Below are 128378 nucleotides of genomic sequence, written 5' to 3' on the forward strand. Positions count from 1 at the left end.
ATTTAAAGGTTTTCCCGTACCAAAATACATTAAAGGTCCGACTACAAATTATAATATTTCTCGTTAATTAATGCTGACTGCGGGGGTGGTGGTAAAAGTGCAATTAAATGCAGTCGGCAGCTTTGGCTTTGATGTACCATTTAGTGGGTGGAACCGTTAGCGAAAACCCATTAAGTGCCTCAACTGCCAAATAATTAATTTATGATCAGCCGGAATGATTGTGCTTGAGAAACCTTCGCCAAATTATGTGGTAACCCAGTGGAAACAGCTATCTCATAGATAAACTATCTGGGGCCACAGTTCAAGTCACTTGGCCATGCGCAACACGCGTTGCGGCCGAGTCTTTAAAACCGAAACGGGAGGCACGTCAGAAGGCGACCCAAATGAACTTTGCTTTGACCCCAAAAACGTTTGACAAACTCTGCAGCAGCTGCAGTAACTGCTGCAGTAGCAACAGCAGCTTAGAAGCAGCAACTGCATCTCGGGCACAGCAGCTAAAAATCCAGCCGATCGCCTGCTTTTTTAACTGACAAGAAGTCGCCGAGCTGCGAGCTACTTTGGCTGAAATGATGTGAACCAGTTAAAGTGGATCTGCTCAAAGAAATAGAAATAGGAAGAAAAAGGCTAAAAAAAAAAAAACAGAAAAACAAACTGAACCGCTAGATATACTGAAAAGAAAATACTACTAGATAATATCAGAAAAATATTAAACAAAACAGAAGAAAAATTGCAAACATATATTGCGTTGAAATTTGTAATAGTAGAAATTATAGATTACATCTAATATAATTTTAAAATATTTTTTGTTTGTCCCATTTTGAAACAAGATCTTACATCTTTTTTATTAAAAGATTTCCCTTAAATTTAGTAATGATAGGAAACCATTGTACATTGTACATTTCACGTTGCTATTTTTTCAAGCTTTAAAAAGATGTATACTTTACCATATATTTTTAATGAACTTCCCACGCCTCGCCGTAGTTTTTAATTACATTTCTTTTTTTCGTAGTGCACTTCACTAGACGGACAAGAGTCGAAACGACCATTTAAAGTATATTTTATCATTCATTCAGCTGCATCTGACTCGGACCAGCTCATTATCATACAATGACATTTTCCTCGGGCAAACTGTAAACTTCAGACTGCCATTTGTTGCTGCTGTTTGCGGCAGCAACTAAATTCCTTTTCGACTCGTTTCCTAGTTGGTTTCGTTTTGACTGCTTTTAAGTATCTCTCCCGGCAGAGCAACTAAAATTTCGTATGCATCTGATGGACAGCGAACACAACATTGGTAACGTAACAAACGGGGCCAAGCAAAGATCAGCGCTTTTCTACTTATAAAGTGGGCATAGATATCCATATGTGTGTCGATGCATTGGGAACCATCGACGGGGGCCCTTTTGAACCCTTTGCATTGGCACGTAAGTAGCCGCAACAATCGCGTACAGATCGGGCCACAAATCGATTGTCATGTTGCAGGCGGCGTTCTTCTATTAAATTGCAACAGGCAATGTTGCAACTGAGGTAGTTTTACTTTGAAAATATAATTCTTTAAGGCAAAATGTGTTCAGCAAATACGGAATATACATATCTTATCATATATCCATATATATAACAGTGTTTGTAAATTCTGAGAATGAATCTTTAATAAATTCTACTTACGTTGTTTATATTTTTTCCGTTACAGACATTTTTTAAAGGGAACATAATATTAAAATATTTTTAAAAAGTAAATAAGTATTATTTAGAGCAATTCTATTTGTATTGGAACGCTTTTTGTATAAAAAATGTTTTGAACTGTTTAAAATATCCACTTGTGCAAACGTACTCAACTTTTTCCCAACATTTTTTCTTATAAAGAGTATTTTGTATTCCTGGTGATACCGCAATCTGTCGCATTGCGCTTTACAAATGATCAGCACAGATACCGAACTAAGCCAAACTGAGCTGCTGGGCCCGCAGGCTGCCTTAACCTTACAAGCGACAACTGTTGCTACTGCAACTGCAACAGCAATCGAAGTACGTGTGCAATATCCCCGTTACTGCAGTTTGTAGTTGCTGCCGTTGCAGTTGCAGTTGCAATCGCTTTCCCAGCGTCGCATTGTCGCTTCTTTTTCTCTTGTTGGCTTTTTTTTCTGTGCCTTTGCTTGGCACTGGAGTCTTAAGTAGTTCGTGAGTTGAATAACTTTCAATTGAATTGTAAAGTAAACATTGTGTGTCTCGGACACACCCCATCATCGCAGCCGTGGCCTTTTGTCTTCATAGACCCGGGGAACCTAACGAAAAAAAAAAAAAAATAAGAAGCAAACCTGCGAGATGCCACCGCATCGTGCTGGGGCAAACATTTTAAGGATTGTCCCTGCGCTCCTTAGCCGGCATTCGTTTAATTGTCATGCATTTGGTGCATTTTTTCGATTGAATTCGGGATTGGGATGCGGACTCGGATACGGGGATTCGGTTGGCCCGCATGCAAGTTGTGCGTGAAACTTAATACGGACTCAAACAATTTTGATAAGCATAAAATGCAAAACCTGCTGCATAAATATCGAATTTCACAGCCGCTGTACCGACAGCAAAGTCCCCCAGCCAACGCCATCCAGAGATTGTCAATTGAACGCAGCCAGTTGCATAAACATGGCAAAGAAATTGTCATGATCAAAATGTGATATTAAACGTGGCGGCTTGCCACAGACCAAAAGCCAAAGTGGCGGCCTTTACACTTAAATAAATATTAATTTGATTATAAAAACCTACAACTGTCCCACTTCTATAATCTTTCCCAATTTCAATAAAAGAAGGAGGACACTCAAAATATTCAAATATTATCTAAAGACTTATACAGTTATAATACCTTTTAGTTACTTTTTAGTTATTCATATTTCATTAAAAGAGTTACAGATTTGTAGAATATATGACCAATAGTAAATCATAAATAAAATAAAATTCCACATTACATTACATTACATTTTTTGTTATTCCCTGATCAACTTTTTCAAGTGCATTTTCTGTTTTTGTTTGGATTTTCTATTTGATTTTATTTCCCTAGAAATTATCGTAGACGGACTTGCACGGCGAATTGTTGCTGGTTCAGTAAATGTTGCTGTTGTGATTGTCCACTGGCTCGGGTTCGTCGCATAAATAGCAATTTTCTGGCATTTCATTTGACATTTAATTGAGATCGTAAAATTTTGCAAAGCTTTTCCCCGGACATTTAGTGGGCCCGGCTAATGTGAGATCTTTTGCTGCTTATCAGCGAGCGACAATAACAAATTTGACTGGTTTGGCCGGGGTAACCGGTACTGGGAACTCTGACTTATTCTCTTATTTTTTCTTATTTTTTTTTCTTTTTTTTTCACCGCTGGCATGCCAATCCAATCTTTTCGCCCCATTAGGGCGCCTCCCGTTCAACGTTTTCAATATTAAACGGCTGTCAGACGATCGGCTGGATGCAACAAACTAAGTGGCCCACAGTAGCGACCACGCAGCAGCAACATTAGCGGCAGCAGCAACAGCAACAGCAGCAACAGCAATCGATGTTGCTGCTGTGCTCGTTCTTGACTGGCCGCTGACTTTGCCCACACATCCGTGCCAAAAGGCAGGGGCATAAACGTTTTGTTGTTTTTAATAGAGCCAAGCGATTACAGGCAGCAACAGTAACAACAACAGCAGCAACAACAACAACAGCGGTAGCAACAGCGCGACGAGCGACGAACGCGTAATCAATAAATCTAAAAATAATTCCACCAATACATGTCAAAGCCGTAATAGGGAAACCATAAATTTTTTTTGTTCTGTCCAGCGAAATGTCTAAGGCACGGTAGCAACTCTTGTTGCATGTTGCTGCCCGTCCAGCAACGGACGACGGCTGCAAGCCATTAGCAATTGTTGTTGCTACGTATTGGCAATAAGTAACGCTGATTTGGCAGTTAAATGCCGCGCAATTGTTGTGGGCAGCCGGATATGCAGCGGCAGCAAAACAGTAAATGCTGCAGCAGCAACATGTTGCTCGCAGCCAAATCTGTTGCATGTGACACTAATATCCGGGCCGTGGATAGCGAGGCCACTCATAATGAGCAACAGTTGCTGTATCTATCTATAATAAGTTCCCAACTACAGATTCGATCGCTTCCTCTGTCTGATTGCTGGCAACCATTATTGCCATTACGGCAGCAGCATGTGCAACATGTGCTCTTGGTTTTGTTTATCACTGCGCGCAGCAACACGAATCTATTTGCAACCCTTCGGTGCAGCGAACATTGCAATGATTCACTTATCAGTCCGAGGTTGGCTGCAATATCTGGACCTTTCAAGGCAGCAACATCAGGGCCCGCAACAGCAACATGTGACCTCCAGCAGCATAAGCTTTAACTAGCTCATAGCTCGGCTTAGTTCTTAACTTCCTCAACAATCTCTGAGTACGCTGAAGGAAAAAAAATATATTTATTATATACGTAACAAAGTTTTCCTAAATCTAAAAGTTTTTAGTCGACTTGTCAAGTATCAGCAAATATTCCAATTACAAAATATATAAACAAAAGGTGAAGTGCTTCTACTTTGTGAAATGTAGAACTATCAAAAACGCTTATAACTAAAAGCACTATTTCTAAACAATATATTTTGTAATTGTTTTCTTAAGTTTTTCTCATTATTGTAAGTTTTTTGGGATTTCCTTCATGGAAATTTTTTTATGTGTTCGATCTGGCACATGTGGATGCCTCTGCAACGGCAGCAACAATCATTTGTCCCTTTGTTTGTCCTTTAACAACTGCTCCACATAGTCCACCCAGGGCATCGCTGGTTGTCTTTTGGCATGGCAGTTGCAGCACAATGACATTATTGGCAACTCCTGTAGGAGTCAACCAACCAGCCAGCATTCTCCAATCCCCAAGTTGGACAGTGGCCAGTGCACTGAAAAAATGAAATAATAGATACCTTCCACTTGAAAAATATTTTAAAATTTTTAAAAATTTCGAAATTTTAAGTGTTATTCCTCTCAATAATATTGCTGTCAATAAACAACAATGAACAATAAATTTTTAATTTACGCATAAAGTGTAATGGAAAGCTGAATGTGATGGGTTAATATCCTCATGTTTTTCTCTCGGTGTGGTCAGCAGTTGCATGCAAAAGCGCCGCACGGCGCTTGGCCACAACAGCAGCAACATGCAGCGACATACAAGCGGCAACATGCAGCACATGCAACATCCAAGACCGGGTCTTCGCCGTTGCCCGATCTTGATACTGTGCCATGATTTATTTTTAATAGTTTGCGCTTAATATGCGCCAGCATCCGCCGGGGTAAAAACTCCGAGTCTAGCTTTTGAGGCTGTCTAGTTGTAAACAACAACTGGCGCAGCAGCAGCAGCAACATGCTGTTGTTGCCGGTGTTGGAGTTGGTCTTTTGGTTGGGTTTCTTTTCCTTTTTTTTTTTTTTTGTTGCTGTTTTTGCTTTTGTCTTCATCTGCGAGGGAGCAGCCAGCCGTGTGCAAAGTAATTGTTGGTAACACCTGCTTCTTCGCGTCGGCGTTGGTGGCAAAGTATATCTCTCCGAGGTTGGCTTTTTCAGCCGACTTGCAGAGTTGCAGAGCGGCAAATGCGGCAACCTTGGCACAGACAGGATGCATGTTTAATGTGCCGTCTGTTTTTTTTTATTCTTGTTGCTGTTGTTGGTTTTTTTTCATGCCCTGTCTCTCCTTCCTTTTTGCGAAGTCGAGTTGGAGTCGATTGGAGTGGATTGCCGATTGGATTGGAGTGGAGTGGAGTCTTAACTTAGCTGGTAGTTACATTGATTCGATGTCAGCATTGGCATTGTTTTTATGAAAGGTTTCGCTTGGCTTTCAGTTGTTGCCGTTGTGTGTAATTCGTTGCAATCATTTTGAAAACGTCAAAGACCAGCAACGTGTCGGCCAAGTCAGCAATCAGCGTCATCAATACTCGTACACTGGACCAAATCAAAATAAGCAATCATAATGAACAGTATTGCTTTCTAAGGTAAACAAAGTTATAAAAGTCTTTTGTTTTGCTTGTGACTTATTAACCCTGATGCGGGGCAACATATAAAATAAGTGAGTCGATTGCACATTTAAAAAAATACGCAGTGGATGTGTCAAATAATGATGGTTTGATATATTAATAATTTAATCTTTTAATTTAATCTTGAGCCAGCTTAGCTTTAGAAGAAAATCTTTTGATGTTTCTATTGGATATAATAAGCTTCAAATTACATTTATATTTTTTTAACAACATTCTTATTCTTAGTGTTCTTAACCACCGATCGCTGGTCCAGTGCAGTGGGAAAGATATAGTGAAGCTATGCTATTATTTTGCCATTATATTGACATCAATTTCAGTTGCTGTTGTTGCTGCAGCGTTTCGTTAATTGTTTCATAGACGTTAAGTTATGTTTAGTAGCTAAAGAACTGACGGTACTGTTGCTCCTGTTGCTTTTATTCTTGTTGTTGCTGCTGCTGCTGCTGCCGCTGGTAATTTTAATAATAAAACTACAAAACGAAAAGCAGCAACATCAACGACAATTGCCTTGCATGGAGTGAAAGGCTTCAATCAAAGCGAGCAACACAATCAAAAAGAGACGTAGACGGAGCGATTGTTGTTGCTCGTGTTGCTGTTGTTGCTGCTGTTGTTGCTGTTACTGCTGTTGTTTGTGTTGCTGCTGCTGCTGGACGAAGCTGTGCCAGCTCTTTTTTTCCAACATTTATTTTCCTTCTTTTTTTCTCTGGAGTTTGCTGCTTTTTCGGCAGACAATGGCAATCAGCAATAGCAACTAGAACGGGCAAAGCCAGCAAACGGCAATTGCAAATAATAATGCCCAAGCGGGCAGCGGCAAACAGCAACAGCAACAACCACTGACACAAAAACAACAGCAACAGCTACAACAGCAACAACAACAACAACCATCGCGTCATGTCATAGTCACGTCAATTTTGTTTGTTGTTGGCCAAAGCTGAGGCTGACTCCGCTTCTAAAGCTGCGGCAAAGATTTTCGCTTTTTCATTTTTTTTTTTGCAGGAAATCACAGCATGAATCATGCACTCAAGCTCAGCTGAGGAAAAAACAAAACTCTAAATAACTATACAAATGCACGGGGAGAAAAATAGCAACATTTATAAAAAGTACTATGGTTTTTTGAATACATAAAGGGTAAACAATTCAAACATCACTGATTATATCATATCCATTTGCTTTAAATAAAAAACTACAAATTATAGATATGAATGATAAATACTTAAATTAAAACCTAAATACTTGAATTAAATATAATTGTTTAATTAAGTACCTACAATTTATTTAGCAATGGTTTATATTAAGCTTGCCTTCCCTGAAATGACTTCATTCTATTTGTAATCTTCTTAAAGTTGACTCTTTCTTGCTGTGCATATATCCACGTATATATAAAGTCTGAAATCCAAAATAATCACACGATGCGAGTGAGTTGTGTGTGCCCCAAACGCAAACTGTGCTAAGCTCTGTGCTGACTGAAAGTCTGTGAGGATAAGGAGGGAACTGGGTTTATAGAGAGGAAACTTTGGGGTAATATAGGGGCTGGAAATCGAGGGGCGGGGCCATTGTGGTTTTGTTGCCTTCATCGGGATTTTTTTGTATTTTATTTTTTTCTACCTCGTTTTTATTTTGTGGCGGCGCGCGCAGAGTGCAAAAGTCAGGCGCATGTCACGCGTATTTAAATAAATTGTTGTACTGATATACATATATATTTTTATTTGAGTGACTGTATTGAGTTTCTTTAAGATTTTCTAGGTTTTATTAATACAGTTAACGTTAAAGTAGCTTTGCAAAAAAAAAGTGCTTAAAACTCAAATTAAAAACAAGCATAATTAAAGGGACGTAATTATGTAGATAATAAAATGCAACTGAAAACATTGTTCATGTAATCTCTTCTGCTTTTAAGTAACTATTTTTGTAGAACATATTCAGTGCAAATACAGATTAAAAAAGAATTGTTTTTACGAAATCTTTTAAATTTTGAAAGGGTATTGAAAGTTAAGTTAAGTTGAAAGTTGTCTTTAACCTTTTCGGGTTCCTTGTTCATTTTTTTTAGCTTGCCTTGTGGGCGTTTTTGTTGCATTAATCAACATAATGTGTGTTGTAGTAGTTGTTTTTGTTTTTTTTTTGTCTCAGACTTGATCGATAGCAAAAGCAACAACGCACCAAAACTCTTTGTCCCAAAAGCGATTCGTTGCCTTTTTTGTTCCGAAAACGGGTGCTGGTGTTGTTTTGCAAAATTAAAACAGCAATTAAATGGCCAAAAGCCAAACCGAGCCCCCCAACCCGTTGTCCCCCCCTCAGACTCTGCATGGCAAATGAGTTGCAACTGAAATTCAATTAGCTAACAAAATTCCATTTCGGACCGCAGCCACAACAACAGCAACAACAAACAGGCAGTCAAATAGCCAAAAACTTATAAACACTTTTCGGGCGGAATTTTCGTAGGAGAGCTTTTTGAGGTGGGGGGAAGGTGTAACTGAATGGTGATCAACCCTTCAACGCAGTTGGGTCAACAGAATTTTCGGGTTTTGAAAATTGAATTAGATGCAGTAGACCGTGTGTTTGTTGGGGAAACATAGATACAACCTGTCTCCTCCACCCAATTGCCTCTGCTGGGCTGCTGTCAATATTAACTGCATTATTGAGCATTGCGGCATGCCACAAACATGTAATTGAATTTCACCCTTTGCTCCTCATCTTCAACCAGCGCTGTCCACTCCAGGCAGACCGCACTGTCCCTGCTTTCCCCCTCATCAGTCATCGACTGACTGGTCCTGTTTTCCTTGTTTTCCCTGCTTTCCCTACAACCAGTGGGCGGCTGGAAATGGATCCACCTTCATTTGCGGCTTTAATTCAGGGAGCTAGGGGGTTTTATAAATATCAGGCCTCTGCAGCACGCAGAATTTAATTGCTCATTGCAAATATGTGTGGTTGCAACTCTAAATTTAGAACATTCTCTAAGCAAAAGGAGATATCATGGTGAGATGGTCAATTTAAACGAAACAAATGGGGAAAGGGAAAGGATAAAAGTCCTTTTATAACTAATTTAAAGCGTATTATTATTGGATACATTTTAAATGTATTTTTTTAGAATGTATTTCTATACTTTAAAATCGCTAATTGAGTTTTTACTTTTTTTTTAATTAGGCCTTTGTATTCATTATACAAATTTAGTTAAAAAAAACTGGAAAAACATTACTGATTATTTTTATACACCGGATTAAAATGTAACATTTTGCCCTGCAATATGTGTTTTAGTTCCCCACAATCCCACACATCTCTTATCCTGAGCTGGTAGAATCATCGATTAAATAATTAAAATGTTTTCCATAGTTTAAAATTTTCCGCACATTTTGCCCACATAAAATTCATCGTTGATTTATTGTTTTGCCGGCTAGTTTTGAGCTGGTTCAATTATGGAAAACGCTTATCAGCGGCAATTGGCGAGGTGAGGGACGGAAAACATCATTGTTGACTTTGGCATAATGATTGCAATTGCAGTTGCGACAACAATAAAAATGCTTGAGCTTTTTGCCATTAAGTCATCAATTAAAATAAATAGGAAATTATAATGAATAAATATTGTAAATTGTTAATGCTGGTTGCGGTTATTATTTTTTTTTTCAATTTGAGTTCTCTATTATATTTTGCAAAATGTGTCATTGCCTGGGGACCAAGCGAAATTGATAAGCACGTGTTACGAGTTCAAATTGCGAGGTCAATGAGGAAGTCAGCTGGCGAATTCTATTGTTTCATCTAACGATGCCGCAGCTGCAAATGCAAATGCAACGCAATAATATTGATAAGACATGAGGCAATGAGTCGCCTGATATTTTGCTTAATTAAAATTGATTGCAGTTTAATGTTTTTTATATATTTTAAAATAGTTGTCTTTCAATAGTGATGGCAGCTGTACTTTTTAGTGGTTATGTGTAACCATTCCCATGGCCAAGTGCAATGTACAAAACTTCTTTCTGTGCAAATAAAACCGATCTGAAGGCAGCCCAACCCAATCCACTTTCAAAGTTAATTAACACATTCCATTCCCCTTTCGATGGTGATGCATCCTTTGCTTTTTCTTTACTTTGCTTGTCCATTTGACAGACTTAATGACTTAATTTTAATTTGCAGCGGCAAATAATCAATTTGAAACTGTTTGTGCAAAGTCTGACGCTTGATGACATGACATGATGTGGACTGGACATCCAGTAGTCCACATGTGTCCACATATCAACGCAGAGAGCAGCTCCCGACTTTTTCCGACTATTTGCAGACAGCTAAAAGCAAAAAAACAAGAAAAAGAGGCTCGGCTGCGAAACGAGAGTAACGAGTACTCATAAAAAATATTCAAGATTATAGAATGAGATTATAAATACTAATGTAGGTCTGATAAGGTATATATAATTAATTTTGATGTATACTTTCCATTTAAATTAACAAATATATTCTTCAACGTATTGCTTTTATGTATCAGTTGAGATAACAATTTTTTTTTACTCCAATTATAATATTTTCGTACTTAGAGCCCTTGAACCTTCTTGTACAAATTATAATATCCCCAGCAAGGGTATTAAAAGAAGCTGCAGTTGAAATGAAAATAAAAGAGGCGAGCAGCAGTAACAAATGTTACTCAAGTAAAATGTTTGCTTTTCCCCGTTCTAAGTGCAAACGGGGGAGTGCCAAAGGGGGTGGGGCATGGGTGCCTGGGTGGCGCATTTCAAAGGGGGAGGCGGTAGTGAGGGGCGTTAGCACCAAGCCCCGGGGGCAGTTTCGCAACTGTACTCTGATAGCTGATAGCAGGCGTAGGCCTCATCGATAACAACTGAGGCCATTGGACCGTCCACTGACAAAGCCCACGATGATGATATTAATGCACTGAACAAAAATATAAGTACTTTCTAGATTAATAACATTCTATTGGTGATAAAAATATATATTACATAATATCTGTATTCTATTTAAGTGTTATGTCAAGAATAAAAATATCTTTTAACATAAATCTAAAAAGATACATATTTCCCTTTTAGATATTCTTTTTCCCGCTACACAAGTAAAATTTTAGCATCACAATTTAATACGAATTTTTATTAAATATTCTTCTTGTAATATTTTTCTCCTGTGTAACGATGATGATGTCGTTGCCGGAGCTGATAACATTTGGCAAATGCAAACGGCAAGCCAAACGCAAGCGCGTATTAAAAATGCCCAAAGAGCATTGGCGAAGGCAAATGGCAATGCCCGATGTCCGATGTCCGATGCTCCGATGTTGGTTCACCATTTGCCGGGTGCAATGGCCGATCTCAGCTGTCCGCTGTCCCGGTCCGCATGTCCGCGCGGCCAGTGTCCACTGTATGGGCTTACTGGCCATTCATTTGGCCGGCAAACATTTGCATTGGCCATTCTCGGTCAATATAGACAGATTTCCATGCAAATTTAATACGCAAACATTTCGGGCCGGGCCCTAGCCAAATTGAAAATCTCATCTGGGCAAAGTGGCTGGAAATGGGGAGCTATTGGGTGGCATTTGGAGGGTATTGGGTGGCCGATGGCAGGTTGCAGGTGGCAGATGGGCGGGGACACCGGTAACAGTTGCTTTTGGCCTGCTTCACCTGCTGTCGCTTGCGCATTTTGAGCTGTCGCTGATGCTGCAGCCAATCGGTTAGGCAATCAATTACTGGCTTTCCTCCCACTTTTTCGCTCCCACACAGATAACAAAAAAAAAAATAAATAGGTATTTACGTAGTACATGTAATGAGTAAATAATAGAAAGAACATCATTCAAGTCGTTTTAAATTGAAAGTTTGATCCAATTTAATAAGGTGTATTCCAAGCGCTTTTACTTTAGTTATAATAAAAATGTGATTTCTTAGGAAAGCTTTTATACATAGTTTTTAAAAATTGGATTGGAATGGCTCAAAAAAAAAAGATATAAATTTATTTTGCTAATCTTTTTTTTCCTGTGCACTGTTCGCTACCCAAACCCCCCTTTTTCCCCCTTCTAATCATGCATCTCGCTAACGGATGTGCAAAAGCGCGCTGCCAATTTAAAATACAAACAACTTCAGCTACAGCTTCGGCTTTGAAATGCATCCGCTTCCGTTGGAAAATCTTCTGGATGAGGGAGTAGGAAAATCCAGGGGAGAGAGGGAAATTCAGGGGACCCAATGCCCTTGGGCCAATGTTGCGTTAAGTAGGCCTATGGCAATGTCTATGGCTTACTGCAAATTTACCAAACGGACAAAGGAAGCGAGCAGAAATTCGGGGTGATGAGGTGGGAAATGGAAGATAAATGCGGTGTTTAAGTAAGTAGATAATGGTGTGTATATTGGCACTGATAGGGATTAATCGAAGTGATTAGCTTCGGGTGAACGCGATAACATAAGTCCAGTAACAATAACAATTGCATAAAATTTTGGTGTTAAATCGATTTAAAAAAAAAAAAGATATAAATAACAGAAACCAACTTATGAACCTAATTAATATATGGTTAAACTTAATTCGCTTAAATCTTTTCTTTTTTTTTCTTAACAGATACAAATTTAGAAAAATCTTGTGGGGAATATATAATATATTCTATGTTTATGAGACCACCATTTTCTAGCTATCTGTATTCAAGACCTTCCATTACAGCCAATCAGCCATGTCCTTGGCCTTCCCATTCCACCCAGTTAGACCAACTGTTAGCCACTTAAATGACTATTAGCCAACTGTTTCCCGAAAACCCTTTACCAAAACCGATGTCTCCAAAGCGAAAAACATAACGACATAAAAATCAATTAACGCGTTTCATTTGGCTCGCATCCTTAACGGGAGTCCTGTCGAGTCCTTGCTGCCGCTCTCTAGGCGGGCATTTAAATAATTTTTCGTGTGAAAACCGAAAAACAGAGAAAATAAAGGGGCAGAAGGGAACAGTCCCTACTTGACACCAGACGATTGGAACGATCCGATCCCCGTTTTGCCCGAACTTCCGGGACTCCGGCGTCCTGCGTCCTGCGATCTGCGTCCTCGGCGTACTCCGCAAATTAAATGCAATGACAAATGCACTCCGTCAAATTGAAAAGGGATTTCTCTTATTAATTATGACGCCGCCGCAGCCGCAGAGCAGCGAAAGGGTTGATGACAACATGTCAGGGAGTTGGGAATGGCAATGGAAATGGAAGTTGGTAAGGGTTATGAAATGCCCTTTTGGAGTGGGGCAAGGAAGGCAGCGGGGAGCGGGAAGCGACAGCCAACTGTCGATTTTAACTGCAATGCACATTTAAATAATAACTCTGCGGTTGGCCGCAACATGGCCGCCTTTTGTTTTCCACATCTCCTTCTTACTTTTTTTTTCCATCATTTTATGCATTTTATTATATATTTTTTTTTTTTTTGTAGGTACTACAATAAATGTCATCGGCTCAGCTGAAAGCGCCTGCGCAAATTGCTTACCCCGAGTTGACTTTATGGCTCAGCCTCCTTCTTCTTTTTTTTTTTCAATTAATTCAAATGAATTGTCCAGGGAGAATGCACTCAACGGTTCGCTAAGTGATTTTTTAACAGCTAAACGATTTTTGCATCCATTAGTGGCTTTATATAAATCGATTTAAAGACCCCCTGTGTGAGTTATTTTAAATGAGTTTGTCACGAGGTGCTGTTTTATTATAGCATTTAAATGAAAAATGAATACAGATAAATTTACTAAGATTTAAAAAAATCGAATATAAATTCTTTTCATTATTCACTCTTAAGACAACTTGTGTTTTTTCTGTATTCACCTCTCCATTTCTAATAATCTTTTCCGAGTAAAACTACAACATTTCCACGTTTCGTATTCTTCCAACTCAAAGAGAATTTATCGGGTAAAAAGTTGTTGTTATAATTGTTCCAATCGCTGCTGCCTTAATGCCACTTGATCTTGTCCACACACACGGGCACTAACACAAAGCCAACTGAATTTTATTCGCCACTCCGTCAACATGTCATGTCAAATGTAATTAAGCGATTATAAATTCGAATTTATTTTCGTTTTTCCTCTACTTAGCTGGACCTTGGCTGGTAGCCTCTTTGGGTCTGGCTGGTCTGGTGAAAGATGAAAGTCTTTTTTAAGCCACTTTGACAGCATAATTAAACTCGCCGTCTCCTTCTCGCTCTCGTCGTATCTCCGAATCGTTTATACGTATTTGTCGAGGAAAATGCCTTTTGAATAACCAAGTTTCGAAAATTTCTTTTACACTTAAATTATGCAGATGAGTAAGAGTGGTTTGATGGAGGGGCTTTTGTTCTAACTTAAAAGTCGTTCCCAGACTAAACAATACGTTTATAAATGGAAATGATTATGTGTTCCCATTATATATTTTTAAATCGTTACATAAATATGCATTTAAAGTGATGAAACAGAATATTTTAAAACTGTAAAATGGACAAAAGAAATTTATTTTCTATTAAATGCAGGCACCTTTTTGATGAATGATAAAAAGCATCCTAAAAATGTTCTATCTTGAATTCTTAATATCTTAAATCGAATGACTTTACTTGGAATTATATAATTTAATAATTTTTAAATTGCCTTTATTACATTTTTTTCGTCAGTGCCAAATTGCATATTAGGAGGGTTCCCCGCTTTTTCACATTATTTACCCGAGGCACCCAGCTGCATTTGAGCAAATCCCCTTTGCCAAGTTAAGCCAATACCCCATTGAGTTGGTGGCCGAAAAGAACATTTTGGTGCCGTGTTTTGGCCACCGTTTCGTGATCGCTCCTTTGGCCAATTGCAATGTTTGGGTGTCAAATTGATAATCGCGTGAGTTGTTATCACAACACAGTGTCCGCACTTCGGGGGGAATTATGTGGGGAAGGTACAAAAAGACATTAGCTGCCCGTCGGCACGTCGGTGAAAGTCCCCCAGACCCGAGGGATAATGCCGGTCGACTCCTTTTCGGGGTTGCTGACCAGGCTTGTAACCCAAATATAATTGTAAGCGAGTGCATTTACCGTTTGTTCGCATAATTTGCTATCGGCCGATGTAAATCGCCATTGAAGCGCACCCTGCAAATGCATTTTACATTCTGTATTTCTGCACTTTTCCGTATTCCAAGTTTTTGAAGGTGCAAACAAGACGGGGGTTGTCCTGCTAAAAAAAAAAAATAAATATATATATATATAAAGTACAATTTTCAGTTTTTTGCTGCGCAGGGATGGAAAGGTGTAGATAAAGTGCAATTACATGCGATTATCATGAAATATGTAGCGAAAATTATGAAATATATAATTTACAGTTAGCCATTGAACAAGCAAACTATGTTTGCCTGTTCCTTTTGTTTGCCATCATCTTGGGGTGTGTGCCAAACCATAAAAATGTTGTTAAACACACACGATGCACCGAACTTAACTCAAATGAACTAAACTGAAGTGAAGTGAGCTCAGCGGTGGATCGGGGGAATTTGACGAGCGGGGGACCTGAAAATGTGGAAAGTGGCCGTGCGTGTTTGTCGCTTCAGTGTTCGCTGCATAAAAAGTAAACAAAATTGATTTGAAAATTGCACGAGACAGGGCACACACACAGTACCCACTTTTCTGGGCTCTAAACGCGACTGCACTGGCAGAAAATTGATTTCTAAATTGCTAAAATTGTATGCTAAAGAGAAACAGAAAAATTAGACACGCAATGAGTAGTTTTTCAGGAATCAAATTGTTCATTTTTATCCCTGCAATGCTGTTTAAGGCATTAAATGTAGCAAATATTTTTAAAGAAATAATTCATAAAAAAAAATCTTTTACATTTTTCATTTGACATATTATTCATATTATTTTAAATATTATTCACAAAATCAGCTTTCTTCTACTAAAATACCAAAATACCAAAACTTTAGTTTGTATTTAAAATAATTTCTCTTAGTGTTTAGTGGAGCACACATAATGACAACGACAGGCGACAACAGCAACAAACAACTTTTGGCAGAGCAACCACCTAAAACTATGAAACATGCGCGAAAATCACTAGTTGCAATTACCCCTGCCGCCCACCTCCGCCCCCCGCAATGCCCCGCCCACTTGCCAACTGCATCCCTGTGCAAGAAAAAAAGCACCAACCCCCCTTAAAATGTTTACTCTCCGCCCCTCTAACGCCTTGCATTTGCTTTTCCTTTAGCTCGGCGAGCTGCGTTTTCTTTGCTGTTTTATGACTCTGTCGTCGCTGGCATGTTGATTTTGGCTTAAATGTTTTGGCCGTTGTAAAAATGTAAAGTAAAGTGCAAATAACGGTGCCCTCAGCCGGCAGCAATCTATCATGTGCTAATAAGTGGGTACGCTCCACAAAGTCCCGGCCTTTTAACAAATTGTGGTAAGTTTTATGAGAACCAAGAATTGGTAATTTCCTTTAAATGAACCCAATATTAAAATACCAACAATATTTTAACTTAATTGTTATGTAATATTTTAAATTTTATTTGATTTTTGTGGCACTTAATTAAATGTTTTATTTGCACAAGGTAAATTAAACCTGTTAAAAACAACTATGATTCGTTTCTCATCTACTATAACAAACACATGATCTCAAGCGTAATTAAATTCATCTCAAATGCCTTATCACGTTTTTTTATGTCTATTGGTAAATTGATAAAACTTTCAGAGTTTCCGTTTCGCTGAAAAACTTAGCCTCCATAAACCCCTGAATTGAGGAAGATAAACCAGAAATTGAAGATCAAAGTCTATATAAAATAAACACATGATGTCAATAATAGTTACTCCGTTGGTGTCTTATCATAGACCTAATAAAATTCCCTGAAATGGCACATCATCTTAATCTGTTAATCTGATGGCCACTAAAAAAGTCACCGAATGGCCCATCAGAGATGAAAGGGTCTTTAGCTCCTACCTCTCGACCTCTTGCGATCCGTTAATCTGTAAGCTGTTTGCAACAATGTTGCACTTTATAGAGTGCATCTAAATATAGACGGCAAGCTGACGCACAAAAAGAAAAAGGGAATGGGATCCTCTTCTGTTCGTATTGCACTCATTTTATTGATATTTGATAACATTGCCATGGCAGGGGACTGAAGCCTAGGCCTCGGTTGTCATACGACTTGACTTGGAATACGATGCGCTAATCGGCTTAAGGGGCAGCCTCGAATTCCCCTCTTAGTCGCCGAACATCGGGCTGCTAAATGGATTTGAGTGTTTTAATTAGCAAGGAAAATGTTGCAAATTGCCGGGCATTCGCCAAGCGGCAAATGTTCGACGACAGTTTAATGGTCGCCGTACAGTTTCAAGTTTCCAGTTTAGCTGGAAAAACTCATTTGAGACATTTTTTGGCTGCCAAAATGCCCCTCTCTCGCTTACCGATTTTTTTAATGCATTCTCCTTTTTGGCATTGGCCTGGCAAATAAATCAAGTTTATGCTCTGGCAAAACAAAAAACTCAAAAAACTATTTCAAAATGCGAGAAAAATGTTTGGGAATAAAGCGGCACAGCATTTTCGGGCGGCAGACAGCAATGACCTCTGGCAAATAAATCATGTTGATTATTATAAATTCGCATAAAAATAATATTTAGTCGAGTCGAGCTATGTTTGCCGTTTGTTATCAACAGCTGCAAGTGGCACGTTTCATATTCACATTTGTTATTTAGTTTTTGCAAAATATTTTTTTATTCGAAATTTGCGCAATATTGTATATGGTTCATCAAGAAATGAATATGTGTTCTATATACGTGACATTCCCGAGAAAAGTAAGGGGTAACAGCTGCAGTCGATGGCAAAAAATACGTTTGGAAACTATTAAAAATATAATTTATATTTAAAAGTATATATTGGCATTAAAATCTGTGAAAGACATGTGCCACAAAATTTAGAGCTGCTGATAACTTAACATTTTATTTCGCACATATTCAAATTTAAGGTCACATTTAATTTTATCGAAAATAACAATACATATTTATTTTTATTTAAGAAAAGTGATTAAAAAATGGGTGAGCACTTTTTTTATTTATTGCATATTAAAGCTTTTATATGTGATTATGAACTAGGTATAATTCAAATACAGGACTATCAAAACATTGCAGGGCCGGAGAAACAGTTTTGAGTGGAATATATTTTTTAAAAGCTATTTTAATAAAACAACAACACCAATCAATCAAAATGCAACAGGTAAAAAAAACTATTTTAAATGTAAAATGTTAATTAAAATCCATTTAATATTAATATAATGTTAATTTAATGTTAAAATAATGTTAATTTAATATAATGTAAATGTAATGTTAACTAAATGTTAATTAAATTAATATGGCCACGTCAGCGAAAATGATAATTAATTATATTTTTCGTTTTCTTGCACCTATAATTCCCAAGTGGTTCTGGCTGATTCGTAGTGGGATACCCCTTGATTTTGGCCAATTTCTCAGTTCTCCGGGATGACCGGCAGTTTCTCTAAGAAACTTTTTCCGGTCTCTGGAAGTGTGTGTGTGTGCGTGTGTGTTAGTGACGTGGTTCCAGAGTGGGAGAGAGTTTCTGGCCAACTCCTCCTACTGGAGTCCACTCCCGGATGCAGTGCATCATGGGTCGACTCCTCCTACTGGAGTCTACTCCCGGATGCGGTGCACCATGGGTCGACTCCTCCTACTGGAGTCCACTTCCGGATGCAGTGCATCTTGGGTCGACTCCACCTACTGGAGTCCACTCCCGGATGCAGTGCACCATGGGTCGACTCCTCCTAGGATGCACTGCATCATGACCTGACTTGGCATGAACTTAAAGGTGCCCGATTCCTTCCTGCATGTAGTGGACTCCAGGATGCAGGGCATCCAAACCTTAAAAGGTGAGTTGCAGTTTTTTTAAATTATGTGATGACGTGGCTTTTGTAAAAAAAATGCAGTTAATTAATTCAATTTTTTTTATATTTTTTTTCAGGTTTTTGGTTGTGTATTTGGCTGATTGCAGAAAATAATTGGTGACACCATCCAACTTGTAACTTGAAGTTCGACATCAGGATGCACTCCACCAAAGTTATTACGCAGTGAGTACATCCTTTAGACAATAAATAATTAAGTTATATATTTTAAAAAAGCATAAATATTTTGAAAAAGAAACTAAAAGAAACAGATAAAGATCTGAAAGTTTTCAAGAACATGAAAGAAATTTGAAAGGTAAATTTTATCAAATATTGAACTTGAAGTACATGAAAATCAAACACAATTAATAATTGTAAACAAGTAGGGACATATAATATAAATATATATAGTATATATATAGTAATAGTTGTAAGAATGCGGTTACCGGAAATATATAGTATGCTGACACCACATAAATGGACTGGACAACAGGCTGCAGGATCAATTATGAATGGCGTGATCTTCTATTGAACTCCACTCCAGGATGCAGTGCATCACCTCATTGGGGTATGTATTTTTTAAACAACCGATTTGTATAAAATAATTTAACTAATATTTTGGAATGCTTCTTTTCATTACAGTGATGACTATTCCTTTCTGCTTGGAGTGAACTTCACAATGCAGTGAATAAAAAACCCAAAGAGGTAAATACCTTTTTTACTAACAAAATAATTCTAACTAATTATTTGTAACAAATTATTTATTATTATTTTTTTTTCTTATTTAATTTCAGGGTAAAGTGTTAAGTGTTAATGTTGCGAATAAAGTGGTTGCGGTAATTATCTTACTTCAAGAAGTCGAAAGATTGCAGTGCAGATCAAGGAGCTAACTGAGTAAGTACCAATCTGAAAAGATTTATTTATGATAATCTCATAATTATTTAAGTAGTTGTTACATTAAGTTGGAAAATGCTTAACTTGGGAAATATTTGGGAGAGTTACTATCTATCTATTTAAATAGAAACTGATTTAATTGGGCCGTGGTAAAGGCGGGATTTCTCTTCGTTTTTCTTCGATATACTCTATATGCAGGGCCGGAGAAACAGTTTTGACATTCAACTGATAATAATGGATGTAAATAAATTTTTTTCTACAAGTCAAGCATTTTGGGGTGTTGAATTCCACACCCGCTAAGATTTGGCGTGTGGAGTGCTCAACACCCGGTATACACCTTCCGCCGGCCCTGAAACATTGTATTTAGTTTATATTTTTTTGGACTATTAGTATTATTAGTTACTCATTTGCTTTGATATGTATTTCATCTTTAAATACAATTTTGTATATATTCTTCTTTTTCGTATTTTGTGTGTCAAATAATTTGAACCTGACCTTGATGATTTCAGCGACTCATTTGTAGTTGGCTTGTAAAATGGTCTATTAAATACACATTATAAACCCATACCAGCATGCTGAGCTGATATGTTTTTGCGGGGGCTGACTGAAAAGTTTGCCAAAAGTAGCCAAGGCGAATGCCTTGAACTCACGAAACCAGCGAAAAAAAAACTTAAAAATAAGGAAAAAAGAGTGAGTAATTTTCGGGCTAATGATTGATGGCAGTGGTCCCCGCTTTTTCTCGATGTTGATTAAGCTAAATAAAAAAAACAAGCAAACTTTTTTGAGCTACATTCAACGTTTTTATAAAGTTACGCAAAGATCTAGTCCGCATTTATTTTTCTACGATTCTGTGCGATCATGTCAAGGTATCTCATCCTCATTATACACACACACCGCCATAAATCATAATTGCTTGAATCTTAAATAGTTGTCAGTCAGCTGGCAGCGTCATAATTTATAATCAATTTGCCTTTCAAAAAAATATAAATCCAACAACGGCAGCAAATATAACTCTCTTGTCGCCGCTGCATATGTGTGAATAAGTATACGTATTTATGAATTTCGTTTTATTTTATTTTATACAGGTCGCGTATACATATATGTTCTCCGCTGTCTTTATAGACATTCAATGAATAATGTTTTTCGTTTGTTGGCGAATTTATTTCGCTATCTTTTTTTTTTTTTTGGTTGCTATTTTTTGTTGTTTTTTTTTTCATAGCTATATTTCTTGTCTGCTAAATTTTGTTGAATTGCTCATTTTGTTGACATGTTGTTTCCAAGCGCCTTGTTGAAGTGATTTAGTGCGTTCATATGCCAAATCTTCCGGTTATATATTGGAAGGTGGAACGATAAAGAAAAGGAGGTTAGAAACCCAATAGGAGAACTGCTTTAAACTCTCGAAAGATTAAGTTTCTTGATATAAATGAGACGTGGTTTTATTAACTTTAAGTCTGTTATTTTTTCAAAAAAGGAAATCACAAAAAGTTCTCATCAATAAAACGTATTTAAATAAATTTAAAATTATATTTCATTTGTACAAAAGTGGCATCTTTCTTATCATAAAGGTATTTAATCAAAACTAATTTCAATATTAATCAAAGATTATAAGCATTCTGTTACCAAGTCGCTGACGACACAGTCCCAGCTGAAATTAGCCAACGCCAGCCATAAATTAAACAAACGAAAAAAAAAACAGTTTGTTGGCCACAGACCACAAATTAATGAAGCTCTAGCAACAACAATGAAAACTTTTGTTTCTGTTATTAATTTCTTTCCTGAAATATCTTTTTTAGTAGGGAAATGAAATGTCTTTATATCAAGAGTCGAGTGTTATCTGATTGAACAATTAATTAGTATGGATTTTTCGTGTCTGCTTACTCAGCGCCTCCTTAGTCACATTTATGGCTTGCGCTCTTTTATTTTGGCAGATATTTTAGCATAGATAAGGATCAGCAGTCAGCGAAAAAAGAAAAAGAAACTTAAAATTAATTCAACGTTTAAAATAAAATCGCTGAGTATTTTTTATGACAATTCGTTTTCGAGGTGCGCTGGTGTGCGACACTCTGGCATCGACAGAACTTTCCCAAGTCCACGTGTTTGGATTCGCCAAACTAACTAACAACATCCAAATTCGAGACCGAAAACTCAAAACTGGTAACATTAAGGCATTGAAATATCTGTGAATAACCGTTTCCTCTATTCCGCTAAGTGGTCCGGCAACTTGTCAGCGTGATAACAAATTCAATAAAATGAAATTAAATACTCAACAAAAATGCTAATCACCGCAAGAGCTTCCCCGCCTCCTTAATTTAAAAGGAGAAATTGTTGAGGTGGCAGAGGAGTTTTTACTCTCCTCCTTGAGCTGGTAAATTTATGTAACAAAAACAAAAAAAATGTAGAGGAGTAAACAACAAACTTGGTAGTAGGCGCAAAAAAAAAAAAAAAAATACCAAAATTTAGATAGGTGTGGCATTTCAAATGGTTCGACGCCTCTCAAAGTGACGCGGCCCCAGGTTGTTCTTGTATTTTTTTTTGTTATTATTATTTTTTTTTTTTTTTGTAGTTGTCGATTTTGTTGCTGCTTGGCTGATTTCCCCCTAAGGTCTCCGTCGCAGACTCAGACTTCAACTTAAGGAAAGACTTGGATTATGAACGACTGAAATATGCAAATTTATCTACAAAGTATCCACACATGAACTTCTACACACGAATATATGTATATATAGAAGTGTGTATGTATATGTATTTGTATAAATTTATACAGCATTTTGTTGCTGCTATATTTTTCACTCATATATTTTTCTTGAATTTGCATAAAAAGGGTTTGAGTAGCTGAAGATTAACAGACAACGAAAACAACTATAGGGTGTGTGATTGGGATGACGGTGCCGATGACCAAGCCTCTGTCACGGGGTCACCATTAACTTATCTATATAAAAACTCTACAGAAAATAAAATAATCCAACGAAAGTATTAATTATTAATGAAAAAATTAATTATACAGCAGCCAAATGAGATAAGAACTGCATATGCTTAAATCGTTATTTACGATTTTAGTTTCAAAATAGGTAAAACCATAAAGTGCTGTTTTTATTATAAATACAACTAATTATTGTTTTAAGAGAGTGCTGTCATTAGTACGATAATAGTTAATGATTTAAGCTATTTATATTTAAAGCGGTTTTGCAACTTGAATATAACACATATTTATTAAATGAAATTCAAGTGACTTTTCATGTCAATAGTAGGTGCTCATCTCATGCTCAAAATAAAGTTATTTTTTCATTTAGTTCGACAATAAAATGAGTTGAACTAAAAAGTTAAAAAATATATACAATTAAATAATAACCTAACTTTAAAAGCACTGTAAGTTAAGTCAACATTAAGTGTGGTTTTCTTGTTCTCAGGTTTTTGCATTTACCTTATCCCCCAGCCAAGGAGTTATCTAATTTATGCAAATGCCATTATGGGTATTACCTTATAGATTGCAGATTACGGCGATCGTTTACTTATCTAAATGCCATTTGACAAGAGCCAGCAGCAGCGGGATCCATTTGCTGACGCAGTTACCTTTCGCATGTAAAAGTATCTCGATGGCAATGGGTAATGGGAAATCTTGCGGGAAAAGGGGGCTAGAATCTACACCTGTTGCCAGTGCGTTTGATGTAGGAAGCAGAACTTTACTTCCTGGTTGCTCGTCGTCATCGTCGTCGTTCATCTGGGTTCATTGGCATTTGAGCATTTGAGTCACATGTGGCTCACGTCCTGTATAAGTCCTGTATCCGCACCTCCCCGCCAGAACCTCCGGTTCTGTTCGGTTCCTTCAGTTCCTCCACTAAGCCTGTCATCTGGGCTCTTTATTTTTTTTTTTTTTTTTTTAGCCGGAGCCAAAGACAAAAGACGTTTGAGGTTGATGACACCCAGTGGCGGCTAAAAACAAAAAATAAAAAATACAAGGAAGCCCATAGAGGTTGGCTTTTACAGTTGCTTGAACTAGTTCTGCCTCCCTCTTGCGCTGCTCCCTCTCTCTCTCGCTCTCTCGCTCCCACTCTCGCTCGTTGCGTTAAGGCACGTGGCCAGAACCAACAGAAGTTTGAAAAAGGGGCGCAACTTTTTCGGCCAACTGGCTGGATTGCATAAGAGCCACTGGACCCTCTACACTTAGAAAATGTTATAAACTACTAAAGAACTAAAGCTTAGAAAATAAAATTTGTCTGTTTGAACGTTTGATAAATTATTTCAATATTACATATTGTGTTCTATAATTTTTTGGGGTCAAATATAAATATATAGTAATTCTAAGAAATAAGAAAAGAATACAATTGATATAAGAGAAACATTTTATTTGGCATATCAACAAATTCAGACCCCATCCAATTTTTTAGTGTAAGCTGGCAGCTGGCCAGGCTTACTCTGTTGTCGGCCGTTTTGTTGGCAAATCATAAAAATATTTATGTAAATTAATCATTTAAACGCAATGGGATGGACCGCGTTGACTGCTGCTTGGGCATGCTCCACACGCGCTCACTTTGCTAAAATCCATCGGCTACACTGCCCAACAAAATACAAATTATGGCCGGCGGGATTAGCATAAATTGTGAGTTCGTTCGATCGTTCGTTCGGTCGGTTGGTTGTTTCCAGTCCGATCGATCCGATGCCCATAAGCATACGCATATATAGTCGTGGCTTTCGGACACGGCCGTGTTTTTATTTTCTGGCCTGTCGTCGTCAGTTTGGCTGCCAATCCAATCCCTCGTTTGATCGGGTAGATCGGTAGATCGCTTATATGGTCTATGGTATATGCCCGACTGATAAGCCTCACTTTATTTATTTTTTTGTATTTGGTTTTTAGCATGCCAAACATGGCTGCGCTCGCACGAAATTCCAACTCATATTTATGTCAAAATCCATCAAAGCTTATGTCGCCGCACAATCCGTTAGGGGCAATGCCAATCCAGCGTATCTAGTTGGAAATCGGCTTTTGGCTTTTAGTTTTTAGTTTTCGAGTTTTCGAGTTTCGGTGCCCCGAACAATGCTACGCAAATCCGACAGTGAAATAATGTGGGGACACCGGCGATAACTCAAATAAATAAGAGTCAAAAAAAATGAAAATAAAAGAGAGAGATACAGATACAAAGTCACACACTTTGTATCAGTAAGCCGCACACAATGTTGTCTGCCCGCCGCTGAATGTTGAATTCAAAATTAATACATTTCAATGAATAACAAATGATCTAAATGATTTGTTTAGATCGTTCTCCCGCTCGCAGATCGAACGTCAGTGAAATACGGGTAGTATGTGGGTTGACCGGCCAACGAAACAAGTTTCGTACTGAGCCAACCAAGATCGTGGCCCAGCATTTCCTGCTGCTGCCATTAAATGTTTTTTCTGGAATTATATTCCACTTTTTCAAACCTCTCTACACTGCAGAAAAATTGGAAGGGGTCCAGAAAGTGATTGATTGGGTTGAATAAATAAATTGGTTCATTCATTTAAGAAGCTTTTCAAACTTATCAACATTTGTTAAACAAGTTCTCACATTTCAAGTTGGAAAAGTTAAAGGAATTTCGAATTTCACAATCTACACAAAATTGAATAGTGGAAATAAAAATATTATTTAAGATGCGGGTACTTGTTTTATTATGAGAATAAAAACAAGTTGTTTTAATATGTATAAAAGTATATATTTTTTATATAGATTTTCAGCCGGTGTGCAATCCAAGCAATCTTTAGCTGAGTCAACTTCCGACGTGACAACAGTCAGTCAGCCAGTCGAGCTGCCCCCGAGCGATCTCGAATCTAGGGGGCCGCAACTAAACTTAATCGATTGAAAATTGATTCTTGTAAATAATTTCAGTTGACGTCAGCGTTAATTACATGAACGAAGCGAAAAAAAAAGCACAAATCTTTGGCACGACTCTCTCGAGCTGAATCACTCGAATGCACGTGGCTGATTTATTACATATCCATATGGCTAAATGGCTATATAGCCACATGGCTATATGAGCCACCTCCACAAGCTGGAATCGGAATAATGGGGGTTTGCTGGCCCGAACCTTTTTGCCCATTAGCCCAGCCTTGACCGCCGGCGATGTCAAGTGCCTCAACTGGTTGACAGACTGACTAGAGATAGTCGTACTATATATTTCTGTGGCAGCACAGTGCTCGCCCCCCACGATAATTAGCATATTTTGCGCCGATATGGGTCAGCCTTAGCTGTGCCTCACTGTGCCCGCTCCGAAAACTGGGTTGGGCCGTCAGACAGAGCTCTTTTTAAGGCGGCGGAGGAGGGCAATCGGCTCTCGAATCGCAAACCTTAAACTGAACTATAATGGAGAGGAGTACATTAAACGGTAGGTACTTATTTGAAATGAATATAAAATGCAAAGCCTTTAAGTTTATTTGATAAATATAAATACTTTTTAAACTCTTGAATATGTTTGTTATCCAAAGAAATTCCACAAAAAAAGAACCCGAAAAACACGTTGTAAAAAAAAATTATGATAAACCAAAAATTCCTGAAATCTGAACAATTTTTTGACCGTTAATTTTTGTTTTTATCAGTGACATTCTCTACTTTTCCTCTTCTGAAGCGAAAGAGTTGCTTTGTCTTGCATGATTTATAAACATTTTCAAATTGAGTTTGCTATAGTTAAAAGCTTCTTTGTATTTTCAATCGTTTCAATTTGTTTCCTTTGATAACATAACAATACTATTAATAAATTGTGTTTATTCAATGTTTGTATTAATAAAAGAAAAAAACGTTTTGAATACAGTTATGTCTGTAAGCTTATACTTTAGGGTATCTTTATTCCGATCACTACTGAACTGAAAATGGTCAATTTCCCAAAGATTTTCTCCTCCGTCCATCGGATTACTGGAGTAGGTACTATGCGGGTTTTCTCTCTTCGACTTAGTTAGTCAGCAGTTTGGGTCGTGTCAACGCGATTGGCATTTAACGAGCTTCAATGCTTATAGGGTTAACATTTTGGCATAAGTACACACCCAGTTTCCACTTTTTTCCCTGTGTTTTACTACGTTTTTTCCGTATTTCTGCCGGCACATATATCTGTGTCGCCCATCTCTGCTCTGGGCCCAACTATCCAACTATCCCCGGCTATCTATCTAACTATTGTGAGTACTTGTCATTTAGTTTACTATTTACTGTCACGCTTTTGAGTGCCCCTCGAATGGAAATAGAAATGGGAATGGGTCTGCGGCCGAAGGGGCTTGGTTAACTGGGAAGGGCTCCATATATATATATATAGAGAAGTGTAGGGAGTTGAAGGGGACAAAGACTGACCTGCGATAGAGCCGGCTTAGTTGGCCAGTGAATCAGAAAAAATTACCAAGGCAAATGTCATTATAGGCGTTAATAAAAGCAAACCTGTTCTTTAGTAAATATTTTATTTATTGGAAATGCAATTTATTATGAAAACAAAGCTAAAAGCTCATATTAAATATGTTTTATATTCAACAGAAAATTTTGTATTAAAATAAATATTATATAAATAACATGTTTTACTTTCATATTTACAGAAAATGAATAATGATTAAATTAATTAACAAGATTAAATTCTGAAATCAATAAATGTTTCAATTGTTATAGTTGTTTAGATTTCAAATCTTTTCTTCATTTCAGATGTCACAACTGTTCTAATATTTAATTTCTTAATTTTTGTGAATTTTTCTAAACCTGTTTATTTTTTAGATTTACCAATAACAATTTTTTTAATGTTAAGAAGAAGCTTTTGAAAATTGTCTGGTTAATATTTCCCTGCCAAGCACGGCCCATTCTGCCGATGTTTGTCAAACATCAGGCGTTTGTAAAGTGGTCTTGGGCACCTTTTCTGTTGACAAACTCCTGCTCCTCCTCATCCTCCCGATCCTCTGCTTTCCAGCTGCTGTCCCAAATGTCCGTTCCAGTTGTCCAACGTCCAATGTCCAATGTCCAGCGATGTTGGTTGTCTGGCGACAAAAACGGCGCGTCAAAAGCAAACATTTTGCGCGGCACAGTTTTGATTTATGAGCTGAAATTAAATTAACTGCTGCAACAGCAGTGCCGAAGTAAAGGAATTTAAAGCGCTGAAATTAACAACGCAATGTTGTTGGCCCGGTCGCCATCCTTTTGGCCAACTGACAGTGGCAAATATGCTGCGAAAATTGCGAAAGCAGCAAGGAAACCGTTTCCTCGTTTCATTCCCATTTCGCACGATAAAGTAAATATATATTTATTTTTATTTTTCCTCCTTCATTTTTTCAGTTGATAAAATTATCATTGCGGCCTTCGGTGTGTCAATGCAAATTGTGTGTATTGTGGTTATTATTTTTTTTATATTTCTCTGCTTATCGAGCATAGCAAAAAAATTAAATAAAAATGGAATGCATTTTCACTATCAGCTGGGTTCAGTTTCGAGGTTTTCTTTTGTCATGTCCAGACAGTTATATCGTTTAAAATAATTTTTTATAAATTCCTTTTCTGTGCCTTTTTATATTTCTGAAATTTGCGATTGCAGAGAAAAAAAAATCTCTTAGTGGATAATATTGTTAGGGAAGAAATCAAAGTACTTCTTTCGCAGCTTTTCTGTTATTACTTAGAAGATTTGTCTTAACCCTTTTTAACCTCTACTAAACTAGTAGCAATCTTCTCCTTCATTCACTTCTCAAATTACAATTAGGCAATTCCCACAGTACTAACCAATCAACAATAAACAATTTCCATTAGTCGCGAGACAACTTTAGCAATTAGCAAATCGAAAGTGGAAGCTTTTTAGCCGGAAAAAGAGAGGGATATATACATTTATAGAGCGAGACGGAGCACCCACATCCACATCCAACGTTATCTGTTCTCGACAATTAATTGAAATTGATATTTAGTTAGATTAGAAATAATGTTTGTTAATTTATGACAAGTACTTTTGAGTGGCTCGGATCAGCCGCACCTCGTTCACCCTTTTCCAGCTTTGAATTGGTGATTTAAAAATGCCTTTCCATATCTTATCGTTCTGTATATTTAGCTCTTTAATGCTTTTCCTTTCTTTGACAATCGATATCGTGTGTTTTTTTTAAATAGAATATGTTTTACATGTTTGTTTGTTTGCTTGAAATAATATTTTGTTTTTATAACGAGCCATAATAGGCTTTTAAAAACCGTTCATATGTATGCTTTTAACGATTTACTTTTAGTTTTGATGTATTTAAAAGCATTTGATACACATTATTCTTAAAGTATGGATATGGAAAGTAGTATGGATTAATAAATAATAAAATCAAAAAAATTTTAAAAAAATCTCCTCGTTTTTCGTCATAGATTTAGTTAAAATTTCGAATATAATTTCTTACCAAGCTAACAAAAGTCCCTTGCGCTTTTGGTTTTTTTATTTAGCACTTTTATGGACAACTCTAGATTTTATAGTTGCTTGAAGTTACTATAAAAAGTTCGGATAAACATCACTGCTGAATACAATTCTGATTACCGCTGTTGTATTAACTCTTACTTTCCCATCATTTGCAACTTCCTTTAAGTTTCTCCAGCATTTTCTCACCGCTTTAAAACGCACTTTTTGTTTGTTTTCGCCTTGCTTTTTGGGATTTTAGCATTTACTTTGTTGTTTTTTGGTCTTCCAAGAGCACGGTATGAAGTTCCTACGAGTTTATAATGAACGTAGGAACTCTATACCTCGCTGATGGCAAAAACCAGGTAAAAAATATCTTGGCAGCGTTTCCCTTTTCTTTTTCACAAAACTCGAACCGTAAAGAGGCGAACAACAACTCACATACCAGCTTACAAAAATTCCAACTCTTTTTTTCTGTAGTATTTTAGTTGTTGTTATTCTGCTGATGGGATTCTCTTCATGGGATTTGTGCTGGGGGAATTTCTAGCTTGATGATGATGACGACGACGGTTATATATGGTTATATATGGTCCTCCGTCGTTTCTCGCTTGGCAGCTTTTTCAGCGTTGTTTTTTTAGGGCTTGGTGTTTTATTTTTTTTTGTGCTGGATCAACTTTTTGTTTGATTGAATTTAAATAATTTTTAAATCATAATTAATAATCTAGAAATGCGTCTGTGGGGGTTTTATTGCTATTATTAGTTTACGAAACAACAGTTTTTTTTATGCAAAATATGATTTCTGTGGAAAGTTTTTCGACTAATTTTTTATTTGTTGATTTTTACTTTTTATACTTTAATGATGCCCTTTTGCGGGTTATATATATTTTTTTTATTGTTAATGAAAGAAATAATTTTTTTATTTGTTTGTTGACGCAGCTTTTTTCAAGGATTTTTTAACGAGCGCAGATATATTTCAGGAAATTTAACTTTAAATTTTAACCACGAATAAATATTTTTGGGTTTTTATTTTCGACGATTTTGTTAAATTATTTTTTGTTGTTTCAATGGTCTTTTTTAAATATATTTTTGTCCAAAAAGCGGTTTAGTCAATAGGTTTATGGGCTTTATGAATTTATTCACGTTTAGATGTGTTTATATTTCGTTTTATTTCTATTTGATTTTGTTAATTTTTTAAATTTATTTTCCAAGCTGTTTTAATATTACTATTTCCATTATTTCTATGCTGACTTTTTTTGAAAATACTACATCTTTGGTTAGGTTAAGCTTTTTAATCCGTTATTATTATAAGGCAAAATTTTCCTTTGATTTTTCTTTATCACTTGTAAATTGTTTCGAGTTTTTACGAACTTTAAGTCAAGTCACGCGAGTCGAACACACGGAGCGCTTTGCGAGCGTTTGATGCGCGACTTTGGAGCTCCGAAACCTAAATGAAAAAAACGCAGCGAAGTCGCGCAGAAAATAACTCGAAGTGCGGCGATGTTCGACGTCGTCGCTGGCAGAGGCAGCGACTGCGACAGAGTCGGGTGGCAGCGACGTCGACTGCGGCAAAGCGTAGGTTTTTGATCGCGCGACTTTAAACGCGCGCAGCAACTTCTAACAAAGTCGCGCGCAGCTATGAAGTGTGTTTTTTTTAGAGTATCTGTGTTTTTTAGATTGTGTTTTTGTTCTTTCTTTGTGTGAGTGTTGCAGTCGCTGACTGCGTCGACGTCGACTGCGGCTTATCGCTATCAATCGATAATCGGCAGATTAGAAAACGCGTCGACGTTCACTTGTGCACGTAAGCAGCGCTACAAGTGCAGCACACACACTTATAAACGACTATATCTGGCCGATCCAGTAATTCCAGTTTTTTCTCTTTAGTTAACGAAGAGCTTTACCGTTTGAAAAACAACCGTACAATTTGTTTTAAAAGTCTTTTTTAAAACGAATTCTAATTTTTTTGAATATTAGTAAATTATTTAGAATTTTCGTAGTTATTTTTACTTCAAAAACCGGAGACGTACGTCCGCGTGTTGCTGCCATCGAAAGCGTTTTAAATCGTTTGAAAGCGGAAAACAGAAACGCACGCGGTTTCGTGGTTGGCTGCTGTCGACGTCGCTGCCGTGGTGGGTTTCTTTGGTGGTGGTTTTCCGTGATGGTGAATTGCCCACTTGTAGCCGCTGCATTGCGCACACATACTGCCAAACACCAAATGCATATTTTGTATCTTTGTCGCTCTGTTGCCATGTAGCCCAACATGACGCAAGCAGCGGTGAAAGCTGCTCTGCCAACGCCGACGTCGCTGCTGGCTGCGTGGGCGCCGCACGCGTTTTCAACTCAATTAATATCACCAAAAATCCAAAATTGCTATACAAAAATACAGAAAAACAACAGTATTTTAATTAATGAAACGATTAAAAAGTTTTTGAGCCAAAAAAGGCATACACCGAAAAAAAATTCACTTAAGGGGCATTTCAAGGCCAAAAGCATTCGGCCAGTAACAAAAACAAAAGCAACCGAGTTCGATGATCTGTTTACGATTGTTTTTGCTTGGCATCGTCATCGCTTTCTTGTTGTTGTTCTTGGTCGTTGCCTTCGCTGGAAAAAAAAACAGCAACAAAAAACAGCTAAGGGCAAAATATTGGTAACCAAACAAAGCCTTCAGGCTGAATTGTAAAAAGTTAAGAAGAAGTTGATTTTGCTCAAAATAAATTGAAATAACTTTGTTACTAACTAAAAGCTAAACTGTTCATATATTTTTTACCATTTTCGATTACTTAACTGCGTTCGTTAAAAAAATTTACTAATTTTGGGAATGTTTTATAAACCTGTGGGTAGCTTTTCCCTATTATTATGGCGTCCACCGTGCCTAGGCCTATCTCCGTCGACGTCGCTGCTGGCGTCGCAGTCGCCGTGCGTATGTACAGTAGCTTGGCCTCAAGTGTATTTTCACAGATATTTATCTAGATACGCGCGACGAGCGCGCGCTTTTTTGTAGTCCTCGTTGTCGTTGTTGTTGCTTTTCGTATTTACCGTAAAAGTAAACAAGCGATATACAACAAAAACAAGAAAAACTCGCACACGACTTTTGAAGTGCCCACAAGAAAAACAACAAAAACCTTTGGCAAATAAAGATCTACAACAGACAAACTCTTCGTCATCGCGGCAACCGCCTATTTGCGATTAGAATATTCGTAAAAAGAGTATTTTTGAGTAAGCTTACTATAATCAAAAACTCGTAATAAAAGTACGTTTTAAAACCTACAAGATACGTATGTATCTAAGACCATGTAGACAAATATCTTACGAATAATTTGATCATTAGTTTAATGATAAAATTTAGTAAGTTGTGTTGCCTTAAGAAATTCTGATCTTTTTTATAAGGTGATTGAAAAAGCATTTCAAATGCACAAAAAAAAATTGAATAACAAAATTTTTTTTCTTATCGAAAGGGTATATAAAAAACAGATCTTTGATCGCAACTTTCATTATAATTTGAATGTTTTTTTGGCGCGTCGTCGAAATGTTTTTGGCGCCTTTAGGCAGTTTTTTCTGCTGGCTTTATCTGCTTTTTTTCGCATGTTTTTTTTATAGCTCGGCAGTGTGATTAACACCTGAAAACGCGCTTTTTCATTATCAATTTCTGGCACGTGTAAAGTGCAACAACTGCAAGGTCAAAAATCGCCAGAGAAATGAATTTCGATCGTAAATAATCGTAAAAATGCAAGAGTTTTGGGGGCTTTTGTTGCTTTCCGCTTGAAAAAAGCATAATAAAATGTTAACAATAGAGAGAGCAAAACAACAACCTGTTTCCAAGCAGCTCTGACTTTTGTTATTTTTCGTATTATGTGTTTTATTTTTGGTTTTTTGCCATTTTCGCTTGGCTGCGTTGCGTTTTTGAAGGTCAACTTTTGGCTTTATTCCATTTTTTTGACTGGCTGTTTAATGAGCTTGAAAGAGTTGATTTTGATGTTTAACGGATCTGCCTTAAAATCTTCCGCACTTGCGTGTAGTACGTATGTTTGTATGTTCCTAACAAAAAAAAATAAAGCCGAACCAAAGTACAAAAACATGTCCAACAAATGTTGGACAAGCAATTTTGGCGGTCAGAACAAACACGCCACGAGAAATTAGTGACGGGAAAAATACAGAAAATTCATAAGAAAATGTCAATCAATGTCAAAGCCGGCAAAGCCGAAAAAATAAAGACAAAGACAAATGCGGCATGTCTTTGGGTACATGAGCAGCGATTAGCGACAATTTCTGTCCAGTCATAGCTTGATAAAATGGGATAGAGATACATACACCTAAGTTCAATGCTTCAGGAATTAAAAATATGTTAAAAAAAACTTAATAAATGTTTTCAATTTGTTTAGTTTTAATCTAGATTTTTTTACTCATAAATTCTTTTCAGTATCTATCAAAACTTTTTGTATCTTTTACTAATATCTCAACCTCATCTGTGCCCATTGAGTTGGACAACTGAAAGATGCGATGATGCAATCGCATTTAATTAACAAGCGAAGAAGAAAGAACTTTGCTTTGTGTCAGGTTCTCTTGACCAAAACCGAAAAATGGTAAATGGAAAAAAGACTACGGAATCCCAACGAGAGATGAACATAAATTTCAAATTTATGACTGCCACTTGAGCACAACACACACACACACACACGCACACACACACACACTCGAGAGAAAAACTTATGGACACCTTGACAGGGCCCCTAGATTTATGAGAGGCCCATACAATTCATACATCAACAGCTCTTTTCATAATCTCCCCACAGAATTGTATTTCTTTTTATTTCTTTTATATTTCCTTTTCAATAATAGAAGTTGGAAAATATTATAATTTCCCTTCGTTCCATTGAAATAAATCTTTTGGGGCATTGCGTAGGCGCAACATCACACACTCACACACATACACAAAACACACACATCATTTGGGCCACGCCCTGTTTTTTCTACTTTTTTTTTTTTGAGGTTCATCCAAGAGCCTCATGAATTTCAATGAAACTTATGACAATAAATCAGATGGGCCTTAACTGAAATGAACCCAAAGTCTAACCAAATTTTTCAAATTTGTTTTTCGGTAACTCTTTGGCAATCCAAAAAAGGTTTCTTACACTCAACGGAAAATTCTTAAGGTGATTTATTAGGCGACAAATCATTTGAAAGATTTCCAAAAAAGCCTTCACCTTTTATAAATAAAGTTTTTAAGCAATTAAGTATTTTTTCTTAGCCCAAAGTGCAGATTTATAAAAATTAATCAAAATTATAGCTTATGAATGTGTTAATTACAAGCTTTGAAAATAATTTCAATTATGCCATTAGAAGATAATGATTAATTATAGCCCAATATGAAATGGGTTTTGCCGTTTAATGTGATAATTGTTTTGCCATTAAAAGGTTAATTTACCCAAGAGGTAATTCAGCTTTTTTTTTTGTGTGTACGGTTAAAGTGAAAGAGAGAGCTAGAGTCTGGAAAATTTGCAAATGCCTCTTATCTCGCTCATTTACACACAGATCTGTGTCAGCAGACAAACTTTTTCTCGTGCAGAAAGTTTGTGGCACACTTTTCCAACACTTTTCGGTTTTTTCCTTAATTTTTTTGTATTTTTTGGGGTGCCACAAGGCGACGCCTACAATCATGTGTGAGTGTGTGTGCGAAGGACAAACATGGCTGTCAAACGCCTGAAGTCCTGGCCAAGAAAACCACCACAGACACACACACGTATGAGAGAAAAGTTATGAACTACCCAGGCGAAAGGCAGCAAAAATTGTAACACATATGAACGAGAGGGAGGAAATGCGGATAAATCGGGGGTGACTTTCCCCACAGTTGTTTTGGCCCTCGTATTACTTATTGATTATTGTTTTCCTTCGGCCGAGGAAAAGTGAGGAAAATGGGGAGAGTGACGCATTTCCTGCCATCCCTTTCGCACATTGCGTGCCTATTTAACATTCACATGTTTTTCCTTTTTCCTTTCCTTTTCCTCCAGGGGAAATGTCTCATAAATATGATTTATATAGCCACACACACACACAAATACCCCGCAAATAGGAGTACATATAATTGCGTGTAGAAATCAGATATAAAAAGTGTGTACTTTTTTGTGCCAGCTTATTAAGACTGAGAAGATCTCGTTGTCGAGGGCCCTCCTCGCATTTTTGGCCAGTCGAGGAGGTGTCTCGGGGCTTTTCGAGTGCAGTATTAACAAAACTGCAAACCAAAGGCAAACACTTGCTGCCAAAAATAAACGATATGTGTATCGTTCCACTCCCTCGCTCGTTCGCCCGTTCAATCGACCATGTCAATCATATGACGGACGAAAAGCAGATTGAAAATAAAATTGAAAATAAATTCATTTGGGCTTGCCTTTTGTGTTCCAACGAGAGCACTGGAAAAACTTGGTTGCAATTGTGATGTTGAAAATATATTGTCAAACCTTAAAAGGAAATAACTATTCCTTGGCAATCCTAGTTTTATAAAACTTTTCTATTATAAAATTTACAAATATTTTATAAACAGACAGGAACCAAATTCTTTTGTCTTTGTAAATTTATAAAAATTATTAATAATTTTTTGGAGGAGCTTATATGGATTTATATTTCAAAAGTATTGCTTGATCTTGCTTGCATTTTCCCGCAGTGCACTATGTTTATTTTGCAATTGAAAGTCAATTGAGCAGAGCTGGCTTTTTTATATTCAGTTTCAGTTTCCTTCTGAGGCTGAATTCGGGTAACCTTTTTTTGGTCCTTTTCCTGTCCTGCGGTTCCTTGATGTAAATGCAAATTCACGCAGCTGCCCGAAAGTTGCCCCAAGTTTCCTCCTTCCGCCCCCCCCGCCGAAGCTCCTGCCCCTCGCCTTTGTTCCTGTCATGCATTTTAGCATTTTAGCAATTTGCAAATTTACAAGTTGCTCGCATTGGGTGGGAAAGAGAGGGAGACACACGCGTGCATGTTTAATATCAAATTATGAAGCGGCTTTTACCCTTTTCCGCAGCACCACCGCCGCCGCCGCCGCCCAGAAAAACCCCTGTGATTGTGCAGTTTTTGAAGTGCGTTGGCAACATTTGTATGCAAATTGCTTTCGGCGAGTGCATGTGCAACATGTTGCCTTTGTGGTTCCCCAGTTCTTCTCCAGCTCTGCTTCCTCAGTGTGCTCTTCGGATGGGTTTGCTCCGGGGTTTGGTGGGGTATTTGGAATGGAAAAAAGTACGACGGGTACGACTTCGCCGACTGCCAACTGCCGACTGCCGTCGTCTGCCTGCAAATAAAGAACGCATTGAGTTTTTATTAGTTTTTGATGATGCTCATAAAACGACGCGACGGCAGCGATGATAAAAATCAGTTTGCTTAAGTAAAGTGAGGCATTTAGAGGGTAGGAAGAGTTGAATTGATTGTTCGAAAGTAAGCGTTGCTAAAATGCAATAAAAATAAAGTGAGCTCACTCCACTGACTCTTCGCCTTCGCCTTTTGCCATTTGATGGCGTTGACAAGTGGCCAAAGTGCCGATGTGGGGCCAGAAGTGTCTGCTCTGTGTTCCCTGGTAAATGGTGATTCAAGCGATATGTTCGAGGTCGTATCTGTTTTCTGGGTATTCTGTATTTCAAAAGTCTATGAACTGCGCACTCCTTCACCTGAGGAAATCTCTCGGGTTACTTTCATAAAATAAGCCCCAATGCATTCCCCTATAAACCGAAGATGCCACAGTTCCCTAAACTTTTATGGTGCGCCTATTATAGTGCCCAGCCTATCGGAATTTAATGCCTTATAAGATGAAATAGCTTCGGCCTTTGGGTCGAAAAACTTTTCCATTGTATAGTTTTTATAGCTGATTTTATTTGCCATGTAAATGTGCAGTGTACGAGTGTATCGAGGTTCAATAAGCTTTTACCAAGGAAAAATCAATAAAAAATATTTTTATTGGCCATTACACCAACGCCAGAATTAGCTAATATCATGATGACCATCCCAAGGCGTAAGTAGTCAATAAAATACTAAAAATAAAAGGTTATTATCTGAACTTAAGCTGGCATTTTTTGAGGAATTAAAAAGCTATTTTTGGTTTTAAATAAAATAGGGTTTCTCTTAGAGTAGCTAACTAAAAATTTAAAAATGTTAATAACATTTTATTTTAGCAGATACAAAATAAATCTTAATACGTTCCAATTTTTTTTCCAGAATTTATTTTCTTTGGTTCAAAATCAGGTTGTGCCATCATCATTATCAAGGACAGTTCATTGTCCCTCAGCATAATGATAATGACTGCTGGCCGCGCAGGCTGCATGTCACACATCATAATAATTACGGCTATTGATGGGCCCTCTGCCACTTGGCCTAAACCATAAGGTGTAAAGCAGAGGTGCCCGAGTGCCTTATAAACAATTACGCTAATAGTACCATCGGCCACAAGAACTATAACGTTTAATGGACTTTTAGCTAAATTAACAAAACCAACGGAAAGAGAAAGAGAGAGAGAGCAAGAGGGAGAGAGAGTATAGCTAATCGCTGACCAGACGCGCCCCTCTTTTCGCCTAATGACACAACATTTCATTAAAAATAATTTCACAAAGCATTTGACGTATTACATGCAATTGGCATTTCTAATGACAAAACAGCTGTGTGTATATTTAGTCTAGTCTGCCATCCCTATCTGTATCTGTAATTTGTGTTTGTTTTGTTGCCGCGCTTGTTACACATTTGTTTAGCTCGTTTTAGCTTATTCCTACGTAGACAATCTAATCTCTGCGAAAATCGCTGTTAAAACGTTTTTAATTTCCGATCGCCGCGGCACAATCGCTTAATTATAGTGCCTGTTGCAGAAAAAAAAAAAAAAATTGATTTACTTGTAGATCTCTTATCAGGCATTTTGAGCTTACATCGATTTTCCCAGCATTTTCGAACCAAAAACCCGTTTGTCTTAAACAAATCTTTGGACTCCATTAGGCATTCTTTTTGGTTTTATTTATTTTTTATTTTTTTTCTAGATGCTGTCAATCAAGTGTCAGATGGGAAGCCATCAACAATATCGTATTTCTGGCCTCAGCAAACTAATTAAATTACGAGGGAATATCTATGTGTGCTAATCGTGTTCATAATGATGTTGTTGCATTTGCACTGGCTAATTTTAAACAAGTTGAAGTTGCCGTTTCTGCTCGTAATATATTTTAATTTATGCTCGGTTGGCAATACTTTTGGCCAGGCTCGCTGGCTCGCTGGCACGCTGTAAAATTGCGCGTAAATAAACATTAGTTTTAATTTAATGAATTAAATTCCAACAGCGAGAAGGAAAAACGACGGCCGGCCCATCACTTGAAAGTCACCAGGGTGACTCACGATATCTGGCCAAAGTTTTCTGCCTGCTGGCGAGTTAGTCGCCTTGGCACAATAAATAAATATGTAAGAGGTTTCCCTGGTCGATTATGCGCATAGTGCAAGTGTTTGCCACACATTGTTTATACCAACACCCCGGGCTGATACATATATGTATCTATAGATATTTCTGCGTATATATAGTACAGCTGATGCATTGCACAAATGCAAATCGCACAGAAAGTGGTTGTCATTCACAGAAAGTGTCATTGCAGTTCATTCAGGAATTGAGTAATAGCACTATCGATTCAATTTCTATTTCAAGATATTTCAAACTTAAATTTCACTTAAGAAACAATTAATGTTTTAATCAAATGTTATTAGGCTTTTAAAACTTTAACTATCAAACCAAACTTAAAATATCATTAGCTTAAAATTAGCTACTACCTAAATTTTATTTCATCGCATTTAAAACGCAAATTTAATTGTCTGAATATTAATCACCGACCATAAATTAAATTGCCGTTTTCAACAAATATAATTTCATTACCAATAATTTACTTTTTACGGGCATTTCAGGTTGAAACTGCAGAATTGTTAATATTTTTTCTGTATAATCAATAGGTGACTGTCCCTTTTAATTAAGTTTATCACTTGACTGGGCCTTTCATTAAATGAGCCAGTACTCGCTCATTAAATTAAAGCAGCCACAACAGTGCAGCATAATTAACTATGCAAGCAAAAACTATGTACAATTAAATTAAGCCAAGCTTTTTTGCTACTGTTGCAGTTGATGATGTTGATGTTGCAGTTGGGCTTATCAGGCCATGCATCGCCTGTTGCAGGTTGCTGTTTGCTGGTTTGAAGTTGCAGGTTGCAGGTTGCTGGTTGCTGGTTGCTGTTTGCCAATTGCAGGTATTTCCTGTCAGTGAGATTTTGCATAAATAATTTTTGATAATCAAAGTTTGCGACGGCCACATAAATTTAATTAGCGGCATATGTTGCATTTAATTAAGCAGTAAGCTCGCTGACTTAGTGCGTCTAACTTTTGCTGTTGGCGGTGGTGCTTTAATTAAAATTCACACGATGTGAAGTGCTCATTTCGTAGGCCAACTGCGTGCCTCGGTTCGTTTGCCATTATTGCAACGCTCTCGTATTTGTATTTTTTTTTTGTATTTTTTTTTTCCTGCCTCCCCTTCATGATTTTGTTGCGGCTGCATTATTATTATAATTTTTCGCTGTTGCTTTGTATTTTATTTTTGTTTTCCTTTTATTTTGCCTCCTTGTCGGTTTGCATTGCATTGGATTGCATAAGCAGCCTGTTGCTGCCGTTTTTCTAATGCAAACTCATATATGCGGCATGCATAATTAGCAGCCTCTCACAGATACACTCGCATTTGAATTTTCATTTTTATTCATATTACCAACAATAAATCCGTAATGAAAAGTAGGGGAAAACGCATACGATTCAGCCCTCTCGCTCTCTTCTCGCTTTAATGAGCCATTAAGCTTTAGATTTCTGTGTTTAGATACGGCCCACTGTGGCTGAGAATACGCGCTGCCCATTTCCTCGTATCGAATTAAGTTATTAGTAATGCTTCGGCTGGAAAACTGTGTGCCAGCGCATAGAAATATTCTCGCTGATACCGAGAAAATTCGTTGGGAAATATGGATCAGATATGGAGATACAGTTAGGGGAAACTATGTGCCAAGCATCTGAACGGGAAAATATATTGCGATTCGATCGGAAAGATACATTTTTATACAATTAGGTTTTATTGTGCTCTAGGTGCGTTTTGCTTTGGAATTTACTGGAAAGTCTTCACTTGCTATTAAATCGAAAACGAGATACGAGCTAGTTCTTAAAGAGTTCTGTAATAGCATTTGTTCCTATAAAAATCAATTAATTTGTATTGATATATCACAATGACTTTGCCATATGTAATTCCCTAAGCAAATATATTTACCTATCCACCAAATTCACTTTCCCGCTTGTCATTCGGCCAACTGACAGCCATTTAATCCAAAGCAATCAGGCCGACAGCCCAGAGAACTTCATTAAATATTTCGCCACAATTACGGCCGGCAAAAAAAAAAAAAAAAAAACAAAAATGTGGCAAATATTTTAGCGCTTGATTTTGAACTGTCAAAGTTTGTTTATTCCCTTCACACCCATTCTGGCTCTCTTTGTTTGCTTTTAGTTAATTTTAGGTCGAAAACTATGTTGCATGTGAAGATATCTGTCCAAACAGGGACCAGAAAAATAATAATAAAATAATCAGCAACAAAACATGAATAGTATTACAAATACCAGTTAGACAAAGTAAACAAACGCGGGGAGGCGGTGAAAAAAATACCGGGCAGACGGTCTGACGACAACCGACATGTGAGTGTAAAAAGTATCTGTGTGAGCTGCTCTGCTCTGCGCATGTGATTGTGAGTGTGAGTGCGAGTGTGGGTATCTGTGAAAGTCATGCAAACTAACTGTCAGACTGATAGATAGACGTTCTGAACCAGAGCAGCAGCAGCGATAGCGATAGGGAGAGGTGCTGAGAGGGCACTTTCAGACAACAGACAAACAAATAATAATAAAATAATAATTGTTTGTCAACATTCGTTTAGCATGTGGTCTGGTCTCCGGCCCATACGAATATGTACACCGGAAAAACAGATCTGCGATGGAAAGTTGTTGACTTGAGATGAATTTATGTGTTGATAATAATTATCAGATAATCAGAAACGTGTTTAATTCACATAATATTATTATAACTGGGTTAAACATGCTTACTGTTATCTAGAAGATATGGGTTTATTTCTCTCAGTGACCGTTAAAAAAAAAACCGAAAGAAAAAAAGTAAGAGAACTGAACTGAGCATGTGGAAAAAAGGGGTGTAGTTGTTACAATTGACAATTGTCTGCATTTTGGCATGAAATGTCATATATATAGAGTTGAGGTAGATGGCATGGTTTCCATTTAAACTGCGTTTTGTGGTCGGGAAAAAAGGTGAATGCCACATGGAATGGGCACTGGACGTGCAATCGTCATGTTGGAAATTTCAGTTTCAACTGGCAGTCAGCACGTCATTTGCTTATTCAATTTCATGACACATGAATGAACGAATGTTGCGTGTACCTCGAATACCTAGAATAATCATTCTCCCACCAGCGACACAAAAACGAATGCGACACCAGCAACTCTGCGATAATTGATGATAAATGTTGTATAATTTGACAAACCCAGCTAACAGAAAAGTATACCTACTACTGTATAACGCAGTGAGGCCAAGAATGGTATAAAGAAAAAGTGTAGTGCCACCGGCAATTATCGCTTAAAAAGCATTTCCAAATTATTACACCACCAAACGGAAATTCTAACACAAAATAGCCAAGAAATGGTATGACAGGAAGAATTATGATAATAATATGCAGTTTAAATATTTCGCCTCGGCCTCTTAGATGGATGGGCGTGGCAGCCGCGTAATGATGGGAATAATATGCATATGGAATATGGGATTGGTGGCGCCTACAGTGCGGTTCAAGTACATAAGATGACCTAACGTTTAAGTCATAAATGAAAATATATATTTACCAGTCATTCCAATCATCTTAATAACGAGACATTATCAAAAAATTTATTTAATACCAAAACATTTAATATAATCGGTTCGTGAAGTTCCAATAATCAAACGAATTGCTGAAATGTTAGTAATTATTTTCATAATTTTTGATGAATCCTATAAATTCGACATTCACTGTACCATTATGACAAAAAATGCTTTGGTCAGTTGGGTCACTTGACCTGTTTTAAGCAGGGGTTAGGGTGTGGCAGTCGTGCCTACCTTCTATCAATGAGCTATTATTAAAATTACGCATACGCCATGTTCCATTGATTCATTTCGCTTCGGTGCTTATTTTCTTTTATTTTATATCGCAATTTATAAATAACTTTTAAGGCAAGAAACGAGCGCAGAATGAAAGAGAGTGTCGATGAGTAATTGCCTCATAAAAATTATGTGGAAATTAAATTTTAGTGTTTCTTTTTTCCTAGACATTGCATCTCTTTTGCTCCCCAGATCGGTGGCCATATCATTCTGTGTATTTTGTTTCTGCCTCCGTCTTTCCACACACACTGTTCTTGGTGGCTATTTTTAAAAGTTGAAACCGAAAATATTGAAATATGAATGCAGTCACTGCATCTCGCTCCCCATTTTCCACCGTGCTTCGCCAGGCACTTGTCGTCCATTCCACCTGCCAAAAAATTTATGAAAAAGCCCCACAGCCCGCCTGACACTTTTAGCCCTAACCGCCTATATTCCCCGATTCCCTAAGTGCACTAGAAAAAAATGTGGAAGAATAATGTTTTGAATTTTTTTGATATTAGTTTCACTCCATTTGATAATTACAGTTGCTCTATCTGCTTTTATAATAAAACAACAATTTTCTACGTTATGTGAGGAAAATCAAATTCAAGTGATCAATTATCGATTTCTCCTTATGACTCATTTTTTTCTCTCTCTGCACCCGTGCTGATATTTTTGGCCGCCTTCAAAGTCGTCCGCGTGTTACGTATTAAAATTAGTATGCAACATTTTTGTTTCCAATGAGGGCCTGTGCGAGAAAGAGAGAGGGAGAGCGCGAGCGGTACAGAAGTTCATGTTGCGCTTTCCCCCTTTTCGCCCACCGCCGCCACAAACTTTCCCGGTTTCGTACCGCTTGCGTTTATTTCTGAAGTGTTGAAAATAAACCGTAAATAATCGCGTCGCTCGGTCGGGCAGCTTTACAATCAATTCAGTTGCACACACGTCCGTCTATATATATACCGATGGATATGAGTATGCACGGCTATATGCGCCTTCATAAGTGTCTGTGTTTATATTTATAACAAGTTGCTTGCACCCGTCCAACGGAGCAGAAGCAAAAAAAAAAAAAAAATAAAAAAAAAGATCCAAAAATAAAAATAAAATAAAGCAGAAGCAGCGGCAGCAGCGAGGCAACAAATTTAAAAATTATTGGTAATAAAAATCCACCTTCACTACCCCCTCGCGTTTATGCATCGTAAAATCGGAATATTAAATATATGTTTTGAGTGCGCCGTGCTTTTGTGTGACTTTAAATATTTAAAAATGAATTATATAAATATGCATAAGTTGGCGTCTCAGTGATCACAAATCTGACATTTAGGTGCCCCGCCTCCACTCGTTATTTTCTCAGCAGGAGGTGCTGTTGACCCCCCAATATGGTCCAAATGAGTAACCCAAAGATGGGTTTTATATTCATGCAATTAGCTTTTTATTAGCCTGCTTAATGTGGTCAAAATATGAGTATTGGAGATTTTTTTGAGAGGATTTCAGGTGCCAGATGCTAACACTGATTGCTACTAATGAGGGTTATAAACTTTTGGGGAATATCATAGATTTTTATGTGCATTTTGAATTTTAAACATAAAAATGCACAAAAATATCGTTTTGTTTTCGTTCAGTTTTTAAGAACAATGGAAACCTAATTTTAAGGCATCAACACCTCAGGTTTTCTTTGTTATTTAAATAAGAAGCGTTTAAGAACAGTTTAATTAAATCGGAATATATGGCTCATTAATATTTTAATAGTTCTAAAATATATTCGCTTTTCTCTATTTATTTTTAAAACCAGTAGTTAACTTTTGCTTTCGTTCAACCGGCAACTTTAGGTTTCCTGCAATATGTAAAAGTATTTTTTCAATTTCCCATGTTTGGCTTTCGCTTTTACAGAATTCAATTGGGCGTTCGGCAAACAGATGGGCAGCTTACAAAGAAACGTGGAACAAGTCCCACAATCTAGCCCTCTCCTCTGGCCAGTTGGCCAGTTTTCTGGTTGGGCATTCTGTTCTGTTCTGTTCTGTTTTTTTTTTTTATGACAAATTGTCACGAGTGCATTGATGCAAAAAACTTAAATGAAGCGACATGCTGTTGAAATGTCCGAACCGCCTTTTGGCCCTAGACATTGCATGGGCTGCAGATACGGATACAGAGATACGGGGCCGACGACTATACCATAGTGTTGCGTGCACTTGCAGATACTCGAGCTGAGCTGTGTGTTTTGTATCTGTATCTTTCGACTGGTGCTCGTCATATCAACAAGAGCACAACAATGCGAACGGGTCTGCTGTGGTGTGATGTGTGTTTGGGAGCGGGATCTGAAAACTAATATGGGCTGGAGGACATTACCCAGAAGTGACTAAGCCCGCAGCATGGCCTAATATCCCCGCCCTCCTCGCCGGCCCCCCCTTTTTTTGTGAAAAAGTCTGGGACATGCTCTCGGATTACAGGGCCAGAAGCAATTGAAAACTGAGCTTGACAGTCTCTCGTTCTCTGCTGTGTTTTATTTTCGGTTTGTGAATTGCCCAAAAAACGAGAAGAAATTGAACTTGGGTTTGTTCGGAGCACTGAAAAAAAATATACAGTAAATTTAAAATTATTTCCATGAAAAAGTAGTACTCTGATTTAAAAGAAAAAACTTGATAGTGATAGTATTAAAAAACATAAACAATTTATCAACAGCAAAAATGACCATTTGAGGTCGACAAAAAACCTCTTTTCTGTTCAAACCAACAATAAAATTGTTTTTTCTTTGGCAACACAATATAGCTTTTCAATTTTCGAATTATTTACATTTTTTTCTGTGCTTGTGCCCCCCAGCTGAATGTATTTTTTCGGTTATTTGGGGTTTTGTTATAGCTGCTTACCGTTAGAACGGAGTCTGGCTTTGTCTGGGCATTTGTGGGTCTTCCTGGAAGCGTAAGCAATATGCTCGAAAGGGTTTTGTTTTATTTTGTTTTATTTTCTTTGGTTTTTGTTGTTTTTTTTTTGGATGTGGGGTGGAGGGAGAAGTAATCGACGGAGTGGGAGCAGTAGCGCAATTAATTGTGCAACCAGAAATGGCAACAAACGAAGCGAACTCTTTGTTGCAATAATTCAATTAGCACTCTTTCGGTTTTGTTTCGTTTCATAAATGTATTAGCTGGATCTGTAATTTCCCCCACGCTCGCTCTTTCTTTATTTTTTTAATTAATGTGCAGTTATCATGCAACGCGATTAACAGAGTCGAGTGCTGCTGCCGTTGCCGCTGCCACTGCCGCTGCGGTAATTGCAACTTGTTTGTTATTTGTAGTCCAAGTCAGCAGTCAGCAGCAGTCAGCAGTCGCCTGTCACTGACTCTGTTCTTGTTGTTGTTATCTGCCAGGAATGCTAATTATAAGATTAGCGCCGTGGCCCAATCTATGCTCCCCGCTCGTATGGCATACATATATTATTTGTAAGTGTGCACTGCTATACTGTATACTGTATGCTGTATGTGTATTTATTTCCCGGCTTTTACCCGCTGGTGTGTAGTGTTTGTATCTGGGTGTCTGCCTATCTCCGTATCTTTGTATCTTCATCTGCGGCACTTCGGTGATAGCGAACACGCACATGACACTTGACAATGTCGCTGGAGGATTCTGGCGGTGATTGTTGCCGAAGGTTGTTCGCGGTGTGGGTTTTCTTGTTCCAGCTCCCCATTTTCTAAGATTTATTTCGCTTTTAGTCGTGGCTCCGTGCTATTTATCATTTGGGGTTATTACATGTTGTTATTAAGAGAAAGGCTTTTGTTCATTGTTGTTGAACTTGTTAAAAATGTTCATGCATTCTTGGTTTGCTATGATATGTTCCGCTTGGTTCTAATAAGTCTTGGGATTTAATTGTTTAAGCTATTACTATTATCATAGGGTTGTTGGATTCTTTTGGCTTATCAAATCTGCGTTTTGTATGATTTTAACATTACTGATTTCAAATTATTGTTTGTGGTTCAATGTTTCAAATTCCGGACTTCGTCTTAACCTTTCGTTGTGGCTCAAAAAGTTTCCCATCAATCCCATGCAGGCTAGACCACAGCTCAAAATTCGTATGCGGTTAATCATAATAATAATATTTTCTAGAATTCTTGGCTTGGCAATTGTTTTTGTTTTGCGTTTTGTGTGTATGCCTTTTTGTTATCAGCATCAGTTGGCCGTTCGCTCCTCAGCTCCACATCATCAGCAGTTGAGGCCGCAAAAACTATGCATCAGGCATATGCATTCCCATCATGTATTCACTGCAGGGACGCAGATACAGATACTTATACTCGTGGACTCGTTTGTATCCGAGGGAATGTGCCGGGCTGCCTCGGCTGCTCTCCCTGTTTCGTATCTGTCGTGTGCATCTCTTGAACTATCAATTTAAATGTCAGTTTAAATTGTAGAATTTTTCATTTCGTGGACTTCGTGCATGAAAACTATAAAAATGTTTTCATTGTTTTTTCTTTGCCTCTCTCTTTGTGTTTTGAGAACTTGCTTAGAGAAGGTTTAGGAACAAAACAGGGCCACAAGGTGTGCTTATGTACAGCGGGGGTTAAATTGTAGCTGGGATAATTCCAATGCATGATGGAAAGTCATTAAAATGTGTACTTATAAAATATTTGAGAAATTTGCATGCATAAAAAAATGTTTTTGAGAAAAAAAAGTAGTTCTATACCATAGTCGTTTACTTAATTAAACTATATTTGATATTTCTTGTTATATATAAACATTTTTACTGTTTAAATATTTTCTAAAATAATTGTATTTTTTGAAGAGAATTTTTAGTTAAAAATTGGAAATCCCTATTTGGTTAAGCCCTGCTGTTCCTGCCCATATGTGTATGGCTATAAAGATGTTTTGGCGATATGCTTTGCGCCCAGAGACTCAAAGACCGAGACTTGCAGCCTGGTTCTGATTCAACTGCGAGACTCCTACTTCAGCTCCAGCTCCAGCTCCAACTTCGACTTTGGCTCTTTTCGTGTGTGACTTGTTTTAGATTTCTGCTCGGAATGGGAGGGAGGGAGCTGGGGGCTGCCTTTCAGCATTTGACAGCAGCTGTCAAAAAACGAAACTTGAAAGCGAACCGACCTCGGGGGCCCAAAAGACTGAGCCCTCAGATCCAAAGTAAAAGTTGCAATATGTTTGTTTTGTTTCGTAAGTTTCTGCCTGGCCTTTTTTGGCCAAGTTTCTCTGTTCGTTGTTGTTTGCTTACCTTTTGGGGCCCCAGAAGTCGTTGTGATTTTCCCCCTGTAAATAGAAGAAAAGGGGAGAAGACATTTGTTAGGAATTTCTGAATACAATGTTTTTTCTCTTTCGTTGTGGGTTGGGGGGTAAAACTTAATTTCTACTCTTTAACGAGATACATCTAGTGTGAATGGACACATCTATCAAACGAAACAAATAATTTTTATCGGGCTCCAACCACTTGGAAATTTTTCGAACAAATCGAAAACATTTGCCCGACAGACATGGCCCATTAATTTCACATCTCATCTCTCGACAAAAGAGGAGTTTGTCTTGAATTTATGAGGCAACAATCTGGTTTCCATTGCGACGATAATTATAATTCAGCTTTGTTTTGCCAATTTTAATATCTGACACTAATTGCTGCCACCGTTTTTGGCTCGAATCGATGCGATAATTGGTTGTGACTGGCCATCAATGGCCCGAATTAACTTGTTTACAATTAAAGTGTCATTAAGTCATTATCTATTGTGCGAAGTCTTGTTTCCCCGTTTCTCATTTGTTATTGTTATTGGTTCTCTTTGTTTTCGTATTGTTTTTTTTTTTTGGCAATTTTGCAATGCGCCCTTGACACGAGACGGGGTTTTAGGGTCCTGAATTCGGGGTTCTCTTCAAGAGTGCCAAAGTCAACATGGGTTGGGCTCGCAACTCTCGTGTGTCGAAAGTCGAAAGCAACCCCTGTCTTCTGTTGTTGCCATTTCAAATTGCCAATTATCGATGAATTTGCAAAAACACAAACAGACAGCCGAAAGGGGCGCGGCTGTTTTGCAGCTTAAGCGGCTCTGTGTCTCTTTCTCCATATCACTTCCAATTCCAATTCCCTTTCCCTTTTCGCCTTTTCTCCTTTCACAATCCCCAGGTCCTGTCAATATTCTGCTAGTTCATTTTTATTTTCGCATTAGGGTTGGGTCTTCCTCTGCTGTTTGTGTGCTGAATTATGCAAATCAAATGGCACATATCGATGTCGGTTGCAATATTATTGCTGCAATTCAGCAGTTTAACCCCCTTTCAAAATGCAATCAACGTTTTCTGAGCGATTCGAGGAGGGGCTGCCTAGCTGTCCATTCTGTTCAAGGAAAGCAAACAGAAAAGTTGCAATAAATCCTGCAAAAGGATTACGGCTTGATTTAGTGAATTTCAAATTGAATTTCGATGACAGGTTTTCTTTGTGGTGTTTTTATTGCCATTTCTTTTTAAAATCTTTTCGTATCTTATTGAAAGAATTATTGGCAAATGCAATAAAATTTGAATACACAAATAATTGTTTGCCTTTGTTTAATATTTTTCCCAACCCCAAAGACTTTAAAGTGTCCCAAGTTATTCAAATGTATTTATCCATTTTTGGGTTATTTATTTTGCTTGTTTTGCTCCGAATTTCCATAAAGATTTTCCCATGTTTGTTTTTTAGGTCAAAAACCGTTAGAAAACCGTGAAAAATATGTTTTGCCCTCGTCCTATTTAATCTCTCCCTTGGCTCCTCAACCGATTCTGAAATCGGAGACCAACGGCAGCTGGTTGAACTGCGATACCGCCACGCCCTAAGATTTACATATGACTGCGCCTGTCAATTGCCATTAAGCAGCCAGCTAAACTTTGGAGAAGAAATCAGAGGAATATAAAAAAATCGGTTTTCTTAATAGACTTTTTTTTTATAGATTTTTCTCGGGGACTTGAAAGGGCGGCGCGGCGAATCGAATTGAATGGAAATGAAAGGAAACCCTGAGCAAACTCCGGGCAAGTCCTTTCGCTTCTGAAGAAAAGAGTAAGAATTAATTCAGCAGTAAATACAATTTAGAGGTATAGGGAGGGATTGGAATGAGAGCTGCGGCTGCTGCTATTTAACATTCAAATTACAAATCCTTTTTTTATGACGACCAACGAAGGGTTCGAGCAGAACAAATCGTTTTTTCTTCCAAAAACCCTCCGCTCCTCATTGACTTCAGCCGCTCGAGCTGATGTCAGCATCATCATCATCATCTTCATCATCATCCAAATGATGAGGAACCCCTTGTCCTGAATCCTTGTCTGTATTTGGGATGCAACTCATTTGAATATATATCTCTGTGCGTATCTTTCGAGTCTTGCGAATGCGTGAGAAAATTGTCAGCATATTGATTCGATGATTATCAACAGTTATGCGCATATTTAATTGTCCTGTCCCCGCGGAATCTATTTGAATTTGTTGCATTTGCATTTAGCATGCGCAGTTTGAGCTAAGTTGAAGTGCAAATATGCAACGAGAGGCTGAGTTTTGTTTAAATATTTGAACAGCTTTCGGTTGATTGACAGGCCGCAAGTTTTCACTCAGGCAGATGTTTCCTTTGCCGGAATTTGGTTTATTTTCGGGTTCACCTCCTCTGATTAGATGCGTAATTAGGCGAGGCGCGGTTTTGTAGTCTCTGCTTTTGCGACCTCTAAAAAGGATCAAATGGACGCTCTGCACATGCTGCTATCTAATTTTCTTTTTGGCCCCACACTCGAATTGCCTTTCTCCGCATTTCGCTGGGCTTTCGGCCGCTTTTTCTCACCCGCTGGGCGTTTTTGGCACCAAACAAATTGGGGAGTTGCTCTCCATGCGGAGAAATGCCAACATGATGAATGTCGTCCCACTAGAACGCTACAAAACATTGGAAACCTCAGCGCGGGGCACTTAAAAAAATATGTGTATATAGTTTTTGATTTTCCTAATATATTTGCAGTTTAAGAAAAAAGTTGATAATGTAAGAAATATTTATTCGTCAGAAGGTGGTTCCTTTTTTATAAATATTTAAATATTTCTTGATCTTAAGGTAATTTAAAAATACTTTTTATGTGAAGATATTTTTTATTTTCTTGAACGTAGAATAAAAGGAACCTATTAATTTCTGAAGTGTCCTTTTCACTTTTTATTTTTGTTCTAAGAAAATGTCGATATATTTTTTTTCAGTGCTTAACTAAAATTCCTAAGCCAGACCGAAAGTTTCCCGTTCGGCTGCTTGTGGCATGTTTGCTTGTTTGGCTCTTTTAGCCCCGGCATTAATCAGTCGGTGGTGCGTCTGACATTGTCAGAGAAAGGAGAGAAATAGAGAAGTAGACACGCGGGGAAGCGGAGGAAAGTGGCGGGGGAAGCGGAGAGCGGAAGGGTGCACGTCGGAGGGATCTACTTATTATTTCACTGTAATTAATAAAGATTAAACGTTGTGACACGGCTAGACCGACTAGAAGGCTCCCTCCTGCGGGATCGGGGGAAAACTCTCTGCCGGCTCTGCTCTGTAATTTGCAGCATTTTCTCGTTAGTATTTGCCCGATTTGCTCTGCTCGTGACAGTTGCCATATTTAAGCGAATAACAAGCGGCCCAAGATTAATGGCCAGAAGTCTGCTCAAGTTATAAGGAATACATTAAAACAAACCCACCAAAGTTTAAAGTTTCTAAAAAACGGTTTTTTCCATTTCATAAAAAAATTTGCCCACGACCATAAATATCGTCCGATCCCATTAAAGCAACATAAAATCGTATTATGTCGATCATAAATTCTCAGTTGAGAGATCACAGCTCAGATCTTTTATGCATTTCTTGGCGAGATCAGTTTTCGGTTTTTTAGCCACAGCTTTCGGTATTTCAGCTTGCATAAAATTTGATAAACAAACTAATAAACATAAACTAAGATTAATGCATTCATATATCACTCAATGAACTCGAATTTGGGTCATCAAGTGCAGTCGGTCTGTTATTTCCTCTGTCTGTCTATATGTCCGTCTATATGTCTGCGTCGGGGCTTGAATTTGTATCTATGCTGCCGAGGGTGCCCCACTCGTACTTATGCTTAATTGCACTGGTAATTAATAATGTTATTTATTAGACAAACATGGGCTGCTCCTCTTTGCCTGGATGACCTCACCAGAAAAACATTGTGAGTGCATGCACGGCGAGAAAAGGTCTACCTACAAGATTTGTAATAGTTTTTGAATCATTTTATTAAAGAACAATTCTTCTTGTAAGGTTTTCTAGGATAATATATAATTTAAAAAAATTTCAGTGAATAGTGTCATACTTGTTTACTAAATTTAGTATTTATACAAACATTTTTTTATGGTAAATAATAATATTTTTACTCAATAGAGCTGAGTTTTCATCTTGAGCTACATTTTTAGTAACCAATTTTGGCAACTCATTTTCTCCGTGTGTTTGTGTGTGACTCGTGCTCCTCTCTAGATGTGTGTCATTAAGTAAATTAAGTAAATAAACATATGCCCGCTACCAGAAGGGGAGGGGTCGAGTAGTTTGTGGGGGAAGGGGAGGGGGAAGTGGGAGGGGGCAGATCCAGCGAGTGAGAATGAGCGACTTTGGGCATAATTAATTGCCAGTCAGCCGTTGGCCTCGTTGAAGTTGAAGTTGAATTTACCCCCGCAAAAGCAGACAGCTGCCACCGACCAAACCCCCTCCCCCTCCCCCTTCGCAAACTACCCGCCACTGTCCGGTTTTATCTTTTCCGAAACGCGTTAGTTTTTGCGCCCTTTAACTTTCGGGCTAAGTGAAGTGACCAGCCCCGAAACAACTCCTCTTGGCCTTATGCGCATTTCAACGCCTTCATTTGCATGCGTTTTATGGCTTAATAGTGCCCCTCCCTTCCCCTCTTATCTGTTGCAAATTTTCAGTCAATAGATTACCGATAAGCCCCCGTACATCGTTTGCATTTCATTTGCGCCCCCCGAAAAAAAAGGTTCGAAAAAAAAAAAACAAGCAAAAGGATCAACGAGCCAAAAACCAGTTCGAAATTCCTCGAGGGCCTTGCAAGAAGTAAAGGTAGAAAGTTTTGTGCTTTTTCAGTTTTGGTTGCTTCTTCAGGTTTTGTTTCTTGGTTGTATATTTTTTATATTTTTAAGACAGCTTCCGCGTAGCCTTTTCTTAACCTTTCCTCGGGCCATTTCTGCGGCACCTCATCAAGGGCAGCTGGAATCTTATGGAATCGCATCGGCACCTCGAAATTAAGTTCCCAGTTGCAAGTCGCAAGTTGCAGGGCCAAGCAAATTGAGACACAATCCCAGCTTTGGTCGCCGAAAACGTTTAATTTACTTTTATAGCACTTGCACGATTTATCGGAATTATTTTCGGATTGCTTCTGTACCCTTCCTTAATTTTTTTTCGAGTTCAAAAAGGTTATTTCAGTGATAATTCGACAGTGGCAAAACTGAATTAAGCTTATTGTATTCGAATTTCATTCATTTTATAGTTGAAAAACCCAAAATGGTATTCATAAAAAGCAGTGTCTTAGGTGTTTACGACTTTACCAATTTTATAGAACGAGTTTCGTTTTGGGAATCCTAAGCTGCAACATAAATTTTAGAAATATAGATTTAATAAAGGGTGATCTTTACCATTCCAAATCAAGGCCATAAACAATAAGATTTGATTCTCTACAGTCATAACCAGACTAGTTCTGGCTGCATTCAACAGGCTTTTGGTTTTTATGGCCTCCGTGGCATTTCACAAAATGAAAACTCATTACCGATTATGCAAATAAAAGTCAGTTGACAAATGCAAAATGTTTGTCGCTCGTGCCGTGGCCCATAAAACCATAAAACCCTCTCGCTATCGATCAAGTTGGAAGTGGAAAAATTCGCGTTACTTAGATAAATAGATAGCTGCAGATTTGTATCTGCAATGCCAGCCAGCGAAGGAGTTGGCTGTAATCGAAACTGTTTTGCATATTTATAAGCCTTTTTCTATATGGCCGCGATCTGTTTCTCTGTCCAGTTTATGTTAATTGCATGGGGTCTATGAAATTAATACTTTTTATCGCTTGCTCAATCGCCGCGAACTTGTAGCTCACATGTTAGCTGTAAATTAAGTTGACAACTTGGCGCTGCCGCTGAGTTGGCCCGCAAACTGGCTTGGCTCTAAGCCACAATTGAAGTTGTCCAGCCAAATCAATTGAAAGTGTCCAACGTCTAGTGTTACATATTTTGTTAGGAAATATAAAGCATTTGTCTGACTGAAACTTGTGAGAATATTCTAGATTTCGAATGTATAAGGATTAAATATTTGTTTCAATAAACGGGAAAGGATTTTGGAAATCATTTTTTATTTGAATGTGCCTTCAATATGAATAAGATTTTTTTACAATATTTAAACAATTGTTTCTAGCTTCAGGTAGTTGGTAACCCTTTTTATTTTCAATTGCAGTAAAAGAGTGAATATATTTCACCGTGAGAAGGTAATACATATCCGCTGCTAGGTCGATGGTATTGTGCTGAAAATCTGTAGCCCGACTTGGGCCTTATTTTCCCATTGCCATCGCAGCTGTGGCCGCTCACAAAGGCGACCCGTCAATGCCCATCAAGTGCTCCCCACATACGGGCACCGATATCCAGGGGGTATATGCGAGCATATAGACTGACTGTCCGTCAGTTTGGCCGCCGTCTCCGTACACTTTACTACGCAAATAGCCATGGCTATTCAAACGCCAAAAGCAAAGCCACTGCCATTAGCTTGGACTTCGTTTGTTCGCTGGTTTCGCCAATGTTTGTCTACGCCTGACTGCCTACACACTAAAGACAAGTCCCCCCATTCTCCCCCGCTCCGATTCCCCCACTCTGATTCCCCACTCCGAACTGTCCGCCTGTCCTCTCTATTATTTAGCAAATATTTAGAATATTTGAGCAACAGCTAACGGAGACCGGCCACTTGACCACTTGGGCTACTGCACGCGCTTCGGCAAACAAATCATGTTTCTCCATGGGATGAGTTGGAGGGACTGCGAGGCAGCCAAAGAGCCGGGGAGAACTGCATGTCAAAGTTTTTTGTGGGACCTAGCTGACCGTGTGTGTGCTTAACTTTCTATAAATATGGACATGACTTTGGCCAGTTTCAGTCAGCAATATCAGCGTCATCGAAAAAGAAGGGTTTAATATATTGAATTTTTAGGGTTTCATTACACATCTTACTTTTAAGAAGTTAAGAATTAAGCTTATTTTAAAGCTAAAGTGATAATTAATATGTTTCATGACCAGAAATAGTTGTTAAATAATTTTAGTGGGTAGCTTCTGCTTCGTTAAGGATTAAAACAGCTGGAGTTTTATTTCCCGGTTTCCCACCCTTCACTTTCAGCAATCTTAACGATGTTGTGGGCCCGTAACGACTTTTCTCCCAGTGTGGCCATCATCATTATCAACATCATGGACACATCGGCATGATTGCGGTCGTTAAAGCCACCTGCTGTCTGGTATGTTGCGTCTAGCTGCCGTATTTTGGCCTTTAACCTTTCCGTCTTTCGTCTGGTTTTTTGGCCAGGCCAAAAGCGCAGGCATTCAGCTCTCAGCTCTCGTTGAGCTGGCCATCTGCATATTGGCCAGCACACAGCACACAGGCTGGGATTTTGGCTTTGGGCCGAGCCCAAAAGCCGATGCGCCAAGCGGAGGACTGTTGTTAACAAGCTTGTTAATAAATTACCAACAAAATGGCCATAAAATGTGCCAAGCATAAATATAAATCATGGCGCGCAATCTGTTCCTCCGCATACATAAATAAATAATAGCAAGTGTGGACACCACGACGAGACAACGCGACAACCCGACCAAGCAAAATTAGCGACAAGAAACACTATATATATATATATATATATTGGTTCGAAATTGAAATTGATAGCGAAAAGCGACAAAGCCAAACGCCAAACGCCAAAAACAAAAGACACAAGCACACAAAAAAGTTTATAAATCTAAGCGTAGCAGCGCACAGAAATTATGAAAAGCTAAATAAATTCAAATGAATCAAATCGAATGGGTTAAAGCAACGGCGGCAGCTGCATAAATCAACTCAATTAGCGGGGTATTATAAGCTGATCGCAGAATCGAAAATAAATGGAAGCCAGAAGTCGCAAGGAGTTGTCACACCATTTGCGAGGTGGCAAAAAATCAAATTCAATGAGCTTAGCAACCAACCAATACTTTGAGGTAACTTTATTCTTTTATGCATAACATTGCAGTAATTTGGTTAATAAAAAAATGCAAATTCTTTGCAATGGCCACACCAAAGATAGTTCACCTTTGTTAGCATTTTTAAGAGCACTTGGATAAAGTCGAAGAGGTATCTCTTCATAACTCCTTTTGGCCAGGTGGTTTGAGCCGAAATGTAGACATAAAGTGGAGCCCCAGAAGGCATCACATCATTATTGTGTGGTGTGCTTGGGGTTTTGGCTCAATTTAATGGCTGCGGCTCATTTCGTGTCATAAAAAAGCATTTTCAACACATTTTTTAACGACAAGTGCCGGCGAACAACAACGGCAACAACAATGGGGAATGTGGCCAACATTTGCAGCTTTTGTGGCCCAAAGGCGTTGGCGTTTGCCATGGCAACACTGCAGCTATAAAGAGGGCAACATAATGAACAAATTATAATAATGATATGGGGAGATATACATATGTCACTGAAACGATCGCCGGCAATTCAAATGTCACGCAGTCAACGCTTTTATTTAGCCAAATATACCGAGCATCTGCTTGTATTATATTATATATCCGATTTGGCTAGTTTGTTGCGCTTAAATTAGTGGAAATCGCTTTGAATTTATAATGCGCGATGTGAGGCAACCGAGACATACACAAAACAGACGCCATGTCATGTCAGATCATTAAGAAAATATGGTCAAAAATGTTTCAATTAAAAACAGAGAGGCAAACCAAAAAAAAAAAAAAAAAAACAAGCAGCTCAACTCAAACTGAAAGGAAACTCACAATCAGAAATTGTAGGCGGACAAGTTTCGTTTCTGTTTCTATTTAATTTTTTTTCTTTTTCGCTATAAATTGTGTAGGCTACTTTACTGTCAAGTCATTAACAGCAACAACAACAATAATAATAGCAACAACAACGTTGATCGCACGGCGGCAAGTGAATCATTAGACACAAAAGCCAAGGGTATAAACTACAGAAAGTGATTATTTCTGAACAGCTTTTTGTGGGTTTTTTATAGCCCGATATCCCGCCTCCTTTCCGGATTGATCTGTTGGAAAATTTGTTCCGCGACTTTCTATCATAAACATTTTCCATTTGGCATATTTTTATAGCATGTCGTTAATTAGTCGACTTAAATATAAAATATACATACACTTGAAAGAATATTCAACTAATTTGAATATCATGTATTTTAATTTATTCGCAATTTATTTGTTTCGGATTTAGAAAAAGTGGTATATTATGCCAAATACTGTTCCTAAAACAAAATATACTAAGTATGATTTATCCAATAAATTAATGTATATTCATTAAATAAAATTTACTTTAGAAATACTCTTAATAGCCTTTAAAAACCTTTGAGCTTCGCTATCATTAGATGGAAAAAGTTGCGTTGGCGCAAGTTTATTCAAGGTTAAATCTGTAATTGACTTATCAACCCACTCGTTTCATTTTCAATTTTTTATTCAACCTCACCGCAGGCAAACGATTTTATAGTTGGTTTTAAAACCGCTTAAGTTAAAGCTCCACTGCCAAGCCACTACTAAATAAAACCTTTTTTTTAACTTATTTTGCACACGTTTTTAAGGCCGACTAAGCCGAAAAATTGATGCTGTAAAAACCGCCGAAAAGTCTGATCATCGGGAGGTTCAAACCGCTTAAAACCTAAAAAAAAACTTTTTGTTTGCTTTGGGTTTTTTGTTTTTTTTTTTTTGTTGTATTTTCTGATTTTTGGCCCGTCATGCCCCAATGGCTTGTGTCAGGGCATCCGACACCCACAACGATGCCGGCAGACCATAATGGAAAAATAAATCTCCGATATGTTGGTACAGTAACAACGCGGCAGAAGTTAAGAGCCGTGTATCTCCAAACTCCAAAAAGCCATGGCAACAAAGCTGGCTGAGAACCGAGTTTGAAAAGGCGTTAGATTCGTTGCGGGCGCGCGCGTTCTTCGCTTTTTTTCATCTTCTATTTTTTTTTTTTTCTGTTCACTTGCTCACATCAAAGCGTCAAAAGCCGCTAAGCAAAATGCCCACACTTGGCCAACAGCAACATAACAAATGCCTAATTGTCTTGGCGGCACTCGTAAAACCTACAAAATTATTACGGCTGCAAGAGAAGACAGCGGACAAAAAAATGTAGAAGAGGAGGGCACACAAAAAAAAAACAGCATAAAAGTACACAAATAAAACAACATTTAAGCGGCAGAAACAAACGCGCCACTTCACATGTTCTGACCAGGCCTAAAGCCCCCTAAAAAAAAAATTTGAACAGCTCATGGCGGCGACAAAAGTGCCAAAGGGTAAACTAATGACAGTTTAATTTACTCCATTGCGATGAAGTGTAACGACTCTCAAAACTCAATTAGGCCTAGGCCGTCTTCCATCTCTATTTTGCGATTAATGTACAGCACAGGTCAAGGAAATAGTACAGGGGGGAAGAGCCAATTAGTTGGGTAATATTAAAGAAATAATAAAAATGGTTGAAGAAAAAAAAGAAGCTAACTTAGAGTATATTATATATTTTATAAGTTTTTTGTATACCTTTTATGATTGAACATTTTTGTGTGGTATTTATATAGGTTCTTCAGAAATTAAGTAAAAAATATTATGAATAAATTTGCTATATATAATATTTTATATTAAATTGTTTATTATTATTGACAACTTTAATATAATTCTCATTCATACTTTAATTTAATTTCAATAGAAATTTGTTTTACTTAAAGTTCGTATTCTGGTATCTCGAAGGATAGCTATTATTTCCCCCCCCCCCCAACTGTTCGAGTTTCAGGTAGTATTTGGCACTTTGGCCAAATGCCGCTCTAATGCGATCGCTGCTCTACATGCGGTCCGGTTTGGATCCATCCAACCAACGGGCAGGTGCAGTCTGGAGTTTGGAACTGGGGATGGGTCATGACTTAAAAACGCATAATTTCCGGGCTTTATGGGCCGCTCTATTGGTATCTGCCTGCAGCCATCTCGCCCGGCTCTCCGTCTCAATTAATTCGCCTAGTTTATGTTTATGACATTCGGGCACTACGCATATTTCTGGGTCATAATTTATGATAAGCGCGGTTACGATGGGTTGGCAAACTCCTTTTCGGTGCCGCGTTCTTTATTATAATGAACTTTTACGCAGTGCGTATCTCATAGATACAAAACTGCATAAAGGTTAGCTTAGCCATCTTCCCTCATTCCCGTGTTTCTTTGCCGTATGAATTTATGTTATTAGCCTCGTAATTTCGTTGTATATTATTGCATTCATGTTTCGTAGGCGCTGTGCCTAATGAGTTTTTTGCTCTGCGCCTCATCTTCGACCAAAAAGTTCGCCGTGTTTGGGTTGTTGTTCTTGAAATTTATGCATTGCCATTGTTTTCCCTTGCCAAAGAACCAAACAGCCAAAGAGTTGTTTGCCGGTGGGCGGTTGGTCGGAGTTTCCGTTGCGGTTGCCCCCAGTTGGCCGCCTTTAGTGGCCCAAACTCTTGGCTTTTGGAACGCCCATCACACAGTTTGTCAATTGTGTGGGCTGTTTGGGCAAGTCTCGCAGTCTTAAACCAAATCCAAGGAGGCTGGCACATCCGAAGGATGCCTCTCGGCTGCAAGCGGGCTAATTGGGCTGCGGCGAGTGGCTCAGATACAGTTTGAGATGCAGACTTCAGAATGAGATACTAACTTGGGTAGTCAAGGAAACAACTTTGTTATGGTTCAAGTTGTAAAAGATGCTCTTCTTTGAGAAACGAAATAAAATTTGAGATGCAAAAGATACTTTCTTTGGAGCAGACGAACACATTACACAGAGTAAAATTGAAGTAGTACTTAGTTTAGATTCTGTTTGCGATAAATCAAGGTGAAGTAAAAATAGATTGATCATTTAAAAGTTAACTTTTGAGTTGGTTGACTTGTGAGTTGAGAATAAAATTCTGTTTTGGCACTTAAAGATGCAGATGCCATTTGAAGTAAAGCTTAGTAAATAGTAAATAGAAGAAGAGGTTGGAGTTACCTTCTGTAATTATGCTTTTAGTTAGAAAATACGAATAACGTATAAATTCGAGTACAACAATATAACAGTTACGAGAAAGGTTGGAATAACTATTTTTATAACTTATTTAAATATCCATAACCGTGCTTATAAATCACTCTATAAAATAGGCTTTTAAAAACATTTGAATATTTGAAAGGAACCCCTTTCGACAGCAATAAAGTTCCCAGAGATCAAGCCGCTAGATATGTGAGGCCCGTTTAGGCCGAAGATGCCCTTTTCCCGGCGATCCCTAACTATCCTTTCACTATCCATCAGCCGTCAGTCAGTCTTCGGAGTTGAGAGGCGACCGCAAGGCAACGGCAATCCATCAATCGACCAAAACTTGTCATGCTCCAATTTGGAATGCTTTTCAATGGCACCTTTTAAGCAGTCGGCGGTTGGCTACTCCCTACCTTTGCCGCCAATGGAAATTCAATTAGAAGACACAAAGACGACCCGAAAAACCCAATGCGATGCGATACGATCCGCTCCTTGGCATTCTAACCAAATAGCATTCACCTGTCCGGCGAAATAACTTCACACACATGGAGAGGAGATACCCATTGGTATGGAGATACCCGTAACCACGACCAGCTGTCAATATGTGTTGGCGCCAAACGAGAATTCTTTTCGTGGTGGAGTCGAAGTCAAAGATCCATGGCCATCCATTAAATGCCTACCGTCAAATCATAATTCATTTTTCCCCTGTCTGGGCCTCGATATTCCTCGGCTATTAGGCACCAGCCACTCCTAGACACGCAGCCTCGGGGCACAGACCATAAAGCCATTTCCCAGATGGAAAGGGATTTGCGGGTAAAGGGAGGCGAGTTCAAGGGGAAGGGGAAGTGGAAGGGAATAAAGGCAGGTGAGTAGTACCGACCGTACAGGTACAGGTTACATTCACTACAACTCTTCTTCTTCTTCTGGCTTCGATGCTGCGGCAATCTGGGCTTGGGAATTTGCACCTTGCTCGGCGGATCCCCACTTATTCGGTTGCATAGCCCGCGGCGCTGGGAAAGAAGTTAAAAAAAAATGAAAATAGACTCCGGAGTTCATTGATACTGTGTTGCAGCTCAGGTGCTCAATCAAATGCAATTAACAGCGGCTAGATGGCCAAAAGGAGTGGGGATTTCGCCAGCAGAACGGAAGTTCGGCTCTTTGGCTGGATGTTGTTGCTATTGAAATGTCAGCTTGGGTTAGTCACTACGCCTCATATCATTTGCATGGGCAAATTGCACGGACGGGAAAAAATTGCAGTGTAAAAAAATCAATTTAAATAAATTATAAAGCTGAAGGTAAAAAAAAAATCCGTAGGCTTATAGAGTAAGTTTAAACACTTATTTATTTATTTAGCAAGTTCATTTTAAATAAAGAATCTATTATTATCTAATAAAATCGGTATCATTTTGCTTAAGTAAGTATCGTTTTCGTAACTTAAAAATATTTAAATAGCTTTGTGTTCGAATAAAATATACATTTTGTGTACCCGTTAAACTTTTATCTATTTTATTTCCACCCCTTGCATAATCAATTAAGTTTTCTATTTTTTAGTGTACGTTGTGCAGACCAAGCCAATCATATAGAAACAGATATAGCCAAAGCAACTTAGTCGTGTTTGCCAAATGCCAAAACCAAAATAATAAAAAAAAGTGTAGAGAAAAACGAATGGGGGGAAAAAAAAGCTAAACACACAAATGCCAAAACTTTATTAGCCCGTTGACGCAAATTAACGGCGACCGCTTCCATTTCGCATTTCAAAGCGTCAAATCGCTCTTCGCCGCTGATGTGGTGCAGAGTGGTGCAGATGTGGTGCACTCGGACCAGTTCGCTGCCAGCAAAATAATTTGTAAATGTCAGAGCATTTTGACAGTTTGCGGTGATGTTTTTCAAATTACAATTTACAACAGCAACGACAACGACAACGCCAACAAGCGAACAGCAAAAAGTTAAGCTGAACAAAATAAAATAAACAGGAGATTTGCTGCAATTTGGCGTTGTTTTTTCGGGCATTTTTATTTGCTTTCTTTTCCGAAAAGGGGTTTTTATTCCACAACACGCGGAAAGGCTTCAGGGTACTTTGTATGTACTTTTTTATGGAAAAGCTTATGCGTCCTGTCGGCTTTTAATTAAACGTCATTTTTTCCTCGTCCAAATCCCGATGAAAGTCAACTCCTTTAGGTTATTTGCATCAAATGTTTTCATAAACAAGCAAAACATCTATATTTTTTTTGTTTCAGGGGGGGTTATAAAGCGAAACCGAATCTCGTAGGTCAATTCTTGTTTATATTTTATGATCGGACTTTATGCAACTCCCCCTTCTCCACTTCTCAGCGTTGTATGGACTGTTTCATAGTTATAAACAAAACGTCGAACTGTTAACGACTTGCAGGCCCATAACTCAGACCATAAATTTGATGTTTGAGTTTCATGGCCCGGCCGACAACTTGAGAAAAACTTTAAACCCAAACCAGGCGGGGCTCTTAACGACTGGGCAGATGGCTAATCTGTTAATGCGAGAAGAGAAGAGCTCTGGCTCTGGCCAGTGAAAGGTAAGCCACACTTTCACCCGTTCGAACGAAATAAAATGGAAAAGAGTCACAAGTTGTCGGGCTTTTAATTTAATTAGCCAGCAGCATGTGACCCAAACTAATCAAACTTGGCTCCGGGGTGTGGTTAGTTTGAAACGGAGAACAAAAGTAAAGTAAAGTAAAGGTATAATGCTATATGGACTAGACTTGACCGGGGCTAAAACATCAACTTCCAGGTGGATTAGGGGCATCCGGAGAAGGGTTGGCAAATGGCAAACAAATGCGATAATAGTTGGCAAACTCAATGGCTAGACAGCCAGCAAAAACCAACAGCACAACAACAATGAAATTGAAGAAAATTACACTAAATTGGCTTCAATTATTGTATTAATTTGGGTTCCGTGTTGCTTTCCGGCTTATCCCTTTTGGCCCGTTTTTCCTGGCCTGCTCTTGTTTGCCTTTTTTCTCTGTTTTTTTTTTTTTTCTTCGTTGGTTTCTATGGAATCGCCGGTGTGGCCAAGATCTGCAAGCAAACATTTCGTTTTTCTAACTTGACGCTGGCATCTTGATGAGCCACTTCTTTTGCCCTCAACTTAGTTGAGTTATTCCAAAACGAAATTATATGAGACAGTCCGCCAAAGGTTGCCATTGTCCATTCAAGTTGCAATGTGACTGCTGCAGTTGCACAGTGGAAAATGCCACCGGAAGTGGACATTGATTGGGTATTTAATATTCGGAAAGTGGCATTTTGGAAATGGCTTTTAAAATTTAAACTTTAACCTTTTCTGACATAAATTTATATTTGGATTTTTTTTTTTTTGCTTTCACAACCCACATTTTTTTTTCCTTAGAAAGTATTTGGTCACTTTTATTTCTAAAATATTAATCGAATTTATTTATCATAATTGTTATAATTTTTCTCTACGTGCTGCAGTTGTTGCAATTGTTGCTCTCGTGCAGGAAGCCTCGTCTTGACTTGGCCAAGAGGAAACTGACGATTATAGTTCGTAAGCCCGTAGATGCGAGTATGCAACTGGCTAAAGACAAGTTTTTTTTAAGAATAAAAAGGCAGCCGGAAGAACTTTATTGCTTGACATCTGCTAGGAGTTTACTTTTCCTACGCCTCCTTTTTGCTTTTCCTACAGGCAAATTGTGATTCTGTGGGATTGCTTAAAAGAGTATTTGATCAGCAGAAAACAATTTAAGTATGTAATTTCATTATTTTGACTAAAAGCCAATTTCAAACTATTGAAATGTGAAAAATGGTAGCTTAAAAAACGAGATTTTACTGTTTATGCAAGAATTTATTTTTCTTTTCAAAAGAAAAATTTTCATTTATACTTGTTTTGGCAAAAACAACTTCTTTAATTAGCTATGCAAAACTCTTCTCGCAGCACCCATAAAAATTCATTTTGATGGAAACTTTTCTCTCGAGCGCTTTTCAATTAAAAATCCACAACTCACCAAGAAATTGAAGCTGAGAGGCCACAAAAATCGTTGGCAATCAAACAGACACTCTGGGCACAAACACAAGCACTCGAGTACACTGCCGGAAAATGTTTAGCTCTTCGTAGACAAAACTTAAACTGTTCTGAAACTCGAAACGTTTGTTCTTGGCACACAAAAAAACACATAAAGCGTTTAAGAGTTGTTCTTAAAACTTTCTTCAATGTGGGTTAGAAACACGGGGCACGAGTTCGCTTCCCAGGAGAATCGCTTTGTCGGCTCTCCGGAGAATTCCTGGCTAACTGTTCTTTTGGCAACCCGAGCGGCTTCAAAGCCGAATAGCGAATGCGGCAATTGGCAACTGGCGGCTAAAAAAGCCACTCGCACCGCAGCAACATCGCAACGCCGCCGTCGACGGCAACTTTTGGTAGGCAGAAAAAAAATATCGTATAATCGTATAAATATATATATATATAGTTTCGCCCTCTCCCTCTGGCCCAATATGGACCTCTCTTTCTTGAACTTGCGACTGTGTGCGAGTTTGCGAAATGCAATTTTGCAGCAGCTGCAGTCAACATGTTGCTGGTGTGCTTTTGTGGCTTTGTAGCCCACCACAATGCCGAGAACCCACCACACCCGTTTGTAGCATTCGTATTCGTATCCGTGAGTACGTGTATCTGTGAGTTAGCCAGTGGCCGTATCTGTGTGTGGGATTGCACGTGTTTCGCCAAAGGATTACCACTCAGACCATTGTGCTTAAAACTCAGCTGTTGTTCTTGGTCAGGAGTACAGAAAGAAAAACTCACTCTAAACGATGATCAATTTGAAAGAGTGTTTACCAAGTGCCTAATTGGTATTACATAAAGAAAATTATTTTCAAAGTGTTTTTTGAGAATCATAAAAGGTTTTTTTTTTATTAAATTAAATTTAATAATATGTTAACTTTTTTTAACAATCCAATATTTAATTTGTGCACATACTTGTTTAGATATCAGCTTGTTTGTCAAAATTGATTATATAAAATGTAACTGATTCTAATTAATAACTATGCAAAAGTAGTTGTTGAAGGGATAACAAATTTAAAAACAGCTTAAACTTTTTCGAGTAAGTTGCATATTTGCATATATTTTATCTGACTTTTTTCTTCGAATCCCGACGGCTTCTGATGCCAGTAGGAAGTGAAACACATACTGTTTATATGGGGCTTTATGTTCAGTGCATTGTTGACCGTGTTGCTCTTGCTGTTGTGGGCTTGTCGCCTGACTGACATTTCCTTTTGATGCGCCTACGTGCCCGCTTTGGCATATGCATTAGTTGGCCCCCAGAGGGGCGGTGGAAGGGAGCGCGGGGGGCGGGGCAACTTCAATGATCGAACGTGACATTTTAGCCCCACACAACACAGAGCACACAACTCAGAAGGCCCAGAACTCTTGGCTCAAAACTCAAAAGTCTTGCGCATGACGTTGCTGCCAAGTGGGCAAAAAAAAAAAAAAAAAAAAAGGGAAAAGCGGGCAATAAACAACCGGCTTGAGTGAGTTTTTCCCGCCTCGAGTCTGTTTTTTCTCACAGTCAATTGCATTGTTTTTGCTCAGCCGCTAATTGTGGGTGTTGTTCTTGTTTCGGTGATGCAACCATTAGACAAACAATTTGCGCGGCTAACATGGCTGGAAATGCATGTCAAAAGTGTCTATCAAGAGGGAAAAATGAAAATAAAAATTATTGAATTTTTATTGCAACAAGATAAATTCTTATTTCATCAATAAATTAATCCTATTCCACCTTTTTGGGAAACTAGATTTTTATTGGAAATCAATAAAAGTTAATTCCTAAAATCAATCCCATTTTCCAATTAACGTTTTCAACCGCTTCTAGTTAACAGTTTTCCTATAGAACTCCTTAATTGCTTCTTATTACACGGCAGGTAAAATCCGAGCCAAATAATCCTCAATGACGGGCATCGCCTAAGGAGGAAGGCCACGCCCCTTCACCTGGAAACCCCGGGCTAATTACGATGCACACACCTCGGGGTCACAAAGGCAACACTTGTTGTTCGCCTTTATCTTTATGACATAATCTCTGCCCAGCTGACCACAAATTACGGCCCAGGAATTCTATTCTTCGCCGCTCATCGGCTTGGCGTTTGGATTTTTCCCACTAATCAACAGATTTTCCCTCAACTCAGCGGCAATTTATGGGCAAAGAGGAGCACAAGCACATGTTCGATTCGGGATGCTAACAAAGAGACAGATGCAGATACACCAGATACGGATCGTTTTAGGGATCGCAGCGTATTTATTACATCACAGCCAGAAGAATTCAGAAAAAAATAAAGGAAGGAGAATAACAGAAGGGGTGAATGCAATCACAGAACTCGGCGGTAAAAACCGAAAGTGCCATGAGGTAGTGGTAGCCTATAGACCTACATAACGCAGGGTCACCCGATAACAACAGGATAAAGAACGTGAAAAGGGCTCCGAACAACCGGCAGCCCGGCAACTCGGCATTGTTTCGCTTTCATTCAGACTCGGGGAATCGGTCCGAGATTCAGATTCAGATTCAGATTCGAGCGGATCCCCCCGAGGAAAGGAAAGGAAAGGAAGCCAGCGGCAGAGGCAGAGGCAGCCAGCAATAAATCAAAGACGTTAAGTTGAATGCACCACAAAGAGGCAAGGAGGCAAAGGCGGATGCAAAGTCGTCACCAGCTCGTTGGGAACCTGAGGACGCGGACCTTGAGAACCTTCCTCCACTGGTCCTACCTCAATGAGGGATCTTGAAAAACAAATCTCAATGCGAATAATATAAAAAACACAACAAAAAATACTAAACTTGAAGAAGGAAGTCGGGACCATGTGACGTTTGTTTTGAGAAACGTCAGCTGAGCGAAAAGGGAGCTCTTGGGAATCTTTGGGGTTAATTCTTGCCAAAAGGGTTCGTCCATCGGGCATCTTTTTGGGGGGACCGGGGAAAAAATGGCATAATTTGCTTAAGGAAACTTTTCCAATTTATAAATGACAAACACACAAAGGCGACCGAAGAGCGTCCGGGCATAATGAGGAAAACTTGGAAACATTTTTCCCCCAACCAAACTCGAGAAGACATTTTCTCCTTTCTAATTAAAGTGCCTGGAGATTTGCATAAAAGGAGTCCGACGGAAAAAGGAGCAAACGTTTAAGCATTAATCAAAAAATCAGCTGAAAATTAAAAACGAAGCCCAAAGAAGAGGGGATAAAGGAGAGGGGAGGTGGCGGCATAAAGCAAAAGGTACGAGAGCAAAGGAAAAGGATAAAAATGTGCTGATGAAGCGACGGTTGAAAGTCCGAGCGAAAAGCGTACAGACAAAAAGAAAGGATTGTCTGGCGCTGTTGGGTTTTTTTTTCTACGGCGGAGAAGGAGTAAAACAGTGGGTGGTGGGACTTAAAGTTGGCGAAGAAAGATTTAAAAATAATGACATAAGAGTATTTACCACTAATGGTCAAAGTTTTAAGCCCGAAAAAAGAAGGATTATTTACGCGAAGTCTGATATTTAATCTTTTCTTGCAGCTTACTTGCGAAGGATAAGCGAAACTTTTAAAAATGTGTGTAAATTAAGAAAATTCGATAATTAAATTTTTCTTCTACTTGACCAACTCCAAACTATCTGCTTTGGAAAGTTTTAATTTAATCTTGAGTTTCGGCTGCATGGGTTTTTTAATTTGGGTCACCTTTGGCTATATGTATCCCCACATGCATCGAGTGGAGAAGATGCAGATACAGATACATGTGATGCAGAAACGCCCAGACACGTGTAAGCTTCCTTTGCCCCCCTGAGAAGCGCCTTTATAAATATATATGAACACATTTCACTTGCTATTATTTGGGTTGGTTTCGGTTGCTGCCGCTCTGTCGTTTTTGTTTATGTACGAAATTCTTCGTTTTCTTCTTGTTTTCGGTTGTTTTTAATGATGAGACTGGGAGTGGGATTTTCGGTTCCCGTCAGTCCAGTTCTGAATCAACAGCGTTGAAGCTGCCAATCTGCACTTCAGTGCTCTCCACATCCCCGCCTTCTTTTTTCCACCCAAGTCAACCGCAAGTGCACTGCGGCAAAATTTCAATTAATTAGGGATTTTCTTTAAAAACTCAGCAAGAGTTATTCATAAAATATAGGGAAACAAAACTGAAAATCATAGATAAAACTGCAAGACCTATTTTAAGTTCCCATTTTTAAAATGTAAATTAATTCCACAAAATGGTTTGGAGTTTTTCGAATTTTGTTTAATAAACTTTATAAAATATTCATACTTTCGGTCAGTGCAAATTCCCACTGACAATCACTGAGAAAAGGGGGGACACATCGCGGTGAGGCTGGGCAAGACGAGGATGCTGAATGATGTGGATGCGACTGTGAATGCAAAATTCTCGCAGTGGGTCGGCGGTTGTTTAAGTGGTCCTTGGTAAGCGGCTGCCAGCTTAAAACCGTAATGCGCTTTACCAACTTCACTTCACTTTGGCCAGTACACTCCACATTTACTTTCGTGTGCGCCGATACATCTGAATGTACGTATATTTAAAATAAACTCTTCGAGCCGCTGATGAAATATCAATATTGAAGCAGTGGCAGAGGAAATTTTAATTCGATAGTCGTGAGAGACAAGCTGGCAAAAAAAAATATGTATAAAAAAATATAAAAAAAGGAAGGGGCATAAAGAGAGATTGCATTCGCTGTTGTTCAGTTAGTGGAAGCGTTAAAAATGCCACTGATTTCGCCAATTTTTGTTGCTGTCTTTTCATTATTTATTTAATGGCGTACAGGTGCAGATTCGACTCGATTGGTCTGTTTTCCCATTAAGAAATGAAAAGGAAATCGGGGGGAGTGATATATGCACACGCGTTTTAAAATAATGCTGCTGCATAAACATGTGTAAACTGATATTTGCAAATGGCAAATAATGTTTATTATAATTACAAATATTTATTCGCATTTGTCAATTAAGCGCTATTCTATATTCAATTAAACAGCATTCATGGACCATAAAGGCAATCTAGATTTAATTAAATTAAATCCAATTAAAATGGAAATTTTTTTTAACCGTCACCATAAAACGTGTAGACATACTTAATTTGCCAATTGAGTTGCGTAATAGCTTACAGTTATAAAATAAGATTTTAAAACTCTTTAATAAATATGCGTTTAGATTAAGTTAAATTTAAACTTTTTTACTGAATGTTTTAACAAATAAAAGTTTTTAAACAATGATAACCGAAATCAAAAAGACTTTCATAAAAATGAGTATATTTTTGTTTTTTCAAAAACAGATTTTAATATATTTTTTTCAGTATTTTTAAGTTAATAAAAAGCTTATTATTTGATTTTTTCTTTTATTTAAATTGAACAGATATGCACTTTTCTCTTATTAGGTGAATAAATAAATTCTTTAGCTTATATTTTTTTTCATCTAAAACAATAATAAACACTTAAAAACTTAGATCCGAAATGAAAAGCATTTTGTTTACTTAACAATTTGCCAGAAATAAACGTGTCGCTTAAAACTTACTTGTTGTTGACCCAACAAATACACCGCAAACTTTGTCCAGCGCGTGGTTCTCTTTTTGCGGTCCAAAGCGAAAGTTGTTACAGTTTGTTAAGTTGAAATTTATGTTTCAGTTTTATATAATATAATTTATACACAAAGTTGCACACGGTTGGCGTGGATGTCTGGATATACTGACTGCTACAGTTGTGGATATGGATGTGGATTTGGATTCGGATTTGGATGTTGATGTGGGGAAAACTTCACCCAGCTAAAAGTCAATGTCACATGACACGCGCACGATTCACAAACACAGACGCACTTTCGGGGCTTTACAGTTAGTGTGGCTAACAAGTTGAGAGCGCCAACTGGTCAGGAGTTCCAGTTCCCGGCCAGACAATAAAATTTGCGCCATAAATCAATTCGGACTCTCTGCAAGTTGCTGCCGTCTCGTCGACTTTGTTGGTGTTGTTGTTTTTATGGTTGTTGTTTTTGTTGTTTTTGTTGTCGTTATAGTTGTTGTTCCGCTGCAAAATAAGGCTGCAAGTGTCACAGCAACTGGATTGTGATTCTGATTCTGGCTTTGGCTCTGGCTTTTGGCTGCTTTTAGAGACCAGCTAGCTGATCTTGGCCAGTCTGCTGCTGACTAAGATTTATTCGTGGCAACTGGCAACTGGCAACTGGCGACATCGGCTGCTGGCGGGTAACTGCACAAGGCCGACTGGCAGGATGAACCACGGAGCCTGTGTCCCGGCGATTTTCAGCACTTTTCAGTGTTTTCCCATCCGAAAAGGGGGTGGCATTGGCCGTGGCCGTGGCAAAAACACACAAAAAACAACTGAAAAATAAATAAAAATCAGCGGGAATATATGTGTATGTAAGTTTGTATGTACATCCTACATACAGCTACAACAACACGCATACGTATGCAAATTAAAAGGGAGTTGGAAATAAAAATGGAGCAGCAGCCATCAACCGCAGACGTCGACGGCTCTGCCGACTGCAATTTTTTCTAATGAACCGCGTTTTGCACTCAACAAAAAGCGGGGAAATGTCCGCTGATTTTTATACATATATCTTCATTTTTTCTACTCTAAATGGAGTTACATTTTGAGTTAAATACATTTTCAATCATTGGAAGTCAAATTTATAGCTTGACCCATCGAAAGGGCAATCGAAATCTTTATTTTCGCCTGTTTTGTAATCATTAATGTTGAGTTACTTAGATACTATGGGAAATAGTTAACTGAACTGCATATCTACTATACTATAAGTATACTATTAATTTTGGAGGATTTTATTTAAGCATGTTATTCTAAGTTATCTGTAATAAAGTTTTTAGGTAGGTTAAAGCCACCTAAAATTTGATATGATTTCACAAAACTATTTTAATTAATCCCCATTTCCACTTAATGTTTACAAATTGTTTTTAAGTACCAAGTTAATATAAATAGAGTTAGAATTTGTTTCTAATGAAGGGCGATATGCGCTCAAAATCCGGGGAAATGTATTCCACGTTTTTCCATATATATTTTTTCCTTATTTTTTCGCCACCATCATTTCGAGTTTAATTTTGAGCCAAAGCGCAAGTAAATCAAAACCGCAGCAAAAAAAAATGTACCTAGCAACAAAATTCACCAATACCAACCACCCACCCTTCGCCCAGCGCCCAGTACTTGCCACCCCCTATTTTATATACAATTTATGTGAGCGCGGAGAAAAAAAATACGTAAACGAAGGAAAAATAGAGAAATCAACTTTTGAGCCACCCTGCAAAATGAGGGTGAATACACGGCCCACAGAAACCGCCGGCATTTGGCCAAGAAGAAGAGCCGGTCCAAGAAGAAGAAGAAGAAGAAGTGGTGTTGGCGGCGGGAAAAAAAGTGCTAAAAATCCAATATGGCCACAATTTGCCAAGAGAGAGCGAAAGAGAAAAAAAATTGTACATGAAAATGTGCTCGGGCGGTTTTCTTTTTTTCCGCCTCGTATTTTTTCACATTTTTTTTTTTTTTTTTTTTGCCCCCCACGTTTTAATATTATTTGCCCTGGCAACGCAGCGAGACGAACTAAGTAAGTGGGTGGTGTGTGTGGGTGGGTTGACTGTGGGGGTAGTGGGTGGTGGGCTGGCGGATGGGTGGTTCCGTGTGTGGGTGTCGCGCCAGCAAGAAAATGTGGGAAAAAAAACTCCGCCCCCTTTTTAAGACGAGCGTCTGCGCGAAGGTGAAGCCGAAACGCTGGCAGAACGCCAGCAGAATCATCGAGAGAGAGCTCTCACTCACACAGATACAGTGTTACACACTTGGAAACCGAACACACACACACACTCTGATACTTACACACTCAAAGTGGCACCCACACACCCTCACTTTGGCACTCAGAATGAGTAATTAAATGCTTATTAACGGCTCGCTGAGTTTTTTCGCCAGTCGCGCGCTATAATTAAACTCAGTTCTGAGTGGAAGCATTTTGCCGTGTTTTGTAATTGCAACCCCCGATACTTGGGTATTGAGCACTCTAAAAAACCCAACCCTCTAATCGCACCAGATGCACTTTTGCGGCTTTTTTGCAGTTACTTCGCCAAAGATACCGCCTTCATCTTGCTGCCATTTTGAAAATGCGATTGAGTTTGCGGTAATAGAAAAGTGTGTGGGATATTTGGGGTAGATTTATAAAAGATCTATTTGCAATTTTGGTAAATAGAAAATATATTAGAAATACATTATGTAAAAGCGTAGAATGAAAGCAATTACGGGTGTTATATGAGTAGTTTTACAAATATCTATGGTATTTGGGTAATTAAAAATATTTCAAGTCCCAAAAAAAAAACACAAAAGTCACAACAATAAGCTGATTATAATTTAATCAACTCGAGAGTTGAACAAACCCACATTTTTATCAGTCCGTGTGACAAACCACTAAAATAGTATTTCCCCTAAGCTCATTCCATTTTATCTAAACTTGCCCATTGAATTAAATTCGAATTGAATTGTTTCGTTTTTGGCTTTTTATGGTACATCTTTAACGAGTGTTCCATTCCACACACACTCACACACATACAAAACCTAATAATTATTCGGCCTATCAATTCCAAATAGTTTTGGCGGCAATTAAAATCGCTTTATAATGAAAACGTATAAATAAATGCATAAAATGTATTTAATTAAGTTAATTGATTTTGGCCGAAATTGAACGCTTATTTTGCGGCTCATTAAAATGCCATTAAAATTACTTTTGCGTTTAGATTAGTTTTCGGGTTGTTTTGTTGGACGAGGGTCAAAGGGCTCCATTTAGCTTTCGGGTATGTTTAGCATGCGGAATATTAAATCAATTATAGATGCCGTTGTGGGTATTTAGATTCTAAGCTGACGGAATAATGGAATATTTTCTAACTGTTAACTATTTAAAAAAAGTTTTTTTATATACATATGTGACATTTGAAAATTAAATGGAAACAACATTAAATCCTGGCAGTATTATTTTCCTTTTTTCCCAGTGCTCTTAATTTGTGGAAATATATTTTAAATCAATTTTCCGCTTTTGACTCACCTCTTAAATTCCAGCCGAAAGCCATAAAAATTCTCCCTTCTCAATTAAGCATCGATGTGAGCACTTAATTTGCCTTTTGGCCCTGTGCCACTGAAATGCCATTCGGATTCCTTTCGAATGACTCATTTTCAATTGTCCTTTTTGCCTCGAAATGGCATTACACAGATTTGCATAAAAATTGAAACTCTCAAGGAGCCATACACAAACGCACAACGATACCGGAATTAGGAAAACTCATCCTTTCACCTCGGAAAATCCTTTTCTCAAGCACGAACCCTTTCCTTCCTTTTTGCGTTATTTATTTTTTTTTTTGAGGTTTTCACTGGCCGATTTCCTCTCAGTTCTCTGGGGTTTTCTCTCACTGTTCGAGGCGAGCGACGCGGACAAACTGTCGCTAGAAATGTGGAAAGTTGGCATCAATTTTCGGAGGAGTAAAACAAGACAAAGGCCGAAAGCTGCGTGCCATAATTCTCCCGTTTGCCGCTCAGAACTTGTTCAATTTGGTTAAACGAAAGGGTTGAGGGGCTTATGCCACAGCGTTTACGAGAGAGCGTTTGTTTGCGGGGGTTGGCAGCCAGCCACTTCCAAACACCAAAGCGCGAAAAACAATAACACAAAATGCGTCACGCACAACAGAAACAGGAACAGGACTCTCGTTGTCCTGTTGGAAAAGTGCGTCACGGACTGAAGAACACTCATGATGGTTGAAATTGTGTGTGCCAGAGAGAGTGTGGTCAGCGGGGAAGTGTCAAGCGTTTAAAGGGTTAGAGGCAAGGGTTGGCATTCCCGTTCCGTTGGGGGTGCGGCAGGGGGTGCAAAGTGCCACAGGAAGCGACTAAGTGCCAGGCAGATGCACAAACGGCGGGGTGGGGCAGTGTCCATGTACGATGGTCGCGCTCGAAATTAGATTCTATTACGGAAATTTTCATGAAAATTAAATGATCTTTAAAGTAATTAAAGACCATTCTCTTATGAAATTGTAAGCGTTCAAACATTGTTTGCGAAGTTTCAAATCACAATGCAATTTACATACTAATTATTTAGCTGTTTAATTTATTATTTTCCTTAGTGCTTAAACTTCGCTTTGCGCCTAACTCAAAAATCATATTTTATTATGTATTGATATACCTATTATAAAATAATAGAAATGATAATTAGAATAATTTTTCAGAAGTACAATTTTTCTGTAGTAGCGACAAAAGTTTAAGTTCCTTATCATCAAGGCTAAAAACCATTTTTAAATTTAAAAAATGACTCTGATGAATATACATATTATATACAAAAATGCTAAAAATATTCTTTCAAGTTCAATCTTGTTTAGTGAAACCTAAAATAAATTTAGAGAAAATGGTATCCTACAATTAAAGCCCATTGTACAACCACCGCAAAACGTATTCATTGAAATGAGGCAGCTTTTATTTACCCAATGAATCTGTTTAAGCTTGTTAAAAAACGAGAAACAACTTCGGTGAATTTGTAGCCTGCGGCGAAATATATTTCTGAGAGGATATCGCTGATCATTGATCATCTGCCGTGTTTTTCTACCTATCGCGATATAATGAGAAACCAGTTCTACAATCGCAGATAAATAAAGGGTTAACTAAGGGTTGGGTTGCTGGGGCATTAAACTAGAAAGGTGGTCGCGGTCAGGTCAGAAATTTATAAATTTGAATTATTTGAGTAAAAAGCGTTTACCCTACAATCGTTGTGGGAAACACTCACTCAACGAGTAAAAGGGGAAATAAATATAAATTCCACTCGACGGCGATGTTTGCGATGTCTTCGTGTCGAGCGATTTACTCGTTTTTTAGACTCCGCCCACTTTTTGTATTGTTTTGCCGGCTGCTCAGTCGATGTGCGATGTTTGAGTAAAAAGTATCGCGGCGATGTTTTGAGTGAACAAAGTAAATTCGTTGTGAGGGGAAAATTATGAGTCTACGTTCTGAAGCAACTGAGATTTACTGTTCTACGTTCTAGTGATTTTTAGAACTGTTCCCATAAGGTGGGAACAGTATTGAGGTCCTTTGAGCCTTGTTCGCGCTTGGCTCCTAAGGGAATAAAATCTTAGCTGAAAAATGCACTGATTTTGGTTGCTGTCTGGGCTAAAAAATAAACTCAAATTTCAACTTTTTTGTTTTTATTACAGAACTATCAGCAAAAAACAAACATTGCGTTGTAAATATTCTCCTTTTGCACCCAACAAAATCCAAGCACGTTCCTGCTATAAAAAGCCTTTGTAGAAGTCTTAAAATTGCATAGTTTAATTTGAAAACTGCTCTGTAATTGCTGCCTTACATTAACATAATTGATGTGCGTGCCCCCAGAGATATCCCGTCTCCCTGTTGGATTTCGCCCCCATGAACGGCTCACAAAAGCCCAGCAGGTGGTCGATTCTTCTCGTTCGAAGACAAAACAGCAGGAGCGAAATCGCATTGATTCTCATTTGCCTTGTTTACTCCCGTCTGCCAAATCCAATAAGCATTGAACAAATTTGCAATATGCGAATCTGCAGCATCACTCCCGGTTAATTGATTTTATTTGCCGCATGCTCTCTTTCCCGGGAAATTGCCATTAAAGTGTCTCGCTGCTGCGGGAAATGTAAATTGATTCGCATTCGACCAGCCACCCTTGGGCAAGGACCTTTTGCTATCCCGATTTGTCCTTTTCTTAGCGACATCTACTGGACTTCACGGAGAGGAGGGTTTTCGTCCTCTGGTGGTGAATTACGTCATTATTAATCCTATTTGAAGGACATTAGAAAGTTGGTAGGAAACTTGGCTAAAGTAGCACAGTGAAAACAAAACTTATTAGACATTATCCGATTGTTTCCTTTTTTTTTTAATTTTTAACGGATTGATCTTAAGAAAAATCGGAATTTTTGATTATGCATTTCAGCCCGCATTTTCTTAGGTCTTTTACTTTTTAAAAAGGTTTATAAATGTGTAGTAAAGAAAATATTGACAAAATATTTCGTTTTTCATGGGTTTTATTTATTATCACTTTATAGAAAATATTGTTCATTTTTAAACTACATCTTAATTGGAATGATCAAAAAATTTTTTTAAGTTCGTTTCTTGTTTATTTCTATGACATTTTTTACCTCTCTAATATAACTTAAAATTACTGAGAATGGTTCTTCTTGTTAAATAAATTGATTTATTTTTAGCCCTTCAAAAACATAAAACATATTTGCCGTTGCATATTCATAACCAAACGCTTCGTTGACTTACAATTCGCACACAAAATTCCCTTTGCATTCGCTCCCGTATCCTGAATAGTAAACCCATCAGCCTTTACCTTTGCCGTTAATCAAGTAGATACGAAAATCCGCAAAAAAACAAATGAACCGTTATCAATTGCGTAACGGTTGCTCGTCCTTGCACAATTTTCGCAATTAAACGTGACCATGCAAATGTCAGGATCAAGATAAAAAGCCAACGATAGGACGAAAGAGGGTTGAAGGTCCTTGCAAAACGTGTACTTCTAAGATGCAGCCGAAGGTTGTTGAACTCCACGGGTCGTAGGATATCCGAAACGGTTCTTTATCTTTAAGGAAAGTGTCCGATGCGATGCTATCTCAACCCCTTTTTTTATTATTAAGCTAAGGGTTATAAAATTATGTGATAGATCATTTTTGTGGGGTAAAGGAGAATAGAAAAAAGATCATTTGATACTTATGCACGCTCTGTAAATTTTGAAGTATTGGAATGCAGATCCTCTTTATCTACCTAAAAGTTTTTTAATTTGTTATTTATTTTCAAATTATTGTGGTGCAATGTTTTTTTTCACAATAGTGAATTACATTATTAAAGTGGCATTATGAAGCATAGTTTGTCAACTAAAAATGTTCCTTGTTTTAACAATTGTTGCCTAGATTAAATGCATCAACTCATGCTTGAACTATATATAGTATATTTTAATTATATAATATTGATGTTAACATTAATCTATTCCAGGAAATGGATTTTTAAGAATTAACATAAATTATGGATTAACATTGCTTAAAACATTCACTTTCTTAATTTCATCACTTTTTTCACTTCGTTTGTCTTTAGTTTTTATTTGATGGACGACAGCCCTCCAAGAGCACGGTATTAAGTTCCTACGACTGAATTTGAACGTAGGAACTCTATACCTCGCTTATGGTAAAAAGGCTTCGGATTTGGGGTTTCTGATGGTCACAATTCACTCGGTTACACGGCACTTCATGTGTCTACTTAGCTGCTACTATATCTCCTGTTTGAGTTGTCAGTCTTAAGCTGCAATTAGAGTCATAAACGGATTATGTTTGCCAGATATTGGCTGGGCCCAATAACGAAATTGGCTGCCAATACTTTCGGTAAATATCAAAGTCCCAAAGGCGTCTGCCAGACTCCTCGAACTTTTCATCCTTCCCTTCCGTTGGCTTTCCTTTCGGCGGCGTCTTAAAATTTTATGTTTGCACATTAGCTGGCGCCGTTTTCTCTGCAAAATATAAAAAAAAAAAAAACGAAAAAGGAATGGATAAAAAAGGGAATGTAAGTAAAGTTGTAGATACTTAGGCTAATGCATTAGCCGCAAAAAGTGTGGGTATTCCCCAGATACAGATACCGCATATATGCCTTGTCGTTGGCATTTATTTGATTTGCACTCGATACGATGGGAAACTGAAATTAAGGCAGTTTCAATGGCTAAATTAACCTTGGAGATTTTTCCACCCGCATCGGATACTTGTTCCTATATCGAGAGTCACACCCCACACGCTAATTACCCGCTGTAAGCTGAAAAATCTAATCAACTTGATTGATTTATCTGACAGAACTGCACAAGTTGACATTTCGCGAAGGCGACTCTTTAACGCCCACCACAAATACACAACAGCAACTACAAAAGCACTTGACTCCACACAAATTATCATTTGAATTATATGCAAAATAAATGCATTTGATTGCCAGCACAGCCATTTCGTACTTGTATCTGTATCTGTACTTATATCTGTATCCAACTATCCAAGTATACGTTCTGCAGTAACCACCATGATTTGCATTTAGTTGCTGCCATTTCGGATTTGACTGTTTGCTCCCCCGCCCCTCGGCCATTTGTCTGCCAACGACGTAAATCAATTTGGTTTTGGCCTCAGCTTTTGGTCTAAGGTAGCCGAGCAAATGTTTAGCCGCCCGCTGAGCCAACACAGCAGACATTCAATATGTGCTCCCTGGGATGTCACGGGCCCGCCAGGCGAAGGCTTCACTGTCGCAAAAGGTGACAGCGCGCACCAGTAGCTGAATTATTAAAAATGCAAAAAATCAGTAGTCGAAGGAAGTTCCAATTTGTTTTGTCAATTTAAACAGTTTTCTAATGATGAATACAAATTGTTTTAAATATAGGTTCTGGTTGAAATCTCATTATATACAATAATTAACTAAACTCTTGTTTTTAGAAAATATTTGTAGCCGAAGAAGTTATAAATTATTAGTTATAAATTTTTGTTTGAAATAAAAATGTAATTTTGCAAAAACAATAAATTCCTTAGAAGATTTCTTATTCATGTTAAATAACTGTAATTTTTTTTAATTATTTGGTTAATTTCTAATAATTTCTTATGATAAAAATGTGATATTGTCACCTCTTTTTTCGAGTGTTCTCTCCCGATTCCTTGCAACGCTCGGTGGCAGCTGCTGCCGCTCCTCGTGGGCCATAACGGCGCCATAACTTTGGCCCGGCCAGTACATAAACTGCCAAAGTCTGGGCTGATTAGCATCGCTGCCGGTGCTGCCGTCTTTGATTGACAGTTTGCATACAAAAAGCCAAGGCAGAGCAAACAAAACTCGCACATAAATCGCGGCGAATGCTTGGCAAACATTTGGATGCATCCGCAGGAGCGAGTGACTCCAACTGACGAACTGATGGCGTTGAGGTTTATATGAGGCTCGGATTGACACTTTTATCGCCGGGCTTGAAGTGTTGACGTTTCCTCGCCTAATGATCAGCGATCTTGATTAGTTGGCTGCTTTATGAGCTGTTCAAATAGTGAGAGGTTATACCCATAAGTTTAACTTAATGAGCCTGAGAGACCATTGACTTACGGATACACATATGCATTCTTTTTTTCTTTTGATTTATTTTATGTGGCAGGCCAAAATCAAACACTGCCCACTGACTGACCCCACATGTCCGAAAACCATTTCAACAATCACTTTGATTGATGCCAGTGGCCACGGACCACCTCCCACCCACTGCCAGCCAGGCAATTTCTCACTTAGCAAAGAATTAATTAAAACACCAAAAGGCATATCTGTGCGATAAAATCTTAAAAAATATCTGAGCGAAAAAAAATTAATTAAAGCAACTAAATTAAAATGTATCAAGTTGGATACACGCCCCGACAGAGGCAAATGTGCCACGCCCCCAATGGTAGAAAAAAAAAAACGTGCTTCGAAATTTTGATGAAATTTCAAAAAGTATCTGACGCGCATGCAGAAGCTCATGTGAAGGATTTCAACTGCAAAAGATTAAATTTTTATTACTAATTGTGTTTATCTTTTATATTAATAAAATATAATAAAATATATTAATATATCATTACATATTAAAAATAAAAATTTAAGTTTCAAATATTTATTAATTTAGTAAAATCGGATTATAAAATCCTTAAAAATTATACAAAATTAAACTAAAATATTCTCTGCTGTTTTCTTTGTTAAATACAAAGAAATTAATAAAATTTAAATAATGATTTTAGGATGCACAGACAGAACTCATAAAAAGTAATCAACAACCTCTCTTTTAATAACAAAATGCAAACGTAACGGTTTCCTTACATTGTTTATCTCTCTTAATTGTTATTGGCTCGGATATTGTGCCTGAGTGTTGGACCAGTTTTGTCGCTCATTTGTCCAGTTTCCTTAGCCAATTTTTCGCTGTGCCGTTTTTACTGAGGAAGCGCTGCCCACATTGGGCCAGAAAACTGGAACTGGAACTGGCACCCTGGCACTCTGGCACCGAATAACTGGACGGGATGATGGATGTGCCCGGCTCGAGCGTTGCCGATAAGCTTTGGGAGCGCGAAAGGAAAACAACAACAACAACAACAGCAGCTAAAAAAAACTTAATTAATTCATATGCATTGAACTTTAATCAAGCGCCGGGCAGCGCAAAAGTGAAGGCCTGACCATGGCGACGACCAGTCCAGCAGTCCAGCTACGGATACAGATAGCCAGATACTCGAGTGCCCAGATACCGAGATACTCAGATACTCGGATACTTGGACACTCGGATACTCGGGGACTTGGGGACTCGGGCACTCGAGCTCACCTGCTGAGCGCTTTAGATACCTGTGCTATTAGTGTAAACGTGCAGTTTTATGTTATGGCAAATTGCCGTTGACAGGGCCGCCGCACATAGAATGCCAGTGCCATAACTCTCGGTGTGCAGGCACAATCCAATCTGCAATCCGCAATCCACAGTCCGCAATCCGCCGTCCACACAGTCCGCAATCTGCACTCGGCAATCTGCGAGATACATTCTATAATTGTTTTTCTCATTTTTGTTTTTTGTTTCGGTTTTCTGTTTGTTGTTTTTCGGCACTCTCTGTTGCAATCTGCATCTAGCCGATACGTTGCACAATTTCCACACAGCTGCATCCGTGTGGAGCATGTGATGTGGATCTTTCAGCTCGCACATCTCTCAAAAATCGTAGACATTTTCATTACGTGGTCATTACGGCGCTGCCGCTATTACTATTATGCTGCATTTTATTGCTTTATAAGCGCATTTTAATTTTTGCCTTTCGCCCGGCCGCAAAATTTATGTAGCTCGGCGTTGCAGCGCATCTGCGGGCCACGAAAGCGAGGCAAATGCTCGTAAAAAATGCACAGCACATACAGTCCGATGATGACCAACTGTCGGCAACAACAACAGCAACAACAACAACAACGGTCAACAAGCAAACAACCATACCGAACCGAACAACTCAGAGTGCCACGTATCATGTGCCATGTCCGTTGTCAACGCCGACGTCGATGTGTCTTGTGTGTCTGTCTGCATCTTGGCCACGTCAAGTGTCTTTTGTGAAAGGCAACCAAATTACGAGCACACACAGAGGCAGCCATAAACCCACACTGAGCAAAAAATGCTGTTCTAAAAAATTTGTAAAAAAAAAGAGAACAAAAACATGCTGCAGAAATGAATTCTTAAGAAGCCAAAATAATATAAAAAATAGCCACATTAATCCATTAGAATAACCAATAAACTTTAGATAAAGTATATGAATTGCAATGTTTTATTTTTCTGACCTATAGTTTTTTCCTGTGCAGATGTTCAGTGAGTGCCACGTCTGCAGTTTGGTCAATTCGAAAGGCTGGCTCTTTGTTGCACTTGCCGTTGTTGCTGTTGTTGCAATTATTGGCAAGTCTGACAATTTAGTGCGGCTCGCCTTTGACGCTGATTGATTGCGTCTGTAACTAATCTGTACATTTATTGAGTTATCTGCCTGGCATTTTTAATTTGGCCCTCTCCCCTTTCTGCGTCGCCTTGTTGGCCAATTAAAAGCAAACGGTTTTTGCAGCGCAATTAAACGCGGGGCTGGGGAAACCGGCAAAGGCAGATGCAGATGCAAAATCGGAAAAAATCACTTCCTCATGGTCAGCGCAGTGCGCCCATTAAAATTCCCAGTCCGCCGGTGCCTGGACAAACATAAATATTCGCACTGATTTCGACCAATTCGCGACCAGTTTTCGCAGTGCGCAACATGTTGTGGCAGCGTTTGGACACCGAACATGGCCACGCAGCACGCAGCTTATCAATCGCGCCACCGAAACACAGCATTCAGGTCCTACAAGTTTGCTATTAATTTGCACCAGTGCCCACCTCCCGAGGAGCCCCTCGCAGGGGCCGCCCCCTCAGCAGCCGGACTCGCCCATCTGCTTTGCATTTCAGCAGCTGCCTTGTCGAGCTGTCAGCCTGGCTGAAAGAATACACTGAACAAAATTACAGAAAAGCTTCAGAAGCTTTTCAAATGAAATTATGATAGGTATCTTAAGCATCTTAGGAAGATATTTTTGGAGTTTTCTTTTAAAATCTGAAAAATATCCTATACTTTTCTAAAAATTGTTAGATTTTGAATCCCTTAGGAAGCTGCATCCTTAGTTTGGTTTTGATTTTAAGCTCACTTTTTTTCAACTTTTTATTATGTAAAAAACTGGGACTTTTATATAATGGAACTGTTCCAATTATTTTTTAGCTATTGCTTTATATATTTTAATTTCAGTGCAGCTAGTTGACTAGCTGGCTGCCTGGAATTGCTGCCTGGGCGCGTGGTTATTAATGAAGTCAATCAGCAATTTTGACAGAAATTTATCTATAAGCGTCGGCATTCTGCCAGGCAACATGTTCCACGGTCTCTCACTCACTCAGCTAATTTTGCGCGGCACTCAAACATGTTTGCCGGGACCGCTAACTGTAGTTGGTTATCTTATTTATTTAATTTTTGTTTAATGTTAATTTGGAACCAGTTTAATTACTACCAACGGCTGCCCACTGGTGAGCAACTGCCAAAGACTGCCTAACGATTTCAATTAAAGTGTGCTAAAGTTGGGCTTAAAAAAAACTACAAGAGCGTAACGAATATGGGCGATACTTTTACAAAAAAAATATTCATGCCTTATTATTTTTTATGCATCCTTACAAAGTTTTCTTCCATTAAATTATGAGCATTTCGTCTGTTTAAATAAAGCAAAAACTACTCCCCTATTATTATTTCGAAGTTTCTGCTACCGCCTGGCAATTTGTATCTTAAGATTTGTATCTTTATAGCCGGTGGCTACCTCTTCCTACTAACGGTTGATTTAACTGCCGCCATTTATTTGCTCGCGCCGCCTAATGAGCTAAATCAATTTACAGTTCAATTTTTTCTTGTTTGCTAAATTAATTTTGATATCTCCAAAGGAAGTTGTTTGGCCAACGAATCGAGTTTGAATAATTAATGGGGCCTGGCTTACAAAGTTGCCGCGCCAAATAAGTGGAATTATCGGCCGTTAATTGATGGCAAAATGGATTCAAACGGAGTTTTTCAGATAAGTAAGATGGGTCAATAAAGTAATTAAGTTGTTTTCGGTGGATGCTGAATTTGCTAAGCTAATTAATATTAAATATTTAGTAACTATGAACTATTTATGTGTTTATGTATTATTTAAATTTTAGAATTAGTTAGTTGTTGATATTTAAATACCAATTTGTCTGGTTCATTGACTTCACCGCAATTTCTTTGACTTTGACCTTGCTCATTTTTCTGCCACTAATTTCCTTGCACTTCCTTTTTTTCGCATTGTAAAAGAAAACTTTTGCCCCCTTTCTTTTCATCTTAATTTCACTTTTCACCGCGAATTTTCTTTGCATTTTCTTTTTATTTTCACGCCAGACGCGAAGAAACCCGGCAAACTTTTTAATGTCGCGCGGCTGCTGCAGCTAATTTAGCCCGCGGGGGCGGAGGAGGGTGAGGGTGGGAAAGTCGGGGGAGGGGGCGGGGAGGAAAGCCGGGAAAACTTGGCGCTCAGACTTTGGATGGCAGTGTCTTTGGCTTCATTTTCGCGCTCCTTGAGGTTTTCTCTCTTTCCTGGCTCTCAATTTCCCGCCCGCCTTCGTTCATTTCCTTTTGCAATGAAATTAAAAACAGCAAGGAGTCGTCCTTGCACACACAGATACTCACTCATACACACACACAGACACAGTGGGAAGGAGAAAAGTTTGCTCCTCGGGAACCTAAATGAAAATGAGTAAAGTTCGCACCCACAATTTTGCTCTCTTGTTGATTATGCACTTCGTTGCCATCATCATCATCATCGTCGTCGTCTGCGTTTTGCTTATTAACCCAGTTCTGCCTGCTTTTCCCGCTTTTCTTTTTGGCCTGGCCCACAGCTGCCGGCTGTTGCTATTTCCCCTCCTCTTTGCCCTCCCTCTCGCTCACTCGGCCGAAGGACGATGACGCTTTTTTTGTGTCCTTGTTTTAATTTTAATTTTTGTTTGGTTCGCTTTCTTTTCCTCGTGTCTTGGCCTTTTTGGTGACGTCGTCTTGGGTTTTCCTCCTCATTTTCCCGGTTTGGTTTCGTCATCGCTCTGTGCCTGCCTTTGTTTCTAGGTCAAGAACAAATTTTTCTTTTCCGCCGGCATCTTGAGGCTTTTTTTGTCTGAGGGCAGAATAAAAGTTGACATTGAAATTTTAATTGAGTTGGGAATGAAAATGAAAGCGAAAGGAAAAGGAAATTTAACAATACCCCAAAATTGTCAAACATTTAAAAAGGAAAGCAGAAAATGAATTGCAGGCAGTAAATATTGAATTAATAAAATGATACAATATTGAATATTAAATGACATCAATAAAATTATGCTTAACAGATAATGAATTTATTTAAATATATTACATGTGAATATGAACTTATGTTAATTATTGATACCTTTGGTGAATTGCATTTCTAATAAGGTTTGTGAGCTCGAAAGAAATCATCTGAACTTGACTGACACAATGTCATTTGGGACATTAGATACATAGATACATAGGGGGATTCCAAGGCGGTGAATAAATATATATTATATATATATAAGGAATAAAGCTAGCATAACCACCTCGAATCGCTTAGAGATGTAGATACTTTTCGCTTAGCTTCTTGTGCCGTGGATGCGCAACTGTCATGCAAATGGCATCACGCACTATAGTCATCAATTTTGCGGAGCATCAGAGTCGCTGGCAGAAAGCTGAAAGCAAATCCCCCAAGCCGAAAAAAGCCAAAGTCGTGGAACGAGGATGTCGTGTGTTTGAGTTTGAAATATTTGCAATTGCGAATCCTGTCGTATTTGTCACAGGATATACATATATATTATATATATATATATGGCGTATATATATATCGAGCCAGGGGTACATTATTATGATGGAATCCTATTTGTTACAAGCCGTGTAGCCGCAGTGCCAGTGACAGAGCGTCAGGATGTCTGAGGATGAGTCCCAGGATACACCTACTCATCCTGCCGTTCCCTTGCCGCAGAGTAAATTATGCTAATGTCAAAATAATGCATATTCGATGATGTGGGTGTGTCTCCACACACACACACAGAGAACTTTACCGCCTTCGTTTCGAAGATCTTTGTACCAATACACATTCAAGATTGATTTTTCGCGGTGTGTGTATGGGCGTGGAAAAATCTTTATAAATCACATTTATGTTCAGCTTCAAGTGCCAAAACTAATGATGGAAATAAATTCACGAGAGCGCAGGACCAGAACAAGGACAATGCTGACTGCCAGAACCAGTCGCAGCCAGAAAATTCTGTTTCTGTGCGAGACGAGGCGAATGGTTTGAGGTGGGGAAAAGTCAGTGGAAAAGTGGAAAAACCTTCGGAGGGGGCGGCACTTTTGGGGATAGCAACGCACTCAACTGTGCGCCCGTCGCCTCGCGCAATTTTTGGCTGCTTTTGACGCCGGGCCAATATGCAGTAAATCTGCCAGAATGTGCCTCTAGATTTGGCATCGCCCAACCATCAGTCCAAAGTACCGCCCTCCTCGCCAGCTTCCTTTTACCCCCCATTTCCTCAACCACCACCCCGCCCACCGGTTTTTCCCAGCCATTTTCCCTTTGAAATGGGTTACATATTTTATGCTTAATATTTTGCATTTTATTCAGGAAGAGTGGAGCGGGCAAACTGTTAACTGTACTTGAGCTTAACTTGGCCGGGGATCGTAACGTTTGCTTTGTGCAAAAATTGAAAATGTTTTTCCCCAACAGCACAATTGTTTGTTATAGTTTCTTTTTCGCGTCCATAAGAATGCGGCAAATTGTTTGTGCAAGCAAAGCTTCTTGGCCAACCGATGAGAATGAGTTGAGATGTCGAGAGGTTACGGAAATGTCTGGATTAGAGTTCTAAACTGGAGTTGGGATGGCTTTGTGCATAAAAAATTATGATTTTAGCTTTGTTCAAGTAGTTTCCGCTATTATTTGTCAGTAGAGTGAGTTAAGAAAGAACATTTAATAACTACAATTTATCTTTTAAAACTCCGATTTTCTGATCTTGTTATTTTGTGATGAATTCATTTAAAGTTATCTACCAAACAATAATTGACCAGCATTTTTAAGCAGCATCCCGTTGTTATACCAACTTTATCTAAAGTGAATTGCTAGCTTTTGAAAACTAGAAAATCAATAAGCAGATTTCTCTATATATTCGGCTGATCATCCCTCAAACCCTCGGGTCATGTGCAACCCTAACAACTTGAGCTTCATTTGCATATTTTGCCAACTCGCCTCGCCTCGAAACCTCCCTCTTTCGAATGCAGAAAAAATAAAAATTGCAAAATTGCAGAATGTAAAAATTGTAAAATGTCGAATGCGTTTCGCTGCAAAACTAATAAAGGCAAAAAGGAATTTCCCATTGCCGGTAGGTGAAAGCCGAGTGGGAATTGTGTGCAAAATTTATGCAAATTTACTTCTCGCCTAACACGATGCTTGTTATTGATTTGCGAAAAAATAAAAACTTGTTCGCCGTTAATTTGCATAATCTGTCCCGTCTGTCCTGTCTGTCCCCTCTGCATCGTTAAAGGATTTTCTCGGCTAGAAAACCTTTCACTCTCACTCTGCAACAGCAACCATCATCCAACCCATGGCCAAAAATTGATTTGCCAGCACTGCATTGTTGACTTTGATAGACGCATTCGGCTGTCTGTCTATTTGGTTGTCTGCCCGTCTGACTGTCTGTGTATATCTCTGTTTAGTCAAGCAAATATTTTGCCAATGAGTGGCCTGACAGCCAAGAAAAACCAAGTGAAAATATTTGAAAATTGGTTTTGTCGGCGCACCTGACAAAGGCAAACATTCAACGAACTCTGAGGCTGTTCGAATGTTTATGCGAAGTAGAAATGCTCTTACTGATTTTGGTAGCAAAATTTGTGCAAAAAAGAATCTACACTTTACCAAACATAATTATTATTTATGAATGCTTTCTAAAAATATGTTAATGAAAGAAAATTATGCTAAAAAGAACTTTTAATAAAGTAAATATTATCAGAAATAAGATTATAAAAAAGTAACATTTATATGAATTTAAATGTTTTTTGTTATGGCACTTAAAAAACATATAGAAATCAGAGCAATATTTGGTACTATTACTTTTTTTTAGGTGTAGAGATTTCGCACTTCTGCTGCGGAAAACTTCATGTATGTCTGGCTATAATTCAATTCCCTTCAAAACCCGCGACAGTTGGACAGATAAATAGATGGCGACGGAGTTGCAGAGAAAGGATAGCGACATCCAGGGGCGTGGCAGTCGAGGGGGGAGTGCTTGTCGTCCTGTCAGTTATTTTCAACATTTTGATATGTATTTTCCACTCCTAGTTTATTTTTTTATACTCGTACATCGTTCCCTTTTTGTTAAAAAGGATTACGCTAACACAAAGCAGAGAGCAAGGCAAGGAGCCACAAAGGAAGCCAGAGGAGGCGTAAAGTGCGAAGAGGGGGGATCCATCGGAGTGGCGGTTTTTGGGGGGAAAACCAAAGAGACTCGGCAGCCGCAGATACAATATTTGGTTTATTTCGCTGGGCTGTCTCTCATTTTCCCGATTTTATACTTTTTGCACATGCCAATATAGAAACACGAAGCACTCAACCAACCACCCCCTTGGAAAAGCAACCACCCCCCGAATTTCATGTGTGTGTCCCACGCTTTTCTATTTTTTTTTTTTTACTTGATTTTTTTTCGGTTTTGTTCACCCTCACAATTTTCGTGTGTCTGTGGTTGTTGTTTGTATTTGTATTTGTATTGGTACAGCAACCATCAAACATTTACTCATGTGTCTCGATAAAGAAAACGCTCCAAATTCGAACATGTGTGCGTGTGTGCTTTGCGAAAGCCAAAAGAAAATGGCAGTTTTCCGTCAGTCATGTGTGTGTGTATGTGCGTGCGTGTGTGTATTCGGCGGGTGGCAATTTTCCATTTAGTTTCAGCGGGTGGAAAGCGTTTTAGATTTGAACTATGGGTGCGTTGTCATAAATGGCCAACGCGTCGTCGTTCTGAGCCTTATCTAAAACGATTTCGCATCTCGATTGATGGCGAAACGAAATCGCGAAACGCATCAGACAAAGCCGAGCAAAAAGATATCGATTTGTGGGTGGAGTTCATTTTGGGGGGAAGCTCAAAGGTCTTTTTTGGGAGCGGTTAGATATGTGTGTTTGCGAAAAAAATGGCTTAGGAGTTGGGGTGTGTACAAATACTTTTTATTTAAGTTTAAGAGGCTTAGAGATTTCAGTTTTATGATGCATAAATAATTGCCTAATATTTTTAAGGGGTTTGTTCTTGAAGAAAATAACAATAAGAACTGTACGTACATATATTTAAACTTATGTTTGTGAAGATAACACACCTATCAAAAACTCTTTTCTTAAAATTTGTAAATATAAAAATATAATACTTTTTTAACATCTGAGTATTTTATGAACCGAAATATATATCTCTGATTGACATTGTACAATCTCTTTCAACTCTGTCTCGTTTTGTAGATTACGTTTATCCCCAAGCACTTCTCGTTAGTAATTCGGTTCTAAGCTCATAATTGGCAAAGTAGACAACCCCTTTGTCCTGCGAAAACCCGACTCCCCTTCAATCCAATCCATTCCGATTCAACAACTAACGACAAGCACTCGAGCAATCCGCATCCGTCGAAATCAATTCGGTAATTGACAGCGGAGTTGCCCGCGGAACATGATTTGCAAATAATGCACTTGAATTTGCATAAAAAATTTGCAAGCATACAAAAAAAAGCGAGAGTAAAATTGCAAAAATTTATGCAAATTAGCCGGCGACTGTTGTGATCGATGTATTGCAATTAAATCCCGACCAGCTGCAGCAGCCCCTAAAAACCAAAAACTAGAAAAAGCGAGGCCCTCAGGTAAGAAGAGCCCGTAAAAAAAGCTCATTTGCATAAAAAAAGAGGTACGCATAGGGTTGTGTCCTTTACGTCCTCATTAACATAACTCATGAAAGCCGAAGAGCGAGAGATTCTGATGCTGTCTAACAGCTGCCTTCGTCCTGAATTTCCAGCCAGCCAAGTTCAACGCCCGTTTGTCTCACTAACCCAAATTAAAATTATGTTAATGAACGGTGGCTGCGGACGGGGGGAAAAAGCGGCACGAACAGGACCAAAATCACGGCCAAGGACAACGAGTCCTGCGCTTCTCATTTGAGTAATGAGCAGAGCCACGGCAGCGCAGCGACTGCGGCCGGGGGCAGCGCTGTCGGCGGCGGCGGCAGAGAGGTCCTTGCTGTTTTTACTCCTGTTACTACTGCTCATTAATTTTGCCGTCGCATTTTTGCATATTTTTCCACCAGCAAATTTTCTCCTCTTGTTTAATTCTCTCGCTCTCTCCTTCGTCCTTCGTCCTGTTTCATTTTTCATTTTGTCCCTCGCTCATTTAATGACGTCACGACAATCGGAGAGTGAGAGAACAGCCGAGGGGAAGAGCATTCGAGAGAGGCTCTCTCTGTTGTGTGTGTCCTGGCATAATTAACATTTTAATTTATGCAATTATTTTGCCGGTTGCCCTTGTTTTCGTTTTCATTTTCTCGTTCTGATTTTGATTTTGCAGGATGTGAAGTTATTTTGGCGCGTTGGCTCGTTGGGTGCGGTTGTGTTCTTTTAAAATCGGAAGACGATCTCGAAAATGATCGCAATTAGTTCATTAAGGTGCAGATATGGACGGAAATCTTTGGTGAAATTCAAGGAACTTCATATAGAATTCGATGCAAGTGATGTAAAAACTTTAAAGTGACAGAAAATTATTACATTTCTTTTATCATAAAAAAATGATAAATACATTTTGTAGTTTTCAAATGCGTTCGAATAAAAAAAAAATGTGCGAGCTGACAAAAAGAAAGACATCACCATTCCTGGCACATCGCAAAAAAAATTGTGTTAAAAATACAAGTTGAAAATGGAAAAGTTATATTTTTTATTCACTTTTTTTGACTCACTTTTCAACCGATTTTCAATAAAAATATTTTATTTATAAAAAAAATGTTAAGTCCCTATGAACTTGTATTTTCCCACCTAAAATATTTTCCGAAACTTAAAAAGATGTAATAGACTTGCAAACTACTTATTAAAAAGTAGTCCAATCAAAAAAATATTAATGAATTCCTTACTGAACAAATCTTAAAAAAAACATAATTAATAGAAAGACTTTTAAAGCACTGTAGAAAATCCACTTTATAAAATAATATTTCAAAGTATTTTTAATAATGAAATTTTATTAACGACTTTAAAAGTAATTCAACTTATCAACTTAAAATGCCCCAAGTCTCCATAGTCAGCATTTAAAAAAAAATACATTTTATAAAATGAAACTCTAACACTTAAGAACAATTTCACTTTTCTTTTTTAGCACTCACTTACCTTAAATATTAATTTATTTCTTTTTATTTAAATAAGGTTTGTCTTTTGAGTTTGGTTTTCTTCACAACCCATAAGAATTAGTTGCTTGAGTATTATGTCAATTTATTAATGTAGTTGTTCAAGTTCACTTCGATGTCACAGTGTTAATCCACGGATATGCCCTGAGTTTCTTATTGGTTTGAAATGGATCTATAAGCACAACCGCACCGAGACGCGTCGCGTTAAGGAATGATTTTGCAATCGACTCCAATAAGATACTTTGGCGGCGGTCCTCGAGTTTCGAGACTTCGCCATCGCCTTCTTATCGCACGCACACGAATTGGAGTAATCGCGAGGCGTCGGCGTTAAGAATTCTGGGGACTCAGAGGGGTTTGCTTTTCCCGGAGACCGAAGACCGAAGAACGAAGACTTGCCGGGCGCAAGGCCCGCCAGCAACTGCCCACAGAACTTCTGGCTGGCATTTGTTTTTGTGGTCCGCTCGCACACATGTGCCCGATGTGCCCGCACACCCTCACAGGAGAAGCAAACACACACACACACAGCGACAAAACTGGAAGACCAAATGCCACCCCCAAAGTAAAATATTATCGAGGGAGAAAAGCGTCAAGTGTGCGATGTTGGCAGCGCTGCTTTTCCGTTTACAACGCAGGCGCACTTGCCGTTCGCTCTCGATTATAGCCCTCTCTTTTCGGCCCGAACAACCCCTCTCTTTCTGCCCTCAGGTGTTGGGTCCTTCTCCTTCGCCAAAGCGTGGAAAAAGGCGAACAGGAAAAGCTGGAGAAAGGCGAGAGAAATGGGAGAGTGAAACCTTCCAGGGAGTAGTGCCCCTTAGACGCCGAGTTTCTAACGTACTCACCACGCTTTCGAAGAAGTGTTTTCCGGCCATTTGTTGAGCAGGCTTTAAAGGCAGTGCTAGCCGCGTTATCAGCCAAATGCCAGCCACGCATTTTGTCAAATTCAAAGGCAAACAAGGGAGAAAGGAGCATGGAGAAAGCACGGAGAAGAAAGCCGGGTAAGAGGAACGGGAGGAGTACCAAATAAAATGCGAACGGACTGGGGGACTGCTAAACTGAGCAGCGACTGAAGTAGAAATGCTTATACGCTGGGGATTTGAGCTTTACAAGCGTAACAAAATATGTAAAAAGAAATAAAGAAAAGCCCCGGCATGAGAGGCCCTCAACCCCCAGCTAAGATACAACAAGAAAGAAAAAAAACACAAGACCTCCTGCTCATGCCCTCAAATATAGATGCGTTGTATCTGTATCTCGGCGTGCAGGTTGGCGCGTATCTATGAAGTTCCTTCCGTTCGCCGCCTGATGAATGATAGATGGATTATGATTTTGTTTGGCGTAAATTGAATTTCGCTCGCCTCCCTAACCAAATATTTAAACTTTAAACACGCTTCGATCGCTTGAAGCTGTCAACTTTTTGCGACTCGCAGCGCTTCTCGCCTGCATTCATTTGGCGGCGGAAATCAAGTTAACGAAGTAAAAATGTAAAATGCAGTAGCAACATGCCATCAGCACTCGCCAACAAGGAAATGTCCTCGGGTGGTTGTCCTGGGGCTGATGGGGTTGCCTTTTTTTTTATCGATAAAGGGGGAACGAACGGATTCGTCGGGCTGAATCGATAATGTAGGCTTCTGCACAACCAATAACAAACAAACCAATCCAATTTTTGCTGCCCCAAAGAAATAATGGAGCTTCAAGAAGGGATGGATGGGTAGGTCACGATTAAATAAATCAGAATAAAGATTTAAAGTAGGTAAACTTAGACAACTATTATATTTTATTAAAGCTCAAGACCAACACTCAATTCCAAATTAATTTTCAGTCATTCCTGTTATTTTACTAAACTGTTTGTCTTTTAAAATGAAAACAGACTCTTAGACCCAAAATCATTCCATAGTTCAACTTTAAATTGAAAAGCGTTTATTTTATATACATTGCTTAATATTTTTTCTCTTCTTAACTAAAATTTAAAATCCTTTGTGGAGTTCAATGATTCATACTCATTTATAAGTTATCAAATAGACATTCTGAACACAAAATATTAAATAAATATTTGTGTTCATGGTGTTTTATTTTAATTTTTCCGTAAATATAGTTTCTACTATTTTGATTTTGTTGTTTCACTTAAGCACATTTTTACTTTAAGCTAATCCGAATTGCATTCCGGGCAAATAGTTTCCCGACCCCACTTGCAGCTCCTCAATTCTGTGCACATTTTTATAGATTTTATGTTAGTTGGATTTTTACTCCGCTCTTTTATGAGCCACAAGCTGTAAGTAGCAGCACTCGAGATGCTGTTGTTGATGTTGTTGCTGCTGCTGTCGGGCTAGATGCAACATATTTTCATGGATCAGCTGCAACTTCAATTCAAAGGGATGCCAGAGGCGGCGGCAAGGGGGTTTTTTTTTTAAGAAGTGGAAGGGGGAGGTGCCTTGGTGGGCTGTGATTTTCTCGAGCCATGTCTGTCAGCCTCGGCTGCCATGCTTATTGCCAAAGCTTTTGTTATGCCGTCTCACACAAACTCACATCCAACTATGGTACTATGTTATATAAAAGTTGAAATCTGCTCGGATGTGTTTTATTATTTTTTTTTTGTGCTGTTTATGTGTGTGTGTGTGGGTATAGTTACCGACTTTTATAAGCAGCAAATTTTTATTTCCCCCATACTTTTGCTTACGATTCGCATGCGTCATAACTCAATAACCAGCTTAAAGGGGGTTTGAGGGTTGCCAAGGGGGCTTGGCAAAACTGTAAGCTAACTGTAATCCTAATGAAACTACAACACACACACACACACATACACACTCACTCGACAGTCCTTCGCATTTGCATGCAACAATTTGGGCCAAAAAGGAAAAATAAGAAGGCAAAAGTTTCCTCCTTACCATTGAATCCTTGTCGTTTCTCGTCATCCTCAACTCGTCTGCCCGTACTGGAATTTATTATAAGATCCCTTTCTTCATATATGAATGCGGCAAACTTGTAGTTGCTGCCGGTTGCCGCTGGTTGCTGCTGCTGCTGTTGCTGTTGCATGTTGCTGTTGTTGTACTGCCAGCAATATGAATATTTCTACAACATCAAAAAGGCATTTCGAGCTATTCGACTCTCGCAAAATATTTTTATTATAATATCCCTAGTTAGCTGCTGCATGTGTGGGAACAAACAGCAATGGTCATTCAAAAAATTGGATAAAGTGTTCTACTTGGAAAGATTAAATTATATTGAAGATTAAGTTTCTAAAGTGCCTTTTACAAATATTGAGAATTTATTTTGTTTGACATACTTTATTAAAATTTAAACATTCCCTTTTCTTTTAAAACCGAAATCCAATAGTATTTGGAAACCTGAAGTATTTTGTAAGTTAACATTTTTAATTTTTTTTTTTATATTTGTAATATTTCAAACCATAATCATTTGAAATATTTCTTTAATATTCGCTTTAAAATTAAAAGTGATTTAAATGGTTTTAAATCACATTATATTGACCCCCATTGTACCATGCGTATATGCTTGCATCCGCTTGCGACTCTTGGAATTTCATAAAATCAAATTCCTCCTGAGCAACGGCTAATGACCATCGCAAAAAGCTAATCAGGCTGGCATCGGTTTGGCATTTTTCGGAGGGTTTCCTTGGCCTCCTTCCACTTTGCTCTGCCAAATCATTAATCTGCCACACTCGTTCAGACGTCACCCGTCAGTGGCAGGCAGCCACCAGAGGTTTCCCACACCTTCCCCACCATCTAGCCCCAAAAAGGAACATTAATTTCCTCCGCTGCGCTGCTTAGGAGACATTATATAGTACCTAGGCGATCAAATTTTGCGATAGCTTTAGCTGATTGCACACAAAACGGATTTGCCCAGCTGCACATCGCAAAAAAATAAGAGAAAACCGCACCCCGAAAAAACGTAACAAATAATAAAAACTCATAAGCGAAAAAAGGAGACGAATCTTTCGATTCCTTTGAGGCAATGTCTGCATTTCGCATTACGCATACGCCGCGTGTGGCTGCGATGGCCTGTTTGATGTTTCTAACTCAAATGGCAGTTTGGGTTTGTGTGCCTGTGTGTGTGTGTGAGCTTGCGGTTGTAATGTGTGCGTTAAGTGTGTGTGTGCGTGCTTGTGTTGCTTTATGATGACATGCCAAACATTTATGCAAAATGCTAATTTAAATCCAAGTCTTGAGCTGAGGAAGTTGTTCAACTTGCTGGCACAGTGGAAGTAATTACAAAGTTCAATATTACAAAAATTTCACAGCTATTTAGGTTTGAATGTACAGTGGAAAATTAAGTAATATTACTTTAAGAACTTATTATTTTAATCTACCTAACTCAAAGCTATTTATAAAACAAAGAACAGTGCATTTTAAACCACTTTTTGTTTGAAAGATATAATCAAGATAGCAAATCGGTTTAAAACAACATTAAATAAATCAATAATTTTGTTTACATTTCATTTTATAAAAAGCACGCTTTCGGTGCAACATAATACTTCAAAATACTTTAAGCCAAGTTAAAAAGATTAAATACAAATGATTTCGTTCTAGTATGTTTCAAGAAATAAATATCGACATATTTCGGTTCTCTTTAAAGGGAAACATTACATATCGATATTTATTTCCCATCTCCTTGAAGTTCCTAGCATCTGTTAGAATTCTCAATGACTTTAGCCCACTGTTCCGCCGTCTTAGGCGTAAACGCCTCTTCATCAGCATAACTCGTCAGGCATGACATTCCAGCCCCTTCACTTGGGACCGAGTTCTGGTCGTGCTAATGTCTGAATGTCCGACTCACCGAATGAATAAATGAATGGCCCAGGGAATGATGGACTGACTTGGCCACACCTTCGGTGCATTTTGGCCATCTTCGTTCCACTTCGCCCCCATTTAGGGGGAAGTACGAAAATGGCTGCGACAGGAAATTACGGGAGATCTAAAGCCGATATCTCGCATGGATATCTAACTGGTGCAAATCTTGAGGGGAAATTAGCTGCGAAAATGTTTAAAATTGGAAATTGAAATGTGAGCAGAGCGTTAGTTGTTGTTGCTCATTGTAATTTGCTAAAGTATTTGTGGAATATGAATTGCGAGCATTTGCATAAATGAAATGTGTATGTAAATGTCGAGCTCGTAATGCCAATCAATCACCCCAAAAAAGGGAACTCACACACACACACACAGCCAGCTCCTCCCACACGCATACAGGCACACAAAACCAATAAACTAAATTCGCAAGAAGCGAAAAAAACGAAAGAAGGACGAAAAACTCCAGCAGAAATCGTCAACAACATACATGATGTATGTAGTGGGGAGGGTCCTTTGTCTGTGTGTTGGTGTGTGTGTCTGTGTATGTGTGAGTGTGCCAACCCTTATCCTTGGCAGGATATTACATGCTTCAACAATGTTGTAGCATTCCCAATAACAACAACTTCGCTCAGAGCATTCCTGCCGAAAATGAAATTCTGTTTTGCATTTTATGTCGACATCTCCTGAACCCAAAATGTATAAAAAAATACACACAAAAATACGTATAGAAAGACGAACCCGCCGAAGAATAAAGCAGAAGGCGAAAAAGGAGCGGGAGCAACAAGGACACACAGAAAAAAAAATGAAATCTAAACAAAATGCGTTCGAGCGTGTGTGTTCAATTACAATGTGTGTGATTGCTTGGCTTGCTAGGCAGCAAAAAAGTGGGCGAAGGGGGTGTGGCAGGACCTCAATCCCCCACACACACACACTCACACACACCCACACACACTCCCGTTTTAGCATAAAAATTTACAATGCGAAATAAGCAAGCGAAACGAACGAACACAAAACGCTTTTTATTTCAACGTATTTTTTCTGGCTGCTGGTTTTCAGGACCTCTGCAGGACCTTTAGGACCACGAGCTTGGCATCCTTATGCAAATAACATCAGCCAGCGTCCTCGACACTGGCACATAAAAATAAAATAATAACAATACAATATTTTTTGATGACAGCCGCCGCCCCAGAAGAACACTCACAACAATGGGGGTGTGCCCCCGCCCCTTCTACTATATATCTTCCTCCAAAACCGATTTGGGTTCAAGGTTTTCCCATCAAAGAAAGGTTTAATCGATAGCGAAAAGCCCAGCCCGTACTCTTTTATTTTCTCAGGCTTTTTTAGTGTAAATTGTTAAGATATTCCTTCGACATCATGAATCATGATGGGGTGTCATCAAATTTTGTTTCATTTTTAATGCTGATACGGATTTTAATGGAATCAATAAGGTGACAAGAGATCCAATTCGAAAACTTAATATACTTTATGTTACTGCTTATGTATCTGAAACTAATTTCACTTAAAAAGATCTTTTACATCTTAAAAAGAACCAAATAAATTGCAATAAATGTACCACAAAGTTTATTGCATTTTATTCATACAATCAAAACAAATTACTATCACTTCTAGCAATATAAAAGCTGTTGTATTTGTTATGCAAAAAGTATAACAATATTTATGTCAATTAAACTTAATAGCCCGAAAATATCAAAGTCCAGAGACATGTCGATTCCAATTTCCATCAATCATCGTTGCTAGAATAATTAGAAATTCTAAAAATTCCTTCAGCATAAATTTGTGAGCTCTCCTGCTCCTCGAATGCAACAATATAAATAATTATTTTTGCATACACAATGTAAAGCAAACAACACGATAAACACAAGCTGGCGCAAAGGATGCATGGGAATGCGAGGAGAATAAGAAGCGAAATCACATTTGAATAACAATCATCATCATGCGAGTTATTTCAATTGACTAGGGGGGCGGGGCGCATCGGGGGCGGCGAAGATATTGAAAATATGAAAAGACACGAGAGCTGTACAAAAAAAAAAAAAAATAAAACACACGCGAAATCACAAAGAATTCATAATAAGCGTCATTGTCGATGGCAGCGAGCGGGAAATGAATAAAAATCAAAGTACAGTGAGGAGTCTGCATGTTGACAAAGGTGAAAGGGGTTCGAGTAGGGGCCAACTAAAGGACGACTGGAGAGGATGTGCTACTAAGAGCACGTATAGGAATGTGAAATTGAATGTGTCGCACAGGATGTGTGTTTTTTGTAGGTGCACTGCAAAACTAGAAATATTAAAATCAAATCATATTTGAAAAGGTTTTGCTACAAAATAGCTAGAATAAAAAAATTTTTTAAGTCAACTTATTTATGGCATTTTAGCAAGTATTAAATGTCTATAGAAAGATTTATTTACATTCCCGATTGTGAAATTTAAAATAAATAATTAAGCACTATATTCTTTTATTTTAATTTTCCTAGCTTTAAAGCTCCTTGAATAAATCCAAATATATTTTTATACAATTTTTATCATACCTAATGTTAAATCCTTCTCCCTTTCTCCTTGGCTAACTTCAATCTTTTCTGACCATTAGGCTCGAAAACGGCCGGCTATAAATATGAATCACCCAATTTTTTCGCCGTGTTCAAGGAATTTCCAAGGGCTTCAAATATCTGCATGTGTGAGTCGAGCCGAAAGCCTGCCAAAGGATGCTTTTCCTGGTGCCGCTGCCTGCGTGGGCTGCATGAATTTTGAATGACAATTTGCAGGCGGCTGGCGAGGCAACCAATCCCAGAATTCAGGCATTGTTCGCTTATTGAAATTTCAGCCAAAGGAGAACGGAACGATCCACTCGAAATGAAATGCAGGATGTGAGGATGTGAAAATAAGGACATAAGGACATAGTGTCGTCGCTGTTGTGATGTGCCAGTTGACAAATTGTGGCAGCTAGCAAGTGGCATTTCATTTTCATAGCCACCAGTTGCTGCCACTGGCTGCCGTTGGCTGCCGGCTGCCTCTGCTCATAATTGATTTCATTAAATGGGAGGGAGAGAGCAACAAGTTGCTCGCTCAGGAAGAAGAGGAAAAATGAAAACCACCCACTTTCCCAAAGCGCCCGACTGAAAGTAAAAACAAATTAAGCTCTCGACGGCGACGGCGAAATAATTGGGGGAATTCCCACAAAACGCCCCAGACAAGCGAAAGAAGAAGAAGAAGAAGAAGCTGAAGAAGGAGCAAAACTGAGCCAGACACTTTGACATAATTTCCCCGGCAGCAGACTTTTCCGCCCGCCACCCCCGCACAAGGACACGACCATAACCAACCCCAACAAAGTTTTAATTAATTGCGCCCGAAACACACACACACACAAATGTTTGATGGGTGGAGCGGGGGGAAAGCGGGAGGGAAAATGAAAATGAGTCAAGCTGGGAAAAGTTGGGCGTTCATTTTCACGTACACGAATCTCTCTTGGGTTTCCTGAATTTTCCAAAGACACAGCAGCCGGAGCAGTTAAATGCCGGAGGAAAATCGAGGGGGGTGGGAAAACGAAGTCGAAGGAGCAGCACAATGTGGCTTAATTTCATTATGTTGCTTTAGATGTTGCTCCTCTGCTTGCTTTTGGTTGTTTGTCTGATGTTGCTGGTGGAGATTTTGTTGCTTTCGGATCTCTTAATGTTGCAAGTTCGAGTTGCTGCGGTTCAACTGCAAGTTGCTGTTGTAACTTCAAGTGCAAACTCCTTAGTTTATGTGTTTGTATCTCAGCTTACTTTGTGGTTGCTTTTGCAGCTGAGTGTGGAGTCTTGTTAAGAATGTTGCACTAACGAAAGTCAGAGCTGCAACTTTTGTGGTTTGCCAAGAATGTATACTCGTAGTGGAGGAAAACATACTTGAATAATCAGTTTACCTTATGTTAAATTCAGTAATTTTTGGAGGTTTCATATTGTACGAATTATTCAAATTAAGTACTTTAAATATCAGTAATTTCCTACTTTAAATTTAAAGCAACTTCTTTAAAAATCCCTCCCTCATTAACCAACTCAATCCAAGGTGACTGTCAAGTGCGTCACTTGCAAAAGTTTTACCTTTTCGCCACTTTCACTTTTTGGAAAAAGTTTTCAGAGCACTGCAAGTAACGATGGAAAGCAAAATCTCCTGAGGGAAATACTTCCGCCGGGCAACTTCCTGTTCCGCGTTGAATGGGGAGAAGCTGCGTAAAATTATTGAATGCAAAGCATAAAATCCTCAATCAAATTCATGATGCGTGAAGACGAAAGACAAAAGCGTTTCGAATTCGCTTCAGGTAGCCAAGAAAACGATGTGCCATGCGGGCCTAGATTTTGTATGCAGATGAGAGAGGAAGTTCAACGGGATGCGAACCCATCCCACATCAGCAATTTGAGCATGAAATGTGTATTGAAAGTTTGGCATAAAAGTCTAATTAAGTGCGGCCCAGATACCCAAAAAAAAAAAAAACAAAACCAGAAACCGATACCAACCGCAAACACTCGAAGCGAAGAGTTCAATGTTTTTGCGTGGCGAGCGATGGAAAGTCAGGTATTTCGGTGTTTTATATTTTTACTACCCCTATTGTCAATAAAATGCGAGTAAGCAAACAGCAGATAGGATGCTCTTGAAACCCCTTTTCCCGATTCCCATTGTCTGAAGGCGATTTATTGCCGATTTGCCCCTCGGATCGGGGAAAGTGCTTTGCTGGCCAGAGAGATAGGGCATTTATCTGATCTAACCCTTTGTGATCTGCCATTGTCCCCTGGCTTTCGGGCATTATTATAAATTTGCCTTTTAATTTACGTTACGCCGATTTCAGACAATGCCAGCCTATGAATATTCATAATGCCGAATCACAACCGAACTGAAAATCGCATGTTAATGGGCTGGCATATGTTGAGGATTCCCCTTTCCATATCATGCCAGTATATGCGTATCAATGGGGTTAGTGCTCCGATATCTGCGGCAATTGCATTAAAATTGTTGATTTATGCCCGCCAACTCGGATTTTTCGCAATGCCAATATTTCTTTATGTCGCCGTCGCATTTAACAACACATTTACATGCTGTTTTACGCGTCCTCTATTTTATTATTTTTAGACTTTAAATTCTACGTGTGGAGTTGGGCGAAAGGGTTTCGGCATTGAATTGCCCATGAAATTTCAAGAGCGGTTCTCGATGTCACCGAGAGTTGGGTGACTCTTTGGTTTGTTTTACAAAAGGTTCAAGTGGTTAGAAAACAAAGAATCACAAAACATTTGGTTTTTTAAGTAAACAAAAACAAGTAAGAAGTATTTGAAGATCATGTTGTAGTAATAATAATAATAATAATTCTTTAAAAATATTACACAAATATATTCAACCAATTTATTTGAAATTTTTGGTTTCCCAAATAAGTTTGAACCATCATTTATTATAAAAAAATCTAAGTTATTTCTTTACCCCCTGTATATTTTTTTTATTTCCTTTCATTTGACTACCGCCGAAAACTTGAGCAATGTTCATGGCTTAACCCATCATCAATACAAAATAAAAAACGAAAAAAATAGCGAGCCATAAGCCGCCACAAAATTCAGACGCCAGCTCATCAATCAAATGACAGCGAGCATTTGCCAAATTTGTCAGTTTATAAGCCGAATAAAATAACCAAATGCCGGCGAAAATCCCCAGCAAAACGCCTTCCAGAAAATCGAAGAGGAGACGAAGGACAGATTGATGTGGGCATTACGTGACCAGTTCTCGCTTCTCGAAAGGGTTTGATCTGCTGCCTTCGAACTTCGAAGGCCTCTCGCTGGGTAATTTATGCGCCGGCGCAAACGCCTCAGTGGAAAGTGAAAAAAAGAGGGAACAGGAGGTTGTTTTACCTGGGCGGAGGATATGGGTAGAGTCGTAGGCTTATAGGGCAACCCTCTCCATAGCAACTTCCCTCCGCTGATCCGCGCTGAATAAATTAGAATTTATGCGCGATTTGCATGACTGAGGCAGCGAACCCTTCACAGCTGTTTCGCGATTTCCGAGATCCTCAGTTTGTGCGTGAAGCCCGAGCGTGTTGGTTGCTAGATCAAGATGGTGATGGTTCAGATGGATATATATATATGGTGAAAAGCCAGTTTCTGCACTGTGAAAAATATTCTTTAAGTTAAAGATTTAAAATCAAACAAAAAGTGAATATTCTGCCTATTTTGAATTGGTTTAAACCAGATATGCCGCTATATGGATATAAATATTGCATTATCAGTAGAAATACTTATTTTGGTTTAATTTAATCACGTAATCAATTAATTTCCGAAATCTATAAAATTTCTATAAATATTCTGGATCCTATATTTTTTAATCAATTACTAAAAACCAATTTTTATTTACTTCAGATTTTTTAAATTAGTATAAAGTCCATTTTTTTTACAATTTGCATATCATAAAAGTAACGAGCATTTTGTCAAGATAATCTTCTAGTGATACCTACTATATGTTTTATTCATTAATGTTTAATATAACTAAGCTCCGTATCTCTAATCCGGTTATTTGAAGACCTCGCGGTTTTCGCGAGTGTGTAATCCCCTATGGAAATGACACCAAGCTCCACGCATGCGTGACTCCTTTACGGTCAAGTGGCAGTGCCTCGAGAGGGTTAAAGTTGGGAAAGTTGGGAGTTTTCCTCCTCGAATATTTCCAGTAGCGGTTGCAGTGGCTGCTCCTCCATTGGTGGCCACTTCACATGAGCCGACTCCTCAAGCCCAAGTTAATAATATGAAAGAAATCACTTGGCAGCTTTGGTGCATTGTTAAAAGTTTTTAAGCCGCGCCTCAAACAAAAAAAAAAAAAAAAAAAAAAAAATAAGAAAAGCGCCGCCTCATATGTGGCAAACAAAGTTATTTGTGGTAGCGCTTTTGTGGTGCCCCTTTTTCCCATTTTCCCTCCCAATTTTCCCCGACAAAGGTAGTTCTCATCGGGCGCCAGCAAACTTTGCTGTTTGCAAAACTTTTTTTCTCGTCGCTTTTCCTGCATTTTTTACTCAATTTCTTTGTCGGAACAAAAAGGGGGCGTGGTGGGCGGTGGGCGGGAAAATACGCAGTAGCTGCGGCAGCCGCTGCGTAAAACTTTTCACTTTGACTCGACTTTATTGTATTTCTAATACTTTGCCTTTCAGCCAAGTTAGTGACTTCGGCGGCAGCATGTGAACAATGTAAGCGGCCAACGGTTGCCAAACTGTAAGCGTCCATAAAAATGTTTGGTCTCTGGCCACTCAAGAAAATCCTGGGGAGAGAGAGAAGAGTGTCGGGGCTTTTCCGGGGGGTTTCCCCGGCAGTTCACCGGGGTTCAAGTGGAGCGAAGACAGCAGCTCACACACTCTTTCGCACACAGATTGCAGACAATTGAAAATTTTACATTTTATGACGCTGCGCAATTTGTGGCTGCTGCCAAGACTTTGGCAAATTCTTGAATAAGGGGAAAGTTTTAGGGTAAAAAGGGAAGGGTCTTACCTATCTAGAACATGACAGGCAACTTTCAGTGAGGTAAAATAGTTATTAAGTTATCAAACTGAGCTGGACTTCTACTTATTTACAGGAATCGTGTTGGTCATAAGTTTGACTTTAAATTAGATAACATTTCAATAACAAGACTGACAGCCAGCATCTTTAATAATATAAAGTAAGCCACATTTAAAATCATATTTCAACTATTCAAAATCTTAAAATAAAATGAATACCAATAAAACAAAATTTAACCAATTAAAATATAATCCAATAAATTTAGTTTTCATTCCTTTGGTTTCGATTTAATAGCCTTCCAATTAAATCGTAATAAAAGCCATTTTTAAGTTTTGCAAAATCTTTAAGTCATATAAATACTAACAATACACACAGTTCAACCAATTAAAATTATTCAAATAAATTTAGCTTTCATTCTTTTGGTTTCTCGATTGAAAGGCTAAAGTAACAGTTGTATTCTCTTGCGAAACCTTTGATTGCCAACTAACATTTGCTTTGAATTTATTGCAAGCCATCCCAGCTCAAGTTGACATCCTTCAAGGCTCTAAAGTTACCTTATTTATATGTGCACATATCAGGCAATTGGATTTGGCTACAAATTGGGCAGACAAAGCCAGACACATAGGTACCTCTGAGCATTCGGATGGCACAAAGCTCGTTTGAGGGCCTTTGTCGCTAAGCCCATTAAATGCCGGGCCACCAATTTGGCCAGGAGCTGCTGGAGCAGCAGCATCGCAAACTGAAACGGAAACCCAGGCCGAAACAGAAATAGAAAGATATATATATGTGTGTATATCGGAGGAGACAGGGAGCTGCCTTCAGGATCGACTCTGCCAAATGAAATGTGATGAATTGTATGTAATTTGGAAGGGCGACATTTGCATGAGAGGGAAAATCGCCGCCCCCTTCCCTTTCCTTTCCTTTCGTTCCGTTCGCATCGCTTCTGCCAGCTTTTCCTTTCCAGCTTTTCCTCAAAATGGCAAACTGTCAGTTTGGAGTTCTTCTCGGCAGAAACTGTGCGGCACTCACATCTCATTAATTTGTGATTGATACGCTGACTCTGAGCCGAGCTCTCATCTTCCCGGGAAATCCCCCTTCTCCTCCTCGTTTGTCAGTGTGTTTGTGCGTAAAGCGTCACAAATGAAATTGAAGTGTGTTTGTGATCCCATTACAAATAAGTAAAGGGAGCTTTACGGCGGGGGGACTACACATTTGATGGATTTGCATGCGCTGTGACACAAGTCACTAAAATATCTTATTACACACACACACACACTCTGGCACGGGCACACACACGCATATGTAATGCTGTCCTTGGCAGCCATTTTTTATTTGGAACTCATATAGGCCGCATAAACAAACAGGACCCGCCATTGGACTCAACTGAGCCACAATCCAGCTAAATACACCAAAAGGAAATAAAGGTCTTAAATAATAACGACAGTTTTTAACTTCAAATATTATTTCTAAAAACCTTTATGTGATCATTTCTTATAAGAAGTTCGAACTATTATATCCATGTATATAATATAATTATAATTATTTAAATTTAATACTTTATAAATAGTAAAAGGATTTTGTGATTACTTATAAATATGCATGGTGAGCAAACTTTTTAGAAAATCATTTTCAAAAAATGTACTCCATTAATATTTAATTAATGTTTCATGTCTGTTTAGGTGAACTCCCTTACTATAATAGTACTTAAAGTTTTTCTAGCTTGTACGATTATTCAAATAACTTGTAATATATTTTTCTGTGTGTAGTTCCCACACTTTTTCTTTTTGGTCCTGACGAAATTGTCTCCCATTTATTTTTCAACTTCGATTTTTGCCTGTCGCGCTTTGCGTATTTCCATTTCTTTATTTTTATTTTTTCTTTTTGCAAATTGACACCCTCACGCACGCACACACACGCAATGAGAGAGCTTGTTAGAGTGGTTGTTGTAGTTTTCCCCTGTCGATGTTGCCGCTGCTGCTGTTGTTGTTATGTCTATCTGGCTGTCAAGCTGCGGCTGCTGCTGGTTTTCAGCATTTTCCGCTGGCTGCTGATGCCCGCGACTCCTTCAGCAGCTTCATCAATGCCGGAAGCGTGAAAATCTACAGCCGAAAGAAAGGGAAAAGTTCACAAATGGAAAATTACGGGTGCACACGTGCTCGCACACACACATGCCACCCCCTGACCCACAACAACAACAGCAACAACGTGAACAAATATTTTCCCAACCCCAGGAACTCGGTCTCGTTTGTCATTTCAGGTTGTTTTATTCAATTTCGAGCCAAGCGAAATTCACCAAAAAAAAAAAAAAATGAAAGGCAAAAGGGAGAGATGGTTGCGAAAAAAAACTCTTTGAAAATTCAACTGAACAATTCAGCTGAATGTCATGCGATATGTCACACATGTAGCCCAACTGCCACGCCCCCTCCTCCCCCATTTTTTTGGCGAACCGCTGCCTTATCGGCTGCCATATTAATGTACTGGAAATTTGCCATTTTTCCTTCTGCCCAAAAAGTAAATGCGATACACCCCGAAATGGGTTGGGTGAAAAGGAGCTTTTCATTTAGTTGTCAATGTTCTTTAATCTCATTTAGTGCGAGGAGCAGGAATAAAAACCATTAAGCATGAATATCAGTTGAAATATATATATTTCTGCAGACAAATACAGTTAGGAAAAATACATACTGTTAAGGAAAGTAATCAGGGTTATTAAAACAAGGAGATTTCTTGCATTTAACATCTTATTAATACTTACGATATTGTAACCAAATTAATTTTAATTAACAAATTGATATTGTCGAGATTGTTCTTATCTTAAAAAGTTAGGATTGTACAATAAGTTTTAATTTTTTTTTAATATTAAATTGATTACGAATTTCTCAATAATATTAAAGCTGCTATTAACTTGCTTCTGAATATTTTTATGTATGCTGACACTTTGGCGATTTGGCGACTTTTGGCCATTCAATGGCATCGATGCGTGTCCACAGTCGATTCTAATCAGAGAACGCCACTCGGGCAGCAAAAGGCAACAAAATGGAGAGTCGAGTTTTCATTCTTTTTGTCGGTTGCGCTCGACTGAATTTCATTTGCCAACTGGCAGCCATGAAAAAGGGTCAGTCTTTGGTCCATTCGCTGCTGATCCTTTTGTCAATTGCCTTGGGTTCTCGATTTTTGCCGTCGTTCTTTCTCTGACTTTTCAGCTTTCAAGTCGGGCAATGACTTTTGGGTCTGTGAGATGGGCAAATTTGTAGATTGAATGACTGCTGATATTGTCATTATTGGGTAAGTCGATTGATTGTCCTTGTCAGTGGAATTGGGTTTTTTTTACCATGACTGATTATCTGAACTTGGGATATTTGAGTAATTAAATGAGCAGCGGGGAAGATAAGGTAACATATCTTATAAGCTAGATGGAGGGGAACATATTCAAATATAACATTTTTAAATAGATAGAATTAAAAAAATAATATCCTATTTAATTTGACAGTACTTTGTTTTATTCGTTTGCTATTAAACACTTTCCGTTTAGGTTGAAAAACTTTCACAAGTAGTTTTCCCATTAGCTTAAATATGTCCTTGGTGGATCGTAAAACTGGAAAAATAAATGTCATTTCCTTTGTTTTTTCGCCCATTTGCGACTGCAACTTCCCGCCCACGTAGCCCATTAATTTCTTGTGCCATTTTAATTTCGCTTTCGTTTTGGTAGACGCTGCAAGGCCAAATGCAACAACATCTAAGGCTGCGTCTGGGGAAGCCCCGTGGAAATGAGTTCACCGAAGTGGGTGGAAAAGCGGCGAAGGAAAAACTGTTGCATTAAAAGGCAAGGCAGCCGCTACGTCATCGCTGTTCACTGCTGCGAAAATGAGCCAAGTTGGTAGTTAGTCAGCGTTCGCTTTTCCTCGCTGCTGGGCTCCGCTTGTTTCATTTCATTTATTTCAGCCCGTTGCCGGCAGAATTTGCACAGCTTTTCCACCGCATCCTCCTCCTGTTCCTCCTCCTCCTTCGTCGGTGGGGCTATAATTTCATTCGCCCATTAAAAATTTACTTTGCAACCCACTCGGTAGAGTTTTTCCCGCTGCTCCCGATGTTGCTGCCGGGTTGGGTGTTGCTGCTGCTGGTGTTGCAAGTTGCCGGTGGCGCGTTGCTGCCGTCGTCCTGCGTTGGCGTCGCCGTTTGTTAGTTTGTTTTTGGGGCCAAAGCCGCAAGAGAGCGCGGCCCACTTTTCTACACCCACCAAATGAATGGTAGTGAACAAAGGCACAGAGAAAAATTTAGCAAAAAATTTCATTGGCTTGCGAACCAAATAAATTAATTCATTTTGTATTAAATATGTACGGATATTGTGAGAAATTTAAAAAATTATAATCGAATTTCTTCTTAAACTGGAACTTTTGGTTTTTATAATAACAAAATATCCAAGAAATATATTATTTTTTCTGAAATACTTAGTTAATGCAAAGTATCTTAACTGCCTAAAAATTTATAAGTTTTATGGTCAAAATTTCATTTTTAAAGCTGAAACTCCATAACAAAGCTGGCTTTTAAATTACAAGCTAATTGCAACATAATTTGTGTTTAAAATTTTATCGCCGTGTGATAATGAGTGTTTTCCCAACTAACGCCGACTGCGACGCCGACAGCGCTGCCTCCGTCGACGTTGGTGTGAGGGAGCTGCGCTCATTTTCATTTTCATTTTCGTTGATGAGATAATGGTTTCGGTGTCTCTGTTTTTCCTCTCCCTGGAAAAGCGTGATGATGATGAAGCTGCCGGGAGTGAATTATTTTAAATGTGGGTTTCAAGGTCAAGGTGACGGCGGTTATTGTTTTGCTTTTCGCGCTGCTGGCGTCGCAGTCACTGGCTCTGCTGCGTTCATTAATCGCTGGCAGAGACGCCAGCTTTTCCTCTCATTTTCTTCATGATTAGCATAATGAAGAGATGAATGAACCGGCGTTGTAAAGCAACTGGTGGTTGTTTTGGCCAGCTTTTAATTATTGTTTGTCTTCTTTTTGTTGCGAATTTTTTCCACCGAATTTGTTATTTTGGCGACGAAAAGTGTTGCCTACTTGGAGGCGCCATTTGCCGGGAAATTCTCCCAGGGCGCATTCGATAAAATTGCGAAAATTGCTGAGGGGCATAAAGGGAATGGAAGCGTCGAACGTCGACGACGCACATCAAAATATGCAAATTGGAATTTCAAAAATACAGCAATATTGCTGAAGCCTTCAGTTTCCACTCCACATCTCCGACGACTCTGCCACCCCCTTTCCATAGGCAACCCAACGCCCTGCCACCCCATCACTCCACCGCCCAGGGCACATACTTTTGTATGTGTACTCAGATATCTATCGGACAGTAGTAACTCATGAAAAGGAAAACCTCAACAGCCATGCCTTTGAAAGTATAATATCGTTAACATTAGTAACAATCAAATTATGTTATGTTAAGTATAAATCTCTTACAAGCTTCCTAAAATTGAATCATAAAACTAGCTTTTTAGCGCAGAAATTATAATTTCTTAAAAATATTACTTACATTATTGCCTTAAAATTTTTCAAGCAGTTAAGTTAACAAATTGTTAAATAAAATTGGACATTGTACAAAAAAATACTTTTGCAAACTATTTGTAAAGATCTTAAGTTTACAAAAATTATTAAACGTTATTCTTATATGAAGTTTTACTCTTTGATTTTACTAGCATTTACTGTACGACGTTATCTATATAGTTAACCCGATTTTTGGGCGCATGCAAATTTGGTTGCCCTGCGGCAGCGACGTCGCTGCCAGCGCCTCAGCCAAAAAAAGAGAGAGACGGAAGAAGGCGAAGAAAAGAGAGAGCAACAGCGGGTGGGTGGGAGTTGAGAGCACGGCTGCCATTATTCGCCTTTGGCCTTTCCTCCTTTGCCTTTGCTTTCCGCAGCAGGGGAAAACTCTCAGCCCGACAGCGACGCCGGCAGCGACGTCGGCGCTTCGACCAGTGCGCATGCGCGCTGCTTTCCGCCACTTTGCATCCCTTTCGCACTCGCTGGCAGCCAATTGCATCCCCCGAGAAGCAGCGCTGTCGCTGTGTTCCGTTTCCCAGGCGTTTGCAGTGGGAAAGCCGGAAAAATCGTGGTGAGGGGAACGCTTCGGCATTTGGCACGAGGAAATTAACGCCGGGTAATGAATGAAAATGAAAATGAGAAACAAAGACGGGCGAAAAATTACCCAAAATGAAGTTTTCCAGCTGCGGAAAGTGCAGCAACTGCGACGCAGACAGCAGCATCAACAGGAGCTGAAGAGGTCGGAAAAGCCGTAGGAAAATCGGCAGCATATTTAATGACGTAATGCGGCGTCGGCGTCGCAGCCTCTGCTTCTGCCAGCAATTAAGCAACAGTTAAATTAAACGGGTTTCTAGTTCAAGGACACGACCCAGCGACGACGTGCTGCCACAACAACAAGAACAGTAGCCGGGGAAAATTGGGTGAGTGGGTGGCTTGTCTGGTGGGTGGGCGGCTGTGGCCGTTGCCCTGTTTTTAATTGAGTTGCAGAGATGTTGGGGGAAGGTGGGTGAGAGTTTCGGGTTCAATTGAGGTTATCTTCGAGAACTTCTTGGGGATGGAAAACTCGTTTGACTACCACAACACAAAACATGGTATATGGAACAATAGGTAGGTACTATCATTACAATAAAAGTATAACAATTAAAACAAACTAATACCCACATTGATTCTAAGAAATAAATAGGGCTTTTAAAAAAACTTAAAGCATAATATTACAATTTTGAGTTTAGATCCCTTAATGCATTTTTTGTATTAAAACAGCTTTTAAGGTTAGTTCGAAGATTGATTTAACATTTATAAAAGCTCTTACTTATGTTTTTTAAAGAATATTAAAAAATATTAATTTAAACCTAAATAATTTGCATCACAACTGGTTAGAAGAAAATAACTATATTTAAAGAAATTTAAATTGTACCTATTATAATCCTTTTTGTTCGTCAGGTAATAAGAACCCCGAATTTCAAATATGGCTCTTCATAAATTCGTACCAAATTATCTCCGTCGAGTGTAATTTTCCCCTTTCTCTTTAATTTTTTCCCGCTCTCTCATTTGCAATTTGGTATCCGGCAACACGTGCTTTTTGGCCATTGCGAAACACCGGCAACGTCACGACGCTCATTTTCATTTGTGCGATTTTCATTTTCATTCATTGCGCCCACACCAGCGCTCAGCTGGCTGGCTTTCCCCTCTCCCGTTTCCACCTCATTTTCCATTTCCCACTTTCCACCCACTCTCACCACTCCCCACGACTAATGACGATGCCAGCAACAGCTGATGACGCCGCCGTTGTTCATTTTCTTTTTAATTTTCCGCGACTTGTTTTGCGCGCTCTCCTTGGCTTTATTTTTACCGCCAGATTCGCGGCCGGCGGAAAAAACAGCTGTTCATTAGAAGGAAAAGCGAGGGGAAATTAGCGCTCAAAGAGTTGGCTTGCCAAGACTTTTCCCGCTTAATTGTGAGTGGGAGAAGAAAAGCTAAAGGGACTATCGATTGACTCTCAAGTGGGAAATTGAAAAGGAGGCGGTGGGAGAAACTCCACTTGGGAAAATAAAGATATGATATTTGAATATTAAAAATATATTATATTAGACTTCAATACTCAAATTATAATTATAAGTTTTAAATATAATAAAAGCACCAAAACCGATTTTAAAAAGTTGTTAACAAAATGTGTTATATTCTGTTTAATTTTTTCTCTAGATGTGGATTTCTGTGAAGGAATAATATGAAGACTGTGAGCTGGGCCCGTCCAACAATTGCAACATAAAAATGTATAAGTACGCATAAAAGAATTTTCCTTTTCTTACACTTTTCCTCAGCTTTTCCCCTTTTCCCCCTTTACAGCTTTGTTGCTGCCTGTTGGCTCGTCGTGGAGGACGTTTTACATATATTTTTATGAGATAAAATAGAAAATTTTGTTATCAGGCAGCAGCGGCAGAAAAGGATATAAAGCAGCGGCACACTCATACACACACACAGACACAGATAAACACACATTCTAACACACACACACATGGACACAAAGGCCCCACTTGAAATGCCAGCCACCTCCTCGTTCCCCCTGGAAAACCATCAACCGCACTGAGTTGCCAGTGCCAACGGAAAATGTCTTCGGGTTGAGTGCTTTTCCGGGGAAAATGTAATTTTCTCATGGCAGCCAACCTTCGCCGTTCGTTCTCGACTCTCGACTCTCTTCCTCTTGCCACGCTTTTCTTTTCCCGCTTTCCCAGAGTGGAGCGTCGAACGTGGCACGATTGAAGTGTCGGTTGGATACCTAGGCGAGAAGGAAACTTAAAGGATGCTCACAGCCGGCGCTTTTCCCCCGACGAGCAGTTCCCCCATCTTGACAGTTTCCTGTTGCCCTTTTTCGCCAGCGCCTTGCAAATTGCTCACGCTTGCCAAGTGTGTGAGTGCACTGGTGTGTGTATGCACTGTAATAAAAATTTGAACTCAAATATTAAAGGAAAATATAAGATATAATAATTTTGAGGTACTCATTGGAGGCTTACTAAAAATTACTAAAAATATCTTTGCTTTAAAAATAATTGCTTGTAAGTTGTTGATGGTGCATTTAAATAAATATGGTTTAATAAAGAACTGAATAAAATTTAAATATAATATAAAAAATGTTTTTGTTTTTTGTAATATCGCATTTTAGGCATTTATGGTATGTATTCAATGACGAGTTCGACCTAACAATGAATTTAAATCGCATGACAGTTAAATACTTTTTCTCCGATAGCTGTGTACTTAAACCTATGTATAATAAAATGTTCCACAAATAGCCAATCTAAATAATCTAAAAACCCAACGTTAATCTTAAAAATATTTATGATATATATAACAAATATTTATGTATATATTTTAATTGGAAGCTCTCTTCGCACAGTGCTTGTGGCATTGTCCTGACTGCTGCTGATGTTGCTGTTACTGTCTTTGTCATTATCCTTTTGGGGTATTGCGACGTGTCAAAGCAACAACACCGTTTCCCGTTCCCCCTTACCCCTCCCCCTCCTTCAGCCCCATTTTCCCCCGCTGGAATCCCCCTTCGTTTGCTGTGTGTGCAGTAGCATCCATCAATTTGATGGATAAATATATGCAAATTGTGTATTAGCTGTCGTTGTTGTTGCTGCCGCTGCTGTTGTTATCCTTTAGCAAACAGACACACTTCCTATGTGTGCGAGGGAGATGGCAGATGGGTTAGAGGGAGACGGAAGAAAGCGCCCACAGCAACATCAATAGTCGCCCACAAGGATGGCATGGAAATGAATTTGGCACACGTGTAGTTGAGCACTTCTTCGCTAGCTTTCTTCCATTTTCTCTCTCTCGGTATCTTTGTGTGCATTTGGTTTGTCCTGAGAAGTCCTCTCGATTCCTCCGCTTTTCCCGAACACTGACGGTTCAATAAATCATCCTAACTGCCTGTCGAAATGGAATTTCTCAAGAGCAACTTGAGGAGATGAATATGTACACGTAGCAGAATTGTCAACCTTCCCAGCGAACTGCGCTAATTGAATTACCTTCCCAAATTCACACGATCTGCAGCCCTTTCACTTTTTCAAATTTTCATTTGTTATTCTCGTTTCTATTTTATTTTGAAGGTAAGGTAAGGTAAGGTCACATGTAAATTCCTTGAGAGGGTTGCAAAAGGAAACTTGATTTATATGCAAAATCATCAAGGGACAATGGATCTGGAGGATCGACAAAAAAACGATCAAATGTCGGCTCGATTGTTGCCTCATTTGCATGCGAATGCCACTGCATGAGGGAAAAGCTGAGGGAAAAACCTGAGGCAGATGCGAGTGCGACATGTCAAACTGTGAAAATTAATATTTTCGCTTGTTCTGGTTGCTCGCGCAGTTTCGCAATTTCGCAATTTGATGACGCTGCGCGAAAATTATGCAAATTTATTCTCGCACCGCACACACAAAAGAAGTTGTAACAGTTTTCCCTTTGCTCGCAAGGTGTGAAAGGGTTTTCCTTTTGTTTAATTAGCACACAAAGGCCAAGGTTCAGGACCTTCAAGGGCGGTCGGCGGTCGGCGATCGGCATGGGGTGCGAATTTATGGGCTGTGATTCTAAGCTGTTTGCTATGAAACACCAGTGCTATCATTAAATATTTTGATTCTTATTATCTTATCATTAAAATATTGGTTTAAATAGTAATATCTAAGAATTTAAAATAAACTAGCAGCATTTTAAACTATATTATACTATACTATATATTCTATACTATATTATGACCATCCTTAAGATACAAAACAAAAAGCCATTTAGTTAGAACATGATTGAAAATTAATTTAAATACAAAAGGTATGTAGTAAAATGAAAACTATTAGAAATATTTATTAAATTTTTTTAAGTAGCTTGAAAATTTTAGAAAAACAACCCTCTCAAAAGCCTTTTGCTATGTAACTTATCCGGAATCGAAGTTCTTATCAAACTATCAATAAGTTAATTAAAACATATTAGTTCAACATGTGTTTTTTAAACAATAAAATGTGATTTAAATATCATCATAATTTTTAAAATACAAACGAAAACTATCTATTTTAAAATGCAAACCAAATTGTTATATTGCAAACTGAATTTATCCGAAATAATCAATTTCTAAGCGCTGCAGAATTTTCTAATGCCAATAAATCATCCCTTAGAAATTTGCCAACCAAACACAATCTGGCGCCATCTAATGCCCAAAGAGGGAAACTTGAGATAAATCAAGCAGTTCACAGGATGCTCACGTGCGCAAGCAGTGCGCTCAAAGGATGCGAACAATTAAACAAAAATTGCAAGGAAATATTGCAAGTTAAATAACAAAGTAAGAGGGACCGAAGCAATTATCATTTCTCATTTTTAGCAAGATAATGTGAAAATTAATTTCAATAAATGGCAACAAGCGAACGCTGCTGCGCTGATAAATTGTGCGAATATTTACCGGGCATATTTCAATGCCGTACTTGTGGCAATTATTAAAAAGCAATTAATAAACGAGCGATGGCAACAAGTTGCGAGCTGCGAGTTGCGAGTTGCAACTTTGCAATTACGCGATGGGCAGGGGGAAAAAATGAATTATGTTGTAAATGCCGGACATTGCCAGCTGACCAAGCCCGCTTGTAATTTCAATGGTTAATGAGGGAATACCGCAAGCCGGGCCAAAACAGCTGCTCCCTGAGCTGCGCATTAATTTCAAAATAAACGCTCTTAATGCCCGGCAAGAACACAACCTTCTTGCCTTCCAATATTGGCTTCGATTTGATGATTGCTCGTTAATTTGTGTTAACGATCCAAGGAGAGGTCTTTCGCAGAGGCCTTTCGCCTCGGATCGGTGGGCAAAACAAACAAGTTAGCCATCCATCCATTCATACATCCATTGGCTTTGGCCCGGCAAATTATCTCCTCTTTTGCGAAGCGGATCGGATCGGATAGGAGGGCCAACGGGATAATCGCCAGTGTAAACACGCATCGGTTTGCGTGCCAAACACACGTACGCAGCAGAGGTCCCTTTCGCCGATCGCCGATCAACTGACCAACTGGCTGACTTATGGGATGCACACAAAAAAAACACACAGAAAACTAAAAAAAAATTAATAGTCCACTTGCTAGTTGAAAGAAATATATTTAAAATGATTTAAATTTAATTGAAATTTAAAAGCAAGTAACTTTCCCCACATTGTTAAGTTTGTCATTAAGTATTTTATTAAAATAATTTAAAATAAATTATACAAACAACGATATTAATTTTTTTTAAATATGGAAGAGTTATATTTCTCTTCAACTGTAGAAAAACCGGCGTTAGGATTCGCACTGTTGGGCAAAAACAGTGGACGGATCTCGAAGAGGAAACAGAACAGAACTCGCCGAATGAAGAATGCTGTTGCAGTTATAAAAGTTTATGCCAACCCGCATTCATTCCCTTCAAATTAAGTGTAATTAGGCTTGAAGTCGTTGTCTTCGACTGGTGAGAAACAAGATCGGGAGTTGAGCTTTTATGTACTTGGCGCTTCCTGTGTGCCAAGTGTAAAAGTGAAAGTCCTGATGGAGAGGGGGAATAACTGGTTTCCCAGCACCAAAAGGGAATTGAACCCGGTCGAGGTTGTTCTGCGAAATGAGTTGTTATTTTATAATAAGGTGGGTTATGGCGCTTTGAATGATTTTAAAAGATAACCTGTGCGTGTAGTTCTTCTGGAAAAGAAGGAATAAACTCGCTCAAAAAAGAGTTCTAAAAGAAGAAAACACCAAACGATTGTAAAACTTGGTTGTAATCATCAGTTAAACAATTAAATTCTCAATCGAATAGATTGTCAAGCTTCTCTGTTTTCCAAAACTATACTTTGCTAAAAACTGAAATATAGTTTCCCCTAGCCAACATAAAACTTAGAATTAAATTAAGTTTTACAAAATCCTGCATGTCCATAGGTGTTTTCTCAACAATGTGCTCCTTTGTTTTCGAAGAACTTAGCTTTCATGACTTCGACACATAAAGCAGCATCGCCCCAAAGGAATTAGCATTGTAATAAGCCTGGGGATATTCGAGAAAACTGCAACTTTCATGTAGTGTTCGCGTTCTAATTATAATGTTTGGAGTTATGGCTACACACACGCAACGTATGCAAATTTCCGCATCGTTATGTCTTCATAAAGATGGCAATCAGGCTAAAAGTTGGTGCAGCGAACGAGTGGTGCGAGCCATGTAAACTGGGCCAACAACACCCGACCATTAACTACTAATAATAACAGGTCGTGGATGGGGTGTAATGCATGTTATTAATATTACTTTTAAATGCACTGTGCACTGGCGACACTTTGCATGATTTTCTGCTCGACTGGTTGGTTAAGTGGAAAGTGGCAGCAGAGGGCTAAGGACCCTCGATGCAGCCGTCGCTCGGCCAAACGATCTGTTAATAAACACCTTCCCAGTTCGGCGGCAACTTGCACTTCGGTCTCTGCCCACATACTTCGGATGTATGTGCATTATTTTAATGACAGCCCCAGCTTTTTTGCCACTGACGCACGCCTCTGAAAACCGACAAGCATGATGACAGCTCTGGACTTCGCCGAAAATGCGAAGGACAACATCGCTGGGGCACTTGGTCTTAATTTTTTGTCGATTTTTTCCTCTTCGGTAATTGCAGGGGGACATTCACCGCCAAAAGGAGGATTCCGTTAAGAGAACGTGGGGCTCCAGGGGCGGGACAGCCCCAATGAGCGGTGCGCGTTGTGTGTGTCACTCGATCGAAAGTTGTTGCGCCGATGCTCCCGAAAATTAAGTTGGCTGCACGCACGCGGTCTTATTACTGGGTCAGAAAACTGGCTCGATGATGGATCGATTGCGTATGCCATTAAGGCAACAGACGAGTGCAAAAAGGTATACTTCCTTATGCAGAAATTCTTATATTTATTTTATTTCAAAAAGATACGTAAAAAGTTACACAAGTAGAGAAAGCATTAGAGATAAAAATATGATATTATCAAACCAATAGTTAAGCACAAAAAATATATAAAATTAATTTTGCTTTCAACAACAAAGTACCAATATATGTAAGTAATAGGGGTTTAAGCCTTCAGTTAACAGCAAAAATATTTAACAAGAATAATAAATTTAAATTATATTTTTCCTATTTTAGTTTCATTCCTATTATTTTACCCAAACCTGTACAAATTCCCCTTTCGGAATTCAAAGAACAAGACATGCAAATGGCAATTGCAAAGTTGCAGTTGTTGATTTTGGCTTAATGAGTTTGTAGTTGATGTAATCATACATTATTCCCCAGCTGCCCTACATAGAGAACCATATAATACGGGGGGAAGCACCAAATTATTGGATATACTTAGCCCAAGGACTATCGTGCAGTTTGACAAGCACTGGCTGCAACCCAACGCTAGGGGGCGCTGCAAAAGAGTTGATATTGATTTAGGGGTTGCTCAAAAGCGATTGGAAGATCAATAACTAATTGGAATTGGAAAGAAAAGTTGCAAAGGATGGGGTCAAAATTAAATGACAAGCTCACCTTGTGCAACTCGCCTGACCCCTGACCTTATACAATTTCACGGCTCAGTACACCGGCAACAGACAGAAGGATAAACAGGAGGACAAACACGCATTAACCCCATGCTCGGCTCCAATTTCGAAAAGCCATTAAAAGGACCCCGGGCAGAACCAGTCAGTCAGGACGAGGCAAACGGCAAACAAACAAACTAAGCGAACTCAGGCCCTCGGGCAGAAAGGACTACTCTGCGTATGTCTACGTTGGACAACCCTTTCCCCAGACCCGAAAAACACTACCCGTATTTATCTTCCTCCCTCCGAAAACGAGCTCTCATCCTCAGCATCCCTGGCTTCCTGTCAAATCGTCATGATTTAATGAAAAAATCAACTGAAAAAAACTTATTTGCATAGGGCTATAATTTAGCATTAAACGGGCATGGAAAAAAAGGATTTTCAAGCGAGATTTTGTTTTTTTTTTTTTTTTTGCTTTTTCGTTTTTTTTGTTGCCCGTTCACTATTCCTGTGATAGGAAATGGCTCATTGCTATCTGTTTGTCTGAGATTAATATGCCGTGCATCTGTCGGTTTGTTTCTGCCGGCGTTTGTCCCATAGATCTTTGCCCTGTCAGTCGGCTTTCAGTTTTCGGTTTATCGTTTTCGGATTTTTTTTTGTTTTGAACGATGGTTGGAAATTAGCATGGATACGATTTCACTTTTTCTCTCCTCTTCCCCGTTTTTTTATCTCGTTTTTCGGCCTGCCTGTTTGCTGTAATCGATAGGATTGAGTTTCGCTGGTTAAACGAAGCGAAAAAATGGTTAGATCGAGATTTCAAAAAGCTTAGATTTAGTTTGCATTTGCGTTTTGGATACTCTTTCATAAAATATTTTTTGGATAGAAGATTTACATAACAACCTATAAAAATTATTACAAAATTATACTACCTATTGTAAAGCGTAGCTTTTACTACTTCAACTACTTGTAAGCTTATCTTAAAATTTCTTGAACAAGTTGCCCTAATATTTAAAAAAAAATTAAAGTACCTCCGCTACTTCTTTGTTCTCATTTACGTTTTTGGAATTCCAATCAATTCGAGCTATCTCTATGGCCACAAGTCCTTCTACACAAATCCTCATTTATCCTTAAGCCTGTCCATCTTAAACCTCTCCCCAATCTGCAATCCCCACTTTTTTCTTGCCGCCGCTCAACAAAGTTAAGCTGCCAACTGAAATATTTATTAGAACTTAAATTGCCTTCTAATTACAGTCGACGCCTTTGAATTAGCATTTCCATCGCGTTTTCCTCACCTGCCGTGCGTTCGCTGCCCGAAATATTTTCCAAATCCCTCCCACCGATTTTCCCCCGTCATTCTGGAGTAAAAATAACATGCAATGGCCTGCCATTTACATAAGAAATTGGCTTGTAGAATTAATCCGCAATAAGCTCGCTGCGAGACGTCGGCGGAGAGTTGAAATTACCGTATTAGAAAGCAATTAGCATTCGAATCTCCTTCTTTCGCGCCCACTCAAGACAATAGCCTCCGCCGGGGGCGTGGCACATTCGCTGGGCATTAACTGCTGGCATTATCTTTGCTTGAGTCTTTACTCGGAATCTGTTCGGTCTGGTCGGTCTGGAAATTAAATTTCCGTTAAGGTTGACGCTGACGTTTGGCGGCGATTCGAAATTAAATTTACGGAGACTTTGGCTTGGCCATGGAAAAAATCAAGTACACGGAAAAAAGGAAATACATGGAGGCTTAAAAGATTTTTTTTAACCATAAATGGAACCTATTTATTAAATTAATAAACAAATGTGGAGTCTCTATATTAGAATAAGCATGGAATCAATTACAAATTATTAAATTAACGTTAAATTTCAAGGAGATTTAACTAATTGGAAAATGGTTTATAAAGTGGAGCCAATTTATTGTCCCGAAATATCTTTAATAATTTTGAAATTTCCCTTAAAATACAGGTTACAATGCGAATTTTGAAATTATGAAACTAAAATTAACTTGATTTATTATTATATTATATATAATACCATAAATATGTTTTTTGCTCACCCATTTTTATTTCACTGTGAGCAAATCAGCGATGTTGGTCTGCGTCGCTGGTAAACAAACGCGCTTGGAAGCCATTAAAAATTATCATTTGCGCATATTGATTAGGACGACGAAGCTCCTGAGACATTGGATTAGGCGGGCATCGATGTGGGAGCGGTTGGATCGGATGGAATGGGGTGTCCCGGGTGTCCTGGCAGTTGCTGTTTCTGTTTTGCAGCCAGGGAAAACAAATATCGATTCCATCCCTTAAGCCCGGCCACCCAGTCACCCACACACCGCCCATCACCCTCAATGGCTGCCAAACAAAGGAAGTGAACGGAGGAGGAATGAAGCAAAAAAAAAAAACGCTGGTGGAGAGGAAAAAAAAAAACCACCCACCCACGGGCGGATTTCACCCCTCGCGGGCGAGTTTCCACCCCCACCCACCGCCTGACAACGCCAGACGACGCTGACGAAGTTGACTCCGGTTTTTAGGTCTCTGGGAAGCAAGGACTCCGGGACACCGGGACTCCAGGACTCCTGGACTCATCCAAGCAGTGAGAGCAACCATTAAAATTTCGAAAATCCATCATTGGAAAAATGGTCGCAAAAAAAAAGCTGGGTAACAACAACAACGCACCACTTCCGTGGCCATGTTTTTTCACTCTCTCGATTTTGTATTTTTTTTGTTTTTGGGCTTTATCGAGGGTGGCGAAAATGTCGATTTAATTTTTCAATATTCATAAATTTATGTGTGCGTTCTGTGCTGTGTGTGTTCTTTTCAGTTTCCTCTTACTTCTTTTTTTTGCCGACGGCGTGTGAGTCCGGCCAAAAGTGATTTGATTTTCTAATTTGCAACGAATTTCGGTTCTCTATCAGCACACCCACCCACATGTCTGGCCTTTTCCACCACCACCCGCAAACCCCACCCAGCAGCTCCTTCTTTCAGCAGGCAGCCATGTAAACACAAATCCAATCAAATAAACGAAATTAAGTGCCACGTTGATTGGAGGAAAATCTGTTTTTCAGCCTCAATGATGACAATCAAGCGGAGTTCGGCAAAGCCAAAGGGAAAAACTCAAAATCAAAATCCAAAACCTGGCGAAAAAAATATGAGAAGAGCAGAAATAAAGGTGGATTTTTTCAGCAAACGCAGCGAAAAGCGAATATTATTTTTTAGCTGGAAATATGCCACACAAATTTGCATTGGGCACCTGTAATTTGTACATGGCCCAACAACAGGACTCGCGGCAATTTCCCCTGGCAAAATCTTATCCCCAGGGGCAACCGGCGGGGGGATATTTTATATTTTGATTGTTATTTGTGGGGACAGTAAAAAAGCCAACAATGTGCGGTGCGTTTGGCTTGGCCAACTGTTGTGGCTTGCCAGTTTTCCATGCCCAGCCCGCCCACCTCCGCTCCATAAATCCAACTCCCACTTTTATTACAAGTTTTCCGGCCAAGGTGGCCCACAGAGAGATAGAGGGAAAAGTGCGGCCAGGCGAGTGGGGAGATTGAAATGTGAAATATTTTTAAAAACCAATTTCGTTGAGCCTGAGCCCCAGCAACGCACGATGGAGATTGGGGATGGGATCTGCGGGTTGCCATAAAAGAAATTGTTTTTATGAATTTCATTGAAACGAGCCGAAAACAAAGGCTGCCGCCAGTTGAAGTCCAAGTTAAAGAGAGATTCCTTGGAAGCACAACGAAATACAAGAAGACGTTCGTTCACAAATAATTGTTACATGAGAGGAAAAATATTGCTTTGTGGAGCTGCAACTCTCATATGAAAAAATTAGGAACCCTCAAACCATTATTAAACTTCAAAGAACATATTTTTCAAAAGTTGCTTTTCGGAACAAGTTCTCTGTTAAATTTCAAGATTTTATAGAAAAATAAATGCCCTTTTAACTAAATTAAAATAATAATGTTTATAAATTTGTTAATTTCTCGATGATAATATTAATTCTATTTAATTACCTTCCTTCAACTTTCACAAAATGTCAGATTTTGCTTATTTTAATGCAATCCGCAAACCCCAATTAATTAAAAGTCATTAGAAGAAAGCGAGAAAGTAATCAAGAGCCATTCAAGTGCGCTGTTTACTTTTATAATCGCGGCTGTCATAACTCCACCTCATAATTAGAAGAGGGAAATTGGCATACTTCTAACCCTCGACCTCGGCGAAAGGAAGAAAGAGATTGGCACACAAAGCGAAAGGTGAAAGTGAAATGGCAAACACGCCGAGCAACAAAAGGAATTAGCAAACATGACAATGATAATGCCAGTGACAAAAAGGGGGAGAGCGACCCCTGAAAATCGATTCGATTTTGCGACTTAATTGCTTTGACATTTGACTCTGCCAATTTGGCAAATCTCTTGCAAATCGATCAGGGGTAGATCGACGGAGGGGTAGGGATTACAGGATATACAGAGGCTTATTGTTTTGCAAATCGATTGGGCGTCGACTGATGGATTTGCGGGGAATTTCCAACCTGTTGATGATAGTGCAGGAAATCTAGTTTGGTCCAGAAAAAATTGGGAGGCAAAAAAAGTTTCAAAGGGCAGCTGGCAGATCGAGAATCCTTGTCTGGCTGGACTATATAATTTTCGTCCTGGGAGTTTCTCACGGGCCTTTTCACTTGCATTATGCATGAGATTTGCTGGATTTCTGGAGAGGCTGAAAAAGTGCCCACCCCTCGATCCTGCATCCTTTGAACGTGCCTGTCGCCTCTTTTGTGTCCTCTTCGCCGGGCTGCGTGACAGGAAGCAAATGTCCTGTTGTGTCACTCATATGCAAATTGCCAGGCATCCGTGTTTTTCTTTTTATGATGGTTTTTTCTCTTTTATTATTCACTTCTTACCTCTTCTCATGGCTTCTTCCATCTGCGTCTTATTAATTAGAATAATAATTAATAAGGCAACTCCTCGACGGCGGCGCACGTGCAAAAGACTCCTGAACCCTTCGGGGCGACGGCATAAATTAGTTGCCTCATTGCCAGGACCTTTCAAGGATATACGTACCTGCCCCGCCAGCCAAACCAATTAAATTACAGGCAAGCGGCCAAATGATGCGTACTTAAACACGTCGACGTGCTGTGGAAATGTAACCAAATATGATTTTCCTGCCGTCGAAGGGTTAATGGAAAACTCGATTCGAATTTGCATATAATTTCTATTTAATTTAGGAGATTTTCACCCCAGCTGCCGAAGCCTTCGGCATCCCTCTCTCGTTTTGTTCCTCTGGTGGCCAATTAATAGCCAACATTTTTACTTTGACTACAATATTTTTTCGTTTTCCACAAGAAAAAAAGTGAGCTGCCGACGTGGAATGAAAAGCGAAAACCATTCAATGTGCGCACTTCCTGGACAGACAACCACAACAACCCAAAAAAAAGAACAGAAAAAAAGAAAACGACGCATCCTGTTTCAGCTGCTGTGTATGCAAATTTTTTGGTTCTAACCTTTTTTCCTGTGTTTTTTTTCGGGTTGTTGCCGGCTCTGATGGAAAGTGAAGCATTTTGTTGTCCCGACAATATGTAACTGACACTTGAAGGGGTGTTAGAGCAGCATCTCGATGCTGTTGCCCCGATAAAAACAACATTCAGTCGACGGGAAGCAATCTCTAATGTAAAAACTCCATTAGCAGTTCCTGTTCCTCATTCTCTGACCGCCTTTCCTGCGAAAAGTTGTCGCCTGTTTGATGATTCTGTGCAATGTAAGCCTGATTTATGATGTTCCTGCGAAAAAAAACCCACGAAATTCACTTTCAGGCCGCAATAATACACACTACAAGCTCTTCAAAATATAGCCAAACATTTTCCCAGAAAAAAATAAGTAAAGTAAATAAAAAATTGTAGAAAAAGAAAGGAAAGAACTCATCAGCACGTGGCTGAGCCAAATTGATATGCGCCATTAGGGTGGCTGAGAAAGTGATTAGGGTGGGGCTTATTTCAAAGTTGGAGGTGGAAGGGGAGCTCTATGCTAGAGCTCACTTTTTGTGGATTTTCTTGGGATTTGGCCACGTGTGGGTTGGCCAGAAGTCTAAAGAAATTATGAAAAAATTTGATAGTCATTTTGGGAAATTTTTCTATGGAAAAAACAATGACTGCTATCAATTATTTTTTTTGGCCTTAAAACAAATTTTAGGAAAAGGTAATCAAATGTTCAAAATTTAATACATTTTTTTAAAAGTTTTTTGTTTTTTTTTCCTAAAGCAAAGCTAGAATAAAGCTATAAAAATTAAAATTAAATTATAATTTAAATACAATAAATAATAATGAAACATATTTTGAGCTGTTGAAAGTTAACAATTTATGTGTCTCCCTTTATAACTTTGAATTTTCATAAAATTGTTTTCAGTAATTTGTTGATAACTTTTTTATAAAGCTCCTACATACTCTGTATATATTTTTTGGAAAACCTCCAAACAAAATTTCTCATTACAGAAAAACAGGCGAAGGAATACGGCAACTCATGCGGACTTTCTTGAGGGGTTTCCACTTGGGGATGAGGTGGACTTCCGAGGAGGGAGGTGGGTGGTAGGAATGGGCCGAAGAGCACCTTATCCATAAGCAATGATGAATAACGGTGCTTACGCTTCGGACATTTGATTAATGATGCGTTTACCGACCTCACAGCCCCCCTTTTCAGCCATCGTTGAGTTCGCCTTGCGCCCGCGCACTCAATTTTCAACGCCATTTTTTGTGGATTTCGGTGGATTCCTTGCCAAAGTACACTATTTCGGGTGCGTTTTCAGCGGTGCGCGGGCTTTTTGTTCTTTATGCCCGGACATAACTTTATTTTATTAGCACTACGTGGCAATCTGCTGGATTTGCGCGGCATTAAAAGACAATTTTTACAACTTACCAGCGATGCTTTTTCATACTTTTCCCTCATTTGCATCGCCAGGGTTTTCTTCGTGCCTCTTTTTTCGCTGCTTTTACTATTTTTCATGGTCTGTGGCCTGGCAGACATCATTTTTTGTGGGCCCATAAAGCGGGCGACTGTTTATTAAATTCTTCTGCGGCAAGTTCATTAGACAAAGAGCAAAAATTAATCAGCCTTTTCCCCGCCCAAATTCACTCCTCCCGTTCGCTCATCAGCAGCATCAGGGCATTGGTACTTGGCTCTTAAAAGTTGAACCCAAGTCTTCATATTTCGCAGGGCATTATTTTTCCAACTGCAAGTTTTGGGTGTGAAGCAAATACGTTTTTCTGTGAGTAGTTGTAAGAAGTGGCATAGAGAGGTGTGCATTATTATGGATAGTAAAAAATTTATTACCCCAAAGATAGTGTCTTTTACAATTACTAGAAATCATTTTCAATAAGAAACATATTATTCGCCCATTTAAAAATTGTTGTTTAAATGATTATATTTATTGCTGTATTTCTTAAAGAGCTTTACACTTTTAAAGTAAAGTACTCATTACATGAGTATTTGTGTCTACTTGTTTACTACAATACCATGTGTCATTTTACTCTTTTTAGCAATATGTTTTTAGTTATCCTTTCCCAAGTAATTCATCAGCATCATGCTGAAACTATATATTCCTTTGGTCAACTGGAGAGCCGTGTTCATTGACAATGGCGCCATATCGGCAGCAGTCAAACAGACCTCCTTTTGAGCCTTGGCTATCATCAGGATAATTAGCTTCTCCTCCCTCACAGGGAGCTCATACCACAAACAGTTTGAGTAGATAACCTCTAGAAATTCTTCGTTCTGAAATGCATTGATTAGAAACAGTTTCTTATACATTTTTATGAGTAAATTACAGAATTTTCCACCAAAGTTCCAAGACCGCAGAAGGTATAGAGAATTATTGCAGCGTACGTCAGATAAAGAGGAGCTGCTGGCCAGGCTTTCATAAAAATACAGGATATGGTGCATAGTAGACTAACGCAGGTGGTAGAAAGCTGCACAAACAGCACGATGCTATATATCTCTTTGGTTAACTGAAGAAGACTGTAAAAAAAGCTTACAGAAAAAGAAAATAAAGTTACAATTAAATCATTTACCTAGAGTAAAGTTGGTGCCAGGTCAACAAATCGCAAAGCATTGCCCTTATTTTTGGGTACTCATCCGCTTTCACAACCACCTCGTTGAATTCCGTAAGCTTCACACAGAATATATCCTTGATCAATGGCACGTGGGTAACAAAAAGAAACAGGTACATATCCCCACCATAGTTGCCAAAACCACCGAAGATAATCAAAGCCACATGCACAGCTGTAAGAAGCAAGTGTCCTCCATCGGTTGTGTGATCGATTAGAGGCATTAGAAACTGCATCACTAAAACCTTCTTATTCCAAACCAGCAAATAGAAGATGGGAAAACATATTATAAGACCCAAAAGAATTATGTACAGTATCATAAAACCAATGAACAGTTTCCAGGTTGTTCGGATTCTTTGTTCCAGGCATTTTGCATATTCACCACCCTTTGCACCGTATTCTCTGGAGAACAGAAAGAGATAAGAGCTTTAAAATATAATACTAATTCTTATTTTATGTGTACAAACATAAAGAACTTCTGAAAGCCAAATAAAATATTTCGAACAGAACGAAACCTAACAAAAATAAATTCTAAAATAGTTAAGACATTTAAATACCGGTAGATTTCTTCGTAGGTGTCCGTCATTTGTCGCATTTGAGGGGCCATATTAGCGGTGACTAAAAGCTTCGTTAATCCCTGGACCGCTGAGCCAACCATTGCAAACGCCTGTAGGATTACAGTGAGGTCTCCGTTGACAACAACGCCCACATAAATGGTGTACCCAGTACAGGCGAAAAAGAAGAAAATCGCACCGATTACAGTGTATGTTAGCCACCACATCTTAAAATTGGGATCGGCCACATCATTTCCGCAGAATCCCACACAAAATCGGATCACTCGAATGACTTGGCAATATCGCGCCACAGGCTCTAGTTTAGCCATTCTTACTAAGCACTCAGTTTTGTTAGGTTCTTATAGGGAAAGTGTTTTCTAATAGAAGGAAAACTTACCTTATATAGTGGCTACTGGCAGGCATTTAATGTCAAAATATTGACGACTTAATTAAGCCATTTAGCAAAAAAATCGATTCTGGGTAATTAAAGTCTCAAGGAACCAATTAAATCTTTGTTCATTTATTACGGTTAGATATCAAAATATTTTAAAATATTAAAATTTTTTTAGATTAACTATCAAATGTGAAAAGTTGTTATATAATACGGTTTCAAATTTGTTATTAAAAGGTATAAGATATCTATTCTCAATATTCCTTATCGATTTTTTCAGAAATGTATCTGAGCTTGTTCCACGACTATTATAAATCCGCCAACGCCCCCAGCCAAACAACTTTATGCATGAACACATCTGACACCCCGACCAGAAAAATACAATATAAGGAGAAAATCTCCACGCAATTGATTTAATATAAAATTTTTTAATAAAATTCGCTGCCGGGAAAAAAGTGAACTCCGAATGGAAAGCAAGGCAGAATGAGGGGCATTGAGGGCAGCACCAAATTATATCTATTTGCTGAGCGCACGAGTCCTGACGTGGAAAATTCGGGACAGGAAGTGAAAGTGGGGCGGGGGCGGGGGAAATGCGTAAGCGCCTAAGCTCTGGGCCAACAACTAATAAAGGCTATCAACAACAGTTCAAACAGCAGCAGCAGCAGCAGCAGAAGCATCAGCATCGCAAACAAAAACAACGGCAACAAGGACGCCGGGACAATGGACACAAAATCAGGAAAAACAGGATGAGGAAACGTCGACAGCGCATACGCACTCAAGTGAATATTTTCTCATTTTCTTGCATTTAAGTTGAGTTCGCTTTGAAGTTTTGACATTTCATAAAGCAGCAGCGAAACAAATTTCGTTCTTCCACATTTCATTCTTTTTTTTTTATTTTTTTTTTTTTTCGTTTATTCTATATATTTTTTCTATCGAAAATCCAGGCAAACAAAAGTAAAAGCGAATGCTCGGCGCACGCAAGGGAAAAAATACTCCTTGTTTAGTCACCCCTGCAAGCGTGGAAGGTGTGGCCAAAAAAACGACCCTCACAGGCCTACCCCCTGAAAATAATCCAAAGCACCACCCCCCGCATTCCGCCTCGCCATCACGGCGTATACTTAATATGGGAAAAGGCCAAGACAACGGCGGCTTAAAGTAGCCAAGGAAACATTAAAGATGCCCAGCAGCTCGGCTGGCCCACAAAATTACTTGCTCGTTAGTTAGGAGCTGCCAGGTATTCGCATTTCCCATTTCCCCCCCCACCTCCAATCTCTTTCTGTCTCGCTCTGAGTGTCGCCCCCTCTCGCTCACGCGTTCAACCCTCGAGGGAAAAAAATAAAAGGTGGGTTGTCTCACGCTAATTTCCAGCCGAACACAAAACTTCTTCCAGTGGAAAGTGCGTGGCATTTCGCGGCCACCGCCTGCCAGTGGGCGCCACTGTGTACACTGTGATTTTAAGGATCATAACAGATATGATCGGTTTGTCAAAGTCAAGTAATCAGTTACAATTAAAACTATTTTAGATTCTATTTTTTAACATTTTTCCACTTTATTAAGCCTTCTGATAAAAATCTACATGTACAAATAATAATACTTTTAGTTTCCCCCTGTAATCAGTTTATCTAAATTATTTTTGGTAATTGCCACCGATCACGAGTTTTGGCTAAGTGCTTGCAATTTCTTTAAGCCATTTCCCCTCCCCCACAACTTGCCGTCTTGTTTGTCTCTAATTATATTTTAATTTGCGCAATCTGCCTGTTATTATTTCTGTGCACGGCAATTGCCTCCGAGTGTTTGCACTTCCCGGCGAACATTTTAATTGCAATTATGCCGGGCCGCCGGCGAGGACAGTCCTTCCTCCAAGGAGTGTTCGTCCTTGCCGCAGGGCGTTCTGTTTGGCACGTAGCAACCGGCCGACCCGCCCAACCGCCCTCCCCCATTCAATGGACACTAATTATTCCGGCCGGAGTCGGGTCGAGAAATTCGTGTCAAATCAGAAAGATTTCGCAGGCGCCCTTTTTGGGTAATTACATCTGGGGAATGGAAGGAAATTGAGCGAGTGCACAAATTCGGAATGTTAAACAGCCGCCCCAATCTTGGGGTCAGCTTAAAGAGTGTCCTCGGTATCCCCAAACATCCCCGTGTGACCCTTTCGGCCAGCCGAAAACAATCGAGCTTGAGCAGGCGAATATTTTACATTTCCAATTTGCTGGCAACAACGAAAACAAGTCACGTACCGGCCAGCTCATTTCCTGTGCCATTTTGGGCCCGACAAAAGGTGTCAAACGGATGCAGACAACGTGCCGCGTATGTCGAATGTCCTGCCAATGCGAAGGACTTGCCGCACCTTACCTCACCTCACAAGATCCTTCCTCGGTCGCTACTCGCGGCTTGTAATCAAAGGAAAGCCGCGCCCCGAATTCACCGAACTTTAAACGTTTCTTAATTGTTAAACTGCCGCCGGGCAACTCCCCAATCGCAACATTTTCTGGGGGGACAGGACACCCTGAAGGACTGGAGACGATGGTCCACAATTAAGCCGGAGAAAAAACCGCCGAAAGACAAAAACAACAGGCAAGGAAGAAAAACAGAGAAAAAATGCACTAGGAAAAATGAGTCGGAAAAGCAGCTGAAGCCGATTTTAATTAAGTGGCTTTTTAATGTTGAACATGATAACACAATTTGGTGTAAAAAATATTATACTTCTCATTTCGTTTAAACAATGATTAAGAATAATATTATTGAATGGTCAACAAATTGTAAGAAATAATTTTGAATACCATTTTTGTACTACTAATGATTTGTACTCTTATTCAGTTAATTGAAAACTACAATTAGTAGGTCAGAACAATTCGATTTTCAGATATTTTTTTAAATTTGTATATCCAAAAAACTACTTCTTTTTAAAAAATCTATCATTTGTTTTAAAATCGTTTTAATTATTCTTTTAGGTTCCTCCTTATTTAACTTTTTTTAATCAGATTTATGAGTTTTTAAAAAACTTGTTTACTGTGTCCAGTTTTTCATTCCGGAACTTTGGAGAGCCCATTATTCTGAGTGTGGAAAATGCTGCCAGCGACTGAGCGCCATGTTAATTAATTTGCCAGGACATCCGCAGTTGGGCAGTGGGCAAAGGGG

At 38.8% G+C, this 128378-nt stretch overlaps 1 protein-coding gene and 2 long non-coding RNA genes across 7 annotated transcripts; 1 reads left to right on the plus strand and 2 right to left on the minus strand.

The window, feature by feature from the left end:
- Positions 1-26499: 26499 nt before the first annotated feature.
- On the minus strand, positions 26500-70004 carry LOC108089732. The gene is made up of 3 exons (XR_001771299.2): positions 68924-70004; positions 47435-47469; positions 26500-36324 (listed from the first exon to the last, which is right to left on the minus strand). It is a non-coding gene; the product is annotated as an uncharacterized LOC108089732 (long non-coding RNA).
- Positions 70005-89458: 19454 nt separating this feature from the next.
- On the plus strand, positions 89459-110778 carry LOC108089743. Of its 5 annotated transcripts, none has more exons than XR_001771302.2 (3): positions 89459-90867; positions 109916-109992; positions 110060-110778. It is a non-coding gene; the product is annotated as an uncharacterized LOC108089743 (long non-coding RNA). The 5 variants fall into 5 exon arrangements; XR_001771301.2 differs by lacking the exon at positions 89459-90867 and adding an exon at positions 100035-100783; XR_001771305.2 differs by lacking the exon at positions 89459-90867 and adding an exon at positions 100035-100754.
- A 12963-nt stretch (positions 110779-123741) lies between these two features.
- LOC108089688 (odorant receptor 67d) lies at positions 123742-127501 on the minus strand. Its single transcript, XM_017188035.1, has 5 exons — positions 127478-127501; positions 124853-125190; positions 124260-124697; positions 124017-124206; positions 123742-123963 (listed from the first exon to the last, which is right to left on the minus strand). The coding sequence occupies exons 1-5, from the start codon at positions 127499-127501 to the stop codon at positions 123742-123744; spliced, it is 1212 nt and encodes a 403-aa protein (XP_017043524.1).
- Between the last annotated feature and the right edge of the window lie 877 nt (positions 127502-128378).

The sequence above is a fragment of the Drosophila ficusphila genome, unplaced genomic scaffold (assembly GCF_018152265.1).
Source record: "Drosophila ficusphila isolate 14025-0441.05 unplaced genomic scaffold, ASM1815226v1 contig_106, whole genome shotgun sequence".
Taxonomy (NCBI): Eukaryota; Metazoa; Arthropoda; class Insecta; order Diptera; family Drosophilidae; genus Drosophila; species Drosophila ficusphila.

What these genes read in the sequence shown, in the direction of transcription:
- LOC108089688 (XM_017188035.1), bottom strand. Translation starts at nt 127,501, where the DNA reads ATGGCACAGGAAATGAGCTGGCCG. An exon ending in CACAGGAAATGAGCTGGCCG is followed by an intron (nt 125,191 to 127,477) that starts GTACGTGACTTG and finishes AACAAAACTGAG; the next exon opens with TGCTTAGTAAGAATGGCTAA. An exon ending in TGGCACCAACTTTACTCTAG is followed by an intron (nt 124,207 to 124,259) that starts GTAAATGATTTA and finishes CTTTTTTTACAG; the next exon opens with TCTTCTTCAGTTAACCAAAG.